The sequence below is a fragment of the Sitophilus oryzae genome, unplaced genomic scaffold (genome assembly GCF_002938485.1).
Source record: "Sitophilus oryzae breed Bouriz unplaced genomic scaffold, Soryzae_2.0 scaffold_1802_pilon_pilon, whole genome shotgun sequence".
Taxonomy (NCBI): domain Eukaryota; kingdom Metazoa; phylum Arthropoda; class Insecta; order Coleoptera; family Curculionidae; genus Sitophilus; species Sitophilus oryzae.
Window position 1 is genome coordinate 181,222 of NW_022146505.1, and position 121,896 is coordinate 303,117.

Sequence of the window (121,896 nt, forward strand, 5' to 3'; positions counted from 1 at the left end):
TAATTATTTATTATTCTGCAATAATTCTACCTTTTATATTGGAGAAACTTATCCGGATAATACGTGTGATGTGTGAAATATTGTCTATAATAATATTATTATATTATTTATATTAAAGACGTTGACAATTCTTATTATTATACGCTCTAAATTACAGTAACAGTAGGTATGGCCCCTATTAAAAATATTTTCAATATGGTGGCCCTTCCGGAAATACCGGAAGTTTACAGCAACTTTCTTTTTTTAAATGGGTACCCCAACTTTTTATTACGTACTTAAGTTCCCTGTCAAATTTTATGAATTTTAAGGCTAAATACTCACCTAACATTAACCGTTTATGAGAAAAAAAAATATTTAAAATTTTTGGACGACAAAAAACTACCTGTCAAAAAATGTGTATAACCTAAACGTCAAATTTAGTGATTAGAACAGTCACTGTCACATAAAGAGAAAACATGTGACTATCTTGGCCGTAAAAAAATGGCCGTAGCGGTCATGAAAATTGAAATTACGGATTAAAAAACGATCATAAATATTTTTTTTTGAAATGGAACCCCACTTTTTTTATTTCACTAGTGAAAGGTTTTTTAATTTGTTATTTTTTTAGTTATACATACATGTTCCTATACCTAAAATTAATCGTTTTTAAGGTATTTAAGATTTAGTTTTAAAGCGTATATTTTTCTCTTGATTTTATCTAGCTTCCTTTAACATTAAATCTTCATTCAGAACATCGCAATTAGTGGAATAAATTAGTGGTTTCAATTAGCGTAGATGTTTGTTCCTCTACTTTGAATGCAAGCATTCAGAACGTCAAAATTAGTAGTAGGAATTTTCAGTTATTGGAAAAAGTTAACAAACTATCAACTTTTCCACTAATTATACTTCAAAATTTGCGAGGAATGATATTTTGGCGAGGAATGTCATTATCATCTGTCAAGAGAAAAATGTGAATAGAAATCAAAAGAAGGTGGCAAGGATTAGAGAGGCTCATCTGCTTTTTATTGACCTCTCAAAAGCATACGATACAGTGCCAATCCTAAAACTGTGGCAAGTGCTGGAGAACTCTCCAATTAACAATACAGCGATCAAAGCCAACAAACAGCTATACCACCAAGCATTTTCCAGAATAAATATCGGCAGTAATATATCAGAAACCTTTTATGTGACCAAAGGTCTTCGTCAGGGATGTTGGCTATCGCCAACTCTCTTCAAAATCTTCCTCAATGAAGCCTTAAAGAAATGGAGAAGATCCTGCAGAGGAATGGGAATAGAATTAAAAAATGACACCAACTTATATACTCTTCATTTTACAGATGACCAAGTAGCAATGACCCAAGATAGGGAAAACCTTGAATTCATGGCGAAGAAACTTTTTAAAGAATACGCAGAGTGGGGATTAACTGTTAACTGCAGTAAAACTAAATATATGTGTATCGGTGGAGAGGGAATAGATTTGGAAGTGGACGATAGCTGCATAGTACAATATTGTTCAGATTATACCTACCTCGGAACAAAGATTACCCAAAGTGGACGAACTGAAGAAGAAATATTGGAGCGAATAATTAAAGGGAAAAGAGTTATAGAATGCGTAAACTCACTATTATGGTCAACAAACATCTCTATAGAAAGAAAACACCTTTTATACAATACAATATTTAAAAGTGTTGTATTGTATAGATGTGAAACGTGGCAAATAAATAAAACTTTAGAGCGTAAACTACTGGCTCTTGAAATGGATTTTTGGCGAAGATCTGCCGGAAAGTCAAGAATAGAACGAATAACCAACGAGAGAATTAGAGAGATTATGGGCGTAAAGAAAACTATCCTCGATGAAATCGAACAACGCCAACTAATATGGTATGGACATGTAGAGAGAATGATTGACGAACGTCTACCAAAACAAATCCTAAAATGGACACCAGCGAAAAGAAGAAAGAAAGGAAGACCTAAAGTTACCTGGATTGAGGGCATTAACCGTGCCATGTCCGAAAGAAATTTACTTACAGGAGATTGGGAAGATCGAAGGCAATGGAGACTGAGAACCAGAAGGCGTAAAACGCTATAAAACAGGATATATGTATGATATAATATAAGCTAAATATTAGGCTTTCTCTATGGATACAACTGATTTCCGCAAGCTGTTAATAGGATATTCTATTAATTTTAATTGGGTTTTTTAGACATTGTGAATGATCGTAAATTAAAATATATAAAGTGTAATTGAAACCACTAATTACGAGGTTCTAAATGAAGCTTAAGTGTCAAGTGATATATTTTTAATCGACTGATCTCGTTATGAAACAATAATGTGCAAAAAAATCTACGATCTAGATAGTATAGTTCTCTAGAAACATCTAATGTACGCTCAGCCTTGGACACCCTGTATACGGTGTATATAATATTTGACTATATCCAGAATATAGTATAACAGACAAATAACTACAGATCAATAACTGCCAAGAAACAATTATAATATGCTTTCTCCAATGACAGTGACATTACAAAAACAATAACCACTAGTTCATAGGTGTGTTGATGGGGACCAAAAGCAAAGCTACACCATTGCTTAAAAAATAATCTTCAAAATCAGCAAACTAGAACTAAATATATTCATTTTTCGAGCCTGTATTAGTCTGTCTATCTATATTCTGTAATAGAAAATTGCATTACTAGCATAGTTTCAAAGCCATTTTTCCTGGTGATGTTGATAACGTAAAAACTATCAATGCACCAGTTGACCTTTTGTGCCTTTGTAGCCTTATAGAATACTCTGAATACCTATTAAATCAAATTTTATTTAATGTCATAGCAACAACACCTGTCCGGTGGGTGCCCTGTTCGTATATGGACATTGCTTGGTAAAGGCGTAGGATTGGCGTGACGTCACACACATCGTAGACCGATATTTTAGCCGGGAATGGGTGAATATCTGAATCACCGATCAATAAATTTACGATTGCATTTTGTTTCTCCTTCTTATGCGATTTTATTGCTTGTTTTTTTGTTATCTGTGGTCATAGGTGTGGTCAATAAATGGCTTAGTACAGAATCTCAACTGTTTGGGATGACCGACAACAGAGATAATGACATTTTTATTTTCAACTGTTATATGTAATGTGATTGTCGAAAAGCATTGTGAGAAAAAGAGGGAAATAGGAGAATTGCTCGTCAAAAAGAAATCTAATTGTAAAATAGTTATATTTGATATCAATTAAACTTTTAGTTACGTAATCGAGGGCGCGATTTTTAAATTCATTGTTGCCAACCATAGACTTATTCGGCGCCGGGCTGACTAACTGGAATTTAAAGTTCGCGCTGAGTATTCAGGTGGTAGCTCTGATCTAAAAAATGTTGCCACATTTATTTATTTATTTCCTGACATTGTCATTCGATTTGACACTTTAATGTTTTATTACGAGTTTTTAGATTAAATAAATAGTGTTGTGATACTTTAATTTAAAAATGTTTATTATATTAGTATAAATTATTAAAAACAAGAGTGGCTGGTGTGAGGTTTGAAGCAAGATAAGGCATAATGCCAAAGCAGGAACTTGTTTCAGCCATTCTGCTTTTATTGTGTTGCTATGTGTGACGTCACCAATCAGACTTAAACTTGCTGTATCTTAAGAACAGCAAGTGTTGCTGAGACGAAATTCGCAGCAAGATGCAACAGGGGTATAGCAACGCAAGCAGAACCCAGTTTTGGCGATCCTGCTTCCCATGTGTTGCCAACTGGAAAGTCAGCAACCAAAATAGAAGTAACTAATAACAGGTAGGTGTTGCTGGGTTGGGATTTGAAGCAGGATTGTAGCAGCTCAAGCAGAATCGTATTTTATAATTCCTGCTTTCAATGAGTTGCTAACTTCCCCCACCTGCTTGGGATCTCTAGTACCAGAAATCAACAGAATAATTAAGTTAACCTGGAGTATTTGGAAGAAACTCAATCATATTTAAATCTAGAATGCTAATTTATAAAGGAGAAAACATTTAACCAGTGTTTAGTACCAGTCATGACCTATCCATGCGAAACCTGGACGCTTAAAACGGACATTATATGGAAACTGCAGGTGGCAAAACGCTCAATGGAACGAAATAACTTGGGAATAACAAAGAGACTCAAGTAATAGATGCGGTCTACAAAATCAAATCCCTCAAGTGGCAATGGGCAGGGTACCTGGCAAGAAGGACGGACAACAGATGGACCACAAAAATTACAGTATGGTACCCACGGGGAAACAAGAGACCTAGAAGAAGACCAAACCTGAGATGGGACCATCACACTAGGAAATTAGCAGGGATAACTTGGGCCCGCATAGCCAACAATAGGCAACCAATGGGCCCAACTACAAAGAGAGTATCTAAATATGTAAGTGAGACTACCCCATAATAGGAAATGGTTGAATAAGACGATAATCAATGACAGGATAATCAACAAATATTTACGATGTATGGCAACAGTGTCAATAGTTATATAACAAGTAGCATTTTCTCATATTTTGATTGTATCCTCAACCTTCACCAGAAGATGCATTAAGAAGAAAGATATTGTATCGTTTTACAAAAAAATAAACCAAAAAAACAACAAAAGTGGAGGGTGGTCTTTTATAACCTTTAATTTAATTATGCCATTAAAACACAATTTTATTGTTTCCTTCATTGCCATACGTAATAAAAGTCACCGTACACCTACAGACGTACAGAGTAAGCCTGTATTTCAACCGCGAAATTTCTTTGTTAGTGTTAATTACCAACAGAAAAAATCAAATTATTTTCGTTGAAACTAAGCGACCCACAGTGAGAACTGAGAAAATTACCGATGGTCGAATTCTGAAAGCAAAATAATCCTTGTTTTTTTTCGTATTTTTTTTTTTCGCCAACGCAAGATTGCTCGATTTTACTGTTACAAATTCAACACAAAACAACAAATCGAAACAGAGTGGGCTTCGTACACACATTATCTGTAATTACGGTTCGTATATAAGAAGTTTTATTTGGAAATACAAAGCACCAATGAATTGATTTTAATATATCACGAGATATAAACAGAGAAGTACATTAAACGATACAATGTTGCTCTTGATCTGAATTTTAAAAGCATTTTATTGCTTACTGAATTGGTTTGCATTAACTCGATATGGGAACATGCACATCCATAAGTAGTATGTACGATTACAAAAATATAAGTTATTTAAAAAAAGTGCAATGAAACATTTAATTTTTTTAGTCATGACTAGCTAGATTTGGATCGGTATTTTTAAAAATCATAGTTCAAATGCAACTATGTATAAAAAATGTAACATTGTTATTTGCGTTATTGATTAGAGTGTTATATAAAATTTGTTTGGTTTGTTAAAATAAATTGAGTAGGAAAGTGTGACAATTTAGATTCAGTTATATCGTCACATGGTCACAGTCACAGACTGTAAATAGAAATAAAGACCAATTATCTGCTGTCCAATTTTATGTTATTTGAAGTTATGAAGCAAGATGACTACTAGATTTTAGTTCTCTAACTCAGTCTAGGCTAGATCCTTGAAAAAGGCTATAGAGTATGTTAAATTTAGTAAACCGTTATCTTAATAGTATACTTAATTATTAAACAGTAGTCCTAATAAAATTTTTGCATTGCCCAGAGCTCTGCATTTTCCGAATAGTCTGTATAATTTTGCAAAATACTGTGCAAGAATTATATTGAAAGTGAACAATTTTGCGTCCAGAAATTTAAGATAAGTCTAGTCCAGAATGTCCTAGAATTTTTCTTAAAAGACTTCAATAGTGCCACCTGTAAAATTGTCGTTTGAAATAAAGTGATTTTTATAAATGAAATGAAGTGAGGTGCGAGAATTAAATATGTTGTCATTTTTCATACATGGATTAATCCGTCTTTACAATAGCTAAGCTGCTGAGGTATTTATTGAGGAGACAGTGTCCTGTTAAGGTGCGTGCAGACCTGACGAGAGCGAGACGAGCGCGAGACAGTTCAAATTCCCTAAGTGTGGACGTGTCTCGCGAGAGCCTCGTGAGACAACCCACGGAGCCTCTTTGCTGTCCGTCCTCTGTAGGTTTTGCGACGGCTGATCAAAGAAAGCTCGCGGCACAGTCTAGACGTGTTTTTGGTTGGCTCGCTCGACTGCGAGATATTAGCTCTGATTTATGAATTTCGAGTATTTAAAATAAAATAATCTCCATTTTTTTAAATGGTACACCGTATGTATTATCATTTTTTCTGATATAATTTATAAATTTTCCGTCACTAATAAATTTTAACCTCGATTTTACCGTACCATTATCTAAGATTTCTTTAAACAAATTGAATTATATAAAAGCCAAAGCAATAAGACTCTAAGTCTCGGTCTCAACATTTAATATGACAAAATTAAATTGTTACACGTAATTTTAGATATATTATTACACATAGGTAAGATGTAAACGTGTGTGGTAACTTATCTGTAAATTTGTCTGATGATGCTCGTATGGGCGAAACACGTGTACAATTTAATTTTGTCATATTAAATGTTGAGACCGAGATTTAGAGTCTTATTGCTTTGGCTTTTATATTACAAACCAGGTCTCTTTGGGTTTAATGAACGCCTTTTTTAAATTGAATTATTAAAATATCTATTAATTTTAGATATATAATATCATATGCAAAAAAAGTTACAGAATTATACGTAGAATCTAATAATAAAATAAAAAATAGTGTATTATCATTAACAAATATATGTTATGTCCGCAACACTTTTCTGAAGTACCTTTTATATCCACAGTAATTTTAAAATGTGTTTCTTAACCTTTCCTATAACTTTTCTATTTAACATTTTGTTCTAAAAAACGTATTTTGTAAAAGATGTCGTGTCTCGAAACAAATGAAGGATTAAAGGGAAAAACAACTTAAAGGAAAAAAAACGATGATAAATAAAATACGACGAACCAAATACCATGTTAAAGATACAAAAAAGTATTACTGTATGCGTTATTATTTGGCCATCGTTTATTATGTTCAATTACAATTTAATATGTATTTGTGTTCCTTTTACTATGATCCAACTCACTTGTCTCCTGGCAGGCTTGCCTCAAAAAATGGATAGATGTCTCGCTCTCGTTTCGTCAGGTCTGGATGCACCTTTAAAAACCCCGTGACAATCCGAGGATTGCTTTTACTTAAATCACGGAAAATCTTTAATTTTTTCTCGGTCGTAAGTTCTGAGAAAGTTTTTTAAAACACTGAACGATTCCAGGTTTGCCAGGTTCTTGAATATTGAGTTCCGCTTTAAGTAGGTTTTTACTTCGGAAGCAGAACGGTTCTGGTCCAGTTAGTGGAGTGTTCGCTCCTTTCCTAGCTACATCGTTTGCTTTTCCATTGCATTCTATCCCTTGGTGAGCCTGCACCCAGAGTAGGAGGACTTTTTTTGAAAGAATTTTTTTTACCTAATTTGTTCAGCTTCTCACGGCATTCTTTAGCCAACTTGGAACAACAAATGTAACTCCCTTAACATTATAAGTAAAACGACAATAAAATATAACCTTAATCAAAAGTAATAATAATCATATCTCAAAGAATAAAACTCCATTGAAACACGATTGGAAATTATTTTTGGAAAGAGGAAGAAATCAACCATTTTTTTTTCTCTAAAACAGTAAGGAAATTTTGAAAAGCATAGATAGAATAAACCATTTTAGAACAAGCAAAATCTTAATATAATAAAAAAAATTCTTGTGAACACGATCCGATTGTGGACATACTGTATTGTTTATGTAAACATAGCGACTTGATCTCTGAGGGTCATAAATGCATACTAATAAGTTGAATTAATTCGACAAATGCAACAATGAATCAAACTGCAATAAAAGCAAAAAATAAGCGAAACCTTCGCCTCGGTGCACTCCTCTTAAATTTTTATTCGTCGCCTTCGACCCAATTCTTCTCGTCCTCCCTTTGGAGGCGCACGTCGTCGGTCGCCGGTTCGGTGCCAGGGACGCCGCGTCTCTCCCTAGCCAGCACCACGTCGTCGCACCAGACGGTTCTTAAAGCCTTAAACGGCTATAGGTCAATGCCGAAAAAAAAGCGAACCAGCAGCAGCGCGGAGCTGCGTAATCGTTGCGAATAGCTTATGGTCTCTCTATAGAAGTAATATGATATAGATTGACCAGTAGATGGACCAACTCTTGAGATAGAGGGTTTCAAAAAAATTCACCAGTGAAGAGACAGGCGAAAATGTTCATAGTAGAACATCCGCCAAAAGTTATGGCAGACCTAATAAGCGAAGACAGAAAGACAGTCAAACTTAAATTGTAAACGGAATAGGCATCTAAAGTAGAACGGACTGATGGACGAAGTTTTGTCAATCCGAAGAAGAAACGACAGACAACACGTTTTATGTCGGTGCGATATCGACAGTCTGGCAAATGTGCTGTTATTTGGATTGATAGGCCATTGAGAAAGAGCTATTTGGAAGGTCCAGTCTCCAAGTTGTTAGACTTTTTGCAAAGGATAGCACTGGAGAATGTAATCTAAGAATCACAAGAGAACCACAATCTGAAAAGTTCATTATAATGACATGACATCTATTAGCTGGCTCTTTTGTCGTATTCACTCTATTCTTTTACGATCTTTCTTAGTTATTCCCAGCATATTTTGTTCCATTGAGCGTTGTGCGACCTGCATTTTCCTTATGATGTCCGTTTTAAGTATCCAGGTTTCGCATGCATAGGTCATAACTCGTAGTTCACATTGGTTGAATATTTTCTCCCTTAGATAGAGTGGTATTCTAGATTTGAATATGATTGAGTTTCATCCATAAGTACTCCATGCTAACTTGATTCTCCTGTTGATTTCTGGTAATAGAGATCCCAAGCTGTGTATTAGTCGCCCCAAATATATATTTTCTTCTACTATTTCCAGTGTTGTAGTATTTATTAGGATTTCTTTTCTTTCCACTAGTTTGTTGTACATTACTTTAGTTTTTCCTAAATTCATTTTTAGACCCACTTCATTGCTGGCTGTATTTAGTTCATTAATTTGTGCTTGTTGTTCTTTAGGACTATTGGCTGTTAGGACTATGTCATCAGCGAATCTTAGATGGCTAAGATATTCTTCAGATATTTTTAATCCTTTGTTGGTCCAGTCCAGTTGACGGAAGATTTCTTCTAATGTTGCTGTAAACAACTTTGGGGATATTGCGCGAAAAAAACTTCATAGATGTGTTTCTGGAATCGAAATATACCACCCCTAAAAATATTTTATTTAAGACTCACCCTGTATATATAAGTCCGGTTCTACAGCGTGATCCAGCGTTCTGGTTCCTTGCCGCCATTGCCTTCTGTTCATTCAGTCATCGCCTTGTTAATTACGTAAAGACTTTCGTCACATGACTCTCGGGGTCTTCCATGTTTTCGTTTTCCAGTTGGGGTCCATTTCATGACATTTTTTGGTAGCCTTTCTTCTCCCATTCTCCATTCCCAGGCAGCAGGATGCGCCGTATTACATAACAATATGTCTTATAAATATCGCTTACTTCCTACCACCAGCATCCGTTCTGCCGAACTTTTTGCTATTAAGGAGTCACTAAGAATAATCTCCAACCTACCTCCTTCCAAATGGGTGATATGTTCAGATTCACTAAATGCCTAAACGAATTATCACCAAAACATTCTCTAGCCGTTAAATCGCTCGACTTGCATCACTCTTCAATATCTAAAGGTTCAACCGTGGATCTAGTATGGATTCCTAGCCATGTAGGTATAAGAGGTAATGAAGATAAGATTGCTAAGACTGCGGCAAATGATGGAGATTTTATACCACTTGCATTTTCTATCTCTGAACTTAAATTTCTACATATGTTCACAATAAAATGTGGTATCCAGGTAGAGTGGGAGGGACCGGAGATTCAAATAAGCTATATGAATGTAAACCTCAATTCTTTCAAGTTTCTGTAGCTCGGTCACTGTCCAGAAGTGAGGATGTCATTTGGAATCGGCTCAGGTTGGGTCACTGCTACTTCACCCATTCTTTCCTTTTAAAAGTCGACCCCCCGCCTAACTGCTCTCATTGTGGCAACCAATTAACAGTGTACCACCAATAGAGTGTCCCTCCTTCAATAACTTAAGACAATCATTTGGTCTGAATGGCGATCTGGCCGTTCATCCGTTCTTGATGCTAATAACCTACATTCCTTGTTCCAATTTATTGGGGCATCGGGTTTGGGTTCATTAATATAGTTTAATTTAATTTTAATTTGATCAATGCCGCTAAATGGCCCAACAGCAGATGCGGTTTATATAAAATCCTCCTTCTTCTTCTTCTTCTCCCATTCTGTTTACGTGCCCATACCAGATTAATTGTTTCTTTTGGATTTCTTCTACGATGGTTATCTCTTTCTTTGTTATTCTCCTTTTTTTTAATTTCGCATTTTTCCAATTTTGATTTTTTTGCCGATCTTCTGAGGAAGTTAATTTCTTGTTAGTTACTAAAAGTTTTCCTTCCATGAACTTGCTAATCTGTCACACTTCAGCGCTTCATTTTATATGTAAGTGTGCTATTAATGTACGCTATCCAGTACTTATAATATCGATGATGATCACATCAACTGCAAAGAGATTGTTTCGAGAGTAACGATTGCGAAGTGAAATAAGAAAGTATATAGAGTAACAACGTTTTTATTCGTGGTGATCTCTAGGCACGGTTGTTTGCCTATAATTGGGGATAAATATTTATAAACAAAAAGGAATTTTGTTGTGATGAAAGATAATTAGCATTGAGCCTTTTAGGAGTACATATTTCGAATTAAATTAGCTGTGATCTTAAGTGATTGATATGGAGACTTATAATTATATTGCAGTGTTACTTAGGTTTAACAGGATCATTAGGGTTAAATAAATTTTACCATAAAATACATTTATTTTATATATACTCCCAATTAGGTAAAAAAAATATTTTATTACATTGTTTGTATATTTTTGTAATTAACAAAATACTCCAAATATAGATAATAACAAATAAGGTTATATTGAGGAATACAATTGCCCCTTTCACGAGGATAAATATAAATAAAAGAAATTTTAAAATAACTAACATTGCTACCTTCGCAAAAACTAGATGGACCATTTTACGAAAAAAAAAAAATTGTCGGTTGAGTTGAAAAATATTTATACTAAAATGTATGTGGGGGTGGGGGTATTTTTCACTCTTCCCGTACCTTTTCTTGATTTTTGTGAAACTCAATGTTAAAATGTGTGCAAACAGGTAGAATGGAATGAATTGGGTATAAATATAAATGGCGAAAACTTGTACCACCTGCGATTTGCTGATGACATTGTCTTGATATCTGATTGCGTAAAAGTAGAGTAAAGATTTCAGTTAACGTCTCCTTTTTGCTGCCAGGGCTAATCTGGACGGGGCATACTTTATTTACGCGGAATCCGAACCGCGGTCCTCGGTCATATCATGGTCAATGGCCTACCGACTTGGCAAGTGTCTAAATCAACTCTTACTCACGAGCTATCCGATCTCATCCGGCCTCGAACCGGCGTGAATGAGCAGTATGTGTCAATAGATTTTTACACTTGCCTTTATTGGACAACAGCACGATACAGAGTTTCGAATCGGTCATCCGTCCATCCACTAGTATCGCCTTACGTCGCTTAACTTCGGTGTTCTAATGAAACCGGTGTTTCGACGTAGCTGGGCCGTTTAAAGCGCAAGAAATGTTACAAAAATTGAATGCAACCTCTGAACAAATGGGACTAAAAATCAATATCTCAAAAACCCAAGTGATAACAAACCTAGAAATTGCCGGCGGAATATATCCATATTAATCAATATCAAATAGAAGAAACAACTGCTTACAAGTAGGTACTTGGGACATGAAATACGTATAAGCCGCGATAACCAAACTTGCGAGCTTAAGAGACGAATAGGACTGATTTGGGCCGCCTATGGACGATTGAAATTCATTTTCAAAGGGGCACTTCCGATATATTTTAAGAGAAAGGTCCAATGTGTACTACCTGTTCTAACAAATGCTGCAGAGACACTAACATTAACCAAGAGAAATGTAAGCAAAATGAGAATAACGCAAGAGCGGTGGTTGGGGCTATCTCTGAGAGACAAAGTACCGAATATCGAAGTACGGGGGGGAGACTACTAAAAATAGAATTGTAAAAAATAGATAAACTACTTTGAAATAGAATAGGGCAGAGCTAAAGATGGGGGCTAAACGATGACCGAAGCACGAAGAAAATAATAGAATGGAGACCAAGACATGATGCATTCAGGAGCAGAGGCCGTCCTCCAACCAGATGGCATGGCGACTTAAGGCGTATCCACAGTAACTGGATGCAAATAGCTCAAGATAGGGAGTTATGGAAGCAAACGAGGTAGGCCTACGTCTAGCACTGGACTTTAGTGGCTGGTTGATGATGATGATGATGATGATGAACGTTAAAGCACTTAAAATCTTAAAAAATCTGTTTTCTTAAAAAAAAGTTTTATGTCCTCTAGCAGACAAACGAAGCACTTTAGTATAGAGCTAAATTGTTTCCAATGAACTTATTTTTATTTCAAAAATAGGTACTAGCTCTCCACTGAATATTGGGACACCCTGTACACTCCTCAATCAGTGGTTATGTTTGAAAGTTATAAAAAATATAATATAAATTTAGATTTTATTAAATATCTATGGCAAATTATAGTTAATAAACTCGATATTCAATAAAATACACATAGTACCTATCTAAACAGAGGTAACTGGCAAATAAATATCTTCAAAAATTTCTATATCTGCCGAAAAGTTAGATAATTATAAAATTGGTTTGACCTGAGGACTTGACCACGTAAACAAGACAAACAATCGCGACAATTTCCTGAACAACCGATAAATGACCTTCCAATACACACCACTCATATTTAATAATAGATTATACCTACATGTTGGTAAATTCGTTCGGTTCATTACATAATTTTTAAGTTTGTTGTTACTTCTAAAAAACTGATATTGGGTGCGTTAAATTTATGCATCCCGCCGTTATTTAAAATATCTGGAATATTTCAATAAGGAATAGAGTCAAATAAAATAGAAAGTAGATAAATTTATTAGGTAAATTCAGTCTAGTGGAGTTTTCAGCATAATAATTATAATAGGAGCTTCAACTATGTAGTAAATTTACCTTGCCAACTTATGTCAGTACAGTTGGTGGCGAAAGAAATCTTTAGAATGGTAGAGAAATTATCAGGACAATCTAATAAAACAATTCGTAGTAGAACATTTGTCTAAACTTAAAGGCGAGATGACACGGTCGAAGTGTTTCGATGAAAGAGACAAATTTATATATTACTTGCATTTTTCTGGCTTCTAATTTACATTTTCCAGTCCTATCTCTTTTAAAAAATCTAATAACTTGAAGACTGAAATGTTTATATAGGGCTCGTGAATATGAATTGCACATTTGCGATTCTGGGCCTATGAATGGCATTGATGAGTCTTGTTTGACCATTTCATCTGCCTTTTCGTTACCCTTGTTATTCTCGAGCCCGGATACCCAGGATAGAATGTAGAATGAGTAAGAGGGGGAGTTAATCGATCTTAAAGATGTATTGTGTCCCCCTTCCTTGAGTTATATTTGATCATACAGTCTATAACTCATCATACATGGGATCTTTCTGTTGTAAAGGGAACAGGGTATTTTCCATTCTCCTCTGACAACAGATGTTCATCCTTCGAGGAGTAAGCATCTACCTCCTACGTCATTCACAGTCGAGGGAGCTTGTCTCCGGCTGAGGTACCCGTGAAGTGGAGGCTGTATCTGTCTCCATTTTCTGCACCACTTTAACTTGGTCCCTCCTTAGACCTGATACTCATGTTGTCCCGAGTCTATAGTAGAAGATATATCCCTCTTTCTCTATTGCTTCCTTGGATTTGAGGTCAATTATACCACAAGGGTGAGACCTCAGTGCGGAACTCAGAACTCGAATGGCCAGATGCTACGTCTTCTCTGTGTTACTCTACGGATGTGAGAGCTGGACACTGGATTCACACACCGAAAAGAGAATAGAAGCCTTCAAATGCTGCGAATCTCATGGGTACAAAGGATCACCAACGATGAAGTACTCCAGCGCATGCAGAAACAAAAAGAGATACTGAACACCATCAAGGAAAGAAAGATGCAATACCTGGGTCATGTGATGAGAGGTGGTAGATACGAAATACTGCGCCACATAATAGAGGGCAAAGTGCAAGGGAACAGATCAGTAGGAAGACGCCAGAACTAATGGCTAAAACATTTAAGGAGATAGTTTGAACGCTCGTCTGCGGAAATCTTCCGGGCTGCAGTTTCCAGAGCCACAATAGCCATTTGGTTGGCCAACCTTCCACAGGAGAGAGCGTGATAAGAAGAAGAAGATACCGCAAGGGTTAATCAGTCCATTTCTACACAGCCCCGCATGTAGAAGTAAGGGAGACGAGAATAAGTCTTCTATCTAGCCACGCATCCCTTTGACCTGGTGCCGCCATCATAGGATTTCGATTTTTGGTGTGGTTGTGGTGATCACTTCTTGGTTCAGGCGGTTAAGCTAAGAGCCACCTACACCATCTGCCTGTAATACATGACTACAGACAGTAGAGGATGCCTGGTATGACGGACAGGGTAATCCCATCCGGCATCATTATACGTCTTGCTGCAATTCCCTGGCCACGACACTACAGCCAGGGATAAGACAATGAGATGCTCCTTAGACACAGCCAAATTGCCAGAGAGGATTCACCCTAATACCTGACTAGAAGCTTCCCCTCCAACGGACAAGGTCTCGCATCTCCTAGAAGAAAGTACCCAGGATAACATAACATTGCTACGCTTACCCAATATATTTAAAGCTCTATACTAACTAGAGTATTCTATCACTGTCCTTTGCGACACCAAGTACCTTTACAAGTTTTGCAAGTTAGACCACTGTTACAAGTTACAGAGTGAACTAAGTGTAGGGATAATAATATTATATTTCGTTGGCTCGACCGTTGAGTCAACCAAGTTGGATGTGTGTAGGTCGTTCTAGAATTTAAATATATCTCAAGTTTATTATTTTCTTAAGCCCAATCTCTTGAACAATCGGCAACTGAAATTCAAATTAACACTTGATAACTGCTATTTCATTGACTGCTAATTATTATAAATCAAATTAACCATGATCACGCGGAGTCTAGTAAAAAAAACAATCTTCCCAAAAATCGAATCAAGATCAGCTCAAAGAAAAACACCCGTCAACCACCTAGAAGCGCACCGCCCACATCATTTCTTCTTTCTTCAACACTTTGTGCACTCTAAATATAATGTTATGACGCACCGGCGACTACCATGGAGGTGTTAAGAATTGGTCCATATGGGATACAGCGTCGTGGTCAGACTACCGGCGATATCGTCCCAGTCGACCATCGGCTTTCGAATAAACGAGATTGGCCTTGCCTGACAAACCGAGTTCGCGACAACCCTTCGAGCGAATATAAACAATAACAAGAGACATAATATTTCAAAACATTACTCTGATTTTTTAATCGATTTTTGTTGCCATAGATCTTCGTTTTTGCTTAGTGTATTTGTGATTTTTGACTTTTTTGTTTTAAACTAAGAAGATTCTAGATTTGTGATTAAAGGTAAGGGTTAATATTTTTTTCAATCATATTATTAGGTACAAATATTATAACATTAGTCCAAAATAGAGAAGTTATTTTACTTTGAAAATTAAGAAAGAAAAAAATTTTTCTTGCTTAAATTGTCCTACCTTGACAAACCGAGTTCGCAACAACCCTTCGTGCAAATATAAACAATAACAAGAGACATCTTACAAAACATTGCTCTGATTTTTTAATCGATTTTTTTTCATTGATCTTCGTTTTCGCTTAGCGTATTTGTGATTTTTTGACTTTTTTGTTTTCACTGATTTTAGTTTGAAAATTAAGAAAAAAACATTTTTTTTGCCTGACAAACCGAATTCGCATTGTTCGCAACAACCCTTCGTGCAAATATAAACAATAACAAAAGACATCATCATTCAAAACATTACTCTGATTTTTTAATCGATTTTCGTTGCCACTGAACTTCATTTTTGCTTAGTGTATTTGTGATTTTTTGACTTTTTTGTTTTAAACTAATAATTTTTAACTAATTTTACCGTAATATTTAGGTACAAAAATAATTTCACACTTGTTTTACTGTGTAGAATTTTTTTTTTGGGTTTTTTCATTTTTTTTTCGATTTTTCTCCCACTTTGAATTTATACAGGGTGAGTCTTAAATAAGTGCACGTATTTTCAGGGCTGGTAGGTTTCGATACAAGAATCATATTTTCTCTTTGTCGTTTTTTTAAATAAATCCAAAATAGCCTAGTTATTTTACTTTTTTTAATTTAAAAAAAATATTTTTTGCTTAAATTTTGTGAATAAATGGATTTTTTTGCTCCTCTAAGTTTAATCTACTACCTATGTTATTATATTATCAAGATATTTCTTTAACTAAAAATTAAAAAATACTTAAATACAAAATTTTTAATTTTTTTTGTGGGACCAAGGGTTGGGTTGGGTCTTAAATAAGTGCAAATATTTTTACAGGGCTGATAGATCTCGATAAAAGAAACATATTTTCTCTTTGCCGTTTTCCAAATAACTCCAAAATTACTGAGTTATTTTAATTTAAAAATTAAAAAACAAAAATGTTTTTTTCCTTAAATCTTAAGAAGCACTGGATCTTTATACAGTGTGTTCTTTCTTGAAAATTTAAAATACTACCTATGTTGCCAGTTGCCATATTATCAAAATATCATGTTTTTTAAAGAAAAGTAAAAAAATCACAATTTTTTTCAAAATGGATCTTTTTTTGTGGTGTAGTTTTTCTCAAAATGGATTTTTTTGTGTTTTGTGGTTTGTTTGTTAGGTGCCCGGTGGCGTAGAGGTACAGGCTCTCGTCTACCAATCTCAAGGTAGTGGGTTCGAATCCCACACCCGGCATTGCATCAGCCGACTATTTTTATTAAAATAAAAATAGTTTGGGTACCTAGGTCGACTCAGCCTTAAATGAGTACTCGGGATTCACAATCCTGAGGTAATAATAGGCGGTTGAAGCGTAATGCTAGCCACTTTACCTTCCTTGTATACCAAACGGCTCTAGTATGGCAAGCTGTACCTTGCTACTCCAAAGGCGTTAAACGCTATATACGGGAGCTATTATTATTATAATTATTCATAGACGTGTTTATGGGTTTGCACTTATATAAGACTCATCCTGTATACTTGTAAGACTTACCCCTATTATTTCATATTACTTTTTATTGAGTAAATAGACAAATACATAGCATCAATCATATGTATGCTCTTTTTCGAAAAAAAAAATGCTTTATCCTTTTTTTAAAAAAAAATAAAGTTTGTCTTAAACTTCTCTATAAAGCAACTAATAAAAAATTATGAAAATATTAAGATTAAAAGCCCTAATTTAATTTTGCAAAAAATGATAAAAACTTGTTACTATATTATTATCCTTCATTTCAAACAAATCGTGATAATAAATAATTAAATTTATCTGTAGGTGTCATTTCCAACATTTCTGATTCCATTATAATATAAATACATGATTTTGCATAAAGTACTAAAGTTTTATTTCTTGATTTACGACCATTCTGTAATACGTTTACTAAATAGAAAAAAAAACTATAAAATAATGTACAAAGCCGGTAGTAACACATGCCCACTGTTTAAAATTGTCGGTTATAAAAATGGTTTTTATAGTCTTTTTAAAACATTTTTGAAATTTTTACAAAAAATTCAATATGTTATGTATATCTATGTAAAACTTAAATCTAAAAAAGCTTAAAACAGAACCAATTAAAAACAGTTCTTACAAATCATTTGATAAATGACGAATGTTAGAAAAAGAAAAAACTAACATTAATCTTGTTACAAAAATAAGCAAAAACTGAAAATAACACGATGTACATATATTAAATTTATTTCTCATAATGTTTTAGTAGCTATAAATTATTAGAAGCAATTTTACTTTTAGCAGTAAAATTGATACTGGCAAATATAATTAACAACTCCATCTGGCCAAGAAACATAAATAACCAAACCTAACAAAATGTAATGTAAAATTTGGCTTTTGTAATATAAAAATTACAAAAGCCAAATATATTGTTTGTTGCATATACGAGTACATTCAATGCCAATAATATTTGTTGCATATACATTTCTCCAAAGTGTTCTATCAAACAGTTAATCATCATGAAAAGTAGGTAAAAGTCTCTCCAGCATGTCTGGAAAGAACGCATTGCATACAGACGACATTCAAAAAATGACAGAAAATTCAACTTACCTGTAAATTAAAATGACAGACTACAAGTGTCACTGTCATGTATTCCCTCATTGGACAGACTATGCATAGTTCATTTAATTATCGGATAATGCAAACATAGTTAGCAAAACTCAACGACAAAAAGTGCTCAACGTTTGGTCGGTTTGTTCTATTGTGATGAAGTAGTGTTTTATTTTGTTGTTTTATAGCTAGATAATTAGTTACTTTTATCTTTTATAACAAAGTTAAGTATAAATTTCTAATGCTCGTGGATATTACGACTATTTTTATCACCCATTATTCCTAGAATTATTGTTTACTTGATATTATTTGTCCATAAAACTTTTTTATCTATGTAAAATCTATGTGATTTTAATTAAGTAACCTTAATATTATTTTGCCATCCATGCATCAACGCGGCCTCTTATTACCTATTGACACTTTGGTTTTCAAATGTCCATCACTAATATTTAATTTGCTATATTTACATCGAATTTTCCAAGTAACACCCACTTAGATATATATTCTAACAAGAAACATATCCATACCTCTATATTTATAATTTCGTACATAAGTTATATATTATGTTCATACACTTGGACAATAAAATATAATATCATTCATTGAAAATAGAAAATGACGTAATTAGACCATCAGTCACCTTCATTTTTGTGTACAAGTAAATATTGTAATACTGATTGTTTCTGTATTTCCTGATAGTTTCACCCATCCGTTAAATAGCTTGTAAACCAACCACAGATTCTTGGTATTTAAGTTTTTATGTTTAAAAAAATTGTTTTAAATAATAGGTTTAAAACATGTTTTAAACATGAGCAATTCTTTTGATCTTTGTTTAAAATTGTATTAAGTTTTTATCAAAGAAACATACATGAATCAGATTTCATCAATAATTATTTATAATAATAATTTTTATCTTATTATCAATATATTTTTCAGATTTAAAACTCAGAATTTGTCAATTTTAGGTGACCTAAGCTAATGTGTATTGGTTTATTTTTCGTATAAAAGAAGAATATGTTTGAAATATTGAATATATTTAAATTATTTTGAATGTAATTTCATATACAAAGTCATAGTGATTTATTCAAAACTTGCTTTCTTGGGAAATAACGTAAGACAGACTTTTTTTATGTATAACAGTGTTTGTTAACAAAGTTGATTTGAATAAAATGTTATTTGTCCCCGAATTACGGTAAACTGTAGAAATTGCAGTGATTTTACATGCAGTTACCTTGTCGTTGAGCTTGTTAAAAAGTTACAAAAAATTGAAAAAGTTGATTTAACCGTAATCTCCATATAAACATGTCCTATAGACATTGAATACAAGTACTTATATTCAATATGATTAATAAGATAGTTTTACAAATATACCATCTAAATTCCTGCATAATGAATAAACGCATTGTGAAATAAGCCAATTTTGATTTTTTAAAGAGGGGTGTTCACATTAGAGACCTGCACGGGCCGGTTTTTTGTAGCCCGACCCGGCCCGGCCCGAGAAGAGAAGTAGGTTTTGTAAGTCCGGCCCGGTTTGTGGAAAGTTAAAACTTAAACTAGTCCGGCCCGGCCCGAACCATTAAAATAAAATGATCAAAATAAAATTACAAAAATCCTTTCAATTACAATTATTCCAAGCAGTTCTTTGTCGATTCCAGACAATCTATCAATTTCACACAAAAAACATAGTCTAAAAACGCCTATTATAATACAGGGTGTCTCAAAAACATGTACAGAAGCAAAGTTGTGTTTATTTAAAGTGCGGAACCGGCCCGGCCCGAGGCCCGACCCCTATTGACAGTGCGAAACCGGCCCGGCCCGTGGCCCGTGTTCGGGCCGGGCCTGGCTTGAGGCCCGTTCGGGCTACCCGGCCCGTGCAGATCTCTAGTTCACATTCTCAAGGGCTCCACCTGTTGGTATTTATACCCTAATGTTTGTTAAAAAAGTCGTTAACAAGTTAACAGGGTGGGTTCTCTATTCAGGGGCGTTCCTAACAGCATGTTCTGAATAATATACAGAGTGAGTCTTAAATAAGTGCAAATATTTTCAGAGATGGTAGATCTAGATTCATACCAAATAAACTTTTAGTCACGTGATTAAGCTTAACCGGCACAGCATTGCCCACTTTTATATATTTTTTTTAATCAAAATATTTTAGGAAACAAAAATAAATTAATTATAAATATATAACCAGTTATGATTTACATCAACAAAACTCCCCTGCTTAACAGCACTTACGGGACATAAAGGGCCATTACTACCGCTTTCTCGTTCAAAATATTCTAATAAAGTTGCGATGAGTTTTTTTACGGCTATTAAGCTATCTTGTCCACTTCGCACTAAAAGAGTTTCTAAAAAGAACAATGTTCGACTGCGAGGTCTGCTAGTAAACACTTTCAAGCTCAAAGTATCTCAACACTATTTATTTAAAACAAAAACTCGTAATAGAAAACTAAAGTCTCAAAACGAATGACAATGTCAAGAAATAAATAAATAAATGCAATGGTAACTTTCTCAAAGAAAAGAAAATCGACAACTATGAAACTATGATCCCTCCCCGGACACAAACGGTACATTGTGAGACAGGAAATTGTAGAGAGAAACAAGCCCTATAACATAAGATACAACATTTTAATGAACAGTGCTTTCGATAAAATCAATAAAATGAAACATATAGGAAATAATATACATGTACTGATTTCTTTCGAAAATCGACAACTATGAAACTATGATCCCTTCCCGGACACAAACGGTACATTGTGAGACAGGAAATTGTAGAGAGAAACAAGCCCTATAACATAGGATACAACATTTTAATGAACAATGCTGTCCATAAAATCAATATAATAAGAATATACGAAATAATATACATGTACTGATTTCTTTCGAAAACCGACAACTATGAAACTATGAACCCTTCCCGGACACAAACGGTACATTGTGAGACAGGAAATTGTAGAGAGAAACAAGCCCTTTAACATAGGATACAACATTTTAATGAACAGTGCTTTCGATAAAATCAATGAAATGAAAGATATAGGAAATAATATACATGTACTGATTTCTTTCGAAAATCGACAACTATGAAACTATGATCCCTTCCCGGACACAAACGGTACATTGTGAAACAGGAAATTGTAGAGAGAAACAAGCCCTATACAGGGGCGCATATACGGGAGGGGTAATGGGAGTAATACCCCTCCCAGAAAGAAATTAATTAATAAGATGAAATTTGGTATAAAATAAAATTGTTACAAAACAGTTAATAATACAAATTAAAACAGAATATCCAAACCAATCCAAGTAGATTTTTTCCACAGTTACAATACCTTCCAATAAAAATTTAATTCAAATTTAGTACTTTTTTGAATATTCACCCTACCCCTCCCAGACTCAATCTCTAGATGCGCCACTGCTTGGAAGAGCCCTCCTCCTTCGTAGTCGGGCTCTTATGGCAAAATATGAATATAAACGAATGCTGTTTTTATTGACAACATGCTTTCATGAAAAATTATCGGTAATTTTGATGCACTTGGGTAATTACTTCCGAAAATATTTTGTTTTATTTTATATATATATATATATTTGGGCGAGGTTTCAAAAAATGTTTCGCCTGTGCCTCTTTTTACCCTCTTGTCCTCTATTTTTTATTTTGCAAGTTGGCAACCCTACTTTACTTTACTGTTAGGCGGTACGAAGTTAGCCTGGTCACCTAGTAATACAATAAAACACAATTTGATTTTTTTAAAACTTTATCTAAACTTTTTATTAAACTTGATATTATTAAGTTCGATATTCTTGTTCCCGGTCATATTCGTATAAAACTTGTACACACAACCCGACATAATCTTTATACAATTCGTTATTTGCTCTCCGTATTTCAACAGTTGCCTCAGCCCCGCCCTGGGGTTGTATCGAGGACATCTCTTATGAACCTGCATGACGTACACATACTTCCCGGGAAACTTGTCCATTTTCAAAAAATCGATCAGGCTTCCATAAGTCAATCCGTGCAAGTCGTAGATGGAACCGCTGGCAAAGTTTCGACCACAGATGACGCTTTTGCCCTTTTTCGCTACGTCACTAAGGTCGGAGGTGTGTCTGTCTATAGCTGAGCAAAATCCGTAGGGATAGCATATAGTCTCGCCTCCTTCTTGAAGGGATATTAATAGTCTGATAGTAAATTGGTAGGTGTGGATTGTTTTTAGGAGGGAGTAAACTTCTGGGGAGGAGTTGAGATAGGTTTCTTTCCATTTCTTAATCTTTTCTGTAACATTTTTTAAATATCAATAAACGTGAATTAGTATGAGATGATATGAGGCGACGAATGAAGTTGCAAAACCCGTCTTATCCCACAAACGTTGTTTCGCGATAATAAGCAAAAACTGTTTTAGCAAATGTCTGAAGCGTTAATTTACAAAAAACGTGTCCATTGAGTGGAATCATTGTTTTCTATCTCGTTTTTCTAAAAATGAAAATTAATAGATATTTAATTGTTAAACAGATAAAACACAAAAATAATTCAAATAAGGCGGGTTTTGTTGCAGTATGATGCATATTGGCTATAAAATGAAGAACGCTGTCATTTTATATAAAGTAGTAAATATATAATATTATAAAGTAGTAAATTTTTATGGGAAATGTCATCGATCGTCATTTCCTAGCCAACTGGACGCCGTTTTTTTCGATCATAAGGTATTTGCATCCTAACTTAATTTACTAAATATACCATTTTATTAAAATTAAATAAGAATTTGAAAAGACGTCAGTAGTAATATTATACTTGTATAAAAAGCCGGATTTTGCTGCAGTAACGTAATTTGTAGTGAATTTTATATAGGAATGGGCGACTTTTAGTGCAGTTTGGGATTATGTTTATGTAGATTTCAGGATCCACTATTAATATATGTCATTAGGCCATTTTTTTAAACGGATAAGGCCGGTTTTGCAACTTGACGCCTCATATGGAAGATTTAGAACATTCAATGCTCTTATTAGAATAAAGAGCATAATTTAATTTTATTCTAACCTTAAGTAATCTGCTAAAAATATTGCAACTGAACCAAAAATTTTAATTTAATTACGCATTCATTTTATACAAGGTGACCCAGTGTAGTGAAAAATTACCATATCAGTTTTTCTATTGGTGCTTTTCACTTGAACACCTATTGCATTTAAAAAAAATAACATTTTGGAGTAATAATATACTTCAGTCACCTTGTATATCTATCAATTTTTTTGAGAATGTATGCTACAATTATTACTAGCATGTTTAAAAAAATGGAGCTTTTTCGAAACATTAAGCCATACTGTATACAGGGTTAGTCTTAAAGAATAAGTGCATATATTTTTAGGGGTAATATATATTTTTAGGACTGGAAACTTTTTTTGAAATTTTGTATTTTTCGAAAAATTTTAGGATTTTTTTTTTAATTTCGGGTTAAAAAATATAATATCTTGATAATATGGCAACATTGGTAATAGATTAAATTTAGAGAAACAAAAAAAACGAAAAAATCTAGTGGCTCTTAAAATTTATGTAAATTTATAATTTTTTACATAGGTAATTTATTAATATATAGGTTTATAGCTGAAGAAACCATCTGAATATACAGGGTTAGTCTTAAATAAGTGCCAATTAGGGGTAGTATATTTCGACCCCAGAAATACCATTATGAGATTTTTTTCGTGAAAACAAAATTGAAATTTTGGATTTTTTTTTTAGTTTTTAGTTAAAAAGAATAATGTTTTGATAATATGGACAGATAGGTAGTAGACTAAATTTACAAGAAAGAAAAGTGGTTCTCAAAATTTAAGCAAAAAATAATTTTTTGGAAATTTTCAAAGTAAAATAACTCGTTTATTTTGGACTTTTGGAACCAAACCAGCCCTGAAAATATTTGCACTTGTTTAAGACTCGCCCTGTATAATAAAACATGTTAGATAGACTAGTGTCTACAAATTGGAAAGATTATACATAGTGGTAAATTCATATAATTCTAGACTAATGTATGAGTATATAGGAAGTAAATAGGTAAGAAATAATCTGGATATATCTATCCAGATTGCCTACAAATTTTAAAAGGTTATAGATAGTGGTAGCAAAATAAGTCTATGATCTGGAGTTATTCATTTGCAGTAATTGTAATCGTAATACGGTTTATAGATAATTTGTCAATACTAAGCTACCTTTAAGTTAATTGTATTATAAAAGTTTTAGAGAAAATACGTTACCTAAAAAATCCTTCGTTTCAATGTTTCTCATGTCATTAATGCCCAATAAAACCGGGAAATTTAAATTTAGATTTATTGGTGGAGGGCTAATCTTTTTCTCGTCATTCTTTTCTGATTTTGGTCCTGAACTGGCTTTAGATTTCGATCCAGATATTCCTGTTTCTTTTTTATTAGTCCCATTACCACAATTAGGGGTCTTTTTGAGATTACTTTTCGGTTTGTTAAATTTCAAATTTTCCCTTAGTACAAAATTGTTGTAGGAATCAGGGTTGGCACATGGCACGATGTAATAGTCCATTATTTTAACATAATTTGGATTTTTTGCCATGTAGTCAATTAGGTACAGTGCGTTAGACACAGCAACTGTATTTTCCCCATTTAGTCCAGCCTGGATGAAGGCACCCATCTTGGGTTCGTTAGAGTTGGTGATGCACGAGTCACTGGAAATAATAACCATGAAAATTGGTCTACCTAAAATAGGTACACCCTGTTGTTTATTTTATTATAAATAATTCCTTTATCGGGCGTAGCAATCATATTCCTAAACCCTGCAACGAGGAGTAATGAGAAAAATTGGACTATTTTCTAAATCAAATTTCTTTGTAAACTTTTAATTGATCACAATTTTTCCTTAATTAACATAACTTTTTAAGCATCTCTATATACCGGGTGCGTTCAAACGTGGCTCACCTCTGTAACTTTTTTACTTTTTCAGTTAAAAACGATATTTTGTATGTTACTATATGACATAAATTAGATATCGCTAGAATTGATTGACGTATTCAACTGTTTTCGGTCACTTCCTGTTTCACCGGAAATGACCACAACTTTTGATTTTTAAATGGCACCCTCGGTATTTTTTTACTTTATTCGATAGAAAATGACATTCTGAATAGAATGACATATCATATATCATTTTTTGACATTGTGTGATCAGTGAGTTCAAAATTAAAGACTGTCAATTAGTCTAAGAAAATATATTGTATTTCACAAAACATTTTAAAATATATACCACAATCAAGTGTTCAAAAACTAGTCAAGCAAAATGGGTTCAAATAAAAAAAAACAATAAAAAATTAGTTTTCATAAATTTTCAAAAATTTAATATAATTTTTTGTATAATTATTTATTGTTCAAGATTATTATAGTAGAGAAGCCTCCACAAAGAGTATAATCGTTGATTCAAGAATTCTTTCAATCAACGATATAATCAAATTCTCTGACTTATTGTAGTTTTGTAGTTTAATATAAACAAGAAGTTATACAGGGTGAGTGTCAAATAAGTGCAAATATTTTCAGGGTTTGGTTGATCTCGATAAAAGAATTATATTTTCTCTTTACCGTTTCTCAAATAAGCCCAAATTATTTTTTGTAAATTTAATCTACTACCTATATTGCCATGTTATGAAGATATTATGTTTTTTAATTATTAGAAGTTTAAAAAAATGTTTTCAAAATATTCCAAATTTTTCAAAGATTTTTTTCTGGGGTTGAAATATACTACCGGTAAAAATATTTGCACTTATTTAAGACTCACCCTGTATAAACAAGTTTAGAAATATCTCTCATTAAATATCTCGAAATATATTGTTAAAAAAAGCTATGAAAAATAGATAAAATTATGGAATAAAAAATTATTAGTGGAAACAATGTAAACCCACCTTTAATAACATTACAAAAAGTCTTGAAAACTGACACATAATTATATATATGTATTAGGTTGACATTTATATAAATATTTATACTTTTTCTGAATCATAGAATTACAATAAGTTGGGTATAGATGTTTTGTATGAATAAATGTTGTGTTTAGTCTCCAAAGACTAAAATTGGAGAAATTGAGAAATATGGTCCGTCTCAAGATTCTCCCATAGACACTGACTAGGTTAGTACCATTTATTTAAGAAAAAAATAACTGTTTGTAACTTACCTTGGGTTGATTTTCCAATCTCAACCAATTCAACTTTTCCACAACTACTCTTTTTAGTTTTAACCAAAAATTCATTTATTTCATCATAAGTTAAAAAATTATCGTGGAATTTTTCATATCTTCTGCACATTAATTGTTTCTTATCAACTATAATTTGATCACCAGATTTCTTCAAATTTATCACATCCTTCGACTCTTTGGAACTGCGCTTCCTAACATTATTTTTCGTTTTTTTCTTAGACCGACCCATCTATAACTATTACAAATTAATTTGTAAATTAAAAAAAAAATGACGGAATTGTCAAAATTAAATAAAAAAGTTTTCCTTCGAGCCGGATTTGAACCAGCGACCTATGGATGTCTACTTTTTGATTCCGCTACAGTCCACCGCTCTACCAACTGAGCTATCGAAGGCTTGTGAACTTTTTCGTACTAGCGGTATAACAGTAAAACGAGTAATGAAATTATTTAATTAGATGTTTAAAAATAGGTACAATTTATTAGGACTTTTACGATTTAAGATTATTTTTATTATTTGTCTCATTGCAATAAACAAACACCTCGCAGATCGCCCATTTTTCGATCTTACCATATTTTTCTCTTGGATAAACCAGTTCTCGATCGCCTACAGAAATATGTTGAGTCAGAATCGACATATTTTATTTTATTAAAATATTTTTCTAATAAAATATAAGTAAGTTTATACAATTTTTGCTACTATTTTATCAGATATTTATTTATAAACACATAAATATACAAATATATGTATTATTTCTAAATTTATTTTGTAAATTAAATAAAAGAAAATAGAGAAATTCATGTGAAAAAAGGCAAAAAAAGTTTTATTTAAAAAATCAATCACGTTGAGAGATGTTTACACTCTTGCTAATTTTAATTTAGTTAACTATTCATGAACACACAGCCATATTTACCTAATGAAAAATACAAACTACCAACAAAGTAAATCTACTGACACTAAATCATAAAAATGAAAATATCTAAATAGAAAAATCTTTGTTGGATGGGTAGGCAACCTTAGTAGTATTTTGAAGAGACATTAATGCACGATTGAATATCGGAATAATATACTGGGTGTTCCATTTAAAATAAGAGAGTAACTTGCTTTTAAAGATGACCAAAGTTCAATATTAATTTTGTCTCACCCTGTATAACTTTTTGGGTCAAGTTTTAATTTGATTAAAGTATATTAGTTATTTTAACTACATATTAGGCTATACCGGGAAAATTCCAGTTTAAAAGTATTCTTTATTTTTTGAAAATGTTAAATATGTTAAAAACTTTGCATTTTAGTCATATATTTCTCTATGGAACTTATCTTTATTTTTCTCATAGAATCCGAAAATGGATTAATATATAGGGTGTTCCATTACAAAAACAAAACTTTAATGTGTAACTTTTTTTGGCGATACCCTGTAGAACTCTATATTTTTAAGAAATGCTCCAAATTAGCCTACAGGCACAGAATATCTACAGGTAATCACAAAATTTCATTTCAATAGAAACTTTTCGTTCTTCTTGGAGCCTCCGCTTCGTATGAGAGGCGCCACCCTGTATCTGTACTTACCAAAAAAAAAGTTTTTAATAACTTAGAAAACTACAGGGTGGTGTTAGGTGTTAGTCAAGTGGACAGTGTTGCCAGAATTGAAGGATTTTCTTCAATATGAAGGATTTTACAGTCAAATTTCGTCGATTGAAGGGCTGAAGGATGTTTATCCAAAAATAAGACAATATAAGGTTTCTGGAAGTTTTGCACAATAAATATTGTTAAAATATGTAGTAGGAGTATTTATTGTTTTTCCTACATCTATTTCTTTTCACTTTAATCGTGTTTAATTAAGGATGCCTCAGTTTAAAGCAACGTTGTTTGTCAAAAAGTCCACAATTCGAAAGATTTTAACATTTACCAAAAAATTAATAGATATTACCGTTTTATCTTTCAACGCGTCTTATTACACACAAAACATTGTTCTTGTTGGAAATTTAGGAAAGTATAAACAGGATTAATAATTTTAGAAGAAGCTACATTTTTTATAAAGAATGCAATATCCTCTAAATGTCAATAATAAAACAGTTTTGTGCCTCTTGTAAAGACAATCCGGGCACATACTGTATACATATTTTAATAAAATGGGAATTAATTTTCTACTTTATTATATATGGAATTGTTTTGAAACAAACAGACCCAACCAAAAAGAAATTGAATATTAACCAATTATTTTCAAACAAAGATAAATTATATTCCGCTGGTGCTTTCACCGAAAACGCAATACCCTGTACATACCGTTTCCGAACGCTACCACATGCGAGAGACAACATTGAATATGGTTACATAAGATCGAGATCAGTGCTAACTTGCACCCATATATGGCCATAAGCCTTCTACCCAATTGGGATAAATAGGTTTTGGTTGAAAGTTATATACCATTTTTTTTCTGATTTTGGCGGGGTCGTCGCTGATATTTCAAATTATTTTTGGGACATTGAAAGTAAAAATACACATGTTCAAAAATATGAAGCACTGGATGTTAAATTAAGACTAGATTCTGAAAATTTTAATAGATATTTACTAGGTTTGTTTTGTTTTATAGAAAAGAATTAAAAAGAAGAATTTAATACAATATTACTTTATATCAAAATTAGATTTATCAATTTGTATTCTATCAAATTTATCTGTATTTTTATCAAATATTTATATAATATCTGATAAAAAATCTAAATTATTTATACAGGGTGAGTCTTAAATAAGTGCAAATACATATTTTCTGGGCTGGTAGATCTCGATAAAAAAAAACACACATTTTCTCTTTACCCTTTTTCAAATAAGTCCAAAATAATCTGATGTGGGTAAGTATTTCAAATGAAATTATTTAAAATACCGGGTGTTGCATCGTCGAGCGGGACATAGGAAATCCCATGTAAATTTTAATGGGGTTAATTATTGGCTTCCCTAATTATTTTAGAGAATAGTTCGATTTAGGTTTATTGAAGAGCACTAAAATCCACATTCAAAAGAATAACTTTAGATATTTTTGATTAGCCCGTTTACGAGTTATCACCGATTTCTTTTCAAATATTTCTCCTTTCTTATGGCCCTGTATTTACTTATGAGCACCAGTCAAGGTAAAAGATAACTGTCAAATGAAGTTGTCATTTCAGAAATTTATCTATTTAGTGCTTTATTATTATTATTAAAAACTCATACCTACATCGAAAATATTAGCCATGAATTACACTACCGAAGAAAAAATATTGATGATTAAATGTATTATCAAGGAAATAGTTATCAAAAGGTGTCGGACATGTTTGCTGCTCTCTCCGAATAGACCGATACCTGGAAAATCTACAATCGCAAGGAATATCCAGAGATTTGAGACCAAAGGTACCCTAATAAATAACTGCAGATGTGAAGCAAGACAGGAACAAAGAGAAGATGCAAGAAATGATACCGACTTGGAAGTTTTATTGTGCGTGGAAGAGAACGATGGAAAGATCAGCACAAGGAAACTTGAGGGTGAAATAGGAATAGATCACACTACAGCGTTTCAAATTTTGAAACGACATAAATACTATTCCTTCAAATATGAAAAGCACCAAGAGCTACGAGATGGGGATGAAATACGGCGGCAGGCGTTTTGTTTTGATATGATGGAAAGAGCAAACACGGATAGGGAATTTTTAAAAAACATATGTTTCACTGACGAATGCACGTTTACCTTAAACAATGAACCCAATGTTCAAAATTATCGATATTGGAACAAAGAAAACCAACACAGGTTTGTCGAAACAAGGACGCAATATCCACAGAAAGTAAGTGTTTGGGCAGGGATATTCGGACACAATATTATCGGGTCATTATTTCTTACGCGAAATTTAAATGCAGAATATTATTTGGAACTACTCGAAAATCATATTTTACCTGCTTTACATGATGCCTCTAGGGAAAATCAGGAAGTTTGGAACCAAATGGATATCTGCCCGGCACATAGTACCCTGGCTGTTCGGGAATATTTAGACAATAGTTTTAACGGAAACGTTATTGGCCTAAATCATACAGTAAATTGGCCAGCAAGGTCTCTTGATATTTCGCCAAATGATTTCTTTCTCTGGGGCCATTTAAAAACAGGATATACAAGGATAAAAAATACCCAAATCTAGACGAGTTAAAAATGCTATTTCTGCCGAATGCAATAGAATTTCTGTTTACCGACTAGCGAATGTAAGAAGAGAATTTTATGATCGCCTGGGTTATTGTCTAGCAGTCGATGGAGGAATATTTGAACATCTTCTTAAATCCTACAGTTCCAACAATTTAATAGCCATTATAGCCTCCCTCACATATTGAGATACTCTCTTTATAGTACCCCTAACAAAATTATTTATTTGTAAAATGCTATTAACAAATTAATTTATCATCTTCACAGTATTCTGAGTAATCAACTTACAGTAATGACTATTTTGAAGCCATTTTTCAAGTCTCTATTAAGTGGTAGCATCTCAGTAGAATACTCTAAATTAATTAAAAAATAGCGAAACTCAATAAATATTTTAATATAACTGATAAACAATCTAATTAAGTTATATATAGTTGGGAATAATATTTCGCTAAAATTAACTAATTGACTAATCAAAATGTTAAAATTATAAATAACCCACGCGCCCGTGAAATGCAGCGCCAATCAAAGCTGGTCGTCGCTTAAAAATTCATAAAAATAACCATAAATCAGCCGTAAATGGTAAATATAGTGGTCAGAATTAATAAAGACTAATGTTATTTTAATAAATCCGTTCTCCGGTGTGACATCATGGCGCTGAAAATGTGGGAGTACGTGACAATATAGATTATTATCTATTTTGGAGAACTAGATAAAATTTTCAAATTTTAATAAAATAAAGTAAAAAACGCTTATTATTTTTTTTAATCGTTATTCTTATGTGAAAAGCCATCTTATAATAAAAAATTATGCCAGTTTTTATTTCATTTCGCTATCCTCCCTCAACTTATTTTTTTTACAAAGCGACAAATATGTAAGATGTAAGTTTTATTATTATTTTATTTTAATTTATTAAACAATTATTTTAATTTCCTTAAAATACTGTCGGTCGATCGGCACGCCAATGGAAATTGACCTCAAACGTCTAATCTTTGTACACAACTACATTGTTGCCATCGAGCAGATACCCCTATTTCCTTCTCTATCCATTCTCTCTTGCACTCGTTGATTTTTGCAACCCAATGTGTGATGAAGCTTTAGAGCGTTTTATGAATGGATCATTGTATCTTCCGAGTTTAAATATCTTTGGTTGTATCCATAGAAAAAGCATAATATTTAGCTTATAAAACAATAAACTTTTGATTTCTAACCAAAATTTTTGTTGACGGGTGATAATCAAAGGCCAAAATGACATTCCTCGCAAATTTTGAAGTATAATTAGTGGAAAAGTCAAAAGTTTGTTAACTTCTTCCACTAATTGAAAATTACTACAACTAATTATGACGTTCTGAATGCTTACATTAAAATTAGGCAAACAAACTTCTACGGCTAATTGAAACTACTAATTTATTCCACTAATTGCGAGGTTCTGAATAAAACATAAGCCTTTAAAATTAGTGGTAGTAATGTACTGAACTTTGCAATGACTATTTGTTGATTGCATCAAGTACTTCTTCTATTTCATTAATTTAAATTAATATGCAAGTTAGATATGAGCGTACTAAGATTATGAAAGAATATATAACATATACAAGAAATTTTAGAGAATATTTTGAAATTATGCAGACCATTTTATTAATTATAATATTTTTTTCAGACTTGCAGTGTTTAGGCCATGTCGGCCGAAACTGTAGACGTAGCCAAAGTTCAAGATGAAGAGGTATTGCGAAAAATGGTAACATTACTAATGTCTTCACAACTAATATAGTATGTTAGTAATATTAACAATAATACAATTATTAAACTATAATTTAACCCACCATTTATTTTTTTTAACATTTGCAATTGCATCTAATATGATTCTAAATCCGTAATTAATATTTTAAGAATACACGTCATAATGAAAGAAATCATTTAATTAGCATTGAAATCCATAATAAGTAATAATGTCTAAACCCTGTAGGTTCTCATATATATATTATTAAGAGAATTAATAATTATAAGGAAACTTATTTTGTGTTAAAATATTCTTTCAGTGGCAAGAAACTGACGACTTTGGAAAAAAGAAAGAAATTAGGGCTCACATGTATAAATTAAGGGAAAATCGACTGAAAGATTTCTATAATACTGGAGAAGTAACTAGCGAAGTTCGTAGTAGTACCACAACAGCGCGATCAAGCGAGAATTCATCAAAAACTAACATGTCCACCACTCACGCCGATAACTTAACTGACCAAAGTTACGTTACATTGAAAAGTAAAGAAGTAAGGGATTCAGAAAGCCCTACTAGAGATAACTACAGTAAAACAATTGGTAAGAAAACTTTCTTTATGTTCATTCAATTTCCTCAAGTTTTATAATTACAGCAAAACATCAAGATCAAGGGTGGTCAGTAACGTCATCTAACGAAAAAAGTGCTGATGGGAAAACCCACATTGCTACTCATACCGCTTCAACATGCGGCACTGAAAAAATCGACAACGGTAAAATGGATTACTCTGCTAAATTAGAGGAAAAGACTTCAGTCTTCCAAGATGGAGATGATAAGAACTTTACTAAAGCAGTAGGATCGTCTTCCAGTTCCGTTCTAAAACAAGAAGCTAGCGGCGGAGATGAGCATTCAAATTTCAGATCTTCAACAACTAAATCCTCATCTTCCTCAAAATACGTCTCGGAAAGCAAAAATTCGTTTGAGGATACTCAACAACCTTCATCAACGACAATTATAACGAGGGGCCAAATACCATATTCAATAAATGAGGATAATTTTAAATCTGTAACGCAAAAAACGTACACTACAAATGTTCCGAGTGATTTGAAAAAACACCCAAGCTACCTTGAAGGCAAAACAACGGTAAGATTTTTGAATATCAAGTAATTATTTAGATATTTGATTAACTGTATGCTTATTGTTTTTGTAGGTAACTCAAGAAACAAAAACTTTAGCTGACGGTACAATAGTTACCACTACTCATTATGAAACTAAAGACGGGAATTCGACACAGAGAGCTACCCACAAAAAATACAGCAATATTGGTGCCACAAAAGTTTCAGAACAGAAAGCTTCTTCAAGTAGCTCACACGTTCAATCACGTAGTAGTCATGTGACAAGCGGCTCTAGAGATACTAGAGATACTAGAGATACTAGAGATACTAGAGATACTAGAAATACTAGAGATGACAGGAAAATGGTAGAGTACGTTATCGAGCCAGGAAGTACAGTAGATATTAATGTAAAACAGGTAAACGAATACAACAACTTAGTTAGTGGGAGAGGAAATATTACCAGTCAGCAATCAACGAGAACTTCTAAGGAAACTAGACAGCAAGACTCTAAAGTTAGCGAGAAACAAAGAATTTCTCAACAGGAGATTGACTTAGCTTCTGTGCCGGGGGATACAACTTCTACATCTACTAAAATTACTACAACCCGAACTGTAACAACGGAATCAATTCCACAAGAAAAAACTGATGTAATTTACCAAACAACTAAAACTCACAATATCAACCAAGACCAAAACGTAAATGAATCTAAAAAAGTTTCGAGCAATCAGTTTATCTCAACAGAACGCCAACACGAAATTGATACTCAAAATATCAGACAAGAACACCGAGAACCAGTAGGAGAGGCTCCAACCAAACCGAAATCCCAAGAACAATACAAAGCTCCAAAGCAACCTCAAAATGTAGAACAGTCACCATATAAACAGCCAGAAAAGCGTCAGCCAATTAAACCTGGAAAATCAGAATTAGATCAGAAACCCACACCTACTGAAGGACAATACGATACTACTTATCGTAGTGAATTTACCAACAAGAAGATATCAGTTGAAGTCAGCCCTACCCACGATGCTTTTGCTCGATCACTACGGTCAGTTACCCCAGAAAGAATTGGAAGAAGTACACCTAGGACTGGAAGTAACACTTCACTAAGGAGCAGCCCTGAAAAAATGAGGCATCCTTCAAGGTAGGTTCAATATAGGATTTTTTTTCAATATCTGCATATAAAAGATAATTATTTTACTTTTTGTTTTTATAGATTATCTCCTGATCGTGGAAGATCGCCCAGCCCAAGAAAAACACCAACCAAATTTTCTAGCACCGAAACTGTTACATACAGAACAACTAAGACTTCTCCGAAAACTGTAAATGGAGATGTGTCCAGAACTACAAAATCTGAACATTATAATTCTGATACAATTACCAAACGATCTAAGACACACGTCCAAACAGATACCAGTAATTATAATACGGTAACAAAGGAAAAATATAGACCACGAAGCCCTTCTCCAACGGGCACAACTACAAGTGATTTTGAGTATATCAAAAATGATGAAGATTATTCAAAGATCAATTCGATGTATATTAATACAGTGGATAAAAAATCAACTGAAACTGTACGCCCCAGTACCCTAGAAATAAATAGAAAAACTAAAAAAGTTACTGAAAGGTCACCTACATCGCCATTACCAGACTTATCCAGTACGAAAAAGTCACCTGTTAAGGAATCGCCAAGATCACCAACCAAGCAATCAACTCCTTCTGACAGGCCAAAACTTGTCAGAACAGATACATATGAGGAACGAGTCAAAGAAATCCTAGGAATAAATAACAATCAAGAAACCCGTAGAAGTAGTTTGGAAAGGAATTCTTTAAAGAGAAGCTCCCTAAGGGAAAGCTCAACTAGGACATATAGCAGTGATGATGTGGTAGACAGGTTGTACAGGAATAAAACAAGCTCGACTAAGGAAACATCTAAACATGACAAAATTACGTCAGAAACAAAAGACACGCGAAAATCGCCTCAAAAGGATTTATCGAAATCATATCCGGAAAGCAAAATATCCCCAAAATCAAAACCAAAATCTGAGTCTCCGGTTAGAAAATCTCCTACAAAGAAAGGGCCTGGAATTGGCGAATTTCCTTCTCAGGTTAGAAAATCTCCACAAAAAGAACCACTTGGCCCTTATCCAGAAAGAAAATCTCCTACTAAGTCAGTACCAAGCGTTAGCGAATTTCCGTCACAGGTCAGAAGAGCTCCAGAAAGAGCTCATTTAGAACCATACCCTGAAAGGAAATCTCCTACAAAGTCAGTGCCAAGCGTTAGCGAGTTTCCTTCACAGATTAGAAGATCGCCAGGAAAAGAACCTTTGGAACCTTACCCAGAAAGGAAATCTCCTACCAAGTCAGTACCTGGTGTCAGTGAGTTCCCTTCGCAAGTTAGAAGGTCTCCAGAGAGAGAACCTTTGGAACCTTTCCCAGAAAGAAAATCTCCTACAAAGTCAGTACCAAGTGTTTGTGAGTTTCCTTCACAAATCAGGCGGTCTCCAGAGAAAGTACCTTTGGAACCCTACCCAGAAAGAAAATCTCCTACTAAATCAGTGCCTAATGTGAGTGAATTTCCTTCTCAAGTCAGAAAATCTTCAGAAAAAGCACCTTTGGAACCGTATCCTGAAAGAAAGTCTCCTACAAAGTCAGTTCCGAGTGTTAGCGAGTTTCCGTCACAGATTAGAAGATCGCCTGATAGAATTCCTTTAGAACCCTATCCAGAAAGAAAATCACCTACAAAGTCGGTGCCTACTATTAATGAGTTCCCTTCTCAGATCAGAAAATCCCCAGAAAGGACATCTTTGGAACCTTACCCGGAAAAAAAGTCTCCAACCAAATCAGTGCCAAGTGTCAGTGAGTTTCCTTCGCAGATTAGAAGATCTCCAGAAAGAGAATACTTGGAACCCTATCCAGAAAAGAAATTACCTACAAAATCAGTTCCTAGTATTAATGAGTTCCCATCTCAGATAAGAAGATCTCCCGAAAGGGAACCTTTGGAGCCTTATCCAGAAAGGAAGTCTCCTACCAAGTCTGTACCGAGCGTTAGTGAGTTTCCATCACAAGTGAGAAAATCCCCAGAAAGAGCACCTTTGGAACCTTACCCGGAAAGAAAGTCTTCAGAAAAATCAGTGCCAAGTGTCAGTGAGTTTCCTTCACAGATTAGAATATCTCCAGAAAGAGAACCCTTGGAACCGTTTCCAGAAAAGAGGTTATCTACAAAGTCAGTACCTAGTATTAATGAGTTCCCATCTCAGATACGAAAATCTCCCGAAAGGGAACCTTTGGAACCTTACCCAGAAAGAAAGTCCCCTACCAAATCTGTACCTAGCGTTAGTGAGTTCCCCTCACATGTTAGAAAATCACCAGAAAGGGTACCTTTGGAACCATATCCAGAAAGAAGAACTCCTACAACATCAGCTCCTACTCTTAGCGAGTTCCCTTTACAAACTAAAAAATCACCTAAAGAGAAAATTCCCACTGTGTCAAAAGTATCGAAAATACCAAGTAAAACCATATCAAAAGATAAATCTTCAACCGATGAGGAGGTTCATGAAGATGTCGAAGAAAAATTCTTTCAGACATTGGAAACCAGAAAACCTGTTGAGGAGCCTGTAGTTGAGAGAAAAATATTTAGTCAGCTTTGCAGAGGGGATGAAATAAAATCAATCAACAAAAAAGAAGCGACACAAAAACTGATTGAAAGTGAGATATTGGATAACGAGAAAAAACAATCTAGAGTCCAAAATAAAATACCTACTAAGAAAATTACCGAAAAAAGAACAGAAAAAAAATCTTCTGTAATAATATCCGACAAGAAATTTACTGATACGAATAAGACAAGAAAACAACCAGAAAGCAATACTACTTCCGAAGACGAAACAGATGTTATTGAAACTACTTATAATAAAGAGAAAAAAACTCAAAGAAAAACAACTGAAAATGTTTCCAGACGAACAAACGAAAATTTGAAGCAGGAGAAACTATTGAATGGTGATAAAAAAATTGTCACAAAAACTACAAGCGATACAACCAAATATATTAATAAAGATTTTACAAAGGAAAAACCAACTATTAAGAAGACCCCAACTAGTAAGGTGACAGAATTTGTGTCAATTACCACTAAAGTAACAAAGAATGAACCAAAAACAATCTCCTACGCATCCACCCCTAAAAAGAAACCCCAAACAATATATAAAGTAGAAAAAACAAAGTTTATTGGAGGAACAGAATATCAAGACAAATTTTCAAATAAAATCAAAAAGGAGCCTCTGAACAAAACGACAAAGGTTATAACAAAAGTGACCTTAAAAGATATAGAAAAAGAAAACTTGCAAGAAGATAAATCTGTTCATTTGAGAACAAATAGAGTTGATGACACCGTTACTAAAAAGAAAGTAAGTAAAACTATATTACTAAATGGGGATACTCCAAAAGGTAAACCAAAGGAGTTGCCAACTCGACAACCTCTTACAAAAAAAGCAGTTGTCAATATAAAGCCACAAGAAAAGAGCCCAGTAACGAAATCTAATATAACAACTAAATATACTACAACTGTAAGGAAAACAGTAAATGGAACTACACCTACCAAGAAAACCGATACAACAATTCCTAAGAGTAAATCAACCCCAACTCAGCAACCTAAAACAACAACAAATAAACCTAAATCAAAATTCCCTAAATCTAAACCTTCCGATGATGCTTCCTCTGACAGTGAAGAGAGTTCAACTGTTGAAAGTATTGAAGGCTCATTTATTGATCTGACAAGCGATCAAAGTTATCTAAGCCAAATTAATGAACAACTGCGAAGAGAGAGTATAACAACTACAAAAACGTTTGCTTCCGATGAAGATGTTGTAGATCGTGAATTTGTTGTTAACCTGCAAAGATCTAAATCTTCCAGAGAACCTACACCTGATAGATTATGTCCTAGACCTTTAACCAGTGATGAAGAAGAAGAAGTAAGTCCTGTAAGATACCCTGACCAAATAAGTGAACCGGACGATGGAAGCTTAAGAAGAAAACCTAAGAAATTATCTGACATTCCAATTTTCGAATCGGAAGATACGAACGATTTTACAAGGATAACCGAAGTTACGGATATTAAGAAAAAAATATCTGAAGTGGACAAGGTGGAAGAAACTGACGAAAGTCTCCTCAGTATTGATAAGAAAATTAATAAGTTCCTGAGTACAGCTGACAAAACGAAGAAAGAACCTGTTAATAAAGCACCACAAGTGAACAGAATAAGTGTCGAGATTTCTGACGATTTAAAATCCGACGAATGCCTTTTGAGTGTTTCTGATAAAGTCAGCAAGTTTATTAGCACAGCTGAGCAGCTCACATCTCAAAAACTTCCAGGAAGAACACCGAGTTCTAAAATATATGACGGGGTTAATGTAAACATCCAGAAAAAAGTGGAGGAATTTAAATCTTCCGTAGAGGAATCTAACAAATCGAAACAGCCGAGCCAAGCTACAAAAAGAACAAGGCCAGACTTATCCCAAGTCGATGACGAACTGAAAGAAGATGAATGCTTATTAAGCGTTTCAGACAAAGTTACCAAATTCATTTCTACTGCAGAGCAGTTGGCTAACAGTACAAAGCCTGTAAGTTTGTTAAAAATCACTATAAAACCAAAAACAAACGACGAAGAAACTAAACCTGATAGAAAATCACCTACTAAGGATGTTCATTTTGAGAGACAACAAACCTATACTCGTAGATCATCGTCTGTATCACCCGAGAGATTGAAGTCTCCTTCACCAAGTCGAAGTACACCAACTAGAAGACAATCCGATCAGTATGCAAGTATTTCTACTACCGAAGTAACAGACGAAATTTACAGAACTAAAAACAGAGATGTGCCTCGCGTAGGATCTCCAGAAGATGGAAAAACTATCTTGAGCACGAGTGGACGTCTTAGAAGTACAGAAAGTATTAAAAGGGCTAAAGCTTTGTTTGAGAATGGTGGAGTGGAAAAAAACAAACCAAAACAAATAGATATTTTGAAAAGACCATCAGTTTTTGATGAAAGAACGAAGAAGCATGAGTCAAGGACAACATCTACAAGTATTAAAAATCGTGAAGAAACTATCAGGAAATCTTCTATTCAGGAATCAGGTATTATTTTTCATTTTAAAAGAGTTTGGAAATATTTAATAATGGTGTTTTGTTTATTTAGAAAACTTGCGATCATCCAAACTAGTTGAGACAGCAACAAGAAGATCACAATCACCATTGAAATCACCGGAGCGTTATAAATCACCCGAAAAAATAGAAAGGTCGTCCAAACTGGTTGAAACAACAATAAGAAGATCGCAGTCACCACAAAAATCACCGGAACGACCAAAATCTCCTGAAAAAATTGAAATAACCCGGTTTAGAGCTAGCTCCCCTGAAAAAATTCCAGAAATAATTACAACGGAACCTAGAAGTCGCGAAACATCTCCAGAGGATGATACACCGCATTATATGAAACCATTGGACAGAAGCTTACGACTGAAAAGTCCACATAGAGACAGTGTTAATCAAGGTAGTACTTCTAAGATAAAAAAAAATGACAGGTCTATTTAGTATTATTTGTTTTTTTTAGTAAACAGACAATCTCAAACATATGATCAGGCAGATTCCAGGCAAACTAAATTTGGTGTCACCTTAAGGAGAACAGATTCTCAAAAAAATACAAAAGCTACCGATAATGTATCTAGTACTTTAAAACAAAGAAGCAGTAGTACAGTTTTTGAAAAAACAATTACTGAGGAAGAAATTGAAGAAATTTTTGATCTGGAAATTCTAGAGGAGTTGGTAAGACTGTTTGGGTCTTTCAGTAAATATATTATTTAACAAATTTCGTTTTTTTCAGTTGGAAAAAGTCGTTAATTATGAATTAAGGAGGAAGATTCGTAATCAAATACGCTTAATAAAGAAACTAATTACTGAAGGTACATTTGAAACTTTCATTTTAAATAGGAAATCGATAATAAGACGGGGCTCAAGCCCTACTAAGAGCAAAAGTGTGAGTCCCGATCGTACATATTCAGTTGATCAAAGAGACAGTATAACTAGAAAATCCACCACCGAAAAATCCGAATATCACTCGTTCAGTTCTACAAAACAAAGATCTAGCGAATCCTCAAACGTAATTAAGAAAAGTTCCAGTCCTGTTCGTGAAAGAACATCTCCCCAAAGGCAAAGTCCAGAAAGAAGGGTCTCCAAAACTGTAGCAGTAACGCCTACCGGCAAAACAACCACGACAAAAACTACAGAAGAAATTCCCGGAGGTGTGAGGGTGACTACAACTACCACCACGGAATCTAAGACTTTTACTACATTAAAGAAAACGGTTCCTACTACAAAGAAACAAGTAGAAGATAACCAACCGGAGTGGGTGAAGCAAAGAAACCTGAAAAACGTCAAAGAAACCAACGCATCTAACGCATCGAGGAAGGTCAGTTCTAGTAGCACGGTAACAAAGAAATCAAGTTTAAGAACCAGTCCAGCAAAGGATGTTAAATTGACAGATATCATAACATCAAGTTATGGAGTAGGACCGACAGATGAAAATGGAACACCATTGTTTGGACTAAAGGCTTTAAGAGCACAAAACAAGAATGTTAAATCTAAAGGTTAGTTGATTCTATCTTTTATTAGACAGGTGAGAATCATTTACCTATTGTCTCAGTTCATTATAACACTGTTTTAGTCTTTAGAATTCTCAGCATCAACTGTAAGACAGATTTACTCATCATTACTCATCTCGTCATTTCCCATTTATATGTTTAGTAGGTCTGTTGATGTACTATAGAATAGCAATGATATTTCTGTTCTTCATAACTATTCTTCATTCAAATAACATTGGATCGATCATAACGAGATTTTTTTTTGACTGGTAGTACACATTGGTCGAATGTTTTCTTCTTTAGATAAAGTGGCATTCTGGATTTGAATATGATTGAGTTTCTTCCATATGTAATCCTATTCTAACTTAATTCTTCGGTTGATTTCTGGTAGTAGAGATCCCGAGCTGCCCAAGTAGCATTTTCACGACTTGCGACCACATGTTTACTAAACACAACGTTGGATTAGTTACAAAAAATAGTTAGCTCCTACCTTAGGTATTAAAATAAATTTAAACGTTTATTTTATATTTATATATATATATATATATATATATATATATATATATATATATATATATATATATATATATATATATATATATATATATATATATATATATATATATATATATATATATATATATATATATATATATATACGTTGTGCCGACGTTGGACTTGTACTACAGCAAAGTAGAAGCTTCTGCGACGTCGAATAAACGTTGTCTTCTAACTTTTTGCTTAAGTGATCTTTAGGTGATTCGGGCAACGTAGCTACAACGTTGGACAATATAGAGTTTTCCGACGTCAGTTTCAGGACCTATTCCAACGTTATGCAAACGTCGTCTGTTTTACTAGTTCCAACGTTGTTTAGATTTCCTTATTCTTACGTTGGTAGGACGTCGGGTCACTACCTTTTTGCAACTGTATTGAACCATAACCTTAAATCTTAAATTTTCACTTCATTGTTCTGTTCAGTCAGACAGTTCAGTGCTGTTTTTGTTTTTATAAAAAAAAACTTAATTAAAATGGGAAATAAGAAAGGTACATATAAAACTAAATTTAAATATACATCGACATATATTACCGATAGTTTATCCACTCCCTCGTTTATTTAGATTATAGAGGGCGGCACAAGCTAGACTCTAGGATGACTAAATTAGGCAATCTTGCGACTAGTATACTACTTGTTAAGGCCGAACTGCGACTTTATTAGTCCAGTATGCGACTACTCGAACTACTCCATCTTAATCTCCAAAACAACAAAGTGCAAGCCGCCATGTTGTTAAATAAGAAAATGTTTCGTTTCTAAAATAGCAATTCCTGCTTTTTGAATACATTAACTTGAAATATTTGACCCTAAAAAACACGTGGAAACAATTTTTTCGACTGCGAATGAATTATTCTCATTTTACTAAAAAAAAATTCAAAAAAATTTTTAAAACTTCTTTAATTTTAAGGCCCATTAGTATTTTTCAAAGTAGAAACAATACATTTATCAATAAAGTTGTTTGCGCTTAACTTTTTTGCCTTGGGTAACGAGTTACAGAGTCGGTTAAAGTGTTTCAATAATTATGATCTTCAAACATCCTCCACACTTAAATACTTTTGTTTTGTTTTTCTTCACTGCCATCTGACATATGTCTCTAACTAAACCATAAAAATAATATTTTTACTATAATTATCCCAATTTAGGATAAAACGCGACTTAGACGCCATATTAGTTTTGTATTTCTGTGAATTAGGATTTTAAACAACGTTGCAGATTGTACTAAATTAGGCTTCTAGCCAACGTCGGTATCCAACGTCGTTTCCACCCAAAAATTATTCTCCAAACTAGTGCAGACTAGGGTTGGCACGAGGTTGTGCCGACGTTGCGCCCCAACGTTTGGTCGCGTGACACAACGTTGTCCCGACGTCCAAATGCTGCTTGGGTGTGTATTAGTTGTCTCAAATATATGTACTCTTCTACTATTTCCAGTTTTGTATTATTTATTAGAATGGTTTTTCTGACTACTAGTTCGTTGTACATTACTCTAGTTTTTGTTGGATATCAATATATTGGATATCAAATATATTTTGTTTTAGAAAAGCTTTTGAATTTAGGTTCAGCGTTCATTATTAAAAATTTCAGCTTGTTCCTTTGCATAATATATAATCTATGAATAATATTTTAGTTCAAGGAACAGTAGTGTCCAGCGAGTATTATTCCGAAAATGGTCAAGAACCGGTTGGTCAGATAAGCGTGACGAAATATTCGACCGACCCAAAAGATTTGGATGAAGAAGGTGTGATTTTGTCCAACGGTAAAGTGGCCAGTGTTACTACCACTCAACAGTTTGGATACAAAGACACGCCTGCTCTGAAAAGTCTTACCGACAGCAAAAGAACAAAAGTAAATGATCATTGATTTGTTTTATTTTACGTTACAATTAAACTGTATAATTTTTCAGGAAATTTGCGATAAAAACGAGAAATCGACAACTAAAAGTACTAAATTAAACAGGAGAAGTTCTGTAAAAACCATTTCAGAGAAATTTATTGAAAATGCAGGTATGTAAGAAACTAAAAAGCTACTTCTTCTTCTTCTAATACATATCTACTAATGGATAGTTCTGATAACATTTTCCATTGCTTCCCTATTCCTGTCTATTGTACTCCACTGTCTACTGTCTGATTTTCTCGGCTAACACATGTTCTTCCTTCCAATTCCTGCCATCTTGTCCTCGATCAACACTATCAACAGATGCATGAATACATCTTGTTCCACAATATACGCCCCAGATATGCATTTTTTTTCATAATATACAGGGTGGTCCGAACTGTATTCCGGAAACTTCGACAGCATATTCTGCAGATAAAAATAAGTAAAAAAGTTCGTATATCTATATTTCTTTACTGATTAGTTTTATACAGGTACGGACGAAAAGTTATTACTCTTCAAAACAGTTAAAACACATGTATGTGGTGCCACCTACAAATAGGAGGCATATTGATATCAAAATCAAATTTCTCATGTCAAAAAACTCCGAGACAGCAATTTTCATCGAAATATTGTCTGTACTTCAGAAATTATTTGGAAAAAATCGAAATAAAAATGAAACTTCAGCACCCTGTATCTCCGAAACTAAACATTTTAGGACATACAATTATACGAACTTTTTTATTTATTTTTATCTGTAGAATATGATGGCGTAGTTTCCGGAATACAGTTCGGACCACCCTGTATAAGTTATATCTAATTTCCTTTAATGATGTCCATTCTTCGAAGGTTTGGTTTGGCTTGGTATGCCCAAGTACTCAAATTTATTTACTTTCTCGATAGGCCTTGTATTCAATGTTATAGTGGAGATTTTTAACATATTTGGGTTTCTGGAGATAACCATAAAATTAAACTTTTTTTAGTACTGCCCTATAGCCATAACCCCCTTCTATTTGTATGGGATTGAATATATTATTGTCCAACATTATTTGTATAGTTTAAGAAACTAAAATATTAATTTTTTAAAACTACCTTATAAAGTATATATTTTTGAAATCAGTAATTGTATTTTTACCTTTTTTTTTAGTAAAAATTAATTCCTTTATACTTTTGATAATGCTTTTTCTCCTTATTTGTTTTTTTTTGCTTTGTCTTTTATACAACTAATAATCTCCTGTTACAAGAGAGCTAGTTTGCAATGCATTTGTAGGGCTTTTTAATCAATCAAAACAAATGTATATTCTTATAAATTACAGTCGAGACTTTGAAGAATGAGAAGCAAACAACCTACCCAAAGGCAGGCTTGATATTGCGTTCTTCCAGCTTCAAAAATCAAGGCGACTCTGACAGCAGAGAAGGATCACCCGGTAAGTTTTAACTAAACTCATAAAACAGTAATTTTTAAGGTGTTTCAAAGCCAATCTGAACAATTACTTCAAATATTTCTTTGGTATTTTTGTGTTGAATTAAGAACAATTATTGGTGGTTTTAGCGTTGACTGAAAGAATTAATTTTGTCAGAATTTGTTTGTTTTTGCCTCTTGAAGTTATTTTTTAATCTAGTACATCTATCGTAACTCGTGAATAGTTTGTTATTTGAGAATTTTAACATAATCCTCAATTATTTCATAGTTAATGTGAGACAAAGCAGTACGTCCAGGACTGGCGAAACGTTTTTAACAAACACATCAAAAATAACTGGAGCCGAGGATGTAATTACTAGAATGAAAACTGAAGAATACCAAGAAGGGGATTCGGAAGAAGATATCGCAGCTAGAGGACTTTTAAATAAATTTATAGGTAAAAAACTTGGTTAATTAGAATAGTAATAGTAGTATATTTAATAATAAATACGTGTTAACAGGTTCCCAAGTGCTACTATCTGGAATGGAAGCACATCATGCTGCAACTGCAAAAACTCAAACAACAGTTTCAACTTCTCCTAGAGAGAGTATAAGACGATCAACAAAGATAACTTCTACGATAACTGTAAGTATTATAATAAAAATATAACATATATAGAAGAAAATAATCCACTTATACGAAGCTCCTTCTACTATTTATAAAATATGTATATTATACTTTAATTCTTCGTTTAACGTACAATGCATTAGTATTCTCGTTTCTATGTTAATTTAGATTAGATTTTTATTAGAGGTGGTTTTTAGCCTATTCTTCTGCAATCTTTTCAGATAATTTGTGATAAGAGACTTTGGCAATGTCTTATCATCGCCTAATGCAAAGAACTGCGCATCTTCAAGTGACAAATTCTGCAAACGAGTTTGTCTAAGTCACCTTTAAATGTCTGTTGGACTCATACTCATAGATAAAAAAAAACCAAGTTTATATTGGAAAGTGCCTGTAAGGAAAATATAAATACTATTTGGCGCTATTCTTACAACGGTCGCTCTCCAAAGCTTTTCATAATTTTGGAGCGGTTCGGCTTTTTCCGGAATTATGTCGCGAAATATTGTTTATTCAAATTTATTACTATTTTCTTTTAATATTTTAAATAAAATACAGTGTGTTGCATATAAGAAACATTATTTTATATAAAAGGACATATGTATGAAATACCTACGAAACATTGGAAACCGACGTTATGCCACGATCCACGATGGTTTTTGCGTGAACTGCAAAGTTCATACAGCTTTTAAGTTTTTAATGTCACTTTTTCACAATAATTATCATGGGTTTGAGCAAATAACATTTGAATTAAACTCAAAATAGCAATAATGACTTTGAAAATGGACGCTTTAAACACTTTTCGGTATTTTTTCAATGAGGGCGGTTTAAAATTTTAAAAGATTTTATAATTTTGGAAGATACTTACTGACTTTGATAAGAGAAAATTATTTCTGTTCTTGTTTGCGGTTGTCCTTAACCACCACTATAGCAGCGCCCTACAACGTATGCGCTTCAAAACAATTGTAAGTTTTGGCGGTAAGCTGAGCATTCAAATCTAAACTTGTTTTCTTTATATATGCTCATATTGGACTTGCAAAACACTGTTAGTAGACCCTCTACAATTTTGACATATTTTCTAAATTTAGTATTAAATCAGATCTGACGATCTGCAATAAATTTTAGCGAGTATTTTACAATGAACTCCTGGTGTATTTTTCCGCTATTCTATGCTAATAAAATATGTCAGTCATTTAGATTTGTAATTGACACGTAATCTTGACTTGACGTTATGAAAACCAGCTATGTTCTATAAATAGTATATTTATATATCGTTATAACTCAAAGGCTCCACCAGTAAGTTCCTCAAAGCCGCCTAATTTAATTTTAACGCTTATTTATAACTGCAAACAAACAGATGTTTCAAAACAAGGGAATGCTTATTTTAGTCACAAACCTTTCAACTATTAACCTGTTGGTGTTTAAAAATCCGAAAAGTGGCAGCCGACATTCCTAGAATTGCTATAAAAAATATGCTGTCTGATAATAAAAATAAAGTTCGAAAAGTGATTCATACCTTTCTCAATTATAAAGAGAAAGGCAAGACAGAAAAAAATTATGTATTTGAGAACTTTTACAGCATACAAATGATTTATATTTTGAAGTTTTTATTGCACGAGTGCAGAAATTTGATTTTTTTAATTTGCTATAGTTGTTTGGGTATCATAAAAATTTAATCATAACTAACTAATTATGAAACTTGTGAGACCATCAAAATTTAGTAGATCAATTGTCCTCTCTGTAATATTGAACAACAAAAGGAATTGGAAGAGAGAAACGTTTGCTAAGCAGTTGGACCATACCATAACGTGATATACTGATGCTTCCAAAACCAAAGCAGGAACAGAGATAGGAGTATTTAGGTCGAAAATGAAATATTCCGAATTAATGGGCACCTACCCCAGCTTCCTTCAGGCAGAGATCTCCGCTATCGAAAGATGCGTACAACTTATCTTAGACAGAAACTAAAATAAATATATATAAAAAATATAAGAAATATCTTATCCGATAGTCAAGCAACCGTAAGAGCAATCAACTCAGTAACCATCAATTCGAAGTCGCTCAAAGAATGCCTAGAGAAGCTAAACAAATTAGACAAAGAAAATAAAGTCCTCCTATTCTGGGTGCCAGCCCAGCAAGGGATAAAGGTTAATGAAAAAGCAAATAATCTAGGTAATTATCCAACACTCCACTACCTGTATCAGAACCGTTCTGCTTCCTAATTGGAAACCAACTTAAAGCAGAACTTAACAATCTGGAAGACTCCATCCGTAATCTGGAATGGGCATTCTCCAACGGTCTAAGTCACCCTAAGAAATTTTTCAGAACTTACGACCGAGAAAAATCAAAGATTTTCGTTGATTTAAGTAAGAACAATCTTCGGATTGTCACGGGGTTTTTACAGGACACTATCTCCTCAATGAATACCTTAGTAGATTGAAACTGAGAAACAACGGTGAAAGCAGATTCTGTGGGGAAAATGGGAAAACCCCAGGACACACTCTCAAGCAAGATTTTCATAGTTATTTGTGTGCTTATTTGTTAACTAGTGCAAAAAAACATATTTGTTGCACATGTTGCACACAACATTTTTTCTACGATCGAATTGAAATTCTTATTTAAATGTTTTTTAAAAAGTTTTTTGAGGTAATTCACAGAATAATATTACCACTAACAATGACACTATAAACAAATATTATTTTTATTTTTTTAATAACTTTTTTTGAGTTGATTTTAATTTTAATGTCGCAGTTTGAACAATTCACTGAGGTAATTGATGGACAAACTTCATTTCCAGTAGTCTTTTGAATTTTATTCTCATTTCTGCTCGTAGAGGTCTCGGTTTCTTGTTCTTCACTTAAAACTCTCTTCCGGAATGTTGCTGCGAGGTGTCCAGCACTAGTACTTGGTCTAACTTCCAGGATTTGACAAATTTTTACAAAAATTGACAATTTTTTTTCTCTTTTTTTAACTTGTCATTAAAAATGTCAAGGTGTTTTTTGCACTAGTGTAAAAAAATTGACTTTTCACCCTCAACTGGTTCTGGGGTCTTCGTTCTGGGGTCCGATTTTTTGTAATTTCTCTCTTCTTTTCAGTTCAAAAATAAATGATGAAGAGATTTTATAAAAAGTTTAGCACTGTTTAAAATATATTCAATGTTGTGAACATACAATTTCATTCATTTTCAATTAATTAATGAGAACCGACACAAAAATAAAGTAAAACGCATTTTTTTAGAAATGTTTGACAGCAGAAATTTAACTTGGTTAAGAAACCCACAGAAATTAAAAACATATATATTTTATGATTTTCCGATATTACAGAAAGTAGAAACAACTGAAATGTGAAGCTAAAGTAATAAACATAAATTATTTTCAATAAAACTGCAAACAAACTGCAAAACAGCACTTTCAACAAACTTTGTCAAATACAGTTCATGCTAACATAGGATCTGCAGTCATGAGATTCTTGTTTTTTGTCATTTCTCCGTTGACATATACCACGTCTCTATCGTTTCTGATACTGATTATTCAATTTTCTCTCTTCTATAAGTAAAAGATTCAGAATCGGAGTTATGGTTACTCTTCGGAGAAAAATGAATATATCGATGATCTTCACATCACTTAAGTTCAAACAATGTTGAAACAAGTCAAACAAAGTTTGTCATAAGGTTATTAGAAGATGAAAAAATAAAGTCAGAAAAAAAAATAATAAAAAGAAATAATTCATGTCAGAAGATGAAAAAGTAAAACACGTTTTTAAATTCTCCGATGTTGTTGATAATAACGTATAGAGATGCGAGGTGTAACGCGAACGAAGTCGCAGGCAAATGCTAGTGCAATTTTAAACCAGATATTGAACAGAGGAGATATTTAGGAACCAGGGAAATTCAGTTGACAATGACAATAGAAGAAGCCGAGCCTACTCGTCCGACAAAGGAATGTTTTCAAAACAAGGAAATTCCAAATTTGGCCAGCAGGCCGCCCCTTCATATTTTAACCTGTTCGTTTCTGAATATTTCGAAAAAGCGACGGGCCTCATGCCGCGAATTGAGGTATAAAGGCGCTAATTTTGGACGCCCGATGACGTCAAACGTAAAGACGCTTAACAGATGCTGCTTGGCCGACGCCGTCGATCTCAAATTGTGTTCTTTAATATCTTGTGCAGCGAACACCGCATTTTCTAACATCTTCGCAGCTTAACAGTGATTTTTCTTTCGTTTTGAAGCTTTCGTTCGCCGGGTTCCATTATCGTTCGGTTTTTTGGAGACACCGGTTATCTGTATTGGATTATTCTCTTCAATATAATAGATTTGTAGGTGAGTCAGATTTTTATATATTTTTCAAGTTTTTTGATGAAATGTTTTTTTTATTATGTTGTCGGTTGAAAAGACGTAAAGGAGTATTTTGCAAATGCAAAACAAAGACCAAGACTCCATTGATCTTGGTCTTGGTCTTGCAGTCTAATAAGTAGGCCTGGTTTTGGTCTTGGACTTGTAGGGCCCGGTTTTGGTTTTGGTCTTGCTACAAGACTCTTGCAAATCTTGCAAAAACTCTTTAAATAAATAAGTATTTTAAGTAATTTAATATAAATTAAACTTTAGACGAGAAAAAAAACAATATTTGTCTAATGAAAATTTTTGTTTTTCATTATAATATTATTTAAATATATCCGCGTTGCTTCATATAAAATTTTATGTAACAATCGGGGAAACACTCATATTTATTTATTTGAATGGTTCCTTTAGCAATACGGCAATATTTGATATATTCCTACAGAAAAGTTTTTATAAAAATGCTTTATTTTTGACCTTGAAAAAAAACAACTTTTTCCAAACGTCACAAATGTATTAGTTTTTGCGACGTGATTGACAATATAAAAAGTCATTTTAACGCCTAGGCATAAAAGTACGAAAATATATGATTAAACTGACATAAAGTGTCAAATTCAACGAGCGTAACCATAGTTTCTCGATATATACAAGGTACAATAAGGAATTACTTTTAAATATTTTTATATTATTTGGAACGTTTAAATTTGTTTAAAAATTATTTGTCACGCTTCAGAAAAAATAGCATGTTCTATTCGGAGTAAAAATTACTTTTTTGCCTCGCCTAACTAAACAAAAAGTATCATTTTTAATTCTAATAAAACAATGTACTATTTTTATTATTTCGTGTTTCTCCAGATTGTGGTCAATAAGACAAAGCCAGAAAAACAAATAATCTGTAGTTTTGAGCAAAAATCACTGGATTAAAGATCCAAAAATTCTAAACGGTTCTTTTATTAAACCCAGAGTTGTTAATTAGCCAAGTTTGTCATTGTCATTTAAAACCCTTCTTATACACATGTACTTTGCGATTACTCGGCTCTGTCGTCAATCAGAGAGTCCATTATTTAATACACTTTGTCACATTGTCCTTACAAAATTAAGAAATTGAGTTATCTGGTCCACAAGGTGTCCAATGTGACCTATATTGTATATAAATCACAAAATTATTGTAATTATAATAAATGAAAAATAAATATAAGATAATTAAACATCTCAGCGAACGCCTGAGCAACTCAGAAGACAGCAGAAAAGTTGGTAAAACTAAAACATACATATAAGCTGGAAAGGGTCAAATCTGGAAAGGGTGAACTTACACAACTTGATAAATTTTAAATCACAAAAGAGTTATTCAAAAAAATCTAATGAGATAGAAATAAGGAGAGACTACTAACCTCTACAAAATATGCACATGGCAACATTGTAAACGCAAACCTCTACTTTTCAATAGTTATCTCAGTAGATTTGTAGATTTGGAGAAAATATGCATCGTAACTAGATGGTATAGCCCGAGTAGAGTCTGAACTTAATAAGGTCATTAAGCAAGATCACTAGGTTAGGACATAAAATCACTAGAATCGTGGAAAAATTCACCAGGGCAGAGACACGCAACAAACCTCATAGTAGAACATTTGTCAGAATTTAAGGCAGACCTGATAAGAAAAGACAGAAAAACTGTCAAAGCTGTCAAAGCTGTAATGGGTCTACCAACAGGGACATTGTAAACTTGTGGCGTGTCTAAAGCTGACGGAATTGACAGATGAAACCACGTGAAAATGTTGTTAATCTGAAGAAGAAATTACAGAACATATTCTATGTCAGTGACCAGACAGTTTGGCAAATGCGCGGTATTGGGCAATAATAGGCCATTGATACAAAACTATATGAAGAGTCTCCAAGTTGTTTGACTTTTTTTCAAAAGGATAGGATTGAAGAATGATTGAATCTAGAGGTCAGAAGAGGACCACAATAGATCTGAAAAGGTCGAAGTGACACTGGCCGATAAATATCCCACAAATTTAATCTATTCTAATCTAATTTTGAGAACATATATAGGTTTACTAATATGCCCTGAAACAGATGTATGATTTGATAATACAAAATACTTTTTAGAATAAGAATTTTCAATACAGTAATTAACAAATCCAGAGTTCTCTATTTTCCAAATTGAAACGTTATTTTCTTTGGAATTACATACCACACATCTTTATAAGCTCTGTAGGAATAACTTAAATAGAAATACCGACAATACATTGACCAGAAATAATCTATTTAAAACCCTTTTTGTTTAAACATACTGTCCAAACTCCCCCACATCTTTGTTTGGCTATAAATACTTACTTTTTTGCAATGCCGATAAAGTTTAATGATTAGATTAACATTATCTAGTGTAGAGTGTTTGTTTATTATTGTTTAATCTCGACAACTAACCAAAATGTATTTCAAGTTTTACCCGATTTCGAAAATGCTGCTTCCAATCTATGGCTTCTTTGACTTTTTAAAATCATTTAATGGGACAATACAGGTATGCAAATAGTTAAAAAATATGTTCAAATGATTTTTAAAGTTTTAAAAATAAAATTGCCTTAACATATATGGTCACACACACGATGTTTCTGGTCTATGTACATGTGGATTTTTGTAAATTTTATTTCTGGATAGAAGCCAGGATCATGAAAAAAAGAAAAATAAACAATAACTTTGCGATGGTTTATAGAAAACGATTTAATGAAAGCTTTTATAAACATTCGAACCATTACTGATAAATTTTTGTTACATTCGTTTGCATATGGTTGGACTTATTTGATCAGGTTGGATAGTGTTGGTTTAGTACATCCCTTTAGTATATATCACAGCTAAATAAATATAATAAATATTATATTTAATAAGTGATATTTTAAAAACGAATTTAAAAATAATATATCTGGTGTCCAGAGACTCATTTGAATATTTTCAATAACAGTGGTATTTGAAATCTTTCCAAAATAAAAAATACCGAATCTTCATACTTAAAATACATAATTTTGGAATTGTGTAATTTTATGACGAGCACAATATTAGTTTTTATAAAAATAAAAATTAAAAAAATGTGAATTATTTATTTATTAAAATTATTATTTTATTAGAATTATTTATTTATTCAAATTAATTTTTATTATACTACAAATTAAAAATAAAATAAATCAAATATATTTTATTCTTGAATATATTTTTTGAAATTTATCTCATTCTGATATATCAAATTTTAATATCTAATAATAAAGCGCACATAAGCCCCAATAAAGGACCTGAATCAAGTAAAAATAAGATTACTAAAATTGTATTTACTTTAGATTTTATTGTGATCTAACGGGTGCGTCTCAAAAATGGCTCATCCTATAACTTTTTTATTTTTTCAGATAATAAAAGGAAATTTGGTATGTTGGTATATGACATAAATTATATTGACGTATTCAATTGTTTTTGGTCACTTCCCGTTTCACCGGAAATGACTACAACTTTTGATTTTTTAATGGCACCTTCGGTATATTTTTACTTTGTTCGATAGAAAATGACACTCTGAATAGAATGACGTAAAATCATATGTCACCTTTTGACATTTTTGCTTTAAAAAAATGGTATTTTAAATGTCAATCTAGAGTGCCATGGCTGTGTTAAAAACACTAACTTTTAATCAAGGAGCTTTGGAAAAATAGATTTGATCATAATGTTTTTTGTGTCTTATTCTGGCCGGTTAAAAGGTGTCCAAGACTTTTTTTTAACATACATATATCATTTTTTTAATGGAAGAAACAAGGATGGCTCATTAGCGTATTTGGAAAAAGCATTTTTTGCGAATAATTTAGTACCCACACACTTGGCATTTCGAGTCAACTTGTCGTTATAAACCGCATGTTACAATTTCAAATAAACCATATATAGGGAAATTGGAACAACTTTCGTTGCACGTTATCAATGACACCATGCGTAGTCTTATGGAGTTTGCTGGTGGTCGTATTATGATGTGCAACCAAAGTTATTTTAATTTCCCTTTAGAAAAATTTCAAAAGTTAACATACACTGTCACTCTATTCAGTGTGTCATTTTCTATCGAATAAAGTAAAAAATACCGAGGGTGATATTTAAAAATAAAAAGTTGTAGTTATTTCCGGTGAAACAAGAAGTGACAGAAAACAATTGTAATACGTCAATCAATCCTAATTTACAACATAACCAAATCTCGATTTTTTATCTGAAAAAAGTTAATATATATACAGGGTGTCCCAGAAATAAGTGCAAATATTTTAACTGGTAGTATAATTCAACCACAGAAACACGCCTATGAGGTTTTTTTCGCGAAAAAAAAATTTGAAAATTCGAAATTTTTTGAAAATTTTTTTGGATTTTTTTTTAGTTTTTAGTTAAAAAAACGATAAAGAGAAAATATGTTTCTTTAATCGAGATTCACCACCCCTTAAAATATTTGCACTTATTTCTGGGACACCCTGTACAAATAAAAAAGTTATAGGGGTGAGCCATTTTTGAGACGCACCCGGTATAGTGCACATAACAAAGCCATACTAAGTCACTAATTATATTAGAGTGATACTAGATTTTGAAAAAAAAACACTAAAGAATATTAAAAAAAAACAAAAAATATCTATAAGAAAATAAAATTAGCGTAAAGACTAAATAAAAATATAATAAATAAAAAATAGTGTTACCTAAAAGCAAACAAAGATAGAAAGTACAAAGACACCATTGTTCTTTAAAGATACTCAACAAAGTCAAAAATAAAAAGAAAAAATATATATACAAAGAACAATAACTAAACAAAGAACTAAGACATAAACATAAAGAAAACGCAATTCACGAAATAACGTTGAACTAACATGAGTGATTTTTAAAAATAAATCGGTAAATAAATAAAAATACATAGTTATCGCTAAAACGCAATAAGTTTTGTTTTGATGGTATTTAAAATTGTACCAGGGCAGTCACAGGCAAAAAAGTTCATAGTAGAGCATTCGCCAAAATTTACAGCAGACCTGAGAAGCAAACACAGTCAAAGCTGTAGTGGGTTTACTAAAAGGGATTGGAAGCTGAATAAGTATCCAAAGCTAATGGGATTGATGCACAAAGCCATGTGCAGGTTCTGTCAATCTAGACAGAAAGATTTTATTTGGAAAATGTACAGTTCTCTGTAATAGGCAATGATAGGCCATTGCCAGAGAACTACATGAAGGGTTCAGTCTCCAAGTTGCTAGACTTTGTGAAAAGGATTGGACTGGAAAATGTAGTACCCTAAGGATCAGAAGAGAATCACAGTAGATCTGAAAAGGTCGCAGTAGATCAGGCCAATAGCCACCTCTAAGAATATAATCTTTCTCTCGATTCTAAAAATATTCAATTCTATTCGATATTCCATCCCCCAAAACATGTTTTTATATCAAATCATCATCAAAACATAGTTTATTTTCGTTACAAGCAGTCTGTCATTATATCGATGTAAGTACTTATGGTCTAAAGCCTTTAAATCAATCATCTCGATTTATTTTGACCAAAGAACAAATAAAATTACTAGAGCGAAATCAGAAAATGCGGAAATAGTTGAGCCGATGGGTTTTTCGCGCTCCCGATCTACGTATAAAGACCGTTGCCATCTATTTTAGGCGACGCGAACGTAAATTTAGACGTTGTGCACGTTGCCTGTCACAAGTCGATTTCGCTACCAAACTACGTACTTTCTTTTGTTCGATTGTGTGTGTGTGTGTTTTCCAAACCAACAACGGAGATATCGTGATGAGGGAACGCATGTCCACATGTGACGCTCTATTTATAAGTTATGCGCTGGTCAATTTTTTCCGTCTGACACAAAAAGAGAAGGTCGTTTCCGCAGATTTAGACTTCTGTCACTGTGATTTATGGTTCTGTGATATATGGGAACATGTATTTTAACCGCAGTATACTAAAACAATTCTTTGTCATTCTGACAGGACGTTTTTATGTCAAATTAGATTAGCTTTTTAGGTGACTATAGGCCTGTTCCACTAAGACGTTTTCAGATCTATTGTGTTCCTCTTTTGATCTCTAGGTCACCATTCTCCAGTCGTATCCTTTTCATAAAATTTAAGAATTTGGAGACTGGATCCTCTGAATACAAAGAACCGCACATTTGCCAGGGTGTCGCTCGTACTGACATAAAATGGGTTCTATCATTTCTTCTTCAGATTGATAAAATCTGAACATAGCTTCGGCTGTCAATATGTAGCGGAATTCAAATACCTCGGCAGTTTGCTTTCGGAAAAGGCCAATATCGACTCTGAAATTTAGCACAGGATCAGCAGCACCTCAAGAGCATTCAAGAGCAAATTAAAAACAACGTTTTCTACAATCATGATTTGAGCACAAAAACGAAACTTGCAGTGTACCGAGCAATAATAGTCCTCACCATGTTATATGGAAGCGAAACCTGGATGTCGTACCGCCGACATATGAACGCATTAAACAAGTTGCAACAGAGACACTTTAGACAACTCTTAAGAATCAAATGGTTCCATCATGTTTCAAACATATCGGTCCTTGAGAGTATTGAAGTCATGATTACAAAGTCCCGCTTAAGATGGGCTGGTCACGTATGCACCCAAGCAGCATTTGGACGTCGGGACAACGTTGTGTCACGCGACCAAACGTCGGGGCGCAACGTCGGCACAACCTCGTGCCAACCCTAGTCTGCACTAGTTTGGAGAATCATTTTTTGTCAAATTTTTCAAGTTAATGTGTTCAAAAATCAGGAATTGCTATGTTAGGAACGAAACATTTTCTTATTCAACAACATGGCGGCTTTCACTTTGTTGTTTTGGAGATTAAGATGGAGTAGTTCGAGTAGTCCAGGATTAGTCGCATACCTGGACTAATAAAGTCGCAGTTCAGCCTTAACAGGTAGTATACTAGTCGCAAGATTGCCTAATTTAGTAATCCTAGAGTCTAGCTTGTGCCGCCCTCTATATTCTAAATAAACGAGGGAGTGGATAAAGTATCGGTAATATGTCGATGTATATTTAAATTTAGTTTTATATGTACCTTTCTTACGTCCCATTTTAATTAAGTTTTTTATAAAAACAAAAACAGCACTGAACTGTCCAATGAAGTAAAAATTTAAGATTAAGGTTATGGTTCAATGATTTAATATGTATATGGGTTCAATACAGTTGCAAAAAGGTAGTGGCTCGACGTCCTACCAACGTAAGAATAAGGAAATCTAAACAACGTTAGAATTAGTAAAACAGACGACGTTTGCGCAACGTTGGAATAGGTCCTGAAAGTGACGTCGGAAAACTCTTTATTGCCCAACATTGTAACTACGTTGTCCGAATCACCTTAAGCAAAAAAGGTTACAAGACAACGTTTATTCGACGTCGCAGAAGCTTTTACTTTGTTGTAGTACTAGTTCAACGTCGGCACAACGTTACAACAACGTTTACATTTATTTTAATACCCAAGGTACGGAGCTAACTATTTTTTGTAACTAATCCAACGTTGTGTTTAGTAAACATGTGGTCGCAAGTCGTGAAAATGCTACTTGGGCAGAATACAAGAAAACCGCATACCAAAATCTCTGCTTTACGGTGAGCTTGTAGAGGGTAAGACGAGGCCGGGTGGATAACTCAAAAGGTACAAGGATATTTTCCACAAAAACTTAAACGGGATTAACATGCAGAATGAGTGGGAAGAAGCAGCTCGCAATAGAACGCAATGGAGAAGAATTATAAACTCAGTTAACAGCGACAACCAAAAAGTAAAGAGACAACAAAGCAATGAGATTTTTGATGAATGTCCCGAGTGCGGTAGGCAGATAACATCACGTATCGGGCTTTTCAGTCACAGAAAAGATCATGAAAGAAAATGCCTTGCGTGACCATCTTCTGATGCGTGTCAAATACTCGTCAGGGAGTAATGGCAGTATATGTATATAGTAGGTTGTATTCCGTCAAACATGTCCTACAAATTCTTCAATTTAATATCTGTTAGGAAGAAGTTTCACTTCAAATATGCGTACATAGTACGCACACTGTTTTTTAATTATTTATATTAACATTATTTCTGTTAATATCATTTTATATCAAACAGATCAGAATATTTTAATTCTCATGTTTTCTTTTAGATGAGATTATCTCCCGAAGTATCAACTGTTTAATTTATGTCATTCTTTGATCCATCCGTTCTTACATTCGTTAAATATAGACTTACTGTATATATAAGAGGAATATTAAAATAATAGTATATTGAGCTTGTTTATACAGTCCGCAGAGTTCAGAGAGTACATTATTTTTGTATCTAGTGATTTAACCGTTCGGAATTTAGATCGGCCCCCATCGCCAGCCAAATTAGATGTTCTGCGTTTTCCAAACATTCCTCTCACTTGTCTAATTTCCAGACAACATTCCATATATCTCACAGATAGTATTCAAAAAATGTAATTCCGTTTTCGAAGAAACTTTGTGCACCTTATTTGGGGTCGTATACTACTTCTTTCAACAATAATTTTAAATAAAAATATGATATATATATTATTATCAAGAATGCGGTCTTTTCCAAATTATCTCACAATAACGCAATATATTTAGAAAATATAATAACAGGACAATGTTTTGTTATTTTTAGATCCTAAATTTACATACATCGTTACTTTCCACAGCCATTCGTTCCAAGCTAAATAAAGTGGGTTATATAAATGAAAAATATTAGAGAAATCCAGTACCTAATTAATTGCTAGTGATGATTTACTTTGCTAAAAATGTACCAGTAAACAAAAAATAAATGAATTAATTTTTAGATATACCTACTTTACCCAAAAAGGTGATATAAAGGTTTCTTCCAAAATTGTCAAATGATGCGAGGGGATCTTATGTTTTGTATAAATATGTTTCCATTGTTTACAATGTCGACATACTATAAAATATATTCATTTTAAATGTGATTGTCTGCAAAGTCGTTAACAATATTTCATTCCTGAATTATTAGTATTGTGACTGCTCTAAGGTTTATTGTAAGACACTTTTCTAAATTGTAAAAAAAATAAAATAAATTACCAATAAATCAATTATAAATAAACAACATCAGTAGTAAAACAATAGATCCTATCCAGAGGTGAATTTCGAAGAAACCATTTATAAGATTTTTTATTTACTAAATGATGTCGTTTTATTATAGGTTAACACAAAGAAATTCATTGTTAAGAGACAAGTGCGCGTATTTAAGCAGGATATTTATAATATGATACAATTAGAAACCTATTTCCATCAACAGTTCTTGATATAATTAGATACTCTTTTTGTTCTTTGGTCATCTAAACTAACACAGTTTTCTTGTATCTTTAGGCTAGTACTAATTTTTATTTTGTGTCTTTAATCCTTTTTACATCATTTTGTATTAATATCTTTATTTTTTTTTCTTAGAAGATATTTTTTTTAATAAATTTAATTTCATTATTATCAGTTGTTGAAAAGGTTTTTTTTTCTTTAAAAAGTTTTAATGTATAGTCATCTGTTTTATTTCGACCATTATTTCGTTTAACCAATTTGTATCAGGAAGTCAACTTTCTAGATTTACTAACTGCTCTAGTGTCTGCAATCTTTTTAGTGGGCAACAATGTCTTCAATTTTTAATGAGTGCTTGTTACAACTTATCAGGAAGATCTCTCATGTTGATTGGATTTTATTAGATGTTATGAGGTGGATTTTCGCTATTCCACTGCGATGTTTTCATACCTATCGTGATCACCAGGTCTCCAAATTACATTATCCTGCCGTAACATTTTCACAAACTCCAATAACTGGGAAACTGAACCATCCATATAGCTCTTCACCAGTTACTTATCGTACAATGCAAAAGGCACTCACACTGACATACATAGTGATAGAATGTCTTCTTGTGATTGACTGAATCTACACAGGCTGCGTCTGTAATACCATAAGCTTTAAATGCCTAAAAGGGTAAGCAAAGACAGAAAGAGAGCCAAAGCTTTAGTGGGTTTACTAACAGGGCAGTAAGCTGAATAGGCATCTAGCCAACGAGATTGGCGGACAAAGTCAATTGCAGGTTCTGTCAATTTGAAAGAGAAATGACAGAACACATTTTATGTCGGTGCGACAGCCTGGCAAATGTGCGGTTCTCTGTAACAGGCAATGATAGGCCATTGACGAAGAGCTATATGGAGGGTTCAGACTCCAAGTTGCTAGCCTTTTTGGAAAGGATAGGATTGGAGAATGTAATCTGACCACAATTGATCTGAAAAGGTCGCAGTGGCTCCGATAACCACCTCGAAGAATCTAAACTAATATTTCCACCACAGTTTTCCTGTATTTTCTTATCAGGTCTTTCGTCAATACTGGTCAATGTTCATTTATAAACTATTTCAGCTGACTCTGACGCGGTGACTCTCTGCACCGTTCTAGGGTTTTTTGACCACACACTGCATTGTAACCATTTTTATTGTTAAAAAAATCCGTAAGAGGCACATCACAATTTCGTCTGTCCAAATGCGCGATCAAGAAGAATTAATCAGGATTCTTTCGAAATATCTCGTTTTCTAGTTCTGTAACTGATTTAGGGTACACCGTTTTCTAAAAAACTGAAAAAGAAACTATTGGAAGTATCGTGTCTTCAGAGAAAACATCAGAGAGAAAAGGCCTTCAATCGCGAGTATTTTTTAAAGCAAGTGTCCAGTTTTGCGTCAAACAAATCCATGTTCTAACCCTGCCCACGCCGATAATAGGTATAGTTTTTTTTTCGAACGAAGGACAAGGCCGATTCCACTACGGACGCTTGGGCGCATGTTCGACTTATTCGCGGAGACGAGTCGCCTATTTTGGATACGGCCGATACGGAGCGCGCCTAGCAATGTGGTTTTCGTTTGCGCGCTACGCATGGCCCGGTCAAAATAAACAATACAGTAGGAATGTACAGAAGTATCGATTTTAAAAATATCGATATTTCTATCATCGTTATTTTTAGGTTTTGATACGGTTATTAGACTACTCATTAAACCTCGTTAGCCAGATGGTCCATTTCAAACTTCATTCTTCATCTGTCATTGCAATCCTATTGAAAGTAGAAGAATTTATTAAAAAAAAAGTTATTTATACTAAAATATTTTCATTGTTACTAACGTTTCGGTCAGAAGTATCATTGACCGTTATCAAGTGTGAACTAAACTAATAAGAACACCTGCATTGGAGCGTTTTATGAGTGGTTGCCATATTGTTGAAATTTCCATACTAGGATTGCTAAAGATTTTATTATTGTTAGAAATGATAAGTAAAACGATAAAAAGAGAGAGAAATGATAACTCAGTAACCATCAGTTCGAAGTTCCTCAAAAAATTCCTAGAAAAGCTAAAGAAATTAGGCAAAGAAAATCAAGTTATCCTACTCTGGGCGCCAGCCCATCAAATGATAGAAGTTAGTTAATGAAAAAGCAATCAATTTTGCTAGAAAAGGAGCGAGCACTAACACACTAACTGGACCAGAACCGTTCTGTTTTCCAAATACAATGTAAAACTGTCTCAGATACTGGCTTTTATCAAGACCCTGAGACTGTATGATGAGATAAACAACAAAGAAAGGGGGAGACAATAGATTTATAAGGCGGCCAGTGATTAACTTTCTCCCTCCTATACAATTTACAATTGGTACGTGTTTTAAGTGGTTGCCTATTGTGGAAATTTTTATAGTTGGACGGGGGGCTAAAGATATTATTATTGCTAGATATACGGCTTCTTTAAATTATTTTTCCAGTAAGGTTCCTTGTGGACAATGCAATACATTTATTGTTTATGGCTTCATTGTTTTCCCTCCTTGCGTATGTTAAAAATCTCTCAGTCTATCAGTAAGAGTCTCTCTACTCATGCAACTCACCGCACTCACAAGCTATCTTTGTACGTATACTCATTGTTCAAGAACTTCATTGCTCAAAGACACTTCTTAGAGTTGTCTCACACTTAAAAATAATTTTAATTTTATACTTTTGGCTATTCGCCTAATCTTTTATGAAGTTCCTTTCAAAAATGGAATCGTCAAGAGAGAGAGAAGGGGAGAGCATCTTACTCTGGCTAGTATTGCAGTTGTATTTACTTAATCTAGTCTGAGTAACTATTTTGAAGCAAATCCGTTTTAATATTACTTAGTTCAGAATTAAGAGATTCTTGGTCAGTGCAATCCTATTGTTCATTGTTATAAACCCCACAATTTCAAATATGTAAATTCTATAAAACAAAAAATTATTAAAGAAAAAAATTAAGAAAATAATAAAGAAAATTCAAATAAACAATTGAAGTGGTGGCTGCTAAAACCAGGCAGTTCCATTTTAATAAATGGAGTGTGGGAAATCGAAAAAGAGCTGCTCGGTTCTTGCTGCAAACCCAGAGCAAGGCAGCTACAACTAACGTCGCCATTTATGTACAGTTATATTGAGAGAACTGATTGTTGCAGGAAACGATCGGCCAACTTTTTTAAAGTGTAATTCATTAAAAATCGCATTTTCGAAAAAAAGTGGACCTACCTGGTTATTGCAGCCACCCCTTCAATTGCTGTTGTACTCCCAATAGTCGTAATTGACGATAAGAGCAACCCATTTGGTTTAATTGCTTTTATTTTGTTCGTCATGCTGGGGATTTGACAAATATAGTCTGATTACTTCGTTTTATTTTTACTTACGTCTATAGGATCGGCTATATATTTTTATCTATATCGATATATTTAGACATTGAACATTCCTACTGTCTCTGGCTGAAAAAGGCCGAGGGATGGATAGATCGCGGTGGGCGAGACAAACAGGAGGCGGAAAGACGAGCGAGATGAAATTAATGGTTGAGAAGTGGTTATTTTCAGAGTACCTACGCATTTGAACGAAAGCAATATACATGCAAGGCCGATTTATATAAAAATGCATCGTACTTTAAACTCGATTCAGTAGCGGTAGCTCATATCACAACCGTTTAGTAAAGGAACATAGTTTCTGGAAAGTTCTGGATATTTAATTTTATCAATGAAACAGTAAACTAAAAAATAAAAACAATTATTTCTTGCAAAATACAATTCTGTTAAAATCCAATTTAAACCATACCTAGCTTCTCAAATAAAATTTCAGTTGTTTTATTGTTTATGGCGATATACCTATACAATTTCCTGTAATAAAAGAAAAATATGTAAATGATGAAACTTTTCTAGCCGAGTCACTCTTTTCATTTACATACAAAACAAATGCTTATACTTTCCCAATATGCTTAACATATTATTATCATTTCATTGCAGGAAGGGGCAAACCAAGAACTACAACCAGAGTTTTCCAGAGACCGGTAACAGAAAAGGAACTTGAAACTGTTTGGGACGAGCAAACCTTAAGATTATTGGTAAAATTTTATTTTCCAGTTTTTCAAAACAATCTTTGATATATTTTCACATATACATAATGTTTAATAAAAATATAATTCGTATTTAAGTTGGCAGAAAATATGATTTTATAAACAAAGTTTTGTATTTTCTTAGTTGGAACAAAGCACTGACTACGAAGAGCGAAGACTTATCAGAGCTAGATTACGCCAAATCATGGCGGAGCAAGAAGGTAAATTTTTATTTATAATAATAAAAGGAATATTCCTGATAATATAACATTACGTCTCAATACAAATATACTAAATTTTAAAATTATTGCACAATTTTCCAGTCTAGTGCACACAATCCATAGACGTTTGTCCTGGCTTCAATTTTTCAGAAAATAATAATTATATGAACTAAAAAATATCCAAAAAGTATGTGAGTAATGCTATAGATGTACCTGTACGCTCCCTGAAGCGCTAAAAATATTTACTTAGCTTTTGATGGCATTAATCCTTATAATATACACTGTATAATAGCTGCCGAGCTAAATTTCTAGATATTTTTACATATTAATAGATAACGAAGTAACTGAGTCAATGTAACAATTATTGATTTACATTTTTTTTAATATACATTAGTGTTACCATGTTTATAATTTATTTAAACAATTATATTACTGTGAAAACACTATTATACATTTTATTATTATAATACATTTGTTTAAGTAATGACTGACAGGCGTTTTAATGTTTATTTTAATAAAATTTAAAACTTCGAACTTTAAAATATTCTCAATATATTTATTAAGATACCTACTTCTCTTATCCTATTGTCAAATTCTTTGGAATAACCCAAGCGACAAAATTTAACAGAAATAATTCATTCTAATTTAGCCTTAAATTAAATATAGCAAAAGATACAGCATGTCACTACAATATCATTGGAATTTTTGATGTAATGAACACAGCTATGATCTTTTATGTATCTCTTCCTGCGGATGTTTTAAACCAGGTACCTATGCTGTATCTTTACTATATTTAATATAAGATATTAACCATATTAAACATCATAAGGATTTTTCAACCTTCAAGTCAAGTTTAACTGACATCATCTAACCCTAACAGCTCATTGTTTCTTTTCCAGCCTGCACGGCCCTGGTAGACCAGGCAACGAAAGGCGAGGAACCCGCTACACCTACCACCCCCACCGCCGGACAAATCGAGGGTGAGTCTCAGCTGCTGCCCTTGCTCAAGGGCCTTTTAGACGCTCCCGAAAGCGACATTACTCCCGATTCCGGCACCGAATCTGGCGAAGACCAGAGATCGAACTTAATAAACGAAGTTCAAGCCGCTCTGGAGAAGCTCAGCGTGTCGTTAAAGAGCGACCAAACCGATATTTCGGCTGAGAGACGTAGCAGCTTGCTGCAGTTGGTCAGTAAGCTGCAGGCGGGACTGAACGGTAGCGATCGAAGAGCTTCCACGTCGGGAAGCAGTAGTGGACGATTCCAAAAACGAAAGAATAAACAAACGAGACATACTGTCGGGGTGTCTAAGGAGGAACTGGCTGATGCTCGAAGGCTCATCGAGCAAATTTCGTTAAATGACCTTGGACCGAGCGCTAGTAATTCTAAAGTGACACTAAGCAAGCAGAATAGTGAAAGTAGCGTACCTACAAGCTCTGCCAGCTCCTCATATCGCAGTATCCATCAGGCCAAAGTTAAGAACGCCACTGCAAGGCCTTTCAGCTCCTCTAACAGTACTACTTCTTCCGTACAAACCCCTACTGAACATTTCGAAGGCTTTTTTGCTGAAGAAAAGGACAAAGACTCCTCTGTCATACCACAAAAAACGCCTGAGAATCATTCTTCTATCGTACAACAATCTCCTCAAGCTAAAATGGAAAGGACTATCTCCGAAGATTCAAACGTTAGCATTAAGTCTGCTTGTAAAGCTGCGCAGCAGGCGGCAGCTAGTAAGATAGCAGCACTAAAACAAGAAGAAAAAGAAGAAGAATCTGGTTCGGAATACGAGGAAGTAGAAGAAGAAGTAGAAGAAGAAGAGGAGGAGGAAGAAGTTGATAGTGGTACAGTTAAAAGTGCGACCCCGTTAGAAAATGCTCCATTAAAAAGCAATCCTATTTACTCTGAACCATCTCAGAGACCCGTAGAAAATACTTATATTAAACCGTCTCAGAAACACGAAGAAAAATGTAGTAGATTTGATACTCAGAAGAAGATAAAAATGAAGCGAGCAAACACAATTGATATTCCTAAACCACTAAACTTCTACGAAGATGATGATACTGACTCGGAAAACGAAGATGAAAACAACAAAAGGAGAGATAGTTGCTATGCTCTTAGAGGTCCTGTTGGTGTTGGAAACCCTCACACAAAGAAAATTGTTCCAACTTTCCAGCCTAAAACAGAATCGGACAAGAAGTTCATTGCTTTTATTAACAAACATAACGATAACAATTCAAACAAAGGATCTCCCTGGGCGAAAAATTCATCAGTTTGGGGCAGTAAATTCGGAAATATCAAAAACACGTTTGAAAAGAGTTCGAGCAATGACGCGAAAAGTTTTTGGAAATCGGCAGATGACAATATAACTATGTCAACACCTAATCAATTCGGTCCGAAAATTAGTAGGCAGAGCGCTAGAAACTTACAGCAAATGTTCGAAGAAAAGAAGAAAGAATCCCAAGCCGCTCCACCGTCTTGGAAGAAACCAAATCAGTCTCACGTTATTACTGGCTCGTTACAAGTAAAAACCGAACCAGAAAAACAATATAAGGTGGTACCTCAACCTTTACCCGTTAACCAGTTCTCGCACGCGCCTCAGAGCGCATTTAAACCGATAAAAAGAGCTCCTCAGACCTCTTCAAATAGAACTTCGTTGGTATTTTCGCCTGATAATAACGAACTTATCAAAAGCGAAATAAAAGATCAAAGTGGTTCTGTTTTCCTGTACAGTCCTAAACCATTATCTAGCTCTGTGGAATCGTCGACTGTTACTTCTCCTGTAGGTTCAAAACCATGGGCAGCTACTACGGGTGGTAGTCGCGTTTTGAGTCTGGCTGCATCGAGATTTGAACAGCCTGCGCCAGTTAAAGAACCACCTAGACCACGAAGATCAAGCAGGGAAAGTAATAAAAATGCAGTGATTAATTATCAGGCAAATGCAAATGTAATAGATCGGAAACCTTCTTATTTGAATAAAGCTGTGGAGAATAGGTCAAGTACAGTTAGAAAATTAAGCGATCAATATCAAGATATAGACAATAAAGCTGCTGAATCCCATCAGAGGCCTCAGACTTATCAAATTAAGACTAGCGTAGTCGAAAGTCAGTATACTCCTCAAGTCAAACCGCCATCCCATTCTGTACCCCTGTCTCCCCCTCAAAATTACAGCATTAGATATGATCAGCCCGTAAACTATTCAATTCGCTACGATCAACCTCAGAATCAAACATATTCTCAACAAACGACACCTCCTATAAATTATTCTATTCGGTATGACCAACCACAAACTCAATCATATCCTCAACAAAATAGACCAGTAAATTATACGATTCGATATGATCAACCCCAAACTCAAACAAGTACTGTTCATAATTATAATAGATACTCACAAGGTCAAACGCAACCATCACCAAACCAAAATTATCAACCTCAAAATTATTCAATCGTTTATGACAAACCACAACCTGTAATTCAGTCACCAAAAACTCCTCCTTATGTACCCCAAAATACGCCATTTCAATACGAACAACCTAGACAAGCACAACAAAATGAAGTTTATCGACAAGCACCTATTCAAACTGCTCGGCCAATTCGTCAAAGTTCAATTGACTCGCCTAAAAAACAAGACGATTTTACATCTACATTTGTATTTAAACCTGCACAAAAGGTACCAGTTCAAGCTATCGAACCGGTAGTTCAACCACCGAGAGCAGAAAGACAAATATCTAACGAAAGTTTGCATGAACATAGTGCTGTAAGTAGCAGAGTAATGACAGGACCTGTTAGTCAACAAGCAGTAACTGTTAAACAAAAATCACCTATGAGTAGAGACCAACATGACATGGAAGCTGCCTTTAACTTGCGCAATTCTTTACAAAAGGTCTCTAAGCAAGACAGCAAAGAAAACAGCATCAGTCCTAACAAATCACCAGCCAGGTCACCCAGTAACAGTTTTAGTTATAAACCAAGACAACCTGAAATCAGCAGAAGTCCGGGTTTGAGTCAGAGTTTCAAATACAAAAGCGAAACTCAAAGTAGAGATGTGTCCAGTTTTAGACCTAGCGATTGCCCTAAGCCTACTATTTCACCTAGCAGCTTCAAATTTAAGTCAAGTTTTGAAGATACTTTAAAAGAGGCCAAGAGTTGTGGAGTGGTAAAGCCGATGCAGCAACAGAAACCGAAACCTACACCAATCTTTAACAACGTGTCTAAATCTAATGAGAAACTTCATATTAACGAAAAAGGACAGTCGGTTTTAACTGGTCAGTTTCATATTCCAGTTATCAACGTAAAATCACCTGAATCGCCTAGAGCTCCTACTCAAGCTCAGGTTCTAAGCAAATCGGACTCATGGCATCAGATCTGCATGGGACATCAAACTACCAGTGAAAAACCTGCACCTAAACCAGGTCCAGTAAAGTCAAAGTCGAGTAATACGCTTGCTGTGCCAAAATTGTTCGAAGCGGGAATGAGCAAAGAGGAGATGCTTCATAAAAGAAAGACCATGGAAGCTTTCTTGTCCGGGAATAAGAGCCCTCCTGCGGATGGTGGAGCAAAAACAGTAAGAAGAAGTATTAATAGGATTAGAACGTCAGAAAAGGTGTCCACCCAAACCAAAGTGAGTGGCAGCCTTAGTAGAAGTCGAACGTTACCTGACATAACTTGTCCACAACTCCTGGACGAAAACAATGTAGATAAAGCCTTCGAGGAACTTTTCGAGTCCTCGTAACATTAATTTTAGTAATTTTTGTTTATCGGGAAGATGCCCGAGTATCCATTCCATTTCTGATGTGTTAAGTGGAATATGTTGTATAGTGCCGTAGATTTAGTTTGGACAAACCAAAATGGATTTAAGAAGTTGTTTTGTTTGAAGAATAAGAGACTGGATGATGTGAGAGGAAAAAAGAGACGAAGGTTAAGGGTGGGCGTACACCCCACAACTTCGTGCGGACAGGCAAGATAAGTTCGTGTACCAATAGTTCAATGATTTGGTTGCTAGAGGTGCTGTTTAATCGAAGGATTGGATCGATGGTGAATCTGGATGAAGCTTAAAATGTGGTGAGAACGAAAACGGAATGATACCTGCTGTGTGGGTGTACGCTGCACCTCATTAACTAAAACCGCCATTATCCCTACTGACGCGTATGCCGCCCGCCATCGCTACCACACTAGCAAGTCACACAACAATTTCCCGGATTTGTTTTGTCCGTCCATGTTTTTTGCGACCATTTCAGATTTTTGTTTTTGTAGTGTTTAGACCATCTAGTCGTAGTAAACCATTATTGTGTTGTACGATTACATTTTTTTTTGGTCATATATATCATTACATCTACACAACAAGCACTAATAATTCGTGCCGACTGCCAAGTTTAGCTTTCAAAGTATCAACAAGAATGATTTCCAAATATTTAAATTTTTTGTGTCCGTGGTATAATTTTTCAATAACTTGAATGAAACCAAAGAATATATTGTACGGTCTAGTCCAAAATAACCGAATTATTTTACTTTGAAAATTTAGAAATAATTTTTTGCCTAAATATCGAGAACCACTGGATCTTTTCTGGATAGTAGAAAAATAAGTCAAAAAGTTCGTATAGATTATGTCCTAAAATACTAGCCACATAGGTACAGACATTTTCTAAAATACTTAGTGTCGGAGATACAGAATAAAATAAATGAATGTGGGAAAGAATGTAGTAAATATATATTTTTTTACTCAGTAGTTTTATACAGGTATGGACGAAAAGTTATTACTCTCCAAACCAGTTAAAAAAGTATGTATGTGGCGTCCTCTACAAGTAGGTGTCATACAGACATCAAAATCAAATTTCTTATGTCAAAAAACTTCCAGACACCGATTTTCAACCAAATATTCACGTTACTTCATAAATTATTTGGGAAAAGCCGAAATAAAAATGAAACTTCTACACCCTGTATCTCCGAAACGAAGCATTTTAGGACATACATTTATATGAAATTTTTTACTTATTTTTACCTGCAGAATATGCGGCTGAAGTTTCCGGAATACAGTTCGGACCACCCTGTATATTAGCCCTAAAAATATTTGCACTTATTTAAGACTCAACCTGTATTATGGGACTGCCCCATATAGAAGGGATAACCACGGAGGGTAAACAAAACACAAATTTAAAAAAAAATCTTCATGTGTTCAAGTTGTGCCAGAAAATTATACTTCTTGGCAATAAGATAGTGTTAAAAAATATTGAGTGATTCACACTACATGTTATTTTTGGATTTTACCTATATTTAATATTATATAGGTTTACACATTAGTTACAATAGAGAGACCATATAGTTTTAACGTAAAAAGGAAAATATTATATTTAACAAATAAAAAAAAACTTATATTAAGCCAAATTTCTGTAGAACGTATTTTTATTTTACACCACTTTACACACATGTTTTTTTTATCTTTAAAAAATTAAAATGTAAATTACAGAAAAAAAAATTATATATTGAAATAAAAGTCACATTATTTCGCAATAATATAATTTATGTTTTGACAAGAAATATAGGATTTAAAAATTAAATTACCCTTAAGTAACATTAAATTATATTTTGTCACAGATATACTTTGACACTATTCAAAACTTGTTGATACTATGAAACGGTTGTCTTGTATGCTCTGTCCTATGCAAAGTTTGATTTGAATTTCCTATTTTGTTTTATTTGCTAACATTATTTATCATGTTCAATTAAAATACCTTTAAATCTTGTAAATAATAATATTTATTTTGTTTTTCAGGTGAACTTGAAACAAAGAAGGAAAGTGAAGTTTCGACAACAAAAGGTAAAATAAACTAAACAAATATTTTGTTAAAAATTATTTTTTAATTTTTTTAATATTTCAGTTTCTACGAGGGTCACTCAACAAGTACGAGCGCCCAAACCAATGTCACCTTTCGCCAAGTTTCGTCAGTTGGACAAACAAAACAGTCTCAACAAACCAACCCCTCCAAGGTAAATTACCGTTTATATCACCTAATGTTTATAAATACAAGAATACACCTCTTAAATAAGAACACAGATATAGAATGTTTTAAGTTTGTACTAAATGTATGATTTATTAGAACTTTTATTTATTTTTTCGTTTTCAATGTTTATTTATTTTTATTTACAAAATACAATACTATGTATAAATTTAGACTATAAGAATTACAGTTGTTTTTACATTCCTTTACATTCTAAATCTAAATATAAGAACTTAAGCACTTGTTTCCATCTCACACATATCACTAAAACATACTTACACTGTTATTTCAAAACTACTATTATTCCTATTTCTGAAACCAATTTTCTTCTGTAATATAACCTGAAAGTTAGTTTCTAATGATTGCTTTGTCACGTCATAGATCTGTATATTTTTTCCCGCAATATTTGACTAAGAAACTTTAATCAGTAAGTAAATCTGTGCTATAAGTTTAACTCTTCTAACCTATGGTATTAAATTCATTAAACTGTCTGAATAAGTATATCATTATACAAATAATCAGTCATTATACAAAAAAATACAAATAAAAATAAAAACATTATATAAATAAAATTAACAATATAAATTATACCAATAAAATAATAAATAATACAAATAATCAGTCATTATACAAAAATAAATAAATAAATACAAATAAAATAAAAACATTATATAAATAAAATTAACAAGTAATATAAATTATACAAATAAAATAATAAATAATACAAAAAATAAATAAGTGATATTATTACTACGTTTCAAAGTATGGAAACTGAAAAACTCTTATTTACTTTTCACAATGAGGTGAACGTCTAAAAATCCCCTAATAAAAAAAATCTACTACAGGTTGTCCTAAATGATAAAATCAGCAACATTAGAGCATTCATTTTTAGAGTAGCAAGCAGAACCATTTAGGAACTTTTTGATGATTTTATCTTGATAGCAACGATATTAATCCATTCCATAAAACGATTTAACTTTAACTCTTAATGCACATTTCGTTGCAACATGTATAGTATAGGCACTCGGTTGGTATTGTTACCAAGCGTAGCAAATTAACTTAAAATCTTTTACAACGATATAAAAATGCTACAAGCGGATTCTTACTGATTGAAGTTTCGACCGTACGCTTTCTTTCTTCGTCTAACCCTTATTAACGGTCGGTTGGTGCAGCACCCCGGGCACCCCCCGCGGCACCGGCCCCCTCTTTAAATTCACCGATCCCGCCGTGTCGCAGTCCGCGAGCACGATTAAAGAGCGCCTCTTGCACTGGTGTCGGATGAAGACTAAGGAATACGAGGTACGAGTCGGTGTTGGTTGTGAAATATGCTTTTAGTGTTCCTGGCTTTACTTTCTGTTAGGTTAGGTTGTCGATGAGTTTTATTTTTTTTTTCATACCTTTTAAAAGTCTAACCCCTTCCGTTTATTTTGTTTTCTGTTTGTACTAATGTACTGAGTTTGGTGATATTAGGGGAATCTTTTGGGGATATTGTCAAGACTTAAATATAAACCAACTTGGGGAAAATCATACTTCAGTAAGCCAATTTGATGTAAACCCAAGGGAATCGTTCATGTAAACGTCGACTTAGGCATGTTCTTATAAAAAACATTATTAATTAAAACAACTAAAATCAGGTCGACGTAACGTGGAGATTCAAAGTGAAGTTCGTCGCAAATATAGGCAGTGGAAATATACAAAAAACTATTTGATGACGCATCCGCTGACAACTGCGACGAGAAGACGATATAAAAGAGTATGCTCAAGACAACGGAGGCAGTGAATAGTCAGCCAATTACTCAGTGAATGACTTAGTTAGTTGGTCAGTCAGATAGTCAGCAAGATCGCGCAGTCCCGAGATGATTGTGTAAGTATTTCAGGATATTCTGTCTTGGTCGTTTCCCAGCTTGTTTTACTATACTTATACTGTATATTTTCATTTAATAAATAGACCTTATACGAAAATATTTTTATTTAATAAATAGACCCATTACAAAAAGGTCTCTTTATTAAATAAAAATAAACAGAATAAGTATAATAAAACTATAGCTGGAAATGGCCATGAGAGAGTATTCTGAAATAGTTACAGAAATATTTCGAAACTACGCGATCTCGATGACTATCAACTAACTCGCTGACTGACTAACTAACTCATTCACTGAGTAACTGATTAACTGACTACCAACTGATTCACATTACATATGATATAAACCCAAGTTGGCCTATACTTAAGTCTTGACAATATCACCACTAAAACGAAATACTTATTTAAACTGTATGTGTTCTTACTACTAGATATTTTCTTCTATTATTTAATCTTCATAGAAACTGTCATTAAATATAGTTAAAACTGTCGTTAAATAAATAATGTAAAAATTCATAATGACATAGTACTTGACACACCTTTTATTTTTGTGTTGGTTTGCTGTTCCGTGTTATGCTTTTTCTGTGGGTCAATGTAAATCTATGTCTATTTTACTTTTTAAATAATGTAACATTTGTATTTTGTTGGTTAAGTAAATTTTTATTCAAGTAACGAGTCAATGAGAAATTTCCGTCTCAACATGGTCTCAACTTTTTTTTACTTTAAAAGTATTTCGTTTAACTTTTGATGTTCCCAGAAGTTTAAACGAATGGTGGTATTATTATATTAACGGCTGTGTAAGGTGTGTGTTTTAACAACTGTGTGAGGAAATGAGTTAGGAAAAATAAACCAAATACAGCAATGTGCACAAAATTTACTGGGTTAAAATGAAGTTAACAGATGCAACTTAAACCAAAAGTATTTTTTTTATTTTGTTTCATCATTAAATATCAAAGAATAAAAATGAACACAAAAAAATACCAAATTCATTAAAATATCTTAATCACAATAACAGAAAAAATAACTAAATGAAGCAATGTAGCACCAGAAAACTGCGCTTTTATCGCAAAGCTATATTTATTTAAGTTTAGAGGATAATTAGATAACAATCTGCGGTAGTAAATATTATTTGTTGTTTGTAACAGATCTTCGAAATATTTCTATTTTTCTCATAATTTGATAAATTATAATTCGCATTTCTTTATTTCGAACCGTATCATGTATTTAAATTAATTACGCAATTGCTTAGAAATAAAATAAACTATAAAAACTATATAAATTTCATGATGAATGATCTATTGAAACAATCTTAATAATATGTTCATCTGATCTCAAACGATCTTATTACTGTCAATTGTAGATGGCTGCATCGAAAATATGAAATTTTTAGAAAGAAATTAAATATATTTCTTTCTTTCTTAATAGTCTAAATGAAGTAATTGTAAATTACTTAATTTTATTGCAAACAAAGAGAAATTATTACTCGATTTTAGCTATAACATTTTCTTAAATACGTTTTATTAACAAATACTTTCTTTTAGAACATTCAACTAGACAACTTCTCCAGCAGCTGGGCAGACGGACTAGCCTTTTGCGCTCTCATCCACCATTTCCTGCCAGACGCCTTCGATTACAGCACCCTCACGCCAAAAGATCGTCGACACAACTTTGAACTGGCTTTCCAAGTTGCCGAGTAAGTATTATAATTTTTAAATTCCCACCAAGATGGACATTTTTTGTATTTTAAAACACCATGTCATTTGTCGTTCATCAAATGAATTACAATCAATCTGTCAGTCGGCTGTCTCAGTTTAAGTGACTTTCGTTTTGCATCCCTATTATTTCTACGTACGTTATTAAAGTGTGTCTAATTAGATGAGGAACTGTAAAAAATATCTATACCTCTGTGGCGAATTCATATCTTCAAAAAAGTCGTCTGGCTATTTCGCCACTGTAAGAAAAGCTACAAAATAAAACACTAAGCCGTTATTTTTTGTAAACATCGCTGCGTTAATCGAGACCAACTTGTCAGGTGTAGTTTACTAATAAAACAAATTTGCCATACAGATAAAAAAAATGCTTCACGTTTCGGGAAGTATACTAAGGACTGACAAAGGTTAGTTTTGGGTGGAGATTTCCGTATGTAAGAAGAGTACAATGCGTTTATAGTGTACTGAACAAAGAGAGAATAGTAAAAACGTTGCCAAACGTATGAAATAAACAGAGAATCTATGCTCATTGCTAAGGACGCGGAAGGGGATACAGCAGATGGCGTCGCGGTCGACCGGTCGACACAATCACTACTTAAAATTCTAGAGAAGGATGTATATCATGCGTTCAGCTTTACGATTTAATTACGTCTCGTAATACTTTATTTATTTATTTATTAACGAGACGTTGTAATTTTCCCTATAGCTTATAAATTTTTAAGTGCAAGTTAGAACACTTTTGGTAAAAATAAGTGGAACTGATTTGGTGTTCTACAGTGGTTGCGCTATTAGAACTTAGAATTCAAAAATTGATATCTCGAAATCCATTAGAAATAATTGATTGTAGTTTTATTTCTGCTATGTTTTCTTCTCAGACAGTATGTGAAAATCTTTACAAATAAAAAAGTTACACGATCACTCAAAATTTCTATGCACTAAAAGTAAATGGTCGAGTTTGTTAAAATTTTTGAATGAAGAAAAAGCCTATCGATTTTTTTTCATTTAAACGTCTTGTAAAAGATCCGAATTTCAATATAAACAGAAAAGTTTCAATATCTAAAGTTCTTCAGTTATCGCGTGTTATATGTTAAAAAGTTAAGTTTTTAAATTATCGCGACTACTGACGTTTTCTCGTTATAAAAAATATGCACACCTTAAGGATAATCTTATAATTCCATTTCCTACTCTCAGAAACATATCTAATGATTTTATCTAGTTATCTTTTCGAAGAAAAGTCTTAAAATTATCGGTTTGCGATCGTGATTTTACTTTACTTGATAGGGAAAGCAAAGAAATGTAGCAACGCCGCAATAGGACACCGTCGCATTTCTCTTACTCCGACTTAATAAGATCCCTATGCGATTTACTTCCACACATGTAAATACCGACCCAAAAGTAACAGTTGCCAGCACGATATCTCTTCCCGTCGTCGGAAGCAAAAAAACACAAAGAAAAAACTATTTAATAATAATAATAGCTCCCGTATATAGCGTTTAACGCCTTGGGATTAGCAAGGTACAGCTTGCCATGCTGGAGCTGTTCGGTATACAAGGAAGGTAATGTGGCTAGCACAACGCTTCAACCGCCTATTATTACCTCAGGATTGTGATTCCCAAGTAACACCTCTTAAATAAGAACACAGATATAGAATGTTTTAAGTTTGTACTAAATGTATGATTTATTAGAACTTTTATTTATTTTTTCGTTTTCAATGTTTATTTATTTTTATTTACAAAATACAATACTATGTATAAATTTAGACTATAAGAATTACAGTTGTTGTAATTCAACCTTGAGATTGGTAGACGAGAGCCTGTACCTCAACGCCACCGGGTACCATAAAAAAACTATTTAAAATATCTAAATACAACTACCTATTCAAAAAGACTTTGTCAACAACGATCTTCATTTCATTTCATAGCCATCGCTGACGCCGATATTTTTTTCGATCATATTGTACTATCACTGCCTCGATACCGTGAGAGATACAGTTACAGCATATCGTGAGATAAAAGTTGTGCCTGTAGGGAAGTCTCTAGTGGCGTAACTAATTGTTTCGATTTTTCAGTTACGCCTTTACTTGATAGGGGGCGACATGTGCACTTACTGAGTAACATTTCACTGTGTCAAAATTACTTGAATAATGTAAATATAATTGTTTCAGTGAGAAAGCCGACATTGCACCACTTTTGGATGTCGAGGACATGCTAGAAACCCGAAGGCCAGATTGGAAATGCGTTTTTACCTACGTCCAGTCCATCTACAGACGTTTCAAAGATGAAGATTAAAAGCTAGTTTACGTTTTCTTTCATAAAGCTCGTATTTTGGCATAAAAGTCAGCTGATGTTTGGTGTGATATGTAAATATTTGTAAAAGTCAATTGGTTGTACATCTAAAATTTCAAAAAAATATATTTTTATTTTTTTTGTGCTAAAATACGAACATTTTTTACTATTTTAAATTATTATTGTTATTGTAAATGTTTTCAATCAATTTACGTTTTGTTTGTTGTTTTATTTTAAAAATTTCTAACTGTTTAAAATTGTTATTTATGTTCCTCTTATACATAAAACTCATCGCGCGTTATTTTTTATTTTTATATACTGTGATTATTTTTATACTGAGTTAGAAACAGCATTTTATTAGGTCATATTCCGATCTCTTTCTTTGTTTGAATCTACTTTATATTTTAGGTACAAACTTTTTATACTTTGCCCAGCTGTGTCCTGTAGAATAGTTTCTTTTTAAGACATAAGTTTCAACAATACTCTTCTTTATACTCTAAATATTTAACTATATATTTTGCTTATTTATTTTGTGATTTATTATGGGATGTTGCTGAAAGCTTGGTATTATGCCATATTAACAATAATTGATCCTCTGTATAACGGCCAATTTGCTATTCGCACTGTAAAAACAATAATTTTACAGATTTTTTATGTCATTTTAATACTACTGTATTGTATTTTAAACTTTACGTTTAAACTAAAAGATTTATATATAAAATATCTAACAATGAAAATAAAGGAAACAGTTAATGAAGAAGAAATGTGTTTTATTTTTTATAATATATATTTTTTGTTTTATTTTATATATATATATATATATTCCATGCCAATTAAACTTTTAGTTACGTAATCGAGGGCGTGATTTTTAAATTTATTGTTGCCAACTATGGACGAATTCGGCGCCGGGCTGACTAACTGGAATTTAAATTTCCTGCTGTGGAATCAGGCTGTAGCTCTGCTATAAAAAAATTTCATGTTGCCACATTTATTTATTTCCTGACATAGTCATTTGTTCTGACACTTTAGTTTTGTATTACGAGTTTTTGGTTTAAATGAATTGTGTTGTGATAGTTTAAACTTAAAAAATTTAACTAGCAGACCTTACAGTCGAACATTGTTCTTTTTAGAACCTTTTTAAGGTAGCTTAATAGCCATAAAAAACTCATGACAATTTTATTAGAATATTTTGAACGGAAAAGCGGTAGTAATGACCCTTTATGTCTCTTAAGTGCTGTTAAAAGGTGAGTTTTATTGATGTAAATAATAAGTGTTTATATATTTATAATTAATTTATGTTTATTTCCTAAAATATTTTGATTAAAAGAAAATATATAAAAGTGGGCAACACTGTGCCCGCCAAGCTTAATCACGTGACTAAAAGTTTATTTGATATGAACTATATAAAAACCATTTATTTTAATAAATAATTTTAAAAACATTAACAGCAAAATAAATAACAAGCGCGTAAATTATTTAAGTATTTTTAAGCAACTTCTTTGAGTAATAATCATTAACATTAAGAACATCTAAAAATTGAATTAAAAAAGGCTGGTATCCACTCTTTGTTACTTTTTGGGCAACTTTAAAAAAGTATACAACAAAATCTTCAAAGTTTTTGAAAATTTTATCCAGTTTACTGAAATTCGGATGGACATACAATCCATCTTCACAAACCCAATGTCTGGATCTGAGATAGTCGTAAAACTTAATCATAACTATAAAAAATCTTTTGGATTATGTTCCTGAGAGCCACTGACTTTTGATTAAGCATACACCTTAAAAAAATTAATTATATTAAAAAGTAAAAAAAATCTAAAATAAACGTACCTAAATAATATGTTCTTGATGTAAGTAATGTGAGCTGAATAGAGTTCATCAAGATTGGTTACATGTTCCAGGCTTCTTTCAAACAATTCCCAGCTAGGTTGAAGCACTTCACCGACGATATAGTTCTGAAAGGTTTGCATAAAATGTGACATAACGTGTCGACACTGATGTAACTTTCTATACTGAGGTGAAGACATCAAATATATTTCCTTTTTGCCGGTTTCTTTTGCCAGTACTTTCAGTTCCTATGAAAAATTCGAGGTTAAGATCAAAGAAAACAAACTGTCGTTTCAGTCAAAATAAAAAATAAATAGAAATTGAGATTACTGTGAGGTAATATTTTGTTTCAGTTTTGTTGAAGAATATTATACACTCTAGAAGTCTTAATTCGTACCAAAAAAAGGTCTGTATATGGGGCTGCACATAGACCAGATTTTGATGGGAGACGAGACTTCTATATAATACTAAGAGCTGGCAAAGGTTAGTTTTGGGTCGATATTTCCGTATGTAAGAAGAGTACAATGCGTTTATAATGTACTAAACAAACAGAGAACAGTAAAGACGTTTCCAAACGTATGAAATAAACCGAGAAACTGAACACATTATTAAGAGACGTGCAAGAGGATATAGCAGATTCGTCGCGGTCGACCGATCGACACAATTGTGGACCCAATCAGTATTAAAATTCTAAGGAAGAGTGTACATCATGCGTTCAGCTTCACGATTTAATTACGTCTCGTGACACCTTACTTGTGTATTTATTAACGAGTCGTTGTAATTTACCCTAAGCTTGTACATTTTTAAGTGCAAGTTAGAAACACTTTTGGTAAAAATAAGTGGAATTGATTTGGGGTTCGACAGTGGTCGCGCTATTAGAACTTTCGATTCAAAAATCGATATCTCGAAATCCATCAGAAATAATTGATTGTAGTTTTTTTTTCAAAAACTTTCTTAATATTTCTGCTATATTTTCTTCACAGACAGTATGTGAAAATCTAGATAAATAAAAAAGTAACACGATTGCTGAAAATTGCTATGCACTAAAAGTAAATGGATAGTTTTTTAAAATTTTGGGAATTAGCTTATCGAATTTTTCTTATTTAAACATCTTGTAAAGATCCGAACTTCAAAATAAAAAAGAAGTTTCAATATCTAATGCAGTTCTTCAGTTATCGCGTATTATGCGTTAAAAAGTTGAGTTTTTAAATTATCGCGATTACTGACGTTTTCTCGTTATAAAAAAAGGCTGTACTTAAACTGCCGTTAAACGGTAGCTTACTAAAATGCCGTTAATATGTATGACGTCGTTGATGTGACGCACTTGACGGCTTTATGAAATATAGGAATTTTATAAGGACTAACCAACGCTATCCACCCACCAAATAACCAACTTAACCAACGCAACTAACCTAGACACTGATAAAAAATATAAAAATCAAATATAAATTAGTAAAAACCAATCAACCCCACCAAATAACCAACTAACCAATGAATTAACACCCTCCAAATAACCACGCTAACCAAATCGCCAAATAACTAAACCAATCCAACCAAAAAGAGTGAAACCAATGCAATAAGATCAAGCTATAAGCAAAAAAAAATATAAAAAAGTGTTGGTCGGCGTGAGATTTGAATCACGGACCATTCGCTCACGAAGCGATAGCCTCAGCCACGGAGCCACAGGTGCTCTGGGCATTCCACAGGCATTACTTTCCGCCGACATAAACGACGTCACAATATCTATTAACGGCATTTTAGTAGGCAACCGTTTAACGGCTGTTTAAGTACATCGATAAAAAAATGGACACCCTAACGATATCCTTACAATTCCATTTAAGATGCTCAAAAACATATCCAATGATTTTATCTAGTTATCTTTTCAAAAAAAAGTATTTTAAGAATAAGCGGTTTGCGATTGTGATTTTACTTTACTTGATAGGGAAACGCGTACCGGAGAAATGTGGCAACGCCGCAACAGCACACGGATTCCTCTTTCTGCGACTTAATAATATCCCTATGCGATTTACTTCCACACATGTAAATACCAACACAAAAGTAAGAGTTGCCAGCATGATAGATATGACACGCTATACATGACACGCAAAACCGACAGGTAAAATTTGATGTGTACACGATATTCTTTCTCAATTTCTTCTGTAGTTAATTGAAATAAATACTTACTAAAAATATTTTTTTCAATACCCACGACACCCTGTTTAGTTTTACCAGAAATTTAAAAACTTGATCGTATTTTGACACCGTGTCAGACGGAAGCAAAATGTTAAGAGGCCATTTCACTTTGTACGTCAACGACAGGCAATCTAAAACGTCCGGATCGCCCAAATCGAAACATTTCGGCAAACTATTAATTTTGAATGAAAGATAGTTAGAGTTCTCTTGAAATCTACTGGAATTATCCAATGCGCTGAAAACTGAGAAATAAACAAATATATTAAAGCACCGTAAGTTTCATTATTTTTTAAAACTATTTTTAAATTATAAATTATAAACTTTACTCAAAATAAATATTAATAAAAAATCATTCAAAATATACAGGGTGCTCCGAACTGTATTCCGGAAACTTCGGCAGCATATTCTGCAGATAAAAATAAGTAAAAAAGTTCGTATAAGTGTATGTCCTAAAGTGCTTAGATTCAGAGATACAGGGTGTAGAAGTTTCATTTTTATTTCGACTTTTTCAAAATAATTTATTTGGATGAAAATTGGTGTCTAGGAGTTTTTTGACATGAGAAATTTGATTTTGATGTCAATATGACTCCTACTGGTAGAGGGCGCCACCTACATATTATGTTTTAATTGCTTTGTGAGTAATAACTTTTTGTCTGTACCTGTATAAAACTACAGAGGGAAAAATATACATCTCTGCGACTTTTTACGCAAAATATAACTCTTTGTAAAAATCGCTGCGAGCAACCGTTTTCAAGATATTTAGAATGGAAATAGTCAATACATGTCATTATTGACAAAAAATAAACACGTTGAGTAGATAATTACTTCGCTGAAATAATAAATTTGGGATTTTTTTTTAAAATTAATCATACATTTTTCTGCAAAAAAAATGATGATAAAACAGTTTCTGTTGAACTTTTGGCACAAAAACTTTCAAATTTATGATCTCAGTCTAATAACTAATTAGTCAACATGTTTAATTTATGTCAATGATGACAGGTATTGATGATTTCGATTCCAAATATCTCGAAAACCAATACTCGTAGTGATTTTCACCAAGAGACATTTTTTACATAAAAAAACGTCGTAAATGTATATTTTTTTACTCAGTAGTTTTATACAGGTACGAGCAAAAAAATAATACTCTTCAACGAGTTAAGAAATATGTAGGTGGCACCCTCGACTAGTAGGAGTCATATTGACATCAAAATCAATTTCTCATGTCAAAAAACTCCCAGACACGAATCTTCATCCAAATATTGACGTTACTGCAGAAATTATTGGAAAAGAATCTCTAAATAAAAATGAAACTACACCCTGTATATCCGCAACTAAGCATGTTAGGACATACATTTATACGAACTTTTTTACTTATTTTGATCTGCAGAATATGCTGCTGAAGTTTCTGGAATACAGTTCGGACCACCCTGTATATCACACTATACATTTCTTTTTAAATCTTTGTACTTACCTAAATGCTGCAAAGTTCTACAATTAATTAACTCCAAAGGAAAATTAGCATTATACAATTTTTCAAACAGATTTTCAGTAATGTTCCTGCCAAATTCGCCATCTTGGAGAAAAAAATACGACCTGAGACTCTCTAAGTGTTTTAAGTACTTTAATTCTTCAATAAAATACTTCAATATTTCGTTGTTTGCTAACTTCAACTGAGTCAGTAAAGGTATGGAGACGCTTTCATGCAAAAGCAATTTAAGACAATTTTTTGTTACAGTTTTTGCTTCCTCTCTAGTTACTCTTTTTGAAAATTTGATAGAACCGTGATCTTCAGACTTCTACAAAATAGAGATTTAGAGCTTACAGATTAAAATAAAAAAATATCTAAGATTTTTTTACCTTATTATAATGATAACTTATGTTACCGAACTGATTGTCACTAACATAACTAAACGAGGTATTACTACGCTGGACATCAGCTGTATTAGGTAAACTATCCATTTTCGTTTCAACGCTCAAAAACATGCTACTGGGTGTTACGCTTCTGGGATAATCACTTAATGGGGTGGCAAGCACAGGTAAATCACTTAAAGGCGTGGAATCCACTGACATTGGCACTGGCTTATCCAAATCCACTTTCGAATTACTCTTCTCAAAATTTAAATGTAGAGATTTTGATTTTTTTATTGGACTCGGTGCCTTTGCTTCATTTAAGGTGTTATCTGAATTAAAAAAATATTCAATTAAAAATTCAGAAGAAAAACAGAGTTACAATTACAATTCAATTAAAAATATTAGACTCCATTTTAGTATACAGGGTTTTAGAACTTAACATAGGTCCGATTCTGTTTTATTTCGTATCTACAGGGGGTTATAGTCTTCATTTTTTTTCGATTTAATATAAATTTCTTCTAAATGCTTTTAGCGATTCGAATGAAATTTTGAGAGGGTAAAACTTACTATAAAAACGACATATTTTAATGCTAAAAAGTTGTCGATAGATTCACCAGGGACGTGTATATGGGTTATCAGTAAAATATTTTTCTAAAAAACAACATGCGCCACTGACTTTTTTCTTTCATTAGCAAAATTGTATAAGCCATTTAATGCCGATTAAAAGTTGTATCTTAATATTTAATCAATTTCGATCTCCTTAATGTGATAAACTCAATTTTGTTAATCACAATTAATAAATTAAAATAAAAATAAAATTAATAAATTTTTTATTTAAGCAATTTTATTATTAAATTTTATGGAAATTTATATCACCGGTGTTCAGTGGACAGCAAATTCAAGAAAGAATAATGATATTTAAGGTAGTCACAAAAGACCTATTTTTGCCTAACTGTGCTAACAAGAGAAAAAGAGTCAGTGGCAAACAATTTTTTTAGAAAAATGTTCCAGTGATAACCCCTATGCACGTCACTGGTGAACTTTCGATTTTTTTAGCATTGAAATGAAAAGCATTGAAATTCTTTTTTAACATTGAAATATGTCGCATTTATAGGAACTTTTAACCTGAAAATTTCATTTGAATCGCTAAAAGCACAACAATAAAATTATAGTAAATAAAAAAAATAAGAATTTAACCCCCTGTCAATACGAAACAAACCAGAATCGAAACTATGTCGATATGAAAAATAAATTTTATTTTTACATGAGGAATCTCCTCACTATGGCACATGTTTTTTGAAACAACCTGTAGTATACCATCAAGTGTATAAAACAGAAATTTGTTTAATTTTAAATCATTACACCAAAAAACTTTTTTCATCGGTCTGAAAGCATTTTTTGCTAATATTTTTTTATCTCAAACCATTGCTACTAAAATTTAAAAAAAATATATCAATTTCATCTCTTTTGTCTCTCTTTAGTCTAATTAAGAAGAGTTTTATAATGACTAGTTCTAAATCAATATTTTTTACCTTCTATAAAATTTAAAAAAAATTGCACAGGTAAATAAGATCAGATAAAGTAATTTGATAAATGATACGCCACTGGAAAAATGAGTTGGTAACGAACTTTGTATAAGAAGACTAAGGAAGGAGCATATCAAACATCTTAGGTCCACCACGATGGGCCTCAAATATGGCCGACTTAAATTCCGGTTTATCAGTGCCGTTCTAATTTTATTTAAAAAATGTAAAACTATGATGTAGGGTAGACGTGGAGTAGACTCAATATTTTTTTTGCATTTTACGTTGTGAATAAATCTTGGTAGTTATTAAAATTGTTATAAAATATAAAATTCTAATAAAAATAGATAAGTTATAATAATTATTTATAACCATAAACATCCGATACGCTACTGAAGCAGGTAAGTCAAATTGTCGAAATTCTTTGACATCTAATCTTTGACAAGTAGTAAATAAAAGCAAAAATGCAAGAAAAAATATATAATTAGTTAATTTAAGTGAATTTCATAAATGATCGGTTTACTACACGTATGTATATTATATAATCACTTACTAGAGAAAAGTTGTTCCCTTATTTCACTCGATTTTTGCCGAGATCTACCGCACGCTACACAACCAACTATTTTAGAGTCTTTTTCGATTAATCGCGATAGTGTCACTGTTAATTTAAGTTCTGCCACAATTTCCATCTAGATTTACTACCTTTATACAACTATCAGTAGTAGAATAAATAATAAATAACATAAAATAAGCTCAGTAAAGACTGACAAATTCACAAAATTTGAAATCAAATTCAAATATGTCAAATGAATCGTCAAACAGAACTGTCAAGGATCCTCACCCTAGAGTCCTTTTTCCGCCCACCATGTATGAATACATGTATAGCATTATGCTCCTTCCTTAGTCTTCTTATTCAAAGGTAACCAACAAAACGACTTGCTCCACTGAATAAAAAGATGGAATAATTAAACAGAGAAAAAAATACTTTTAAATAAAAATAAAAAAAATCTAATTTGTAAAAATTTAAATTTGGTTAGCTGTCAAGAAAAAAGTCATACAAATCTTACTAAAAAAGGTACTTATGACGTAGCTTCTATTTGTAATATATAAATATATTTGATATTAAATAAACTTTTAGTTACGTAATCGAGGGCGCGATTTTTAAATACATTGTTGCCAACAATGGACATATTCGGCGCCGGGCTGGCTAACTGGAATTTAAATTTAGCGCTGGAGATTCAGGTGGTAGCTCTGCTGTAGAAAATGTCAAGTTGCCACATTTATTTATTTATTTCCTGACATTGTCATTCGTTTTGACACTTTAGTTTTGTGTTACAAATTTTTGGTTTAAATAAATAGTGTTTTGATACTTTAAGCTAAAACATGTTTACCAGCTAACCTTGCAGTCGAACATTGTTCTTTATAAAACCTCTTTTAGTGCGAAGTGTACAAGATAGCTTAATAGTCGTAAAAACTCATCGCAACTTTGTTAGAATATTTTGAACGGGAAAGCGGTAGTAATGGCGCTTTATGTCCATTAAGTGCTGTTAAAAAGGTGAGTTTTGTTGATACAAATTATAACTGTTTATATATTTATAATTTATTTATTTTTGTTTCCTAAAATATTTTGATTAAAAGAAAATATATAAAAGTGGGCAACGCTGTGCCGGTCAAGCTTAATCACGTGACTAAAAGTTTATTTGATAAATATGAACGATATTTTTATTGCTATACAGGGAAAAACAACGCCAAAGAAGACTGTAAAAAAGTAATCGAGTACATAAACTTCGGTAAAAAAGAGTTATCGACTTACCACTATTCTTTTCATTCTTATTAACAAAATTCTCATTATCCAGTCTCGCCTCTGAAAAATTACCGAATACGGTATCTTGATGCCCCAAAATTTTCGACCTATTAATTTGCGCCATCGTCAAAACCCTATCAGTCTTGACGTGTTCCTTAATAACATCAATTCCAAACTCGGACGACAAAACCTTCAGTTTGTTTCTTTGCGCTGCTGTCAAATTACTTATTTGGGGATGCAATTCAACCTGTTTCACATCTTGACAGAAGAAAGTTGATATACCCATTTCCTGATTCAAAACTTTTTGTTTGATCTTTCGCGCCAACTGAAAATTCTCGATAGTTTGTTGCAGATTTGGATTGGTTGTTTTTAACTCTGCATCTACAGGTGTTTGTGTTTCTTTAATGGTCGTTTTAAATTCTGTTTCTATAGGGTTTTCTGTCTTATTTCCTTCAACGTTGGCGTTCAAAAGATCCATAGATTCAGAACTATGAACGACTGGCTTTGGTTCTTCTAGAGTTTCCATTTTATTTTCAGTGTCATCTGGTATGGAATAAAAACTCTCTGAAGAGCTGTTTTGTTTGTCAGTTTCAGTAGAGTTTTTTAGGTTGTCTTTATCTATTAGTAAAGAATCTATATGAATATTTTTAATGTTATTCATGTAGCTGTTAATTTTTTTATTTCGGTTCTCTACAGCTTCATATAGTTCAGAATAATAATTAATCATTTTATTCCTACAAAAAGAAACGTTTTAAAACAAGATTTTATAATGAAACAGTTTAAAATCATCATTTAATATTTTTTGTATACCGCGTGTTTTTTCTTTTAACTTTTCGTTTAAATTACGTTTATAAAATTAGAGGACAATGATTACGCATACTTCAAAAATATGTATTTTTAATATACAGGTCCTTTCCAAATATCTTTCGTACAAAACTTGTTTAAGTGCAAACCTAAAGTGTAGGTAAAAATGTACGAGGAAAAAAATCAAGAAAATATTATAACGTGTATAGGGTGGCTCAAAAAAGTGTATATCGGGTGTGAGTGGATCAGGTTATTTTTTTTAAATGGAACACCCTGTATATTATTGCATTTTTGGCTTCCTTTCAGAACACTTTACATTATCCTAAAATATGAGTAAATATATTTCGATAATTACAGAGATATTAATAAATTAATAAAAAATATATTATTTCCAACCTTCCTTAAAAAATTATTACAAATACAAGAACTGTCCTAAAATCAAATCTATATTAGGTATTTACTTTAGATGGTCTATACATACTTTGCTATAAATATCGTAATCTTAAACCATTAGGGGTGTTTACAACAAACTTTCTAAAATATAAAATATTTTTTCTTTGGTTTTTTAAATGCAACACCCTGTATATTATTTTTTATTAGATGGAGAGTTAAAAAATTAACATTTTTTGTATTTAAAGTATTTCAAAAATTTTAATGGTTTTTCCAGATACACACAGTATTATTTCATATGGCTATTTCAACGGTAAAATACGCAAGAAAAATCATTGGGTGGCTTTGATAAAAATTTACTGTGGAAAATGCCATATGAAATATAAAACCGCGAATATCTGCGAAACCGTTAAAAATTTTGAAATACTCTAAATACAAAAAAAAAACGTTTAAAGCCCCGTTCTCAGAACGAGGTCGCGCGTCGTGTCGCGGGCGACACAGTTTGACATTTCAAACAACCAATGAGAGCTGTACTAAATTTAAAATTGACAGCTGTTTGAATTTTGTACAAATCTGATTGGCTCTGAGAACAGCGAGTGTTGCCAGCACACATCAAAAGAGCCAATCAGATTTGTACAAAATTGAAACAGCTATCAATTTTAAATTTAGTACAGCTCTCAAGCCCCGTTCTCAGAACGACGTCGTGTCGCGGGCGACACAGTTTGACATTTCAAACAACCAATGAGAACTGTACTAAATTTAAAATTGACAGTTGTTTGAATTTTGTACAAATCTCATTGGTGCTTTTCAAGTGTCGCTGGCGACAGTCGCAGTTCTGAGAACGGGGCTTAGCCCCGTTCTCAGAACGACGTCGTGTCGCGGGCGACACAGTTTGACATTTCAAACAACCAATGAGAACTGTACTAAATTTAAAATTGACAGTTGTTTGAATTTTGTACAAATCTCATTGGTGCTTCTGAAGTGTCGCTGGCGACAGTCGCAGTTCTGAGAACGGGGCTTCATTGGTTGTTTGAAACGTCAAACTGTGTAGCCAGCGACACGACGCAGTTCTGAGAACGGGACTTAAGTTTCCATCTATTGAAAAATAATATACAGGGTGTTTAAAAAAAGGAAGAAAAAACATTTTATATTTTAGAAACTTTGGCGTAGAATTTTGAACATCCTGTATGATTTACGATTACCATATTTACAGCAAAGTAAGTACAAGCCATCTAAAGTAAATATCTAAAATAGTTTTGATTTCAGGACAGTTTTTGTATTTTTAATAACTTTTTTAAGAAAGGCTGTAAAATATTTTTTATTTATTTGTTATTATCTCTGAAACTATCGAAATATATTTACCTATATTTTAGGATTATGTAAAGTGATGTGAAGGGAAGTCAATAATATATAGGGTGTTCTATTAATCCCGATCCATTCAAACTTTCTTGAGCCACCTTATAGAATTTAAAATATTTTACTGAAATACATCCTAATACATACTTTTTTGTTTGCATTTAAACAAAATTCCCAAGTTTTTTATTTTAGGAGCTACAGATAGCCGACGCACTATGGCCTGGCCCTGTATGTATACAGGGTGTCCCAGGTTGAGCGTGCATTAGAAGTTTCTAGAGAACCGCAATATCTAGATCGGAGATTTATTTGCACATCATTGTTTTACAACGAGATCTATCGATTAAAAATATTTTCAATATGGCGGCACTTCCGGAAATACCAGAAGTGACAGCACCTTTCTTATTTTAAATGGGTGCCCCCATTTTTTATTACATACTTAAATTTTCTGTAAAATTTTATGAATACTGATATTAAACACTCTATACCTAACATTAACCGTTTTTGGAAAAAAAATATTTAAAATTTTTGGACGAAAAAAACTACCGGTCAAAAAAATGTGTATAGCCTAAAAGTCAAATTTAGTGATTACCACAGCCACTGTGACATAAAGAGAAGACACGTGGCTATCTATTTCAAAAATTAAATTGTTCAAATGTCATATAATAATAGCGGTAGCTGTCATGGAATTAAGCGATAAAAAATTATCATAAATCATTTTTTTCAAATGGAAACCCACTTTTTTATATTACTGGTGAAAAGATTTTCAAATTCGTTACTTTTTGAGTATACATGTTCCTATACCTAAAATAAATCGTTTTTAAGTTATTTAAGATTTTGTTTGAATACGTACATTTTTCTTGATTTTATCTAATCTAAAATCTAATCTAAAAAAACTTCTAATGCACGCTCAGCCTGGGACACCCTGTATAATAAATAAGTTGTTCTTACGCTTCCTCTGAAATTAAATTATCTCTCATTGTCTCTATTTCTATTTCCTCTTGCATATGTTTAATTTCCTTCTCTATTTCCCTGTAAATTTTTAATTGCTTTTGCTCAAACGCAGTTTCATATTGTTCCTTCAAGCTCATGAATTCTTCCATTTTTCTCTCATACTCTTCCTGCTTAACTTTCTGTCTTTCCACTAAAATTATTAACAAATATAAAAATTCCCTAATATCTACAAGACTTATTTATATAAGACTCACATTCTATTCTTTTTAATGTAATAGCTCTCCTTTTTGCAATCAGGTTCACATAAGCAATATCGTCCTCTAAAGATCTGCTAATTGTATTTTTAAAGCTAAACTTGGAACCACATTCAGTGCTGGCTTCTAAGAAGTATCTTGCGCAGCATTGTTCAAGCTGATTCAACTGGGTATGTGATAGGCAACAAGAGAATAATAAAGGGTTTTTACCCATGAGATAAATACATAATTTGTTCTAAAAAAATAGTTAGTCATCTTATAAATAAATTTAAGCATAATATTGAATCTTGTATTGATAAAACCACGTTTGAATTATGTGTAAATAAATAATTTATTATGAAGTATAGTAAGCATACCATAGGCGTGCACAAATACAATAAATTAATAATTCTTCCACAGAACAAAATAGAACCTTTTATATCCAGCAGGAAATCAGGTACCAAATCCTGCCTTATTTCATAACTTCTAGTCCAATAAGTTCTTCCTCTGGTTGAAAGAAATTTCACATTAGAAGTAATAAAAAATTCTCCATAGGGATCATTAATTGAACCTTTTAGTATCCACTGATGCAAAAATCGACTATAAAATCATAAAATAAGTAACTGTCATATAAAGCATAGAAAAAGTTTTATATGTTCACCTAAAATATGTTTGACAACATGGATATAAAATAGAATAAAGTACCATAGAGAGATTCTTGTCAATAACATCTAATACTTTTTGATATAAGTAATTTAACAATGCAACCCCATGAGGCATCTCTACAGCATCACAAGCATAAGGTCCCACTTTGCAAATAGATGTCAAAGTTAATATTTGTCTTTGTAACTCATGTGTTTTTTCATAAAATGTTAGATAGTTTGTAACATCTGGTATACTAATTACTGCAGTCCGATAAAATTGCAGATACCTAGCCAAGCTTTCACAAAATTCCTAAAATTAAATATAAACTTCAAATAATTTGAATTCAAATTAGTTTTTGAAATATTTACGGTAAAAACATAACCAGAATGTTTATATTTTCTGGTTGTAGGATCTGGCGTAACCATTTGTTTTAAAGCTCTATAGCACGATCCAGAAAATAGAAATTCACTGGAATATCTTTCTATTGCATCTGGTGTAATTCCATCCACCAGCATACCAGATGAGAGGAAAAATTCCTCGCGGGAATTAAGATTAAAAGTCTCTGAAGGCATACCAACTACAAAATTACCAAATTTAAAAATAGTATGATTATAACTAAAAAAAATTAATTTACCTAAAAGGTATTTTAAATCTCGAATAAAATGTTTCTTTGGTTTCATTTTGTTAGTAATAATGGTAAAACTAGGGAACATATTATTAGCTAGATACAGTGATTCTAGATTCTCTACCCAAAGTGAAGAAAGTTCTCCCAATTCTGATAAAAAGGGTCTTTCTTTGTCAGGTACGCCACAGCCATAACTTTCCCAACTCTTTCTATTTGAATACCGAGTGCTCATTACCACATCCCAAATATTCTGTTTCTGTGGGGAAGAATAGCCTTCATCTTGAAATATATTTGATTCTACTCGAGTATCTTTTAATGAATTGTGAAGTTTGTCAGAACTTATCCTTTTCATTTTATCATCTAACTTAAATATACTTGACATATTAGCTTCATTTTGTAGGGATGCTGGTAATTTAAATATGCTACTTAAATTTAACATTTCATCATCAATTTCAGGAAGAGTAGACAAATTCTAAAAGAAATTTATGACAAGAACATGAAATATTTTAGTAATCTATATGACTGATTAAAAATATATGTACTCTTAAATTTAAATACATATTCTCATACCAATTTCTTACTGTCCTTTTTTGGTATATTTTTGAGACATAACAGAAATGTTAGAAGACTATTAAAACTAGAAACATCATTGCTATAATATGCTTTTAATTTCTCTGTATGTTCCTGTAACTCTAATGCTTCCTCAGCAAAATCATAATTATTTATTAAAGTATAACACCAAGCTTGTAAATTTATAACAGGGTCACTGGAACCTTCTAAATCATTAAACTCTAAAATAAAATTATTGCAATATTTAAAACAATACAGGTCAAAGGTAATACTAAAATTATTACTTCTAGGATTCTTATAGGATTTTTTTCCCAATAATAATTCATAACAATTAGAACGCAATATACGGGCCTTTCGTGAATCATTCACACAAAACTTCTCGCACAGGCTAGTTATTAGATCAAATACGGAATCATTGGTATCTTCCATTATTTTCAAATATTAAAATCAAAATAAATAAATAACAATCCTTTTTTCAGTTACAAAAATAAACAATTTTTAAAAACATAACCAATTCGATTGTCAAACATATGTCGTCGATTTGTCAACTGTCAGTTAAAAAGATGATCTGTGGTCAAATTTGCTGATTACAGATTCAGTGGTCAATATGTTAGCAGCTAACGGCGAAAATTTTAAAAAGAATTTTTGGTTAAAGCGTCAAATACTTAAAAGAGGAGATTGACAGGTTCGGATTCTAACCTCAATATTTTAGTAATTTTTGCAATATTTGTTGCACAGATTTGTTGTTTAATACGAGTACGAGTTAAAAGTAAAGAAAATAAGAGAATTTTCCATAAAATGACGCTGGAATCAATTCCAAAAGATCAACGCGGTCTGAGAGCTTGCTTAGTTTGTTCTCTAATTAAGGTATTTATTATACTGTTGCTTTTGTAGTATAGAGTCCCTAATCATTATATTTTCTTAGTCATTAGATCAGTTTGAGTGTGAGGGATGCGATAATTGTGAAGACTTTTTGAGGATGAAAAACGATAAAGATAAAGTTTATGATTGTACAAGTACTAATTTTGATGGGTATGTTGTTTGTTGGTATTTTAAAAGCAAATCTACTGTAGGCATATTATATGTTTTAGTATGATATCTATGATGAGTCCTGGAGACAGTTGGGTCGCTAAATGGCAAAGAATAAGTAAGTATAAAAAGTCTAGCACAGCTTAATATTGAATTATAATATTTACTTGATCTATAATTGCTAATTATAAATAAAATTGTGTTAAATCAGTGTGAATAAGATTATAATGAAAGCCATGTTTTTAGATCGATTTTGTAAGGGTGTTTATGCTATATCAGTGTCTGGCCGTTTACCTGCCGGCATAATAAGAGAAATGAAAAGTCGAGGTATAGTTTATAGACCAAGAGATACAAGTCAAAGATAATCACAGTTAATCACTAATAATTAATATTAACACTTTCTTAGAATGTATATCAGGATCTTTTAATACACACATTAAGTTGCATATATTTTTTTATTTTATATTTAAGCATAACAAATAACAGAAATACAAAAACCTGAATGAATTTTTCCTAATTTAGTATTATAGCAAAGTAACTTAATGTATTATAACAATAAAAAACCGATTATGAGATGTATGTTTTATTCATTTCAGAGAAGTTATAAGCTTATTCTTTAATGAATGGTTTTTTCAGACTCCCCAATATACCTATCTAAGTAACTATATTTTGTTTAGGTAGGAACATCTTTATAAAAAAAACAGACATCTCATATGCTTTGTAAAAACGTGGTGTATACACATACTTAATAATTTATGCCTAATATCAGTGTATACAAACATAGTCTCATACCATTTATTCTCACTAATCGTTTGTATTATCCTACAATCAAAAGTAATAAATAGAAAAACAGAAGAAACAGTATAATAGATTATACAATAGTGTTATAAGTTAGTACAATTTTATAGGCACATATATTGACATGGACATTCTCTTAATATATGAATATATTAAAAATAGTAATATATATATTTCAAGCAAGGAATACAAAATCCATTGGATTCACCTATAAAGAGAAAAATCAAATTAACTTGGTAACAAAAAAATTGCAGTTTAAACGTACCTATTATTTAGGTATAATTCCTTTTCCAAATATGTTTGAGGCTATGTCAGTAACATCATCAATACCAGCATGTGCTCTTTTATTGCTTTCGTCTAAACCATGTGAGAGAGATTCATTCAAATTTTTTCCTGTCTCAGAGAGTTTATTGTCAATTTGGTGACCGGTTTGCCTTAGTTTATTTTCAAGGGATATTTCTGCATTGTGAAGACCAGCATTCACATCTTGGGCCCTCTGGTTGATTGCACTACCAAAAGCATGGAATCCTGTAAATTTATATCATAATTTAGACTTATAGTCATAATGCAACTATACATTTCTGCAAAATTCTGCGAATATCGCTAGTTAATGAAATTAAAAAAAATAGCAATATTCTTTAAGTGCTTTGTAGAAATAAACCTACCCCATACATTACATAACTATTCATTTTCTTACCTGCATTGACGTTTTGTGCAACATTCTGGGCCCCTTGAGCAAGTCGCTGTTTCTCAGCTTCAGCCTCAGCAGCTGTGTTCCTTGCCAAGTTTCTTGCTGCCTCCGCTGCTTCTCTAGCTTTTTGAGCTGCAGCTTCTTCAGCATTTTTTACACTCCTGTCGACGTTTCTCGCAAAATTCTGCGCTCCCTCGTAACTTTCCTTCGCCTTGTTCGCAACAGATTGTTCAAATTGATTTAGTTTATTATCCGCGCTTTTGGCCAAGTTCTGCGCCGCTTGTACTGCGTCTTTAGTTTTTTCCGCTGCTGCTTCTTGAGATTGCTTTAGCTTGTTATCAATTCCTTGTGCAAATCCTTGAGCATCGCTCAAACCTTGCTGTGCTTTCTGCGTAATGACGCTTTGAGTGTCTCTTAATTTATTATCTATGTTTTTAGCCAGATTCTGAGTTGCTTGGGCGGCTTCATTGGCTTTTTGGGATGCAGCGTCTTGTGTTTCTTTTAGTTTGTTATCTACATTTTGCGCAAGGCTCTGTACGCCGCCCTGTATTTTTTCTTTTCCTGCTGTAAAAGCATCAGCTGCAGAATGTTGCGCCTCTTTTAGTTTATTGTCGACAGCACTTTGAGTATTTCTGAATCCGGCGTCAATTCCTCTACCTATATCCAATGCTTTGTTTACAGCAGCTTCTTGGGTGTGTTTAACTTTTTCGTCAACGGTTTTTGCTAAGTTTCCTGCTCCAGTTTGCAAACGTTGTTTCTCAGCTGCAATAGCGTCTGCAGCTTCTTTGGCTTTTCTAGCAGCCGCCTCTTCAGTTTCTCTAACTTTATTATCGATGTTTCTTGCAAGATTTTGTGTTCCTTCGATCGCTTCTTTGGCCTTATCAGCTGCAGCTTTTTCAGCTTGTTTTACCTTATCGTCGACACTTCTGGCTAAATTTTTAGCTGAATCGGCCGCCTCTCTAGCTTTTTGGGCCGCTGCTTCTTCAGACTCTTTTACTTTTGTGTCGACGTTTCTAGCAAAGCTCTGAATACCTTCAACTGTTTCTCTTCCTTTATTGGCTAGAGACTGTTCAGTTGTTTTAGCAAAATTCTGAGCAGCCGCTGCAGCATCTCTGGCCTTCTGTGCAGCGATATCTTCAGTTTGTTTTATTTTGTCGTCAACGGATTTGGCTAGGTTTTTAGCGCCTTCGGCTGTTTCCTTAGCTTTGTTTGCTACAGATTGTTCTGCTTGTTTAAGTTTATCGTCAGCTGATTTTGCTAAGTTCTGAGCAACTTGGGCGGTAGCTTGTTCGGTTTCTTTGATTTTATTATCCACGTTTCTGGCTAGGTTCTGGATTCCTTCCGCACCTTCTTTGGCTTTGTTTGCAACTGATCGTTCGGTTTCTTTGATTTTGTTATCGACGTTCCTGGCATATTCCTGAGCGCGTTCTACAGATTCTCTAGCTTTTCTGGCGGCGGCTTCTTCGGCTTCGCGTACTTTGTTATCGATATTAGAGGCCAAATTTTGGGCTCCTTGAACAAATTCTTTTTTCTTGTCTTCGGCAGTTGCGGCGGCGTTGTGTAGTTTTTCTCCGACTGCTTGCTCAGTTTCTCGAAGTTTGTTGTCGACACTTTGTCCTAGGTTGAGTAAAGTTCCTTGTACAGAATCGTTGGCATTTTGGGCGGTTTGTTGAACTTGGGAATCAAATTGCTTTCCTGCTGTTTGTAGGTCTTCGTCGATGTTTGATTTCGTCTTTCTGACTTCCTTGGCTGGAAAGAAAACATTTTTATAATACACAGAAAATAAATATTTAATGAACTACTCTTACCAGCTTCTTCAGCTATTTTTCTTGCATCACTCTTAGTTCTTTCTAATACTTCGTTGGTTTTCTTCACTTTCTCTTCTACTACATCTTGTACTTGTTCTTCTGCTTCATTGACCTCTTCAACGACTTCTGTTTTCTTTTTTGTAAATAACTGTCCGATCCTGTTTCCAAAGTTTCTTAAAGATGCTGTAAGATAAAACATTAATTAAATTACTTTAATTTGAAAAATGTTTTATTATAAAATTTTGATTAAAATTAAGAGTGCCGAATGGGGAATGTCATCGATCGTCATTTCCAAGCCAACTGGACGCCGTTTTTTTTTATCATACGGTAGGTATATTGTCATATAAAAAAGCTTTTTATTATTATTATAGGTAAATGGTCTCTCCAAAGAAAATATACATGAAAGTTTTCAGCCATTTTAATTCAGTCAAATTTTGTTTCCTGACATTTTCTGGCCTTCGCTGTCGAAACCCTCATCGACTCGCTCGATAGGCTTTATGTAACAAGTTGCAAAAATATACAGGGTATTTAAATAAATACCAGTTTTTCGATAAATTTTTCGACAAAAGAAATTGAATCCATAATTTTATTCATATGTATAACTATAAGACAAAGCGAATCTAACAGAAGTAATTTCTAATACACTAATTTAAACTAAGTAACCATTTTTTGGGAATTTTCAATTTTTTATCAAAAAAAACATTTGTAAAGCAAAAAATAATATATTTTTCCGATGGGGAAATCACTGGCGTATTTTAGTGTACCAACGCAACGCAAGGAATTGCAGGGGAATTGTAAAGTATTTCGCGGAATTTTGGGGTATTTCGGGGAATTTCAAGGGTATTACGTAATATTTCACAAAGTCCCTTTGAAATGTTGACATTTTGGCAAACGCACAAATAAAGCTTGACTAAAATTATTTTTGTTAAAACAGACAGCTTCGGGTTGAAACAGATAATTTCAGTGAATTTAGAGAAATATAGGGGTATTTTAGGACACTTTGAAAACTTTTAGGGTATTCGGGTAATTTCAGTGTACAAATTTTGGCAGTGATTTCCCACTCATATTTTTCAGAATCACTAATCATAATGCATCTTTTAATAAATGTATGTTACCTACCTGGCTTTTAAAAAAAAATCTTTAATTAAATTTTCACAGTACAAATTCAAAAACGGTAAAGAGTATAATCAGTGTGGTATAAACTATTAAATATTACCCTTATACAGGGTTAGTCTTAAATAAATGCAAATATTTTTAGCGGTATTATATTTCGACCCCAGAAACACGTTTATGAGTTTTTTTCGCGAAAAAAAATTGATAACTTTGGAATTTTTTGGAATTTTTTTTTAATTTTTAGTTGAAAGTCTTAATATCTTCATAATATGGCAACATAGGTAGCAACAAAGAATATTATAATTTTGTAAGAACATTAAAATATTCTTTGGTAGTAGATTTAAATTTACAAGAAAGAAAACCCAGAAAAGATCCAGTGGTTCTCAAAATTTAAGCGAAAAATCAAATTTTTTAGAAATTTTAAAAGAAAAATGTCTCGGTTATTTTGGACTTTTTTAAAAAAATGGTAAAGGGAAAATATGTTTCTTTTATCGAGATCTACAAGCCCAGAAAATATTTACACTTATTTAAGACCCACCCTGTATAAATAAGAATATTACACAGGGTGCTCATAGAAATGTGACAGATGTTATATTACGTTATTAAAACTATAAAAATCGATATTCTTAATTGTAAACAGCCATTTTCTTGTTTTTAATTAATTTAACTCTCATATTTTAAAAGCGAATTTACGAAAAATAGTCGTGCCTTTTTTTCAGTATATTTCACCAGTTAATATAAACACCCTGTATATACAACATAATATATTGCATTACCAAGAAATGTTTCTTAGTTGCACTTGTGATAAATGCATTGATAATAAAACAGAAAGCCACTTATTATCGCCGTTCCATCCGGTCGCTAATTCACCAAACGAATCTCTATTTATAGCGGAGTTCTTGTTAGCAAACTCAAGAACCTTGAATCGATATAAGGAGGCTAAATTGACCACCCTGACGTAATACATCAACTATGCATGTAATGGGATATTTTTAAATTTGCCAGTTTGTTTTCATTTTCAATATCTTTTAACAGAATACGGAATACGGAAAATGAATATTTTATTGATATAAGAACTTGTTTTATATGTATTGATATTGGATGGATATATTTATGTTAGATATACCAGGAGATGAAAAAACAGAATATATTCAGTTTATTCAAAATTCAAAATTTTTAGACATATTGGAAATACCTCTGATACTTTAGGTTTATCAGAAATTCTATTCTTTAAGAAAAAAAATATCTCAGCTAAGTATAAATAAGCTATAGTATATCCATCGATAGAATTATGACAGTGGCAGTTGTTGCCTGTCATTTTAACTCAAAATTAAATTGTATTTTCTGTAGATCTTCTAATATCGTCCTTTCGCTCGTTAGACAGACTTCACACAGCCCACACAGTGACAGTACCATATAAGTAATACCTGGTAATACTCTTGTTTGGTTTTGGTATTACACAAGGATAATACTAAACCAAACCAAACCATCCCGTAGAATTTTTTACGTAGAATCCAATGGAGTAACTAGTAACGAGATAATGGGATACCCTGTATATTATTTTTTATATTTTATTTGCGACATTAAGAGTTTTCTAAAAATATAATATACTCTATACTTATTTTTTAACAAAACTTAAAATAAATCTTAAAACCTTAATACCCGACACTGCTAGGGTAGTATGGGTATATTTCAAGAATGACAGCTACCAGCGAAAAACAAGTTACGCCACTGGATTCTACGCGAAAAACTTTGGGACTCAGTTTTCGATAAGTTAAAAGATAAAAGAAATATAAGGGATCCCGACAATGCAACAATTCCAAATTCGCCCTGTATTTCAGAAACTAGAGAAGAGGAAAAACCAGGTATTTCAGGAAACCAGAAAAAAGGGGGATAGAATAATAAAAAAAAATTAAAAAAAGGATAGTAATGTAAAAACCGCATTTTTGTACCTCTGCTCATAAACGAAATCCTCTGTAAAACCCTACAAATCACACGGAAATGGGACACCCTGTACAGACCAGATGTAAAATTTGAAGTAGGTAGAATGTAGAATGGCCGAGGTAAAATTTGAAGTAGGAAAAATAAAAACAAGATTATTAAATTAATTTTTAATTAGAAATTATTTTGAAGTTATTAAAAATAGAAATATACCTATATACTTCTTTTATCAAGATCTACTACCCTTGAAAACATTCTCACTTCTATAAGAATCACCCTGTATTAAGAAATCCATTTTTTTTAAATTTTGTGTAATTTTTAAGGACAATAACAAAATAAATCTGTTTTTGATCTTAATCCTTAGCAATTGTCACCAATTACGCTATCCTTCCTCTAACTGTTAATTAGCAATTTACTGTTTGGTACGATGATGTCATGTCAACACAATAGTTGTTTTTTTATGAACTCGTTTATATACCTTGAAACAGGTAGATCTATGATGAGAACGTTGAAATATAGCGACTTATACTTGTATAAAACCGGTATTTTATTATTATTGTTTAATGTTTAGGAGGTTCCAAAACACGATATTTATGTTTTGAACAGTTTGAAAGCGCGCCGGGGTCTATTTTTAAACGATTCTGCGTTTTAGTTTTCATCATTTTAATCGACCTCTACGACAACACATGAATAATATAACTCGGCAGTTATTTTTATAATAATTATTATTAAATCTGTGGTTACAAGGCAGTGGCGGTAATATGGGAAGGAACGGATCACTGAAGTCATCTTTCTCGTTCTTTAATTGAAAAAAAAAAATAATGTCTCCGTAAAAATACAGGGTAATATTCTTAAGTAGTCTAAAAAAAATTCAGGTATGTTTTTAAGAAAAAAGTTCATATAAACATGGGGTCTAAGTAGTTCCTTTGTGATCTACAGGGGTCTCGCTTAAAATAAATGGTACGCCACTGATTTTTTTTTTCAAAAAAAAACCTTTAATTTGTAGATTGTCAGTACTTTTTTTTACAAAACTTTACAAAATTGATCTTCTGAGTTTTTCTTGTACATCGAAAGCTTTTCGAGAAAAAAAAAACTACATTGCATATCTCAAAATCGCTAGAAAATAAGCAGCATACCTAAAATACATGAATCGGTTGATATACACGAAAACCGGCCGATGTACAAGAAAAACTCAAGAGATCAATCTTATTTTAAAAGGATGGACAATTAAGAAAAATAAATATATTTTCTTAAAAAAGCAGTGGCGTGCTATTTATTTTAATCAAATAATCCAAGAGGGTAACTTCAGTTTACAGTTAATGGGGAAAAACTGCTTTTATACCTGCAGACATAGCAAGAAAATTGAAGAAAATATAAGTAGCTTCTGTTAACACCCTGTAGATCAGAAAGAAAGTTTAGACTTTAGTTTAGACTTTTAAATTCAATAATGTTCAAATACGCTTTTTTCTTAAAAACCTGAGGAATTACACCCTAATTTTTTACTACTTAAGAAACTTAAATAGCAAAAAAATAAAACAGCAATAAAATAAAAATAATATAGAAAAAATGGGACAAATATACAGGAGAAAACATTAAGAAAACCAAATTATTAGTCTAAATAATTAATTCCAGCATTAAATAGATATGAATTTTAACAATTAATTGTAATAAAAATTGTAATTAATATACATTTTGCACACCTAATTATTTTATTTTGCAATATTACAGAAATAGTACAAACTATACAAAATTTTAAAAATATTGTATGCTAAATTAACAGTTTCAATCTACCAGTCAGCGATTTTAGTATTAATACATAGAAGAATGCTTGAAATCATAAAATAAATATTACCAAAACCTTTCCTAACCTTTGAAAAATTCCTAGATGCGCTACTGATTTACGAGCTATATTTTTGGATGAACTGTACCAAAATATATTTGCTCAAAAAATATTTAAGGGTTTAATTAAAACATTAAATATATTTAATAAAATTCCCCTAAACTTCCCGCATGATTACTTTTAGGGTGTTGTATATCCCCTCCTCCCCCTAGAATTAACTGGAGTTTTGAGTTTTGTTTGTTGAGAAGTATATAGAGATAATATACAGGGCACATATAAATAAGTGCAAATATTTTCAGGGCTAGTAGATCTCGATAAAAGAAACATATTTTCTCTTTACCGTTTTTCAAATATTGTTTATTTTTTAAAGCAAGTCTTAAGCCGGCCCCACACGATGTGGTAAACACCTTCCAAATTTGTAAATGAACATTTGCCACATCGTGTAGGAGACACACTTGTCAAACGGACCAGACGCATCGACGGCTTAAGATAACCGAGTTATTTTACTTTGAAAATTAAAAAAAAAATTTTTGCTTAAATTTTGAGAACCACCGAATCTTTTCTAGGGTTTCTTTCTTGTAAATTTAATCTACAATCTATGTTGCCATATTATAAAAACATTATGTTTTTAATAAAAAAAAATAAAAAAAATCCAAATTTTATTTTTTTTGCAAAAAAACCTTATAGACGTGTTTCTGGGGTAGAAATATACTATCCCTGAAAATATCTGCATTTATTTAAGACTCACCCTGTATAACATACTAATTGAAAGTCGAATAATAAAAGAAATCGTAATTCGTAATGCAACCTGAAGTTTTTTTGTGGGTGTTATTTTTTCTGTTTGTTAAACACAGGGGCGTAGTGAAGAATGGGTGTAAGCTTAGATTAAGAATAAAAAGATGTAAGGGCGTTCCAGCTTTCTGTAGTCAAAGTTGACAAATCTTTTTGTCAAAGATAAAGTCAAAATTACTAATTTTCTGTGTTCAACACCGATATCTCAAAAACTATATAATCGTAAAATTTAAGATTTTGATAGTATATAGGGAGAAAGCAACGGTGCTTTCAAATATGTGTCACACAATAAGATATATGTTCATACTAAAAAAAATATTGGAGTAGCTACCCTATAAGCACAGATAATATATAAGTGTTGAGGCGGGGTAAGTGAAAAAGTATATTCCAAATTGGTTCTCCCTCCAGTACCCCCATTGTATTTTTTTGACCGGGCATCCCTTTTTCCACCCACCCTGTATTAATCGCCATTTTCAAAAAAAAATCTAACCCATTCAGGACGCCTCTGAGTCTTAATAATAAAAAAATAGAAAGTAAATTTAATTAAATTCACTATTTTTTTTAATTTAGCTAATAACAGAGATACTGTTCGAGAATATGTTTACAAACTGTCTTAGGTACTTACAGAACATTTTTGTAGCCGGTTAAAAACCAAAATCGCCGGTGACAGGACACGAAGATCCGCTAATTCGTTGATTTCCTGTCCGCGGACACGTAATAACTGTCCTGTTCGCTGAAAACACACCACCGGCAAGACGGGAATATCGATTTCGCGTCGAAAAAGGTTCCACAAAGTCTACGCCGTGACCTAAACCTTCGCCACTACCCACCGCCGCATCTGAATTCCGCGGATAGCACAAACAGCGGCATCGATTGCGATTGTTTTATTCAAGTCGACCTTCAACACCTCAATTACAAACGTTATTTACCTTTAAAAAGTGCCTATTAACGATAAACTTGGATATAATAAAAGGCATAATTTCTACAAATGTCTACGAACATCGCCACTCAAATACAAAACATAAAACATAGAAATCAAAATAATTGCTTTATGCAGCTGGATTTTACAATCTACAGACACCAATGTCACAGTACTTGGGTACAAATTTGACTAACCAATACAAAACACTTTACATTTAAATGAGTTTATCCTAGTTTATCCCTTACCCAGCCATCTTATCCAATAACAACTCAGTAACCATCAATTCGAAGTTGGTCAATGAATGCCTAGAGACACTAAACAAATTATAGAAAGAAAATAAATTGCTCCTGCTCTTGGTGCCAGCCCACCAAGCGATAGAAAGCTAAATGATCTAGCTAGAAAAAGAGCGAACGCTCCACTAACTAGACCGGAACAGTTCTACTTCTCAAGTGGAAACCAACTTAAAGCGGAACTGAAGAACCTGAAAGACTCCATCCGTAATCTGAAATGGGAATCCTCCAACGATCCAAGATATGCACCCAAAGAAATGTCTTTGGAAGAACAGTCTTCGAATTGTTACGGGCCCAAGCAGCATTTGGACGTCGGGACAACGTTGTGTCACGCGACCAAACGTCGGGGCGCAACGTCGGCACAACCTCGTGCCAACCCTAGTCTGCACTAGTTTGGAGAATAATTTTTGGGTCGAAACGACGTTGGATACCGACGTTGGCTAGAAGCCTAATTTAGTACAAACTGCAACGTTGTTTTAAAATCCTAATTCACAGAAATACACAACTAATATGGCGTCTAAGTCGCGTTTTATCCTAAATTGGGATAATTATAGTAAAAATATTACTTTTATGATTTAGTTAGAGACATATGTCAGATGGCAGTGAAGGAAAACAAAACAAAAGTATTTAAGTGTGGAGGATGTTTGAAGATTATAATTATTGAAACACTTTAACCGACTCTGTAACTCGTTACCCAAGGCAAAAAAGTTAAACGCAAACAACTTTATTGATAAAAGTATTGTTTCTACTTTGAAAAATACTAATGGGCCTTAAAATTAAAGAAGTTTTAAAAATTTTCTTGAATTTTTTTTAGTAAAATGAGAATAATTTATTCGCAGTCGAAAAAATTGTTTCCGCGTGTTTTTTAGGGTCAAATATTTCAAGTTAATGTATTCAAAAAGCAGGAATTGCTATTTTAGGAACGAAACATTTCCTTATTTAACAACATGGCGGCTTTCACTTTGTTGTTTTGGAGATTAAGATGGAGTAGTTCGAGTAGTCGCATACTGGACTAATAAAGTCGCAGTTCGGCCTTAACAGGTAGTATACTAGTCGCAAGATTGCCTAATTTAGTCATCCTAGAGTCTAGCTTGTGCCGCCCTCTATAATATAAATAAACGAGGGAGTGGATAAACTATCGGTAATATATGTCGATGTATATTTAAATTTAGTTTTATATGTACCTTTCTTATGTCCCATTTTAATTAAGTTTTTTTATAAAACAAAAACAGCACTGAACTGTCTGACTGAACAGAACAATGAAGTGAAAATTTAAAATTTAAGGTTATGGTTCAATACAGTTGCAAAAAAGGTAGTGACTCGACGTCCTACCAACGTAAGAATAAGGAAATCTAAACAACGTTGGAATTAGTAAAACAGACGACGTTTGCACAACGTTGGAATAGGTCCTGAAACTGACGTCGGAAAACTCTATATTGTCCAACGTTGTAACTACGTTGTCCGAATCACCTAAAGATCACTTAAGCAAAAAAGGTTACAAGACAACGTTTATTCGACGTCCCAGAAGCTTCCTACTTTGCTGTAGTGCTAGTCCAACGTCGGCACAACGTTTTAAAAACGTTTAAATTTATTTTAATACCCAAGGTAGGGAGCTAACTATTTTTTGTAACTAATCCAACGTTGTGATTAGTAAACATGTGGTCGCAAGTCGTGAAAATGCTACTTGGTGGGTTTTTGACAGTGTATCCTCAACGAACACCCCAGTAGATTAAAGCTAAGAAACAACGCCGAATGTAGATTTTGTGGGGAAAATAGGGAAACACCAGAACCTTTCGTGCCATAAACTTTGGTACGACTGATATCGGAGATGGAGAGCTATTCTCTGTAAAACCGTCTCAGATACTGACTTTTGTCAAAGCCTGAGACTATGCGATGAATCATAACTCTATATTTATATCATTTTTCCAAAGATCAAATTCCATTTCTCTAATGTTTGGCAAAATCTTATAAATATAAAGAGTTTGGTTTATTATATACCGAGTGGTTTTGCACTTAGATAAATTTAAGCTTTTTCAAAAGCGAAGTTAATCGAATTGTGCAGTGAACGGCTCACTTAAGTGTTTTTTGTAATAAATAACCAGAGTTCTATGTAGAAAATAATATCTTTTATTTAAATATCCCTCAGACCTTCCAATACCTCAGTTAAAAAATAGTTTGTAACTGAGGCATTGAAGGAATTTCAAACTCATAGTTTACAAGATCTTAAGTATTAACGATATACTTTCTGAGCTACGTACGCCGGTAACTATAATTTTCCTTGGTACGGTATACATTTTGCAACTAAGTGCTTAGTGTCCTGATTTACGATTTTATGTACAGGGTGGGTCAAATTCGACGCTTTTAAATGGAAACACCCTTTTCTATAGGAGATAGACGAAAACTAATATCGGTGTCTGGAGCTCAATTTTCATCAAAAACATGATGGTGAAAACCGCACATCAATATCTGTTACCGTTTAGGAGTTACTATAACTACTGTTTTTCAAAAATGTGCATTTTTAACAAATCGCTGTAACTTTTTTGCTATGGAAAATTTTGCATTTCTATGAAAACATTTCCAAAGCACCTTTTTACATAGAATCTAATGGTATAAGTATATTTTTTTTTAAATTAATAATTTAAGAGTTATCAACAGAAAAATTTATTTTTTATTTGGGACACCCTCTATATTTTTAATTAACCGAAAAGAATTTAAAATTACCTTTCCAAAAATATAGCACACTTGATATTTTGTTATAATCCCCTTCGAAATACAGAATTTTTAAAAGTTCGCCACTTTTAACTAGTAGGCTTTTGACCCCTTATTGATGATATGCCCTTAATGGAACTCGAAACCATATTTTTCCAGCAAGAAGAGGCACCGCCTCAAAGCGCTGAAATTATCAGCAAAGTTTTGCAGCCAATTTCAAGAATAATTGAATAGCTAACCAAGATCCCAGCCGTTGGCCGTCGAGGCCACCTGACTTTAGTGCCCATGGATCTAATCCTATGGATATATTTGCGGAAGAATAAAGGTTCCTTATTCTTCCGTATAATCTAGACAAAAATTAGAAATACTTAGCAATTATGAGAGGGATTCTCTCACCTCCACTGAGTTAAGGAATTCCGCGAGAAATGTTCAGAAACGACCCCGTCTGTCCATAACAGAAGATGATCGATATAACCAAAGTTTACAGAATAAAATATATATAACAGAAGACGGTCGAATACCTGCAGCAAAATCTCATGTCTTGGTTTGCTATTTATTTTTATTGTTATCAGATATAGTTTAAATGTGTTGATGTTGGTTAAATATATTTTAAATTGTTATAAAATTCTGCATCTCTCATAGCAAATATTATTTTCGTTTTAATTGATGCTCACAGCTAGAATTTTTATGCATTACAGCCGGTGCCATTCAAAGCCTACTTAATTAAAGCGGGCAAATTTTTGTATACTCTATATCTCGAAGAGGAATCGAGCAAAATATCAAGTGTGTTATATTTTTGGAAAGGTAATTTTAAATTCTTTTCAATAAATTAAAGATATACAGGGTGCCTCATATAAAAAATCAAATTTTCTGTTGATAATTCTTAAATTATTAATTTTAAAAAAATTATACTTAAACCATTAAATTCTACGTAAAAAGGTGCTTTGGAAATGTTTTCATAAAAATACAAAATTTTCCATAGCAAAAAAGTTACAGCGATTTGTTAAAAATGCATATTTTTGAAAAACACCCCGTAACTCCGAAACAGTAACAGATATCGATATGCGGTTTTCACCATCATGTTTTTAACAAAAATTGAGCTCCAGACACCGATATTAGTTTTTGTCTATTTCCTATAGAAAAGGGTGTTTCCATTTAAAAGCGTCGAATTTGACCCACCCTGTACAGTACGTCTGCTGGATCTGTGCGTATGAAAGGAATGCGGACAAAAAATATTTAAATAAACAGCAATATATTTTATACGTCGACTTGACGAGTACGTCACCGCAAATCGCTCCGCCCACTTATTTTATTGGCTACTTGCAAATTTGTCGAATTTTTATTGATGGGACACGTCGTCTAACTTTTTACGAAAAACATCGAGAGAATATCGTTTCCCCTCTCACGGATACCCCGGAGCTACAGAACGGACAGACGTACTGTAACTCAAATGCCTTGTTCATTTCTGTTAATCCTACATGTTTTTTTTTATTCACATCTAATATAAATAAATGACACTCAGATTTTAGAAAGACTAAATCTGTTTAAAAAGTATTGTAATAAAACAGGCATCTGCTTTACTTGTAAACTTAGGCCAGAATAGCAACATGCTTCCTTCTTTTAATTGGTGTTAAATAATATGAATCATTGATAACGATCTTTGACAAATTAGTCCAATATTTGAAAATGCCGGAAAAATACACTATAGCTGATGCGTATCCAGTTACTGTATACAGTATACAGGGTGATCCGAACTGTATTCCGGAAACTTCGGCAGCATATTCTCCACATAAAAATAAGTAAAAAAGTTCGTATAAACTTATGTCCTAAAATGCTTCGTTTCGGAGATACAGGGTGTAGAAATTTTGGTTTCGACGTCAATATGACTCCTACTTGTAGGGGACGCCACCTACATCTTTTTTAACTGTTTTGAAGAGTAATAACTTTTGACAGTGGTTGGCAGTTTTTTTGACAGTGGTTGGGACTTTGTTCTTGAATTTAACAAGTTTTTTAATAACTTTTCATCCGTCCCTGTATTACACTACTGAGTGAAAAAAATATACATTTGTGTCCTTTTCTACGTAAAAAATGTCTGTAAATTAATAATTTTCGAAACATTCTGATGCCAAGGGTTCAACAGAAGCTGTTTTAAAACTTAAGTGTAAACTGTCAATTTTCTCGAAATTTCGTAATTTTTGAAAAATCGTATTTCAGTTAAAACGAGTTGATACTAAGGTTCTACCGAAACCATGTTATCATAAATTTCCTAAAATATATTGATTATTAAGAATCCAAACATCTCGAGAACGGTTGCTCGCAGCGATTTTTACCAAGAGACATTTTCTACGTAGAAAAAGACACAAATGTATAATTTTTCACTCAGTAGTGTAATACAGGGACAGACGAAAAGTTATTACTCTTCAAAACAGTTAAAAAATATATAGGTGGCGCCCCCTACAAGAAGGAAATATCTCATGTCAAAAAATCCCCGGATACTAATTTTCATTCAAATACTGAATTTAGTTCAGAAATTATTAGGAAAAAATCGAAATAAATATAAAACTTCTACACCCTGTACCTCCGAAACGAAGCATTTTAAGACATAAGTTCATACGAACTTTTTTACTTATTTTTATGTGCAGAATATGCTGCCGAAGATTTCGGAATATAGTTCGGACCACCCTGTATATAAAAGTAGGTATATTTTTACAACAGCCGACGTGTGCTGTGCAAATTAGAATCTTTTATTTTAATACGACCTTGAACACCTCAATTACAAACATTAATTAACTTCGCAAAGGCTTTAAATATTGACAATATACCTAGCACAGGTAAAATATATTCATTAATATATCTGAATTTTGTCTAGAATGGCTTATTACCTCCTTCTTTAAAATGATATTACAGAATAGCAATCACTGGTAGTGATCGATACAGTGACTATGAGTCAAAATGTTACTAGAAACCGATTTTGCAACATTTTTTTGTATTTAGCGGTACAAAATAAAATCACTCGTGTGAAGTTGGCACCCTTTTTTCAAAAAATGAACTGGAATTTGAGAGTTCTGGATAGATTTACAATAGTTCTATAGTTCTTGATAAGTTAGAAAAATAGTTCTGGTTAATTTCGGGAGATATGACATGGGGGTGCCAACTTCACGTAGCACCCTTTTTTTATTCTGGAACAGTTCTGATAGTGGAAATATATTCTAGAACAAGAGTTCTATAGTTCCTGACTATTGATCAAAATAGTTCTATTGTATTAACCAAGATATGAACAAAAATAAAACGGCAGCCTGCGCAGTTTAAATCGATTTTCTAGGTAAAAAATGATTTAAAAAATAGTTCTGAATAGAGTTCTGAATAGCACCCCAAAAGTTCTATAAGATGTACTATTTGATTTTTTAAAAATACCAATAATTAAAAATTTCATTGATGCTCGACTCTATAGATAGACATAAAAATCGACTTTACGAAGGAAATGCAATGTTGAAAAACAGTTCTGAATAGCACCCCAAAAGTTCTATAAGATGTACTATTTGATTTTTTTAAAAATACCAATAATTAAAAATTTCATTGATGCACGACTCTATAGATAGACATAAAAATCGACTTTACGAAGGAAATGCAATGTTGAAAAACAGTTCTGATTAGAGTTCTGAATAGCACCCCAAAAGTTCTATAAGATGTACTATTTGATTTTTTAAAAATACCAATAATTAAAAATTTCATTGATGCACGACTCTATAGATAGACATAAAAATCGACTTTACGAAGGAAATGCAATGTTGAAAAACAGTTCTGAATAGCACCCCAAAAGTTCTATAAGATGTACTATTTGATTTTTTAAAAATACCAATAATTAAAAATTTTATTGATGCTCGACTCTATAGATAGACATAAAAATCGACTTTACGAAGGAAACGCAATGTTGAAAATCAGTTCTGGTTAGAGTTCTGAACAGCACACCAAAAGTTCTATAAGATGAACTATTTGATTTTTTAAAAATACCAATAATTAAAAATTTCATTGATGTCCGACTCTATAGATAGACATAAAAATTGACTTTACGAAGGCAACGCAATGTTGAAAAACAGTTCTGGCTAGAGTTCTGAATAGCACCCCAAAAGTTCTATAAGATGTACTATTTGATTTTTTAAAAATACCAATATTTCAAAATTTCATTGACTCCCAACGTTATGCAGTATGTCCCCGGATTTGAGGAAAATGCATTTTTCATAAAAAGTTTTACTTGTTCTTAAATGGTTAATCCCGTTCATACTTTTCCAAATTTCCATACCGCTTTAGAAAAAATTAAAAAAAAAACATGGAGGTATTATTTAATTTGATCGAAGTCCTAAAAATCAAAAGGCATTTCTATGATAAATACTATAACTTTGACTAAATTCTTTGATGGATGGTTATTATAAATTTTGATTAACGTCATATATTTTGGTCTTTCAAAATATCACACTTTTCGTAGTATTGTACTAAAAAAGATTTGTGCTTCTTTAACATTTCAAAACAGCAAAAAATATGGCTTTAATTAAAAGCTATCAATAACAATCAAAGAATGAAGATGAAATTATATTACCACAGAAACGCGTTTCGATTTTTAGGATTTTTCAACCATATTTTCATGTTTTCTTTAAATTTCTTTAAAACGGTATGGAAATTAGCAAAAGTATAAACAGAATTAACCATTTTAGAACAAGCCAATATTTTTATGAAGAATGCATTTTTCTTTTTTCTCAAAATAGGTCTCATAGAGGTTGACTTTAAGAGCAAAAAATAATATTGAGTAATAGCAAAGTAATAGTCAGACTAGAGTTTTTAATAACAGAAATTTTATAAAAAGATCGAATTACTTTGCATCTATGAAACTTACTATATCGAAAATTTGGTTGGCTCTGATTGATTCTAAATTACGTGGCAATAAAACTGATTAAATGAATATTTATGTAACATGATATATTAATTTTTTCTTTGGTAATAGTTAGGTTAGTTTTGTCACACTGGATATCGTTATTTGGTATATGTGTAACTCGACACCCAAACAAAATACAAGGGCGAGTTTTTCAAGAACTGGCCGATTCGTCCTAATAAAAACAAAGCCAGAGAATTTATTACACAAAGGCTGCGTCTAAAAAATACCATGGGTTTATAAAATATTGAGTCGTTATAAATAGAATATAAAGTATGGAAAGGTATTATATAAAGCGTTCTTGGTAAGAACGTACATATTTTTGTAAGGTTAAATTTGTGATTTAATTATTTTGCCCCTTTTGAGATTAAATTATATTTTATATAAATTTGAAGCTAATAAATACATGTAACTTTGCATTCGTAATATTTCTATTCTCTTGTTTTTCATATAAATATCAAAGAATCTCACACCAGAACTTTTTTCAACATTGCATTTCCTTCGTAGAGTCGATTTTTATGTCTATCTATAGAGTCGGGCACAAATGAAATTTTTTATTATTGGTATTTTAAAAAATCAAATAGTACATCTTATAGAACGTTTTGGGTGCTATTCAGAACTCTAATCAGAACTGTTTTTCAACACTGTATTTTGCGCGTAAAGTCGATTTTTATGTCTATCTATAGAGTCGGGCATCAATGAAATTTTTAATTATTGGTATTTTTAAAAAATGAAATGGTACATTTTATAGAACTTTTGGGGTGCTATTCAGAACTCTAATCAGAACTGTTTTTCAACATTGCATTTTCTTCGTAAAGTCAATTTTTATGTCTATCTATAGAGTCGGGCGTCAATGAAATTTTTAATTATTGGTACTTTTAAAAAATCAAATAGTACATCTTATAGAACTTTGAGGTGCTCCAGAACTCTAACCAGAACTGTTTTTCAACATTGCATTTTCTTCGTAAAGTCGATTTTTATGTCTATCTATAGAGTGGTACATCAATGAAATGTTTAATTATTGGTATTTTTAAAAAATCAAATAGTACATCTGATAGAACTTTTGAGGTGCTATCCAGAACTCTAACCAGAACTGTTTTTCAACATTGCATTTTCTTCGTAAAGTCGATTTTTATGTCTATCTATAGAGTGGTACATCAATGAAATGTTTAATTATTGGTATTTTTAAAAAATCAAATAGTACATCTTATAGAACTTTTGGTGTGCTATCCAGAACTCTAACCAGAACTGTTTTTCAACATTGCATCTCCTTCATAAAGTCGATTTTTATGTCTATCTATAGAGTCGTGCATCAATGAAATTTTTAATTATTGGTATTTTTAAAAATTCAAATAGTACATCTTATAGAACTTTTGGGGTGCTATCCAGAACTCTAACCAGAACTGTTTTTCAACATTGCATTTTCTTCGTAAAGTCGATTTTTATGTCTATCTATAGAGTCGTACATCAATGAAATGTTTAATTATTGGTATTTTTAAAAATTCAAATAGTACATCTTATAGAACTTTTGGGGTGCTATTCAGAACTCTAACCAGAACTGTTTTTCAACATTGCATTTCCTTTGTAAAGTCGATTTTTATGTCTATCTATAGAGTCGTGCATCAATGAAATTTTTAATTATTGGTATTTTTTAAAAATCAAATAGTACATCTTATAGAACTTTTGGGGTGCTATTCAGAACTCTATTCAGAACTATTTTTTAAATCATTTTTACCTAGAAAATCGATTTAAACTGCGCAGGCTGCCGTTTTATTTTTGTTCATAACTTGGTTAATACAATAGAACTATTTTGATCAATAGTCAGGAACTATAGAACTGTTGTTCTAGAATATATTTCCACTATCAGAACTGTTCCAGAATAAAAAAAGGGTGCTACGTGAAGTTGGCACCCACATGTCATATCTCCCGAAATTAACCAGAACTATTTTTCTAACTTATCAAGAACTATAGAACTATTGTAGATCTATCCAGAACTCTCAAATTCCAGTTCATTTTTTGAAAAAAGGGTGCCAACTTCACACGAGTAATAAAATCATATTTTACGCGCGACCATGCAATATAAACTAATTTGCACATTTAGAAAAGCCTTAAATATTAATGAACAGTATGAACACTCTGTAAATAATATATTTACCTGTAAAGTTAGTCCAGAACGACATAATTCCTTCCTTCTGATGTAACAAAATACCTAATCACTAATATCGATCGTTCACAAACAAGCGCGATATTTGAAAAAGCCGGACGAATACACTAGCTGCGAATCAAATCGTTACTAAAGAATTTTTTGCAACAGTCGTGTTAAGCGGCGTAAAATAGAATCAGAATAATTTATTTTAATGCGGTAGCTCGCGTGGGAACAACATAATATAGCTGACTCGTTATAGTGTGGTTTCATCGATATTTTTTCTCTTCAAAGTATTGACCACCACGTTACTTAATAAGATATTTATGCTAAGGTCTGGGCATCGGGTAACACTGCTCGAAGGCAAAGTTAATTTTGAGCTTGGGTTATCAGATCGGCCAGCGTATTTTCTATTAAGTTATTAAAATTTTATTGTCGGTGAGTCATTCAGCGTTTGCTACGCAGTGGTTTGAAGAGTTCATGTTTATTTCTGAGGTGCCTACATAATAAAATACTAGGAAGAAAATGTCCGAATAACTTAAAATAGTTATTTGTTAACTGATTATGATGCGTCGACCTATTCAAATTCGTAAAACTTTTGTAGTTACACATTCTTTCACAAGGGTAATGCAGCATGAGAAAAAACAATAAGGCGATATTATTATATAACTTGGTAATATTTGAGGGGTAGTTTCATCTCGTTGGAATTTGACTTTCGAAAAATCCGTTTGCCAAAAATAAGCTTTTTACGTCAAGCAGTTTAAGCAGAATCGTGGTTAAGAAATTAGCCAACTTTTTAGAACACCCTGTATAATTTTTTAAAAAATTTCAAAATATGTAAAAAAAACAAAATAAATTATGTTTGTCCAAGCGTTTTCCCGAAAGACTAACCGTTTTTTAAATAACAAATATTGTAATATTTGAGAGGCGTTTTCACCCCCTTGGAATTTGAAATTCGAGAAACCCCTCCTTATCGAACCCCTACCTCTACAGTCAATCCGTTTGCCAAAAATCAGCTTTAACAGTCCAGCAGTTTAAGCAGAATCATGATTACTCAATGGTCATATTTTATGAAACACCCTGTATAAATTTATAAAAAATCTTAAAATATGTAAAACAACAAAATAAAATATACGTGTTTAAGAGTTTTTCCGAAAAACTCACCGGTTTTTAAATAAAAAATATTTGAATATTTGAGGGATAGTTTCACCCCCTTAGAATTCGAGTTTCGAAAAATCCCTTCTTATCGAACCTCTACACCCTAAAGTCAATCTGTTTTCCAAAAATCAGCTTTTTACGTAAAGCGCTTTAAGCAGGATCGTGATTAATCAATGACCAGATTTTTCGAAACAGCCTGTATACATTTTTAAAAAATCTTAAAATATGTAAAAAACAAAATAAAATATCCGTGTTTAAGCGTTTTTTCGGAAACTTGGCCGTTTTTTAAATAAAAAATATTGTAATATTTGAGAGGTGGTTTCACCCTCTGGGAACTGGAATTTCGAAAAATCCCTTCTTATCGAACCTCTACACCGTAGAATCAATCTGTATGCCAAAATTGAGCTTCTTACGTTGAGTGGTTTGAGCAGGATCGTGATTAATCAGTGTATCAGTCACTTAAGGATTTTATATATTAGTATAGATTAATTTCCTAAAAAATGACTTTTGAATGTCCTGTTCTATAGTATTTTTTTATACTAGCAATGTTAATCTTTGCCTTATTAATTGTGATAATATACTGATATAAAAACTGTTACAGAATTTAAGTTCAAAGATTTCTCGACATTTTGGTTGCATACAATCAAAAATATTCCAGTATAATATTAACTCAATTATTTAGCTATTTCTTATTTTATTTTTAAACACATAAAAAATATCAGTATTATAAACTAATACTATGTTCTCAGGTAAAGTTAACGCGCTGTATACATATTTGCTATTATAATTGATACCTATAATGATAGATACACAATGGCAACATCAGTTAATTAATGTTATTCCCAGAAGATTAATATGATACACGCGCATCAAAGATATTGGTAGGCATTCATTTATTTTTATCTTATTGGCTCTATAACTAATCTTCACTAAAGTCAATTTGGTAATTTCTTTGCTAATTATCAGTTATACTAAATTCTGTTCCTATAATATAATCGATAATGACTACATTGTGAAGAATGAAATTCTGTTATTTTGACTCTATAAGACGATTTATTATTATGTATCAGTACTATAAGGGTACTATCGACTTCTCGGCAAAAAATATCATCAATATATCCATATTGTTTTTTTCCAGTTTTTTCCTTCATATTATTTTAATACAAAATGAATTACCCTTTGCTTCCTAGCGGCGGATTTTTTAGAACTAAGTCATATATCTCAAACTAGTAGAGTGGATCAGTTAAATGAAACTTTTATTACTCATTCTGCCAACTTAAAATGTTAATTAGTCAAATGTATTATGAAAAAAATTGTGTGTGCACTATTGTTGCATATTTGAAGTGAAACTTCACACTTCTCACTTCCGTCTGTCTGTCTGAAGACTCCATTCGGGTACCTCTATCCACGTGCCGAGTTTGGTTCCAATCGACCCATAATTAAGAAAATTCCTGATGATTTTGTCCATTTAGAGGCATGGGTTCGAAACGCCGAGGGCGTCATCCTGTAGCCCGTCCCCAATTATGCCGAAATCGACACACATTTTTCTTCAATATCAAATCGCTAATCCCACCCTGACGAAGATGTAAATGAAACGTCGCATCCAACATTGCAGTGTAGGCTAACTGTTACAGTAACACGTGTCGTACACGGTCAAGTTGGCCTCCAATCTATCAACATACCAAAATTCATTTAAATCGAAGGATTTTTTGATTTGACTCATTGATGATGGGGTTTCGTAGTGATTAGAAACCCTAAATATATATAGTTCAGTAATTTGTGTAGATATCTATACACTGTAAATTTTATATTAATTTAAAATAGCTATAAAATATAATATTACTCTCTACTCAGTTCCAATTATTTTTAATTCTGGCAAGATTTTTATTAGTTTCTTTTGTACCAATAAAATTAAATGAAAATGAACTATAGATTATAGGAGAGGTAATGCTATAGATAGATTATATTCCATTTAATGTTTCGGGTGACTTGCAACTCCAGTACTATTTCAATACAAAAATCTATGGATATTTATATTCTACTGAGCGTTATATATAATTAGAAATATATTTGACCTCCAAAATACTTTTACACTTAACTATTTTTAAGTAAAGATGGCCCACATTTTTGCACCCACTAGCCAATACACTACTCAGGCATTGGCGTGCCATAATAAAACGAATTAAACTAATTATGAAAAAAGAAAAAAAAAGTGTTATGTAAAACAAATTAAATAGCGTCTTTTTGTGTCGGGAATTAAATAATAAGTATATTAATATTAGAAAATTTATTTTTTGAACAAATTACACTAACACAATTATATCTACTATCTTCGCTAAAAATAGAATACTTTGAACAACTTATGACGAAAATACTAATTAATCTAGTTATGTCATTAAATTCGCTCCTTATACAGGGTGTTTCAAAAAACTTGTGCCATGCCTCGTGGGGAGATTCCTCACGTAAAAATAAGATTTATTTTTCATATCAACATAGGTTCGATGTTTCGTAGCTACAGGGTGTTAAAGTCTTATTATTTTTTTGATTTATTATAATTTTCTTCCGAGTATTTTTAGCGTTTCGAATGAAATTTTGAGGGTAAAAGTTACTATAAATGCGACATATTTTAAAGCTAAAAAAGTGTCGACACATTCACCAGGGACGTGCATATGTGTTATCACTGGAATATTTTTTTAACAAAGCATGTACGCCACTGACTTTTCTTTCTCTTGTTAGCGAAATAGTGTAAGCCGTTTAATGCCGATTAAAAATTGTCTCTTGATATTTTGCCGATTTCGGTCTCCTTGATGAGATAAACGCAAATTTATTAATTTGCCTTGATCCAAGTCTAATCGCAACCTTTAAATAAATGTAATAGCATTAACTTGCGAAAGTTTTAAATAAGTACTAGTTGATTTCTTGTCAAAAAATATGAAAAAAAGTTCCTATAAACATGGATATGGAAATGCATAGTTTTAGAGTTACAGGATGTTTTTTTTATTTGAAATTGCTGTAGGTTAGACTAATAGCAATAATAACTAATATTAATAATACCTAATTTTAAAATATATAATTTATTAATTTTATTTTTATTTTATTATTACAGTTGATTAGGTAAACCAAAGGATAAAACACCTCCACTGGAAAGGTCGGGTATTTATGAAATTTCTTGTAAAGATTGTAATCAGAAATATGTTGGGCAAACTAGAAGATCAATATTAACTAGATTTAAAGAACATTTAGCTCAGATAAGATATGGTAGACCGGATAAATCTTGCGTTGCCGAACATATTGTTGATAAAGAACATTGTATAGATCTTAATAATTTAAAATTAACTAAACAAGTCTCAAATTACAGGCAATTAGATGCATATGAAAGCATCAGAATTAATAAATGTAAAGATAGTATGAACAGAGTCAACGGTCCAATTACTTCAACGGACCTATGTGATATGAGAAATAAATCTTATCTTATACGTAAGGAATCTCCCCACGAGATATGGCACATGTTTTTTGAAACACCCTATATACAGCCGAGATTAATTTCTTTTTAGACTAGATTAAAAAACAATAACTGACAAATATCACGTCAACATTTTATAAAATATTGCTGGCAAAGTTTGTCCAACTAGCAGATACAGTGATGACAGTGACGTTATTTGAGAAGAGAGTTCTGTCAAAAAATGACAGAATATTCTGTTTTTTTTGGCGTGATCTGTCCAAATGTTTCCTTACTAGTTGGACAGACTTTAGCAGAAATAATAATAAATAGAAAAAAAATGAATTATAAAAGAATATAGTGTTAGTAATCTTCAACTTCCGATTTCACATAAACTGATTCCACCTCTAAATCAGAAGAACGCTCATTATCCAAACTGTTGTCTATCGGTGTATTGTATTCTTCCTTTAAAATGATCAATTCTTCAGAGTAATTTCGTGGATCTAATTCATGCTTAATATCAATATTTTTAATTTTCCTTTTATGTATACCATTGAGATGAGTATTTAAAGTTCTTTTATGCTTGAATCTTTTGTTACAATAAGTACAATCAAATGGTTTTTCTAAAATTATATTTAAAGAAGTGAGATAATTAAATATAAATTCTAACGTAGGATTATTACCTTTATTATGTTTTTTCATGTGCGATTTCAAATAGTCTTTAGTTTTATATTTATTTCCGCAATTGTAACATTCAAATTCCAATTTGGTAAGGTGTGATTTTTTGTGAGTATAAAGTCTCCTAAAATTATTATTAACATAGGTCTGTTGATTGGGACCCAAAGCAAAGGCATGATTTTAATGTAAAAATTTCAAAAAAATGTGTCAGTCTTCTTCAAAAGCAAATAACTCCAACAAAAATAAAGCTATTGAGATAAACCAAAAAACTAACTATTGAGAAAAACTGTAAGTACCTAGATGATGAAATTATTTTTTATTGCCTTGCTTTGTTATTATATACAACAGGGTGTTTCAAACTTTCACCAAAAAAAAAATAATCAAAATCGGCACACTAGAGCAAAATATATTAAAACTTTAAAATACATTAAAATTTAAAGGTGCCCGTTTTTTGTGCAGGTGAGTGTAGAAAAATGGTGATATAGAAGGGATATTCTGGTTGTAGCTACTTAATTAGTTAAATAATTAGATATTTACCTGGAACTTTTAAAATCCTTGTTGCATTGCGTACATTTGAAGGGGCGCTCTTCTGAATGGATTGGAATATGATTTTTCAGACTTACTTTGCTGGTATAAAATTTTTTACATACAGGGCATTCAAACCTTCTCTCATTAGTATGAGTTACTGAATGCAATTCTAAATTGTACCTTAAAATTATTAACGTAAATACAAAGATACAAAGTATATTTCTCTAGATCACCTATTGGAGAACAGCATATCACATAAAGGACATTTGAAACATTTATCGTGACTCTTGCTATGATTATTTAACAAAAACCTATTAATAAATGTCTTGTCACAAATATTACACTGGTTTTTGCCACCGTCATTGGTATGTTGTACTCTTATGTGCTCTTTTAGATTTTTTGTACTGGAATATGCTTTCTGGCAATATTGGCAAATATTTATTTTTTCTAAAAAAATCCTGTATATGAAAACAGACAATTATTTGCCATAGCAAAAAGGGGAAAATAAATATGAAAAAAAAGAAACCAAATAAAGAATAAAAATGTATCGTTTTTAATCAGTTAGGAAATATTTAAGTATATAAACTGTTAGTTAAGAACCTACTTATATAAATTACAGAAACATAACATATTGTTAAGAATTAATTATTAAAATACCATGCATCAGAAAAGTTTAGTAATAAAATAGTATTAAGTATTTTAATATTATTTTTTAATTAGTGGTACTTTTTTATTAATGTCATACCTGATATAAAGTCCCTTTTAATTTCCATTTTAAATATTTCCTCAAATCTATAAATATAAATAACAAAAAGCCTAAAGAAAAAAAAAATAAAAACATATATTTTCTTTCTAATTTAATCAAATTAACCTTCAGTAGTATGTTCTTCCTTCTTGTGCTTGCCAAATTCTGCTTTGTCATAAAACACCTTGTCGCAGTATTCACACTCATTTATTACGTGAGATCTTTTTACATGCCGTTTTATCTTGTACATTGTGGTGAAAATTTTATTACAATATTCACAAGGAAATGTTAAATCTTTATGCTCTTTCAAATGAGCTTGCAGTAGTGTTTCAGTTTTGAAGATTTTGTCACAAATTATACATTTTGGCTTAGGAACTTCCTCTCCATGTTTTTGAGTGAGATGTCGACAATACTCATTTAGTAAATTAAAATCTTCATTACAAATCTATAATTATAAATCAAATATACAATAATTTGTTACGATAAGCTTTCATTACTTAAAATGAGCTATTAAAATATCAGCACTAAAATACAAATTGCAATAAAACCTTGCATATAAAATCCTTAATTCTTTTAGCATGGGTATCGATATGTCCTGCCAGTGTCCTTTTAGTTTTAAAGGTCTTTTCACATTTCTCACATTTAAAATTATTTTCATCCCTATGAGAGTCCATATGACACTTTAAATGATTAGCTGATGTAAAACCTTTACTACACTTTGTACATTTAAATGGTTTTATCCCATTATGTATATTCATATGTTCTTTGAGCTGAAATTTACCAAAAAATAATATTTATTTAAATATTAAAATAATGAGTTTTATCAATACCCTTGTTACTCCGCGGCATAGGAGATTGCAAATTGTGCAAGTTCGTTTCTTAATTGAATGTTCTGCTTTATGCAACTTAAAATCAGAGAATTTTTGAAATGTATTAATACATTCGTGACATCTATATACTGTAGTCTCATTTTCGATGATCTGCCTTTTTTTAAATTCAATATCGTTGCAATTTTTGAGTTTTATATCGTCATATTTGTTTAAAGTTTCGTTATTGTATATAAAACATTCGTGAAGTGGCTCTTCCTTAACAATTAAACTTATTTCACTTTCAATTTTTGGGACAAGAGCATCGCCAAAGTATTCTATACTGTTACTGCTATCATTATCCATTTTTTCCTGTGATTTTTTCAGGGAAAATTAAAATAAATTGATTTTAGAAAACATGAATATAAAAACAATTACTAAAAACCTATGCTAAAAACGTCAGTTTGAAATAGAATGACCACAGAACATCCACAAAATCACAGAATCAAAGTGTACATAGATCATAGATAAAGGAATACAACCCAGAAATATAAAAGTGTTTTATATATGATCCCATTATTTTTATCAATGGACAATTTAATCAATTTTCATCAACGCTGTTTCCAACAATCCCGTAATTTGAAAATGTGGTTTTTATTTGCTTGTTTATTAGGTTAATCCAAGTTAATCCCATTAATAGCCTTGATAGTCCTAACAGCTGAGATTATTTGAATTAAAAAAAAGAAGATGTTATTGATATTTGACAGTAATTGCAATCAAATGTCAGTTTGACAATTTCACTTTTATTGTAGGGTTTGTTACTTTGTCTGAAAAATGTATTACGAAAAAAGTTGAAAATCTTAGAAATTCAGTGCACAATTTAAAAAAGTTATACTTCTAAGTACCATCTAAATATGAACGGTGAGGATGGTGATGATAATTGGTTAACGGGATGGGAGCAGCAATGTGCGGAGAGTGTTGAAAGTGAACCCGATTATGATCAACGCTTGGCAGAAGAAAATGAAAATTTTCAGCGTCGAGTTTGGTCCGATTTTCAAGACTCTGCTACAGCAATAGCACAATTATACAGAGGTACCTTACTCATATTTCCATTATAACAATTAGTTAAGGATTGCATTTTCTTTGTCATTGTTATGTACTTATATTTTGTAAGCAGACATTTTGTTGACATATGAACATTCATATTCATCAAAAATCAGCTGTTTTTGCATTTCACATCACTTTTTAAAAAAGCCTTATTTAATAATTAAATACAAGTAGGTTGAAGTGTTTTTTTTATTAATTACATACATTATGCATAACTATTTTATTTGATGCATATATTTATGTAATCAATAAGATTTCTGTAAAGTAGTAATCTAACATAGATATACTCTTTTTTAGATCGGTATACTGGAGAGCCACCAACAATATGGTTACAATTTCAAACAGCTGCTGGGACAGTAACAAAGCTTTATAAAGGTAAATTATAATTAATTACTTATTAGAGATCTTCATTTCTGTATAACTTCAGAATCTTGTGAGAGCTTTAAAAAAGTCACTGAATTAGCTAAGCAAAGTGGATATCAAAAAAGAAATAGCGAATTATTAAATTGGGCAAAAAGGAAAAGACGTTTAATTAGGCGAGAAGATCTTTTGGCTTATTTAGCTGGAAAACCATTACCACCTCGACAGGCTCATCATCATCACGGGCATCATAGGTGGTAATTTCAAATTAAAAAAAAAGTTGGAAACTGATTTCAACTGTTTTTATAGGTTATCTCCAAGATCTTGCAATGTATCTCCACCTCCTCATCACAGAGATTCTTCCAACAGCACCCCACATTTAATTGACCCGAATTTACATATGTTTAGAGAAGCTTTAACAAATACTAGAAGTGGAACACTTAGGAACTCATCTCAAGGTGATCCAGACTTATGTTCGTTTATAGCAGGCGAAATGGCTAGACACGGAGCTAAAAGATCTGCTTCACCCAATGATGTAACTATGGGTAGTCCCACTCACCAGAAAAGACCACGCTATATGTGATTAAGTGGTATGTAATTTTACTTGCCACTGATTTGGAATAAAGTATCAAGAACATTTATTTTTAGAAAACAAATAGGAGAATTTGGTCATTTGGAAAATTCAAGCTTATGCAAATTAACTGTTTCGGTGATATATCAGAACACTCTTTATTTAGGCTTTTTTTTAATAAATTGTTAACACTTTATTGGTGCCTGTGTGCCCAAAATGAAATAAGTTGTGCACCAAAGAGAGGTATAATATTTTTTCTAGGTTTTCTCATTTGTTTATTGTTATATACTTTAATTTATTATACACCATCTAATTTTTTTAATTAATAAGAAAACTTATTTTATTATATTTATAATTTAAATAAACAAATTGTGCAGAT

General features: G+C 32.5%; 9 protein-coding genes and 1 non-coding gene across 11 annotated transcripts; 5 read left to right on the forward strand and 5 right to left on the reverse strand.

Moving 5' to 3' along the window:
• Positions 1–1,330: 1,330 nt before the first annotated feature.
• LOC115883051 lies at positions 1,331–2,068 on the forward strand. The gene has a single exon (XM_030901326.1). The coding sequence runs from the start codon at positions 1,331–1,333 to the stop codon at positions 2,066–2,068; it is 738 nt and encodes a 245-aa protein (XP_030757186.1).
• A 13,304-nt stretch (positions 2,069–15,372) lies between these two features.
• LOC115883026 (serine-rich adhesin for platelets-like) lies at positions 15,373–73,989 on the forward strand. The gene is made up of 21 exons (XM_030901298.1): positions 15,373–15,644; positions 32,341–32,418; positions 32,720–32,996; positions 33,050–33,537; positions 33,605–33,815; positions 33,861–34,650; positions 34,723–39,632; positions 39,694–40,044; positions 40,105–40,316; positions 40,375–41,137; positions 43,309–43,526; positions 43,585–43,684; positions 44,870–44,980; positions 45,245–45,412; positions 45,477–45,563; positions 63,200–63,297; positions 63,434–63,509; positions 64,409–68,564; positions 70,273–70,317; positions 70,379–70,487; positions 73,901–73,989. Exons 2-18 carry the CDS (start codon positions 32,359–32,361, stop codon positions 68,233–68,235), a joined length of 12,747 nt encoding a protein of 4,248 aa, XP_030757158.1. The 5' UTR covers positions 15,373–15,644; positions 32,341–32,358; the 3' UTR covers positions 68,236–68,564; positions 70,273–70,317; positions 70,379–70,487; positions 73,901–73,989.
• LOC115883024 lies at positions 22,099–26,820 on the reverse strand. The gene is made up of 3 exons (XM_030901297.1): positions 26,512–26,820; positions 24,582–25,052; positions 22,099–22,614 (listed from the first exon to the last, which is right to left on the reverse strand). Exons 1-3 carry the CDS (start codon positions 26,759–26,761, stop codon positions 22,100–22,102), a joined length of 1,236 nt encoding a protein of 411 aa, XP_030757157.1. The 5' UTR covers positions 26,762–26,820; the 3' UTR covers position 22,099.
• Trnay-gua lies at positions 26,835–26,925 on the reverse strand. Its single transcript is given in 2 exon segments — positions 26,835–26,870; positions 26,889–26,925. It is a non-coding gene; the product is annotated as a tRNA-Tyr (tRNA).
• Positions 69,600–76,356, forward strand: LOC115883052 (smoothelin-like protein 1). Its single transcript, XM_030901327.1, has 6 exons — positions 69,600–69,636; positions 70,273–70,317; positions 70,379–70,487; positions 73,785–73,794; positions 73,901–74,052; positions 76,233–76,356. Exons 1-6 carry the CDS (start codon positions 69,600–69,602, stop codon positions 76,354–76,356), a joined length of 477 nt encoding a protein of 158 aa, XP_030757187.1.
• Positions 76,357–77,768: 1,412 nt separating this feature from the next.
• Positions 77,769–91,625, reverse strand: LOC115883033 (gamma-tubulin complex component 6-like). Its single transcript, XM_030901308.1, is given in 15 exon segments — positions 77,769–78,078; positions 78,080–78,131; positions 78,184–78,428; positions 80,365–80,615; positions 81,845–82,169; positions 82,231–82,553; positions 85,561–86,285; positions 89,050–89,242; positions 89,307–89,541; positions 89,663–89,885; positions 89,947–90,239; positions 90,299–90,507; positions 90,565–91,027; positions 91,126–91,346; positions 91,410–91,625. Coding segments are annotated over 15 exon segments (4,152 nt in total). The 5' UTR covers positions 91,555–91,625; the 3' UTR covers positions 77,769–77,829.
• A 181-nt stretch (positions 91,626–91,806) lies between these two features.
• On the forward strand, positions 91,807–92,600 carry LOC115883037 (transcription elongation factor SPT4). Its single transcript, XM_030901311.1, has 4 exons — positions 91,807–91,992; positions 92,051–92,157; positions 92,217–92,272; positions 92,401–92,600. Exons 1-4 carry the CDS (start codon positions 91,924–91,926, stop codon positions 92,517–92,519), a joined length of 351 nt encoding a protein of 116 aa, XP_030757171.1. The 5' UTR covers positions 91,807–91,923; the 3' UTR covers positions 92,520–92,600.
• Positions 92,593–112,483, reverse strand: LOC115883036 (late embryogenesis abundant protein At3g53040). 2 transcript variants are annotated; one of them, XM_030901309.1, is made up of 5 exons: positions 112,138–112,483; positions 95,452–95,634; positions 93,650–95,392; positions 93,218–93,480; positions 92,593–93,160 (listed from the first exon to the last, which is right to left on the reverse strand). In XM_030901309.1, exons 1-4 carry the CDS (start codon positions 112,160–112,162, stop codon positions 93,221–93,223), a joined length of 2,211 nt encoding a protein of 736 aa, XP_030757169.1. In that variant the 5' UTR covers positions 112,163–112,483; the 3' UTR covers positions 92,593–93,160; positions 93,218–93,220. The 2 variants fall into 2 exon arrangements, with proteins under 2 accessions (XP_030757169.1, XP_030757170.1); XM_030901310.1 differs by lacking the exon at positions 112,138–112,483 and adding an exon at positions 101,763–102,011.
• Positions 112,484–116,636: 4,153 nt separating this feature from the next.
• Positions 116,637–119,929, reverse strand: LOC115883038 (gastrula zinc finger protein XlCGF57.1-like). The gene is made up of 7 exons (XM_030901313.1): positions 119,504–119,929; positions 119,222–119,443; positions 118,800–119,118; positions 118,162–118,375; positions 117,938–118,108; positions 117,406–117,524; positions 116,637–117,345 (listed from the first exon to the last, which is right to left on the reverse strand). The coding sequence occupies exons 1-7, from the start codon at positions 119,843–119,845 to the stop codon at positions 117,086–117,088; spliced, it is 1,647 nt and encodes a 548-aa protein (XP_030757173.1). The 5' UTR covers positions 119,846–119,929; the 3' UTR covers positions 116,637–117,085.
• Positions 119,930–120,250: 321 nt separating this feature from the next.
• On the forward strand, positions 120,251–121,536 carry LOC115883040 (UPF0472 protein C16orf72 homolog). Its single transcript, XM_030901317.1, has 4 exons — positions 120,251–120,571; positions 120,884–120,961; positions 121,014–121,200; positions 121,256–121,536. Exons 1-4 carry the CDS (start codon positions 120,394–120,396, stop codon positions 121,527–121,529), a joined length of 717 nt encoding a protein of 238 aa, XP_030757177.1. The 5' UTR covers positions 120,251–120,393; the 3' UTR covers positions 121,530–121,536.
• The last annotated feature ends 360 nt before the right edge of the window (positions 121,537–121,896 follow it).

What these genes read in the sequence shown, in the direction of transcription:
- LOC115883036 (XM_030901309.1), bottom strand. Translation starts at nt 112,162, where the DNA reads ATGTCGTTCTGGACTAACTTTACAG. An exon ending in GTTCTGGACTAACTTTACAG is followed by an intron (nt 95,635 to 112,137) that starts GTAAATATATTA and finishes TTTATCTTACAG; the next exon opens with CATCTTTAAGAAACTTTGGA. An exon ending in TGCACAAAACGTCAATGCAG is followed by an intron (nt 93,481 to 93,649) that starts GTAAGAAAATGA and finishes ATAAATTTACAG; the next exon opens with GATTCCATGCTTTTGGTAGT.
- LOC115883024 (XM_030901297.1), bottom strand. Translation starts at nt 26,761, where the DNA reads ATGGGTCGGTCTAAGAAAAAAACGAAAAATAATGTTAGGAAGCGCAGT. An exon ending in GATTGGAAAATCAACCCAAG is followed by an intron (nt 25,053 to 26,511) that starts GTAAGTTACAAA and finishes TACCTATTTTAG; the next exon opens with GTAGACCAATTTTCATGGTT. An exon ending in TGAAACGAAGGATTTTTTAG is followed by an intron (nt 22,615 to 24,581) that starts GTAACGTATTTT and finishes AAAATGTTACAG; the next exon opens with AAAAGATTAAGAAATGGAAA.
- LOC115883026 (XM_030901298.1), top strand. Translation starts at nt 32,359, where the DNA reads ATGTCGGCCGAAACTGTAGACGTAGCCAAAGTTCAAGATGAAGAGGTA. An exon ending in ACCTTGAAGGCAAAACAACG is followed by an intron (nt 33,538 to 33,604) that starts GTAAGATTTTTG and finishes TTGTTTTTGTAG; the next exon opens with GTAACTCAAGAAACAAAAAC. An exon ending in CAAGAATGTTAAATCTAAAG is followed by an intron (nt 41,138 to 43,308) that starts GTTAGTTGATTC and finishes ATAATATTTTAG; the next exon opens with TTCAAGGAACAGTAGTGTCC.
- LOC115883038 (XM_030901313.1), bottom strand. Translation starts at nt 119,845, where the DNA reads ATGGATAATGATAGCAGTAACAGTATAGAATACTTTGGCGATGCTCTT. An exon ending in TATGCCGCGGAGTAACAAGG is followed by an intron (nt 119,444 to 119,503) that starts GTATTGATAAAA and finishes GGTAAATTTCAG; the next exon opens with CTCAAAGAACATATGAATAT. An exon ending in GGAAGAACATACTACTGAAG is followed by an intron (nt 118,376 to 118,799) that starts GTTAATTTGATT and finishes GGATTTTTTTAG; the next exon opens with AAAAAATAAATATTTGCCAA.
- LOC115883040 (XM_030901317.1), top strand. Translation starts at nt 120,394, where the DNA reads ATGAACGGTGAGGATGGTGATGATAATTGGTTAACGGGATGGGAGCAG. An exon ending in AATAGCACAATTATACAGAG is followed by an intron (nt 120,572 to 120,883) that starts GTACCTTACTCA and finishes ACTCTTTTTTAG; the next exon opens with ATCGGTATACTGGAGAGCCA. An exon ending in CATCATCACGGGCATCATAG is followed by an intron (nt 121,201 to 121,255) that starts GTGGTAATTTCA and finishes CTGTTTTTATAG; the next exon opens with GTTATCTCCAAGATCTTGCA.
- LOC115883052 (XM_030901327.1), top strand. Translation starts at nt 69,600, where the DNA reads ATGGGACTGCCCCATATAGAAGGGATAACCACGGAGG. An exon ending in TGAAGTTTCGACAACAAAAG is followed by an intron (nt 70,318 to 70,378) that starts GTAAAATAAACT and finishes TTAATATTTCAG; the next exon opens with TTTCTACGAGGGTCACTCAA. An exon ending in CTGGCTTTCCAAGTTGCCGA is followed by an intron (nt 74,053 to 76,232) that starts GTAAGTATTATA and finishes TAATTGTTTCAG; the next exon opens with TGAGAAAGCCGACATTGCAC.
- LOC115883051 (XM_030901326.1), top strand. Translation starts at nt 1,331, where the DNA reads ATGACCCAAGATAGGGAAAACCTTGAATTCATGGCGAAGAAACTTTTT.
- LOC115883037 (XM_030901311.1), top strand. Translation starts at nt 91,924, where the DNA reads ATGACGCTGGAATCAATTCCAAAAGATCAACGCGGTCTGAGAGCTTGC. An exon ending in TAGTTTGTTCTCTAATTAAG is followed by an intron (nt 91,993 to 92,050) that starts GTATTTATTATA and finishes ATATTTTCTTAG; the next exon opens with TCATTAGATCAGTTTGAGTG. An exon ending in ACAAGTACTAATTTTGATGG is followed by an intron (nt 92,158 to 92,216) that starts GTATGTTGTTTG and finishes TATATGTTTTAG; the next exon opens with TATGATATCTATGATGAGTC.